At 30.0% G+C, this 144,179-nt stretch overlaps 10 protein-coding genes and 1 long non-coding RNA gene across 12 annotated transcripts; 4 read left to right on the forward strand and 7 right to left on the reverse strand.

Annotated features, from left to right (window-relative positions):
* Positions 1-1,290: 1,290 nt before the first annotated feature.
* On the reverse strand, positions 1,291-2,965 carry LOC123263468 (speckle-type POZ protein-like). Its single transcript, XM_044726254.1, has 3 exons — positions 2,652-2,965; positions 1,505-2,558; positions 1,291-1,430 (listed from the first exon to the last, which is right to left on the reverse strand). Exon 2 carries the CDS (start codon positions 2,533-2,535, stop codon positions 1,507-1,509), a length of 1,029 nt encoding a protein of 342 aa, XP_044582189.1. The 5' UTR covers positions 2,536-2,558; positions 2,652-2,965; the 3' UTR covers positions 1,291-1,430; positions 1,505-1,506.
* A 1,513-nt stretch (positions 2,966-4,478) lies between these two features.
* Positions 4,479-12,948, reverse strand: LOC123275010 (serine/threonine-protein phosphatase 6 regulatory ankyrin repeat subunit B-like). Its single transcript, XM_044742876.1, has 3 exons — positions 12,168-12,948; positions 9,583-11,775; positions 4,479-7,349 (listed from the first exon to the last, which is right to left on the reverse strand). Exons 1-3 carry the CDS (start codon positions 12,207-12,209, stop codon positions 4,506-4,508), a joined length of 5,079 nt encoding a protein of 1,692 aa, XP_044598811.1. The 5' UTR covers positions 12,210-12,948; the 3' UTR covers positions 4,479-4,505.
* An 8,970-nt stretch (positions 12,949-21,918) lies between these two features.
* LOC123264579 (cytochrome P450 4C1-like) lies at positions 21,919-25,846 on the forward strand. The gene is made up of 12 exons (XM_044728303.1): positions 21,919-22,219; positions 22,474-22,583; positions 22,663-22,753; positions 23,063-23,254; positions 23,334-23,427; positions 23,515-23,617; positions 23,692-23,797; positions 23,874-23,983; positions 24,055-24,123; positions 25,078-25,246; positions 25,324-25,506; positions 25,578-25,846. The coding sequence occupies exons 1-12, from the start codon at positions 22,051-22,053 to the stop codon at positions 25,751-25,753; spliced, it is 1,572 nt and encodes a 523-aa protein (XP_044584238.1). The 5' UTR covers positions 21,919-22,050; the 3' UTR covers positions 25,754-25,846.
* Positions 25,847-26,042: 196 nt separating this feature from the next.
* On the reverse strand, positions 26,043-27,465 carry LOC123265344 (putative ankyrin repeat protein RF_0381). Its single transcript, XM_044729419.1, has one exon. The coding sequence runs from the start codon at positions 27,223-27,225 to the stop codon at positions 26,284-26,286; it is 942 nt and encodes a 313-aa protein (XP_044585354.1). The 5' UTR covers positions 27,226-27,465; the 3' UTR covers positions 26,043-26,283.
* A 3,571-nt stretch (positions 27,466-31,036) lies between these two features.
* On the reverse strand, positions 31,037-44,667 carry LOC123275014 (ankyrin-3-like). The gene is made up of 3 exons (XM_044742887.1): positions 43,380-44,667; positions 39,810-39,823; positions 31,037-34,126 (listed from the first exon to the last, which is right to left on the reverse strand). The coding sequence occupies exons 1-3, from the start codon at positions 44,621-44,623 to the stop codon at positions 31,074-31,076; spliced, it is 4,311 nt and encodes a 1,436-aa protein (XP_044598822.1). The 5' UTR covers positions 44,624-44,667; the 3' UTR covers positions 31,037-31,073.
* Positions 44,668-45,610: 943 nt separating this feature from the next.
* Positions 45,611-47,195, forward strand: LOC123264106. Its single transcript, XM_044727195.1, has 5 exons — positions 45,611-45,724; positions 45,982-46,146; positions 46,267-46,452; positions 46,526-46,807; positions 46,884-47,195. Exons 1-5 carry the CDS (start codon positions 45,661-45,663, stop codon positions 46,979-46,981), a joined length of 795 nt encoding a protein of 264 aa, XP_044583130.1. The 5' UTR covers positions 45,611-45,660; the 3' UTR covers positions 46,982-47,195.
* LOC123264098 lies at positions 46,638-68,791 on the reverse strand. Its single transcript, XM_044727183.1, has 6 exons — positions 68,613-68,791; positions 68,110-68,530; positions 67,418-67,588; positions 67,114-67,265; positions 66,734-67,049; positions 46,638-46,762 (listed from the first exon to the last, which is right to left on the reverse strand). The coding sequence occupies exons 1-5, from the start codon at positions 68,686-68,688 to the stop codon at positions 66,775-66,777; spliced, it is 1,095 nt and encodes a 364-aa protein (XP_044583118.1). The 5' UTR covers positions 68,689-68,791; the 3' UTR covers positions 46,638-46,762; positions 66,734-66,774.
* A 339-nt stretch (positions 68,792-69,130) lies between these two features.
* LOC123269190 (E3 ubiquitin-protein ligase RNF8-like) lies at positions 69,131-74,589 on the forward strand. The gene is made up of 4 exons (XM_044734781.1): positions 69,131-69,426; positions 70,091-70,961; positions 71,061-71,441; positions 74,427-74,589. The coding sequence occupies exons 1-4, from the start codon at positions 69,307-69,309 to the stop codon at positions 74,489-74,491; spliced, it is 1,437 nt and encodes a 478-aa protein (XP_044590716.1). The 5' UTR covers positions 69,131-69,306; the 3' UTR covers positions 74,492-74,589.
* Positions 74,590-76,731: 2,142 nt separating this feature from the next.
* Positions 76,732-84,606, forward strand: LOC123263546 (protogenin-like). Of its 2 annotated transcripts, none has more exons than XM_044726409.1 (20): positions 76,732-77,325; positions 77,963-78,228; positions 78,664-78,805; positions 79,913-80,069; positions 80,138-80,206; positions 80,297-80,523; positions 80,607-80,752; positions 80,832-80,994; positions 81,078-81,362; positions 81,520-81,684; positions 81,786-81,977; positions 82,052-82,236; positions 82,328-82,469; positions 82,555-82,653; positions 82,723-82,876; positions 82,975-83,108; positions 83,196-83,561; positions 83,640-83,917; positions 83,997-84,101; positions 84,163-84,606. In XM_044726409.1, exons 1-20 carry the CDS (start codon positions 77,256-77,258, stop codon positions 84,355-84,357), a joined length of 3,540 nt encoding a protein of 1,179 aa, XP_044582344.1. In that variant the 5' UTR covers positions 76,732-77,255; the 3' UTR covers positions 84,358-84,606. The 2 variants fall into 2 exon arrangements, with proteins under 2 accessions (XP_044582344.1, XP_044582352.1); XM_044726417.1 differs by having other exon boundaries at positions 80,832-80,991.
* Positions 84,607-140,003: 55,397 nt separating this feature from the next.
* Positions 140,004-140,473, reverse strand: LOC123266669 (endothelin-converting enzyme homolog). Its single transcript, XM_044731031.1, has 2 exons — positions 140,451-140,473; positions 140,004-140,373 (listed from the first exon to the last, which is right to left on the reverse strand). The coding sequence occupies exons 1-2, from the start codon at positions 140,463-140,465 to the stop codon at positions 140,023-140,025; spliced, it is 366 nt and encodes a 121-aa protein (XP_044586966.1). The 5' UTR covers positions 140,466-140,473; the 3' UTR covers positions 140,004-140,022.
* A 22-nt stretch (positions 140,474-140,495) lies between these two features.
* Positions 140,496-140,943, reverse strand: LOC123266676. The gene is made up of 2 exons (XR_006509837.1): positions 140,771-140,943; positions 140,496-140,688 (listed from the first exon to the last, which is right to left on the reverse strand). It is a non-coding gene; the product is annotated as an uncharacterized LOC123266676 (long non-coding RNA).
* Between the last annotated feature and the right edge of the window lie 3,236 nt (positions 140,944-144,179).

Here is a 144,179-nt window from a genome sequence, read left to right on the forward strand (position 1 = left end):
AATTTATCACAAATTGTTCCACTTATGATTACTTCAATTGTTTTGATGTATTGAAAGTATTTATCATATGCTCTATACTTTACTATGATCTTAAACTTATAGATTTTATTGAAGTTTTTTTTTATTTACCCACAGAAAAATGTAATTTTTGCTCTTATTACTGAAAAAATGTTTTTAATTATCTCTTAACTGTAAACTTCAGTTTTCAATAAATAAATAAAAAAATTAGGAAAACGGTTGACCCTGAAGGCCATCCCTGCAATTTTCCTCTACGTTCGTAATTAAGCACTCAAAATTGTACTTATTACGTTTTTGAGCTCTTCAAGCTCAAAAATATAATTTTCGCTTAGTTTTGAGCTCTCCGAGCTCAAATGTCTGATAGAATTTTAATAAAACATTATTTTTTTAATTTTCAAACCGCAATAACTTTTGAATGAATGAACCGATTTTCACGCGGTTGGCGGCATTCGACGCAGTTTTTTAAATTCTATGATATATTTTTGAACACAAATTGATCAGACCGGAAATTTCGGTGTAATTCGAAAAAAACATTTTTTTTCGGTTTCTTTCGTCAACGATAACTCACGAACGAATCAACCGATTTTGACCAGCTTGGTGGCGATCGACGTGATTTTTCGATGTTAAGAGCTGATTAGTTTTTGGAATTGATCAGTCAAGCCGTTTAAAAGTTATTAAAAAAAACCAAATTCGAAAAAATTTTTTTTCGCAGTTTTTTTTAAGATTTCTCAAAATCCATCGGTCCGAATCGGTTCAAGTTGTATTCAAAATCTAAGTTTAGTTGAACCCTTTCGAATGGCATCAACCGCGATCAAATCGGTCAAGCCGTTCAAAAGTTATGAGAGGTTTACACACACACACACACACACACACATACATATATACATACAGACACCACCGCGGGAATAGTCAGGTAAGCTTCCTAGGACCTCAAAACGTCGAGATCTGATGAAAACTCGATTTTTGAAAAACGGGGTAAAAACAATAACTTCCCGATTTTTGAAAATTTTCAATTTTCTTAGCAGGAAGTTAAAAAACTAATAATTTATTTCAAAAATCAATGATAGCTCATTATTAAAATAAACAGATATAATAATTTGTAGCAAATCGCTATTTTATTGATATGAAAAATTTTAAGTAAGCTTAGAAAATATTTGAACTTTTTTAACTTAAATCACTGAATAATAAAGTTACTTAGAAGGTTTCTTATTTTGTATCAGTTAATTTAAATTGTATTTTATTTAATTTGTACTAAAATATTTAATTTTTACAACATATACATACATTTTGAAATGCATCATAAAAAATGAGACATTGGTAAGATTCAAGTTTAACATATTTTAGGAAAAATTCTAAATTTTATAAAAAATTCAACATAATGGATGTAGAAAAATACTTTATATTTATCAGACCTAAAAAAAGAAGAAAAAAAAGGTTTGTTAAAAAATATGCACAATTTAAAAAAAAAGCGTATTAAAAATTTTACCTTTAATTGCCGTATGTAATTGCCATTTTTTCAAATAACATTGGAAATATAGGCGAATTGGATTTATTCATAGATTTAAAGTCTTCAGTCTCGATTATGCTTTTTGCATTAGCGATTATAAATTCGGTAACAAATTTAACTAATTGTTGAGCACTATGACGATCAGCCAAAATCAAAATTCGAATAGCATTTTCAAAATTTATAGATTTGGTTATTGATTCTTCACACATTCCTTTCAATGTCTGAATTTGATATTTGTCTGCAGCTTCTAATAACTCTTGCGCATAATTGTCGATATTAATTATTTCATCACAGTAGATGTACTCTAGCATTTTTTCAATTATTTCTGGCCTAATATCAGTTATAGTTACTTCATTTTTTTTACTTTCAATCGTTTCGTGGACAAACATTGCCGCTAGTACTGGACTTCTTGCTATTAAAACGCCTTTATGAGCATTGAATTTTTGATTTTGGACGATTAAAGTGACATCACTTCCAATTTTATTGAGATAAAGTGTCTTATAATCTTGAATCATTGAAGACTTTGTCCTTCGAAGGACATCAGTAGAAAAACTTTTATACTCGCCATATACGGTGAGATCAAGGCACAATGTCAAAGTGTCGCCCGGTAAATATTGATTTTTATTATCCAACAATTCTTTTTCTTCAATAAATGCTCTGTATCCCCAATCAGAGTCTTTTCCCAAAATTTTATCTGCACTATGAATATTTTTTCTTTCTTTTTTATCAGTCAATATGTAAAGAAAATATGTTACCCGTATCTCTTTATCTTCATTATTTGTTGCTAAGAATACTGACATATATCTTTTATTTTCGGACTTTGAATTATTTAAACGCAATTTTAAAAACCACGAATCTTCAACTTCTGACGAGCCTGTCGAGAATTTAGATGACTCAAGATAGGTATCCTCGTCGTTGAATCTCGCAGATTTAATTAATGATGTCACTTCATTAATTTCCCACTCATAAACTATCCTGAACTTGTTAACTCTAGTAAAACTTTTCATCATTTTGATTGAAGAAATCTGTTAAACTGTAATTAAATTTATAAAAGCTTATTTCAATATCACTTGATATTGAATCACAGTATTTAATATGTTCAAATATTAATTAATATAATACTAACCTTTTCGGTTTCAACTTTTATGAAGTGTCGATCGTGATTTATTTTGTTGATTTTATCATCAATAAGATGACAATACCACTTAGCAGTTTGGCTTTTTATGCTTGTAACTGGATAATGAGTTAGTTAAGAAAGAAAATAAACTATAAATGTTTATAATTCTTTCTTAATAATCGACAATTGTCAAAATCTAAAGATTCAGACGTTTTTTCAGAAAATTCCATGCCATGCTATCTCGGTTTGACTAAAAAATACCAAAATTTTTTTTCAATTTTATCAATAGTTGACTAGATTTCATGATACTGAATTTAGCAGAAATTTAATAATTTTTTAGATTTTTATAACAATTACATAGTAATGAAAAAAATTTAACAAAAAAATTCCATATGTAGAAATTTTAAATAATAAGTGCGAATTAAAAAAAAATTTTTTTACAATAATTGATCTGTGATAAAAATTTGAAGAATTTTTAAATGAGAATAAGTTTAGCAGATATTAAAGAATTTTTTTAACAAATAAATTATGGCAAAAAAAATATGAAAAAAATTGGCATGTAGAAATTTAAAAAAATAAAAAATGCAATTCTTTTTAAATTATTTTTTGGAACAAATTTGTTTGTTAAAAAAAATTAAAAAATTCTCTAATGACTGCTAATTTTACTATCATAATTTTTAAATGTCTGCTAATTTTGGTATCATTAGATTTCTGTTCTTTATTCACTTTAAAATCTGAAAAAAAAATTAATCTATCAGTTTATCATAGCAAAAAGTTATAAAACACTAGAAATAAATAAAAAATTACAACGTACCATTATTATTTTTATAAAATGTTTGATAAATAACTTCGATAATTAAAAATTTTGTAATTTTTAGCATCAATCAGTTTGTTGTTGTTGTTATTGTTGTTCATAACCTCAAAATTGAAAACTTTCTAAAAGTTTTAAGCCTAATTTTCAAATCTCTCCACATAAAACTCCTATCGCCCTGATTGGCCACTATCCGAAAATCAATACACGAAACAACAGTAAATAATAAAGAAACTTGTAGTAACATGGACAGCCGGTAATGTAAACACTCTTTATAAATAGAAAAATTTTTGGAATGCCCCAATAACCATAACAATTTCAATTTTTTAAACGTGCATTTTTTTATTTTTTATTTGTTAACCAATGTTTTGTTCACTTTTTTTTTTTAATGAAAAATTAATTAACGTTTTCTATACATTCATAATCATTTATTTTTTTTATCATATAAATTTATATTTTAGATTATTATTTTAAAATGTCATCATATCTTCTTTGGATTGTTTTATAAATAATTTATAGGTTCAAGAACTGTGTTTGAAAAAAAATTAATTAAATTTTTAAACAAAACATACCTGCAATTAAATAAAGTGGTTACAAATTTTTTCATCAGTAATTTCAACCTTCAACAACAATTTCACTTAAAATTCTACGCAAAGACATATGGACCTTTAAATTAGATTAATCTTAGAGCATCTTGCCAAAATTTGGATAGTTCTTTCTTTTTCATCTCTCTGTTGAGCAAGTTCATTGACTGATTATTAACCGTTGGTGTTTTTGAGTATAAAAAATAAATAGAATAAAAAAATAACTTTATTTGATAAACTTATTCTACTAAAATAAAATGAAGAAGAAATAAATTTCATTATATATGTAAATATAAAACATATTTTATTTTATTATTAATGTAAATAAAAACACTGTTATCTTACAATGAAACACATAATTAAATAAAAAAATATTTAATTGTTTGAATTTGACAATGATTAATTTAAGTAAATGATTTTTATATAAAAACAGACAAGAACATCAATCTCTAATTACCGGAATTAGGATCAATTTTTAAAACTATTCGCACTGATTAATTGTCTCAAAGTATCATTAAACAAATAATAAAATACTTCAGTAACACAATTATACGGCAAATCAGGAAATATCCTCGTAAGATACTTATCGATATCTAATAGAATTTCTTTTCGTTCCATTCCGTCGTTAAATCGTTTTTTTAATAAATCATGATAAATAGGATATTGATATTCGCTTTCATTTTTTCGGAAATTCTCTACAATGCTGTTATCTTGTAAATAAACTGATAATTTTTGAGTGTTCATAGCAAGAATATCATTGTAAAAGAAGTTACGGGTGTCAACGATTTTAGTTTCCTTCAGTCTATCGATTTCATTCATACAACAAGTAGAAAAATTATCTATTTGCATTGATATAATAAATTTAAAATCAATTTCATTAACATATAAATTAGCACATTTTAATTTAATCATATGTTCTCTGAAAATATAAATGATTTTCACAATGTTATTGACATCACAAGGAAATTGAATAGCGTAAGAGAGCGGCGTCTGTTTGCGAAAATTAGTTATGTTGATGTCAGCACCGTACTTTAAAAGTAATGCTACAATACTTGGTTTTTTATTAACAACAGCCATATGAAGTACTGTTTCGCCGTTAAATTGATACTTCCAATTAATACAAGCGCCGTTATCAAGCAGACACTTTATTGCTTCTTCATTATTATTTTCGACTGCATAAAATAATGGAGTGATACCTTTATAATTCGGCGCATTGACATCAACATTATGATGAATCAGTAACTCAACAATTTTACTATTTCCTTTTATCGCTGCCAATCCCAGTGGAGTATCACCATAATAATTTAGATAGTTAGTGTTTGCATTTTGCATTAAAAGCTCTTCAAGAACATATGGATTTTGATACAAGATAGCATAATCCAAAACTGTATCATTTTTTTTTGTCCTGGCATTAACATTGCCGCCCTTGCTAATAAGAAAATTTACTATCTCTCTTCTAGACAAACGATCATCTAATGATTTATCTGATCCAGAGTGCATTAAATCAATAACATGCAGAGCAGTTCGACCATTTTGATCAGCAATATTGACATCAATGACAAACTGTAGAATTAATTCAATGATTTGAATATTTGATTTTTTTACCACACTGAATAACAATTCCCGCTTTGATTCATAATTAAGAGTTATATGTTCTAACATTACTTTAATGATATCCAATTCACCACTTTCGATAGCGTAGGACATTGGAGTGTACCCAAATGAATCCTCAATGTCAGTAATGGCATTGTTATTCAACAGTAATTTTATCATTTCACATTGTTTATTTCTGACAGCGATATGCAAAAATGTACAGCTTTGGTATAATAATGACGAACTATCAACTTGATTCACATCAAAACCAGCTTGAAGGAAATCATTGACAATCCTTGTCAATCCTTTTTCAACTGATATCCGTACTAGTTCAAATTTATCAGGGTCATTAACATCAATTTTGAATCCATAGTCGAGAAGAGCTTCAACAATCATTTGAGATTCTTCATTGAAAGACTGAACTGCATTTTTTAAAGAAATTATGTTCTCTTCATTAGTAATATCGGGATGAAATTTAAGAATTTGCTCGACAACTTTAAAATCTCCAAACTCTACTGCTTGTGATAAAAGAGTTTTATTATTATCAAATAATGTATCAGGATCAGAACCATAGTTCAAGAGTAGTTCGACAATTTTTTCATTGCCTTTTGTGACTGCTATGTGGATAGGCAACATTTTTTCAAAAGAATAAATATTTATATCAGCTTTCATTTCCAATAACAACTTCATGACATCATAACAGCCAAACATAGTAGCAAAATGTAGAGCGGTGTTTCCCTCATCAGTCGATGGAATATTCAAATAATTAACATCATCAAACTCTTGATTGTTTAAGAGTATTTTAATGCACTCTACGTTATTTCGACAAGCAGCAATATGAAGCGGAGTAAGTCCTTTTATACTCAAAGCGTGAATACTTGCTCCTTTATTTAAAAGTAAATTTGCTATTTTTTCATTGTTAAGATCTGCTGCTATATGCAAAGCTGTGCAATTATTTTCATCGCAATAAATACAGCCTAACTGCAAATCAGCACCATGATCTAAAAGACATTCAACCACACTTTCATGATTCTTTTGTATTGCAATATGAAGAGGTGTTTGTAAATTAATCCCTTGAACATTGATTCGAGCTCCTGCTTTTATAAAATAGATAACAAGGTCTTTATTGCCACTAGCAGCAGCTAAGTGCAATGGCGTATCCACTCCCGCAATTTCTTCTGTTGCAAAAGATTTTAACTGACCTTGATACTTTTCGTGATTTAAAAAATAATCAACAATTTCTAATCTTCCTTTTTTTACAGCCAAGCACATCGGAGTCAACCCGTCTTGATCTTTCGCATTTAAATCGCCTCTTTTCGCGATTAATAACTCAATTATTTCTATTTTAGAATACTCAAAGGCAACGTGAAGTGGTGTTTTTTTACATTTACCTTTTGCAGTTACTTTTGCACCCTTATCTAGAAGTAAAGTTATCAAATCAATGCCTCCAATATGAATTGCTAAGTGAAGGGGTGTATCTGTCGAATTCTTGCTTTTACGATTCACTGAAATATTGTTCTCTAATAGATGCTCGACTATTTCTAATTGAGAATCTTCTATTGCATCTCGCAGCAATGTATAGCCGTCTGCCCAAACACTTAAGTCCGCTAAATCATCTTCTTCTCGAAGTAAAGTTCTGACTTTTGATAAATTGCCCAATTGCACAGCTGATGACAACTGAAGCCACGCCGAGTTTGTTGTCATGATCCTCAAATTAACCTGTAAATAGTTGAGGTGTCATGAGATTAATTATTTTATTCAATAATAAATATTTCAGTAGTAATTATTATTATTATTACTTATAATATAAACTAATGTTTTAAAAAATAAAATACTTACTGACACTTTTAATTTAACGTAATAGTTTGTTGTATAAAAATCGATATCGATTTGATCTTTAACTCTTCAGTACCCACGTTCTTTTTAGTGTCTCACTTGCACTGCAGCGACATCCTATAAGTTGAATGTTGTTGCGTGAGAAAAATTTTTATAGCGAGGGTACTGAAGGGTTAAATCAATAATATAGTTTAATGTACAATTTAATTAATATAGTTTAATGTACAATACAATTTAATGTACAATAATTCATTTAACGTGAAATTGAATTTCAAAATACATTTCATAAATAATTTTCAGACACTTGATTGTTAATAAAAATAATAGAATTTAAAAAATTTTAATTTATATAATGGGTAAACGAAAAAAAAAAATGTAAATAAAGAGATCTTATTACATGTCTAATGTCCATTTTCAAATTGAAAGTGATGCCATCTACAATGCAAAAAGTTGGTCCGGTTTACAATTGCAAGTGAAAAAGTAAAATACGACCGATGTAATGTATTTATTAGATTTATTAGTACTTAAGTAATTGATTAAAAATTTTTAAAGTAGTGATACTGAAATTAACAGACATCTATAAATTTTTTGGATTTTTATACCTAAATTATCACAAAATAATTTTAATAAAGAAATTCCACACGTCCAGATCTTAAAAAAATTACAAGAACAATTTTTTTCTTATTTTTTTTATCATGGATTTGTAATAAAAAGAAAAAAAATTGCAGATTTCTGCTAATTTTAGTATCATGTACTATCACTTGAATTGAAAATAAAAAATAAAAATCAATGAATGAAAAATCATAAAATAAAATGACATTAAAGTTAGCAGTCACTTAATTATTTTTTTTTTTAGTTTTTTTTTTTAACAAATAAATGTTTTCTAAAAAATTATTTTTGAAAAATTGCATTTTTAATTTTTTTAAATTTCTAAATGTCAATTTTTTTTTGCCATAATTTATTTCTTAGAAAAATTCTTAAAATTATCAAATATCTACTAAATTAATTTTCATTAAAATTAAATTTTAGATATAATGAATTAAAAAACTTGAAATTATGTGAAAGCCTTAATTATTGAAAAATAATTTTTTAACAATCAAAATAACTTTTGCCCAATATTTCTGAATTTAAAAAAGTTATTTTCTAATAATTAAACGCATTGAAATATTTTTAAGAGTGATCGATTTTTCTATCTATTGTTTATTGACGAATTATTCGTTAATTTTATTTTTAATTTAGAAGATGGTGTTCAATTTCGTAACTTGAGCAGTAGAGTGCAAGTTATCAATGAGAGCAAAAGAGATAACTTGTGAAACATTTGCAAAGAAAAAAATTATGGATAGATAATAGTTGCCGCTAAAATCTTACAAATCCAAAAAATATTGTTTCTTGTAGATAAACTTTAAATAAATATGTATTAATTAAGAAAATCTAATTGTAGAAATCATTGTAAAAAATTGAATCTCCATTAATCGCCTAATTTTAACAATGCAATTTGTTTTTAATAAATCATTAATATATTAAATAAACAAAATTCTGTAATTAAACTTTATTAATAAACCAAACTTAAAATACCTATATTTTATAATGTATATTATATTGCAAAAATTGCCGAATTATAATAGATACATTTGAGAGCTGTACAAATAATTAAAGATTAATTTGTTCATTAATATTGCAAGATAATATTGTACAATAAAAAGTATACAAAGTTTTGTTGTTTGTACTTCAATGTTAGAGTCTAATCGTAGATAAGCAATTTACGTTTCATCCAAATGCGCAACATTGTCATCAGAAAATTGAATTTAAAGATTTTTATAATAGATTAATTAATAAAAAATAATGCAAAATTGAAAAATAATTAATTTCTGTTAACAATGTCATATATATACATATATATATACATATATATATATATATATATATTAATCAAAAAGTTTTTTTAAACAGTGAACCTATTAAAATACTTTTCTTAATTCCTAAGAACTCATGGATCAAAAACCTCGCAATTTGATTTTTTGTCAGTTGACACGTTATTGCTTATTTACATCCAATTAATATTTGTGCTATTACAATTGCCATAGAAACATAAATTTCAATTACATAAAGTCTTCTAGTATTCCATTTTAGTACTCGGGTGTTCGTTATCTTCGACATCAGTCGCGACATCGCTTTCGACATCTGATTCAACTTCTGTTTTAATTTTTACACGCTCTCTCAAAAGATCCGCGATCTCTCCATGAACGTTCACGCCATTATTAACATGAATACGTTTTTCAGCGCATTGCAGGGGAGTTTCATTTAAATTATTTAAAATATTGACAAACGCACCGTACTTTAGCAAAATCTGAACAATTTCCTTATAACCTTCATCAACTGCGATGTGTAAAGCAGTACGGCCATCAACATCCTGGACATCTAAGTCAGCGCCTGATCTTGATAAAATCTCCACAATATCTGCATGTCCATTTTCAGTAGCCGTGTGCAGGGGAGTAAAGTTACTTTCCTCAGTGCAATTTTTGTCTGCGTGATTTTGTAGTAAGACGTTAAGAACTTTGGAGTATCCTTTCAATGCAGCAAAATGTAAAGTTGTTTCACCTTCCGGTGTTTTTGCATTGACATCTGCGCCATGATACAAAATTAATGCCGCTATTTCTGCTTTTTTTTCATCATCTTCTGGACTTGGATCTGTACACCCTCCATTTTCATTTATAACAGTATAATGTAATGCCGTTCGTCCATAAACATCATTTGCATCAACATTTGCATCATGCTGTTCGATCAGTGTTTTAATAACATTTATAGATCCTTTTCTGACCGCTTCGTTTAGCACCTCTGTATTAAATGCAACGTCAAGTTGTAAATGTACAAGCAATAATGCCGTCAGCTGTCCACTGTCATTATCAATAGCAATTGATAATGGTGATTTTCCATGTTCATCTTTACCCTGAACATTAGCACCGTATTTTATCAACCGCTCAACGATTTTTTCCTGTTTATTTATAACAGATTTGTGCAATAAAGTGAACCCGTGGCTAGTGACTAAATTGCTTATTTTGTTTATTGCAATAGTATACTTGAGAAAGTTGTCACACATTGACCAATAATTTTTATCTGCTGCAATATAAATCAAGTGAAATACCATTCGGTCAAGAATCTCCTTAAATGTGTAGCCAAGTTTTATTTTTAATTTTTTCTTTAATTTTGCATCAGAATTCTCATCGGCAGTTGAATAAATTGAACTGCCATTATTGCAGTCAACACAGTGCTTTATGATGTGATCAACAATTTTTTCCCACCCTTTTTCAACCGCCAAGTCAAGAATTGTCTTTCTTACACTACCTTGGATGAAAATATTAGATCCACGGTCAAGCAGTTTTATAATAATGTTTTGGAATCCTTTACTTATAGCAAAATCGAGCGCTGATTGATTTTTTTTTGTCAGAGCATTTACATTTGTACGACTGTCATTGAGTAGAACTTGAATCATCCCTTCGTTGCCCAAGTCACAAGCAAAATGTAATGGTGTGTACCCGCCGTAATCTGCCGAGTTACAGTCAACATTGGGATCAGCACCGTAAGTCAATAAGATTTCGGCAATTTCTTCATTATTTTTTTGAACTGCAATATGAAGAGGTGTCCATCCATTTGTTTCTCTTACGTCTGTTTTAGCTCCTCTTGAAACAAGTAACTCAGCAATGTCTTTTCTACCACTATCAACAGCAAGATGCAGGGGTGTGTCAACTTCTCCGTATTGAATGTTGTGCAAAAAGTTTGGAAAAGCTCCATTTGTTAACAAGAGATCAACAATTTCGTAATTTCCTTTTTCAGCTGCTATGCAAAGCGGACTCAAACCAAAGTCATCTCTGGTATTGATGAATGCCTTACGTTCAAGCAGCAATTTAATCATCGGTATGTCTTGTTTTTCAACAGCATGATGAAGTGGAGCCCTGCCATCTCCATTTTTAGCAACAATACATGCTCCTTTATCCAATAGCAAGTTCACAACTTCTAAATCACCATTGATAACAGCAAAGTGGAGCGGAGTATTTGATAGTTTTTTGCTTTTGCTTTCAACTTTTGCCTCCTTTTCTAAAAGCAGCTTAGCAACTTCAGGATGATTGTACTGCAAAGAATCTCGGAGCAATATATAGCCGTCACAGCAAGTTGGAATATTGTTGAGACCATAAGATTCTATTAAGTCCTTGACCCGTCTGATATTTCCTTTATGTACGGCGCTGACCAGCATACGCCATTTGGGATCTTTTGATGACATCATTTTTGTACCGTTTAATTTAATTTCTGTAACCTACAATTATATTGATAGATAAAAAATTAAACTGAATTAATAAAAAAGACGTGACTATTCATACGTAAAAAAGATGAAAATTAAATTAGCCGACTTCTAAAAATTTTTATAATTGTTTTTTATTGAAAAAATTATCACAAAAAAAATTAAAATAAAAAATTTCACATGCAGAAGATTTGAAAAATTATACGTCCAATTTTTTTTTAGTATTTTTTTATTTGTAATTTTATTGGTGAAAAAAACCAAAAATTTTTGAGCGTCGGCTAATTTTAGTATCAGGTAAAAAAGTCCTGATAAACGCACGCCATGTGAATATAAAGTCCTTACATCAGGGCTTTTTTACGTATGACTAGACATGTCCAAATAAAAAATACATGAATTTATTTACTTACTTTATATGTGATGTATTTAAAATCAAAACAATAACAACTCATACAAATGTGATTGTCTGCTATAATGATAGCACAGTACTAAACTAATTTATGTTTACTTCTACATAATTTGCTTTGGAAATTTAATAATTTAAGTAAAGTTACTTTGCAAAAAGAAAATTAATATATTTTTACTTTGTTATTGTATTTTTACTATAAACTGATTTTATGATTCACACGTGGGTATGGTGTACATGAATTTGCGTCGTTTAATTAATTATATACGCTCTTAATGTTAAACACCTAATGTACGCTTACTCACTGCTCCAAGTTACACATTCAAGCAGTTACGTGTGTGAACTTATTTTGTATATAGGTATAGATGCCGTGCTTATTCCCTCTCTAAGATATTTTAGCTGTGTCTCAATTTTTCTATCAGTTACTAACAAGAGAAAAAAAGATACATAATCTGTCATTTCTTAGAGAGGAAGCACTGTGTAGGTGAGAGTGGTGTGCTGACATCTGTAAAGAAAAAAAATTTGGCTTATTAAAAACGTGCACTGCGGTAGAGAGAAGATAGACCAAAATGTTACAGAGAGAGACAGCTAAACAAAAAGTAAAATGACGAAAATCAATAACTTAATTTACCTGAACTAACAAAAATTAATATTAATAAGTGTATTTAGCTGGAGAATATAAAAGGCCTTGTCGGAAAATGGTTTCATAGATTACTTAGTAAAATAGGTTAAGAAGAGAAAAACAATTTTTTTGAAAAAAAGTTTTAGATTAAGTACTTATTTTTGAGAAAGTATCTAAAAACTGTAGTGTGTTGAGTAAAATATAATATTGAAAGTAACAAACATTTGATAATTTTATGATTGTGAATCTAGACGACACAGAAATTAGCCGACATTTGAAAATTTTTTGATTTTTCTTGGAAAAAAAAAATTTATTTTTAAAAAATTGCATCTGTAATTTTTTATTTTCTAAAGATGGAAATTTTTTAAATTAATTTTTCTTGTGAAAATTTACTTGTTAGAAAAATTATCATGACATTAAAGTTAGCAGTCACTTGATAATTTTTTTATTTTATTTAACAAACAAATGTATTCCAAAAAATTATTTTTAAAAAATTGCATTTTTAATTTTTTTAAATTTCTACTTGTCAATTTTTTTTTCCTTATTTTTTTTTTTGCTATAATTTTTTGATGACAATAATTATCAAATATCTGGTAAATTGATTTTCATAAAATTATCAGATGTCTTTTAATTTCAGTATCATGAATTTATAGCAGACATTAATTAATTTTTTATTTAAAAGAAGTGAATAAAACATTGATAAATAAAAAATAAAAAGATGCAAATTTAGAAAATTGAAAAATCTGTAGGCGCATTTTTTTTTTAATTATAATTTTTTAATTATTTCTTTATTTACTGAGAAATAAATAAATTTATCTTTATCCTTTTATCTTTGTACAATCACAATCATTTAATTTTCAAGTTTTTTCATGAAAATTAATTTAGCAGATATTTTATAATTTCAAGAATTTTTTCAACAAATAAATTATGTCAAAGAAAATGAGAACAAAATTGACATTTAGAAAATTAAAAAATTCTATTTTTTAGAAATAATTTTTCGGGGCAAATTTATGTATTTAAAAAAATTAAAAAATAGTCAATCAACTGCTAACTTTAATTTCATAGTTTTTTCATAGAATATTAGTAGCACTGTTATTATAAATAAAAAAATTCCACTTGGAGATATTTGAAAGAACTTTTGTTGCTATTTTTTTCATATTTTCTTATAAAAATTCTAAATTATAGCAACAAAAATTTGAATTCATCGGTCAGTTGATTTAATTTAATTTACAAAAATCAAAATTCAAATAAAATTTTTTTCTAATTTGCATTTAACATTTTATTGAAATATTTTAGATTCAATAATTACATAATTTTAATATTTAATATAATTGATTTACCTTAAATCTCACATGTTAACTAATTGAATTAATATTAAAAAAAAATATGTAAAAAAGAACCTTTATTTTTGAGTGTTACTGTTAAAAATTTGTTATAATTGAAAGTATAATGTTATTAAAATATTGTATTAATAGATTTCAGTTTTGAATATTTTTTAATATATTTTTTCGAACCAACAACTCTTAATATTATTAACTAATTTTACAAAATTTTGTATTGATTTAATTGTACATTATTTTTATAAAATTTTAATCATTAGGAACATGTATTTGTACCCTAAATTAAGTTTTTATCAAGTAAAAGTATAATGATAATTAATTTTAAGTTTTGAAATAGACTTTAAGTTATCAAAAGAGTTTAAGAATAAACAATCATCAGAGTAAGCTTGTATTTTTTTTGATAAATTATCGATTAATGTTACTTTAATTATGCCAATTAAAATTGTTTAACAATAATAATGAAGTGTTTGGAATAAGTTTTTCCAATAAAATATTTAAGTTTTAGAAACAGTAAGCCGATTATTGAATTACATGTATCTTATAAATTATGAAACTCAAATCAGTAGACATTTGACTATGTACTTTTTAGGTTTATTTAAAAATAAAATAATGATGAGAAAATAATTGTTATAAATTAGAGCATTGTTTTTTTAGAATTTTTATGTGACATTTTTTAACTTATTTGTTAAAAAACAAACTCAAAAATTGTAAGATGTCTAGTGATTTCAGTATCAAGATAAATTTACTTAATAATAGTTTAAAAAAAGTAATTATAGCTTTTAAAAAATAATAAAATCATTTGTCAAATAGGCTTTATAAATTTTCTTATCAAAAATTTGCATGTATGCATTAAAAATTTTCAATTTAATCTAAAACTTAGGAAATTTCGACTTATTTTTCAAAATCAAAATTTCTTTTAACGCTGCTTTCCAAATCTTGTCATTATCATAAACATCACTTTCAATAATAGCATCACAAAATTTACTGAAATCAATGTCCGAGTTCAGTTTATTTTTATTAACAAATCGGTTGGCTTGATAATATGGTTTAGCCACATGTAATGCTGGACTTAAGAAGAACGTTGCAGTGTAACTCAATACCATTGAATAATGTTTTGGCTCTGGTACTATCTCTGATTTTTCTGGCTCCATAAATCCAATATAAGATAAACAATCATAAACAATAGGAAGTTCTCCAATAACTTCTTTTCTATAATAATATCCTTTAACGTGAATTGTAGTCTCCCATTTGAGCGGTGGAAATGGTTTATTAGCTGTCAAAGTAGTTTCTCGTTTAGGTGTAAGTTTTTCAGCATGTTTTATCAAATCTATCATTATTATTTCTCCAGCTATCCCCCATTTTTTATATTTATGAATTATTTGCCCAATAATGGTAGCCATAGATGCTTCATTGACGTCGTAGAAACTTTTAACACATTCACCATCGAATAAAATTTTTAGCGTAATGTCGTAAATAAATGCCTTGTAGGTTTGAGTATTTGCACACTTTGATTGTTCATCACTAAGTTTTAATAAACTTAAATCTTTTTCACTGCCCATGTTGACAATTAGAATACGTAAAGTTAATTGAAATCAAGAAAACAATAATCGTTGATTCTTAGAAAAATAATTTTTTCAATTAATGTCGCATCGAACACAACTTTTATCAGTATTTTTTGGTGTATGATTGAAAATTAGTAACAATTGATAAATATACACTGATTATACTTTTTAATTTTATGACAAATAAAGTAAAAGTAATATTAAATTATTACTTTAATAAAATCGTATTAAATTAAATCAGTAAAATTCGTCGTCTTGCAGCAGCACAACAGCACAGATTATCTGAGAATGAATGAGTATCACGAAACAAATGAGAGCGATTTTTTTTTTTTCAACTCGCCACATATAAGCGTATAAAATACATAAACTATACACTTAGAATGCTCTTATGTTAAATCATACTTATAATAATCATAAGAGTATAAGTTCACCATCCAACAGCAACAAACATCTTATCTATAATCATTGTAATATGAGAACTGATAGTTCTTTCTCCGTATTATGATGATTATTATCTCTTGTTTAAGTTTGGATAAGTGTAGCATTTAAAAAATGATATGGCTAACAAGGAAACTCTCTCCGGTGTCCCCCTCCGATTTTGATGAAACTGAGATATGTTATTCTCCGTCGAAATCTAAGAGACACGTATTTTTTTTTATCTGCGGAAAAACATTTCTAGGGGGTGAAACTACCCCTCAAAGTTTAGCCTCCAAAGGGGTGTTTTTCAAGTTTCGCATACTTGCAGTTTAAATAATCGAATGGGACCAATTGCATAATTTTCAGGGTGGAAAATCATGAAAAATGCTTTTGGTTTTATAATAAAACAATGGATAGAACAAAAGTTATGAGGGTTGAAAATCACAAAACTTTTATAAAAAAAAAACTATTCGATGGATTTCAACGAAACCAACGGCAATCGGAAGAGGAAAAAAAAGTAGAGAATACGTCTTTCGGGGTTTTTCCGAAAAATTAAGTTTAGGGGGTGAACATCCCTTAAACATATCTACAGTGACCACCAAGAAAATATCGTTTTTTATATTAATTTTGATATGAATTCATCAATAATAATTTTTTCGTACATTTCTAGCATTTAGAAAATAATAATAATATTATATCTTAATATTTTACTTACTTGTTTACTTCGCATCCCAAACTTTATTTTGTGTATCGGGACATCAAATATTACAAATGTCATTTAATGTGAATCTGCTTTGGAAAAAAAAAAAAAAAAAAGAAAAAATGCTTATAATGATTTATTATAATCATAATAATCATTCATCGTTATCTCATACAAAAAAAGAGATAATTATATTTTTAGTATATATGAGTCAGTAATGTGAAAAACAACATAGTATAAATAGATGTATCATTTCGAGATTAGTTTAGTTACTGCGATGTACTTCATCTTTTATAATTCAATATTATAATCGTGTTTTTTTTTTTTTTTTTTTAATAAGTGAATAATTTAAAATTGTACGAAAATCTTTATTTTAGTACATAGAGCAAAATGAAAGTCAATCCTATAAATGTTATAAGACTACTCTTAACAACATTTCAAGTCATGAACATTCCAGAATCGCCAGTAAATGACGAAGAAATACAAATCAAAGAAAGTTTTGAAAATATTTTACTCAATGCTATGAACGAATACTCCGGAGTCGAAATGGTCGAAGAAAGTTCTTTGCATTTCCAAAAACCGTATAAAGATTGGACGATGGAAGTCGTGGAAGATAAAGAGTGGGCAAATGCACTAGTTGATCAAGAAACACCTATCGACGAATGCACTAAGGATGTTGAAGATTTATCTTATGAATATAAATTGAAAGCCGTCGAGTACTGGCGTAGTGGCAAAAAAAGAAATTTAAGTTTAGACAGTGTTAGACAAAAATTTAGAAAGGTACAATCTGTGCGACAGTTACGAAGATGGGCTCATACTTTAAATCAGGGAGGGACTTATAAGGAAAAATTAGCAAGAATTTATGAATATACATTACAAAATTTCAAAGCAGCTATAGATGCAGGTTTAATCGTACATGATTGTGACATAAAAAGATGGGCCTTACAAGCTCAAAAAGAAATTGGTGCGGAAGATTTCCGTTTTAAAGCATCAACAAAGTGGATCGCGTCATTCAAAAGAGCACATCGCATCGTATCAAGAAAAATAAATAAGTTTATCACGTCCAAAACCATTGAAGATAGTAAATCATTAAAACAGCAAGCTGAGGAATTCGTCAATAATGTAAAACAAAAAATTAAAATTTATGAATTAGCAAACGTATATAATTCAGATCAAAGTGGTTTTCAGTTGGAAATGCATTCCGGTCGAACTTTAGCTGTTGAAGGAGAAAAGCAAGTAGAATGTCTTGTACAATCTGTTACTTCTACTACTCATAGTTACACAGTTCAACCAACTGTATCCGCTGATGGAAAGCTTTTATCCCCACTTTTTTTGGTTCTAAAAGAACCAAGTGGTAAATTGGACCAATAGTTGAAACAACACTTTTTAGACCTCATAATGTATACATAGAAGCATCAAAATCAGGAAAACTTACATCAGGTACGAATTATTCTTTATTTTTTTTTCTGGTTTGCGCATAAGTTATTGTTGATACAAATAGTTCATATTTTTTAATTTTCAGATCATTTCAAAATTTGGTTGGAGAGGGTGTTTTTTCCAAATGTGGGCCCAAAATCTTTATTACTAATTGACTCATGGACTGGGCATTGTCCTCAAGTTGTACAAAGCGTTAAACCAACAAATAAAGATACTGAAGTAATGATCTTACCAAAAGGTACAACTGGGAAAATTCAACCGCTTGATGTTTTTGGATTCCGAGTATGGAAAAATTTTGTTCGATATTTTTCGGATCGTACAGTTTTGATGAATTTGGACATAAACTTGCATTTACGAAATAACATTATAAAATTACAATCACTTACACATATCCAATTGTCATCTCCTCGGTACATAAATTTATTCAAGTACTCGTGGTACAAAAGTGGCTACACAGAAGTAAAACCAGATGAGTTCGAAAATCCGCTGTTCATGGTGCAAAAAGTCGTTGTGTTTTCAACATTTTTTTCATGAACATCACGATTGCAAAACATATATTGAATAGATCTGCATATGACAAAATGATGAATTTAAGTATTAAATTTCATAAACATCAGAAATATTAAATATTTTTGTAAAAAATCATTTGTAAATTATTTTTAAATTTAATTTGATTATAGTAAAGCATATATTGTAAGCATTTTTTCTTTTTTCTTTTTTTTCCAAAACAGATTCACATTACATGACATTTATAATATTTGATGTCCCGATACACAAAATAAAGTTTGGGATGAGAAGTAAACAAGTAAGTAAAATATTAAGATATAATATTATTATTATTTTCTAAATGCTAGAAATGTACGAACAAATTATTATTGATGAATTCATATCGAAATTAATATAAAAAACGATATTTTCTTGGTGGTCAATGTAGATATGCTTAAGGGATGTTCACCCCCTAAACTTAATTTTTCGGAAAAACCCCGAAAGACGTATTCTCTACTTTTTTTTTCCTCTTCCGATTGCCGTTGGTTTCGTTGAAATCCATCGAATAGTTTTTTTTTTATAAAAGTTTTGTGATTTTCAACCCTCATAACTTTTGTTCTATCCATTGTTTTATTATAAAACCAAAAGCATTTTTCATGATTTTCCACCCTGAAAATTATGCAATTGGTCCCATTCGATTATTTAAACTGCAAGTATGCGAAACTTGAAAAACACCCCTTTGGAGGCTAAACTTTGAGGGGTAGTTTCACCCCCTAGAAATGTTTTTCCGAAGATAAAAAAAAATACGTGTCTCTTAGATTTCGACGGAGAATAACATATCTCAGTTTCATCAAAATCGGAGGGGGACACCGGAGAGAGTTTCCTTGTAAGTTGTTGGTACTCTGATTTAATAATGAGCAGCGCGAAGAATTTTAACGTATAAATGGATTCAATTTAACTACTAATTTATTGTTAACTTAATCCGAACAAAAACAGTTTCACTGTAAAAAAAAATCACGCCAAGTCCACGTTCATAAAACTATTAAGAAAAAAAATTTTTATTTCTTTACAAAAAGATATAAGGTAAAAGCCCCAATAGATGATCACGTACCAGTATATGATCACTCCATGTATTTGTATATCTATTTTCACAAATATAGGTATACAAATACATGGAGTGATCATATACTGGTACATGATCATCTATTGAGGCTTTTACCTTAAAATAAAAAATTAAAAAATCCAAGTAACCGATATGGTTGTATATGATTTTCGGAAATTAAAAAAAATTTTGTTGTAAATTTAAAAATTAAAAGAAACAATTTTGGAACGTATTTAGTGTGCGTGGTTACGAAATATTTCACTTTTTATGAAATTCCTAAAATCTATCTACTAGGACTTTTAAAAAAAATTGAAGTACACAATGACGCACACCATTCGAAATCTCAAAAAAAATAGGAAAAAAAAATTTTTTAGAAGTGGTTTTTTTGGGTTAACTTTTTAACGGGTCTACCGATCGATTCCAAAAACTAATCAGCTCTCAACCTTGAAAAACCACGTCGATCGCCGCCAATCCGGTCAAAATCGGTTGATTCGTTCGAAAGAAAACCGAAAAAATGGTTTTTTCGGAGTTACTCCGAAATTTCTAGTTTGACCAATCGAAACTTAGAATCTCTTTATGAGGCTTAAAAAACTGCGTAGAATGCCGCCAACCACGTAAAAATCGGTTCATTCATTCAAAAGTTATTGCGGTTTGAAAATTCAAAAAATAGTGTTCTATGAAACTTCTATCAGACTTTTGAGCTCAAAGAGCTCAAAAGCATAGAAAAAGGTATCTTTTTGAGCTTGGAGAGCTCAAAACCACACACAAATTGTAATTTTGAGCTCGAAGAGCTCGAAAAAAGCGGCCAGGTATTAACGGAATTAGCGGAAAGTTGCAGGGATGTCCTTTAGGGTCAACCGTTTTCCTAATTTTTTTTTTTGCATTTTGCCAATTAATATCAATTATCTCAATGTTCTTCCAATGCAATTGCTGTTTTTTGTATAAAGTATACTATTTATAAATTAAAAAAAAAGTGTAATTGTTGTTTGGAGTAAATTAGTCAAATATTTTGAAAAAACTTAAAAAAAATTTTTTTTTTAATTTTATTTTTTGAATATTTTTGAAACGGCTCGACCGATTGATTTTAAAATCTAATCAGATTGAAGTTTCAGTGAACACTTTTAAACACCGTGTCGATCATCATGATCGATCGATCCGTTCTAAAGATATCTCGCATTCTTAAGATCGGACCAAAATCGTTAACTTCCTCTACTATGGTGAAAATTATTAATTTTCAAAGCGGGAAATTAAAAATAAAGGAAATTAAAGTTTTTAGTTAAAAAATAACTGTGAAATGATGAATATTTTATGATTAAGCAATTATTTTCCAATGAGTAATAATTGGTTACTTTTTTATTTTTTTGCTTATTCATTTAGTAAATTAATTAGTGCTAAGAGAGTATTGTTAAAAAATTGCATTCATAATTTTGTGAATAAGTGTTGAATTTTCTACAAAATTTTTACCTTAGTAAATTTTTTGTTGAAAAAATGTCATCAAAATTATCAAATGTTTATAAATTTCATGCTCATTGGAGCATAAAACTTATTAGATAATTTTATTATGTATTAAATTCAATAAAATATCACATAGCGGCACAGAAATCTCAAATTGTATTTAATTAATTGAATTAGTTAATAAAGTTATATCTTATACGATTATTGCAAGTAATTGCATATATTAATTCCAGAATAAATATTAAAATTACATGTTAGTGGAAATTGAACTTCAAATTAATAAATTGCAATTATGTCGTCGTAAGTCGATTGAATTAAGTTATTTAGTTTATTTTCAAAAACTTATTTATTTTTCAAAATAAAAATTTAATATGTAGTGTAAATGAAAATTCCAAATAGTTTAATAATCATTTTAAGTTACTTTTCGAAAATTAAATTTTAAAATAAAGAAATATCAAATTAATAATCTATTTTTATGACATAATCAAGTCCATAAAATAATTTACTATTCGCATATTAAATACATATTCAAGAGCGCATGTAGATAATAAAACTTTTTTTACTTTTACACATACTTCTACGTTTTATGTGAGATGATGTAATTTATTGGCAATACATAATAATAAGTAGGAAGAGGTACTACAATTTTCCGAGTGCGTGTGTTATTACTTCTCATGATTCTATAGTAGTACTGCATCAGTCACGCAACAACAATCAGCACTGTGAATCTTTATTTTTTCAATTTTATCAGAGATTATCAGATACAATGGATCTAGCATGGATTATTTTATCAATATTAATATTCTTTTTATTCATGCTTACCGTGTTACATATTTATATACATAAAAGCCAAAAAGGATATTTTTGTGACAAAATTCCAGGACCTAGAGGGTACCCAATTATTGGTAACGTTTTAGACTTGGCAGTCTCTCCCGGTGAGTTAATTTTTTAAGTTCTTCTGAAAATTAAACTTTTAAAAAATTATATTGATAATAAACGATATTTGACAATCTAAAATTATTTTTTTAACTGATTAAATTATTATAATGAAAAATTTTAGAAAACAATTAATATAAATTTTTTCATTAATTAATTTTCCTAATTAGTAAAATCAAAAAATGGTCAGATGTCTAATAATTTTAATATTATTTCATAAAACATTGTATTTAATTAAACTTTTGTTTTTCAGAAAATTTTTGGAAATTTCACCGTCGTTTTGCCAAAGAATTTTATCCAATTTACAAGTATTGGATAGGAACATGGCCAATTGTTAATATCTACCACCCTGATGATTTAAAAGTGAATATTTCTATTTAATAACTAATCAGATTTATTGAAGTAAAAAATTAAAGCATACATGTTTTTATATTCTATTCAGGTAATATTTAGCAATTCTAAAAATTCAGAAAAAAGTGAATTCTACGATTTTCTTCGACCATGGTTACAAAACGGACTTGTTACGAGTGGAGGTAAATTAACTTATATGATTTTATAATAATTAACAATATTTTTTGTGAAAGAAAAAAAATTATATAAAAGGTAAAAGACCTAGTTATTAACACTGGCCTGGTTGTTTGATACTTGCAATTTTATTCTAATTAAAAAAAATTAAATGTTCTCAAAAAACCAATCATCTTAAAATTTATAACTGAAAAATTATATTTATTAATTTATTAGAGTTGATTTATTTTTTTTTTTTTAATTAAAATAAAATTTCAAGTGTCAATAACTGAGTCTTTTAGCTTATTTAATAAATTTATCTTCATTTCATTTACTAGGAGAAAAATGGAAAGCTAGAAGACGGATTTTAACTCCAGCATTTCATTTACGAAATTTTGATGAGTACATAGAATCCATAGTCGATCATACAGGACGACTAGTTAAAAAACTAAAAACTGAATCAACGTCGAATGGAGTTGTCAAAGAACTTTTACCGCTGCTTTCGACTCACACTCTTAACATAATATGTGGTATTATAAAAGATAACAAGCTACGTTATTACATAATGTTATACTCAACTTGACATAATTTTACTAAATTATTACACAGAGTCAGCGATGGGAGCTACGACTAAAGACCACGATCCTGATAGAGATAATTATAAAAAAGCGGTTCAAGAAATTGGAGAAATTATTTATTATAGGTAAATTAAAAATTCCATTTTTTAAGTTAAAATAATATTGAAAATAATAAATAATTATAATTAACATCTTCTTGCGTGTGATTGCAGAAGTTTCAGACCATGGTTGATGAATGAGTGGATTTTCGGATTAACATCAAAAGGTCAAGAACATGCTAAGGCGTTAAAAGTTCTTCATAAATTTTCTAATAAGGTATTATTTCTTTATAAATTAGATTATTCTTTTTTAATAATGAATAATTATTCATTTGATTGTATTAATTTTAGATAATCAAAGAACGTAAGCAATATCACGAAAAAACGGAAGGAAAATATTTGAATGATTTTGAGCAGACTGAAAATAATTCAACCATATTACAAACAGATGCTAAAAGTAAGAAAAAAAAAAATTATGTAAGATAGTTAAAGTGTAGCTTACATTAACAATTCTAATTCATTTGATTGAGTAGTAAAACGGAAAAGACTTGCTTTCCTTGACCTTTTGATCGCTGCCTCGAGACAAGGACTTGGAGTTGATGATCAAGGCATGAGAGAAGAAGTTGATACGTTTGTTTTTGCGGTAAGTTATTAAATGTTAAATAATTAGAAGTAGTTCATAAATATGATAATTGAAATAGTTTTTTCTTTCAGGGTCACGATACTACGGCTATGGGTTTATTGTTTACCATTTTACTTCTGGCAGAGCATAAGGATATACAGGTTGTCATCTGTTACTGCAAAATTACACAGAAAAAAAGATTCACTTAAGCCAAGAAAATATTTTTCTTCCAAATTATTTTCTTGAGCGGAAAAAAAATTTTTTTTTTGACACAAGAAATTTCACTTATTCCAACAAAATTAATTCTCTTGCTTTAAGAAATACCTACCTTGATCCAAGAAAATTTATTTAAATCAAGAAAATCTTGTTTTGAGAAAATTCAGCCTCTTGCTCCAAAAAATTTATTCTTGATAGAAGTAAATTTTCTTGTCTTGAGAAAATTTCTCTCTTGCTCCAAAAAATTAAATACCTCGATAGAAATAAGTTTTCATTAATATTTTTATTGGTTAACATGTCAAATAGGAAGATCAAATAATATTGAATCATTTTTTTCATTCAATATGTATAATTGCACGCTAATAGTATATTACACATCTAGGACAGTAAAATAAGAAATGTCTCAGATCACATGTAATTGTTGTCCGAGACGAAGCCGAGGTCAATAAACATGTGATCTGAGGCGGAAAGCGGCATTTTCGTTTAGCGCAGCGGGAGGAAAATTGACGCTTTCCGCCCGGAGGTGAGAAAAATAATATAAAATAGATATCAAATATTCAAGAGAAAAGTTTTCTCAAGGTGAGAAAATTTTTTTCTCAGCTGAAGTAGGTGGCACTGCTTTCCTAAAGTATCTAAAAATCTTGATCAAATATAAAAATTTATTGTATCAAGTATTTATAATTTGAATTAAAAAAAAAATTACTTCTACCAAGAATAGAAATTCAAGAAAAATTTTTACTCCAGTCAACACAACTTCGATCTTCCTTCAGGCACCCGAAAATTTTCTTGAGGCAAGAATTTTGTTCTTCAGTCAAGAAATTTTTCTTTCTGTGTATTAAATTTACTACAGCGATGGTAACATTTATTTTAATGCTAAAATTAAATGATGAATTTTTTAGGCAAAAGCAAGAGCAGAAGTTGATAAAGTATTGAATGAAAGCAAGGGTAAATTAACAGTCAATGAGGTCCAAAGTTTCACATACTTAGAATGTTGTATTAAAGAGTCTTTGAGACTTTATCCGAGTGTACCAGTAATTTCTAAGACAACACAAGAAGACACGCACTTCAGTGAGTTTTTAATATAATTTAAATCAAATCACCAGTTGCAACGGCAGCTGAAAATTTTAATTATGTATTTTTTTTAGAAAGCTATTTTGTTCCAAAAAATACTACTTTACTTATTTATCCCATTGATACTCACCGTGATCCCAACTTTTGGCCAAACCCTGATGTTTATGATCCCGACAGATTCTTACCATCAGAACAGTCGGAAAAAAGGCATCCTTTTTCGTACATTCCATTCAGTGCTGGCCCACGCAATTGCATAGGTCTATTTTTATTATAAGTAATATTTGATCATTTTTTGAATCAGAAATTACGTTAAATTATTGTTTTTCAGGACAAAGGTTTGCAATGCTTGAGTTAAAAACTCTAATTGCTGGACTGTTACATAATTTTTATCTGGAACCTCAAGACAGAGCTGCAGATGTGACGATTATTCCCGATCTTGTTATTAGACCCGCTCATCCAGTTTATGTCAAATTTGTACCTATAATTGAAATAACAAGATTATAAAAAGCTATTTGTTGAAATTAGTTTAGACTCAAGTATTATTTTAATTAGTGTAAAATTTATTGATAAAAATGACAATTACATTTTTTATGTTAATCTAATGGTTGTAAATTATTAAATAAAATTAAATATTAACAGATAATTTTTTAGTATTAAATTGAAATATTTTAGAAATACCAAGTCTTATAAAACAAAATAAGAATTAAGTTTTACTACTTTATTATCTAAATTTAGCATTATTATCTAAATTCAAAAAACTAACTGTAATTTATTATTTTATTCAGAAAAAATGTAAAAGTAGTATAAATATAAAATATTTTAGTTGTGTAATGCATTATAAACAAAGAAATAAGTATTAGAAATTTTCAATCAAAAAAATATTATTTAATCATTAATATTATAAGTATTATGTATAAAATGCAAAGTTGATTTAATATATTGCTGAAATATCTATATCATATTAAAATGATATTATAACACAAAAATCATCTGAAATCAGAAGTTATTATTATTTTCCGAATTCAAGCTCTAGTTTAAGGAAATGAATTTGTCTTAAATTTACGTTCTGATTTAAGGGAATTATATTTACATGAAGTCTCGTTACAACTCAAAAAATTAATCGCTGTTCGTCCAATATTATCACAATCGTTCATAACGGCTCCGTTACTCAAAAGAAGTTTCACTATGTCCGTATCATTATTTTCGACTGCATACATCAATAAAGTTTTTCCTTCATTATCTTGCGAATAAATAGAAGCTCCATATTTGATCAGCAGTACTGCTACGTTTAAATTTTTTGTTTGAACAGCATAACTCAACAAGGTTGGTGGATAAAAATAATTGCTGTAAATATTAGGTCCTGGATAATACCGTGAATTAATGTTTGCACCATGGCTCAAAAGTAAGCAAATAATTTTTTCATTTTCATACAAAACAGCAATATGAATTGGTTGTACATTGTCTACAGAGGAACAATTAACGTCTGCTTGGTAGTCGATTAAAATTTTAGCAAATTCACAGTTTGTTATTTCACACGCCAAATGAAGTGGTGTATAACCTGCTCTGTCTGGTAAATTACACTTTAAGTTAGCCAGAGCACCTTTCCTCAAAAGCCACTGAACAATTGATAAATGCTGGTGAGAAACAGCAACATGAAGAACAGTTACGCCATTAGATTCTTCAGCATTGATGTCCGCTCCCCGTTCCAAAAGAAGTTTTACAATTGATAAATTTCCTATTTTTACTGCATAATGCAGTAATGGATTTAATCGTGGGTCAGATGTACTAAACACATTATTATGATTAGTCAGCAAGAGCTTTGCAATTTTAAAGTGTTTATATTTTAATGCTCGTTTTAAAGCTGTATACCACGCTGTGTCAGATATATTTATTGAATTTAACAAAGTTCGAATTTTTTCAATATTTCCAGCGCGAATAGAAGAAGTTAATAAACTTTTTAAACTGCTCGTAGACATGATGATATTCTTCACTGTAAATACGTGTTCACTTGTATTGACTATGTAGCTGGTTTTTGCTATTTTATTTTAGAACTTTGAACCACTCTTATCTCTAAAACACGTGCAATTTTATTGTGGTTAGGTTTAAAATAACAACTCAGTTCATAGGTATAATTAGTGAGTACTGACTCTTATTTCTCTGCATTGGTGTGTGTGTATTACTTAACAATTAGCTATACTATGTATAAACATGTTAGGCATTGTTATCCGCGCAAATTCATTTGCTAATTTCAATTTTATTAATTTTGCAGATTCAACTTTTTTAACTAGCGCTTTTGTTTGTATCATTTATATGATATTATGCCATACAACGCTTATAAGGACGAGAAAACAAAGCCAGAAAAGAAAAAAGAAGAACTCTTTTTCACTTTTCACTCTCTTAGAGAATTTGTTTTTTTGATTATTTTTATTTAATCACACTGAAATTAGCAGACATTTAATAATTTTTTTTAAACAATTGAAAATGTTATGATTGAAAAAATATTCAAAAAATTATGATACTGAATTTCACCGACAACTAAAAATTTTTTAGATTTTTATAACAATTAAATTATTATAAAAAAATATGAAAATAAAATTAACAGACATTTGACAATTTTTTTTATTTAAAGAATTATTGCAGAAAATTAAAAGAAAAAATTCTACACTGAAAAAAAAATTAACTTGATTCAAGAGAAAAATTCTTGAACCAAGAATATAATTTTGGAGAGGGTAATTGTCTTGAATCAAAACGAAAAATTCTTGAATCAAGTAAAATTTCCTTAAATCAAGAAAAATTTCCTTAGATTGAGAATTTTTCTACTCAAATCAAGAATATCAAGTTCTTCAAAATTATATACTTGATTCAAGAACATTTTTTTTTCTGTGTACATGTAGAAAATTTAAAAAACTATCTGTGCAATTAAAAAAAATATTTTTTATTTACAGTCAAATTAAAAAAAAAAAAACTAAAATTTTTTTAATGTCTGCTAATTTTGGTATTATAAAAAAATTCCAAATGTAGAAATAAAAAAAAATTATAAGCTGGAATTTTTTTAAAAATTCTTTTATTGACATATCAACCGTGAAAGTTGAATTTTCAAGCAACACACAGAGGGCGCAATAGTATTTTTCTTACCTGGGGCAGGAAAATAAGAAATGTCTCAGATTACATGTAATGAAACTCGCTACGCTCGTCCGGATAAATAACTTGGTCTTGATAAGAATGCGCCATAGCCTCAAACTCGTGACGTCATTTCAAGCCGTCAAAATCCCTGCCTTTGCGCATACGTATCGAAAATAACTATTTATAATAATTGATTGGTTATAAAAATTGCCTGATGTCTGCTAATTTTAGTATTATTCAAAAATTTTAACGTAAAAATTGAAAAAAATTGTGCAAATGATTTAAAAAAAAAAACTATAATAAAAAATTAAAAAATGTCTGCTAACGTTAGCAGTTTTATTTAAACATAGTAAATTCATTGTTTTCATATAATAATATAATTACGTCATTATAACTACAAAATTTTGAAATTATTTACATAGTCTGTTTCAGAGTAGCCATTATATACTTACTTTATTTCCGCAGGTGTCATAGGACGATAAACTTGTAATATGATTTTTGATATTTCTATCTGGGCGCAGATCCTTGTTTAAAATTTCCAATAGGATCCCATCAAAAGCGACAAAAGCCACTTAGTAGAAACCCATAAATTTTATTGTTTTCTAAGTGGCTTTTGTCGCTTTTGATGGGATCTTAGTGGAGCTTTTCGACAGGGATAGTGAACGCAAAAACTTTTTATTGTAATAACCATGGCTGTCATTATGATGTTCTAGATCTATTTGAATTATAACGCGGAAATAATCATTAAATATAAATTACAGATGTTTTCTTCTGTGAGCAGAAGTGGGAGATAACACACTCGTGTATATATATTACAACTTTTCAGTCAGATAAAAGTTCAAATTTATAAAAATAGTTCATATAATTATTGAACCAGAAAAGTAAAATTTTCTTGCAATTTGAATATATAAAATTTAATTGAAACTACGACTAAAATGCAGATCGTAAGTATTTTTTTTTTTACATCATTATATTCAATTTTTATCTAAACATAATATAATGAATTTAATTTATTTTTTTATAACATCATTCGTTTATTTTCAGATTTAATTTTTTTTAATGAATTTCATAATAGTGAATTCAATCAATGTTGGTTCTCTTTCTTGAAACAATAAAGATAATGATCACATATACATGAGTGATCAGAATTTGTGGTTACTATCCCTGTTAAAAAACTCCAATAAGATCCCATCAAAAGCGACAAAAGCCACTTAGAAACCAATAAAATTTATGGGTTTCTAAGTGGCTTTTGTCGCTTTTGATGGAATCCTATTGGAAATTTTAAACAGGGATTATCTTATAAATTTGATAATGTTCATTCTCAATCACAGTTTGAGAAATTTTCATGTTAATTGAATAATAGAGTGAGAATTCCTAATTTCATCGAATCCAACTCCTTAACATTTGATTCAAACAGAAAAATTGGAGTGCTTTTAGATGAATCAGGATGTACTTGGATTGAAGTTTCATTCAAACTGTTTTCATTTAAAACTTTGCCAGAATCAGAAAAGGTTGATCTTCTCCAATGTCACGTTAATCCACTTAACTTGTCTCAAATCGTAGGTAACAGTGATATTATTTGGAACAATAGTTACAGTTTAATATACCTCAGAAAGGATGGAGTCTTTTTAATTGAAAGTCCTCATAATCAGATTTATTTTACAAATAAATTTTACTCTGCAATCAAACATTTACCGTTTGATGATTAGTAACTACTTAAGTTGCTATTTTGCACAAGTAAATGATAAGTTTATAAATTTTACTAGAACTAAAAAATGTTAAAGAATAAGTGAAGCAGTAAATATTTTTTGTATTTTAAAAATATGACAAACACAATAAAAATATCTAATAATGTAATTAAGTAAAGAGTAATTGTAGGTATAATATCGATAAGAGTAATATTAATTTTCAGTTTTCAATAGAAAGAAGAAAAAAAATTGTATTCTTGAACTTGAAAAAACTCCAATTAACTGTAAGAAAATCTATAAAATAACAAAATTATTGTTTGCAATATTTTATAAAAAATATATAATGTGAAAAAATACTTACCAGAAATAAAAAAATGTCGTCGATTTTTTTTTTATTCAATCGGTCGAGTTTACTCAAGTCTATTATAATTTTATTATTCATCTTAAATGACAATATTTAGACAAAACTACATGTGAACTATTTTTATGTTGTGGATAATAAAATATAAATTGGTGATTGTGATTATTATGAATTATAATTATATCAATGTTGTATTGAACATGTGGTTAAACCATTTTTATTTTCTTTTGAGAAATATAATTTTTAAACACAAAGAAACGCTTGTAACATCGTTGCTATGAATTAATAGCATACAATCTTTTTGAAACACAAACTTTTTGAATAAGCGTAAGTAATTTTTAAAAAACTTGAAATTATTAATTAACACATAAACTTGGAAAATTGAAAAAATTTTTAGTAAGTTTTGAAACTTTCAACAATCTTATATAGTAAGTTCTTACGTAATAGAATAAAAAATTCAAAAAGAATTAAACATGAAGAAATGAATGAAGTAATAAATATTACTTAGCGATAATATAAATTACGAACTTGATAAATATTTCTTCAGTTTAAACTAATAATAATTTTTAAAAAATATAACCATATTATAAAATAAGAAAACGTTAAAAAAAGTTACTTGAATAGCAGTATCAAGATGATCAGATTTTAAAAATTAGAACCAAAAAAAGTTACGAGATCTCTTAATTCTTTCTCTTCTTGGGACAGTGCACTTCATCAGCTTCAGATTTGTTTTACTAACATACTTCTTTTTAGTTAGTCTTAATTGAATATATTGTTTTAATATTTCAACAACACTGTCCGCAGCGTAAATGTCATACCCAGGATCAAAACATTCTTCATCGTCATCATCGTCATCATCATCATCATCTTCGGAATCGGAGTTCTCTTCAGGAAATAAATCATCAACAGGAATCTCACCACGTTCTTCTTGAGATCGCGCACTTTCCAAAGCATGTTCCAGAGGAGTACAATTAAGCATATCTTTGATATTAACATTGGCACCAAATCGCAACAGGTCTTTAATACAAAATTGACTTCCTCGTTCGCTAGCAAAATGAAGTGGTGTCTTGCCATTTAAACTTTTAGCATTGACATTTGCTTTGTTTTTTAAAAGTAGTTTAACAACTTCAGCATTATCTAATTTTGCAGCAATGTGTAATGGCGTCATCCCATCAATATCCACACAATTTATTTCAGCTTTGTACTTAATAAGAATTTCTATATTTCTTAACATATCATTTTTTGCAACAGCAGCAGCTTCATGTAATGCTGTTCTACCAAATGAATTAGCAGCATTGACGTTTGCCTTGTGATTCATTAGTAACTCTACAATATTAGAGTACTGGTGTTTTACTGCAGCATGGAGAGGTATAAATTGATTATTGTTGGACAAATTCGGATTAGCATTGTGTAACAATAACTTTTCAACGACACTTGATTCTTCATTTACAGTAGCACAGTGAAGAATTGATTTTCCTTCTTTGGTTAGGATGTTTGGATTGGCGCCTTTGCTTAAAAGTAATTCAGCTATTTTGTCCTTTTTAATATTTTGTGGATAGTAATGAACTTTCTTGTTCCATTCATCACTCCATTTCAAAGTTGTATAGTACAAAGGCGGATATCCGTCTTCATCAATAGTATCAAGGTTGACACTGTACTGTATTATAAGTTCAATCATTTCTTTGTATCTGGATCTGATAGCCTCACTGAGAAGTCCAGGAAGAATGGATAGTAATGTTTTATTCATTTCGACCAAAAGATGTTCTACAATCGTTAAATTTGATTTTTGAACTGCATAAAATATCGCAGTTTGACCATTGCTATCTTTTACACTAAGATCCACTCCGTGTTTTACCAATGATTTTATGGCTTCAATATTTTTACAAAATACAGCACTATGTAGTAATGTGAATCCTTTATTATTTTTTAAATCATATTTCATGTTGATATCAGTAGAGTACTGTAAGATGTCATTGATGATAGCCGTATGTCCATTTTGGAATGCTGCATGAATGAATTCGTGATTTTTAATATCTTTGGGACGCATTCGGAAGCCATACTCGAGAAAAAGTTTAACTACATTATTTCTGTGTTTTTTAACTGCGAGAAGAAATATGTTTATATTACTTTTATTTTGAAGATTTGGCTTATACTTCAAAATTGTCTTAACTATTTTTAAAGAATGATCATTTCTACGTGCGGCAACAAAAAGAAGTGATTTACGAGCATTAAAAGATGTGTCGGGGCTAACTCCTTTCCTCAAAAGTAAATCAACAATTTTATCGCGTTCATTTTTTATAGCAACATGAATTGGCAGATAATTATTTTTTGCTCGTGCATTAATATTAGCACCATTTTCAAGGAGTAAAGCAACAACTTCATGATTGGAGTCATTGTAGATTTCACAAGCGTAATGTAATGGTGTGTAACCATAATGTGAATCATACATTGTATTTAAATCAGCACCATGTTTTAAAAGACACTTGATAATTTCTATATTACTTTTTTTGATGGCACAATACAAAGGTGTTTTTCCTTTGGCATCTTTGGCATTGACATTAGCACCTTTTGAAATAAGAAATTCTACTAATAATGCATCACTCGATAATGAATCTTTTGGTGACGATTCCTCTGACATTGAATTGTTTGAAGACGTATCATCTGACGATGAATTGTTCATGTAAAATTCACTAATGTGAAACGGTTTTTTGACATGTTTTTCAGAAGCATAATGCAATGATGTGTATCCTTTCTTTTTTGTCGAATTACTTGTGTAATTAACTTTGGCTCCAAGCTCTAAAAGAGATTTTACAATTTTTAGATTACCTTTGATAACAGCTGCATGAAGTGGAACTTCTGAATCTTTTTTTCCTCCGTTTACATTTGCGCCAGCTTTGATAAGTAGCTCAACAACCTCGTGACTGGTATTACAAAGAGCTGTATACAAAGGTGAGCAATTTTCTTTATCTTCATTAAAAATATCATTAACATTTGCACCGTGTTTTATAAAGCATTTTATTATATCTAAATTTCCGTACTCAATAGCTTCTTGAAATGGCGTTTTTTTATATCGATCTTTTACATTCATATTTGCTCCATTCTTTAACAGCAGATCAACGATTTGTGGATTTTCAGAACTAATCGCATAGTTTAAAGGCGACTGCTCTGTTTCATAGCGATTATGGTCAACTTTCAAATTGACATTAGCTTTGTATTCAACGAGTTTTTTGGTTATTTCAACGTATCCTTTTGTAATAGCTAGAGTGAGAGGCGTATGGAAAGATTTGTTGTAAATATTGATATGTGCTTTGTTTTTTAGTAATAGTTCAACCATTTCAATATTATTAGCTTCGATTGCATAAAATAACGCAGTTTTCATTTCTTTGTTCGAGTTATTAGGATTAGCACCTTTCTCTAAAAGAAGCTTTGTAATTTCTAAGTCTCCATTGGTGACCGCAAAGTAGAGTGGCCAGCCTTCAGATTTGTAACATTTCCCATTGACTCTAGTATTATTATCCAATAAATATTTGGCAAATTCCCGGTTTTTCTGTTGTAATACATAACAAAGTATAGGATAGCCTTCTACCCATGGATTCGAAGCTCTCTCAACTGATTGGCGAAGTAATTTTTTTGCTTCTTCAGAATTGCGTTTTTCAAGTGCTTGTATTATGCGACGAATTGTGGAATCACAACCCGCCATGATTACTTATTCTGCCAATAGATGAATAAATGAATATTAATTATGATTTAAAAATTATAAATATTTAAATAAATTCACTCAATTATCGAATTTTTATTAAGGGGGAACACCACTGTGACGATCGAAAAAAAAATTGATTTTTCGGGAATTTCTTTGAAAGGGAAAATAAAGGAATTTAGGGATCGGATTTTCTTTATTTTATTAAGGGTACATTAAAAATTATTACCCTAAATTTTTATTCAAAAATATTTAATTATTACAAAGTTATTAACAATCTCGCAGAGCACTAGAAAAAATTTCCCCCTCCATGGTCGGTTCGATAACTCAAAAACGGATCATCTGAAAATGAAAACCCAAATTGGTTTTTAATCAGTAAAAATGTAGTTATCGTCGCACGCACGGAATTTGAACAATTTTTATTTTAAAGATTTTTTTAGCCGGGTTAAAACAAAAAAAAACAGTAAGAATAGTGAGAAAATTTTCAATCAGTCGCCATTTTTTAAAAAATTAAAATTTTTAAAATTCCGTGCGTGCGACGATAACTACATTTTTACTGATTAAAAAGCAATTTGGATTTTTATTTTCAGATGATCTGTTTTTGAGTTATGGAACCGACCGTGGAGGGGGGACATTTTCTCTAGTGCTCGATGAGATTGTTAATAACTTTGTAATAATTAAATATTTTTTAATAAAAATTTAGGGTAATAATCTTTAATTTACCCTTAATAAAATAAAAAAAAACCCGATTCCCAAATTCCTTTATTTTCCCTGTCAAAAAAATTCCCGAAAATCACCTCTTTTTTTCAATTGTTACCGTGGTGTTCCCCCTTAAACATAATACTGAAATCAGCAGTCGTTTGACAATTTTTTCAATTTTTATAACAAATTAATTATAGTTAAAAAAAAAAATATCTAAAAATTAACACTTGTAAATTTTGTTAGTTTTTAGACGGAGAATTTTCTCTTGACTTTCCAATTAAATAATACTAAAATTAGCTGACGCTTTTAACTTCTTGATTTTTATTCATTTGTTAAATTAAGACTAAAAAATATTTTTTAAAAATTGCACATAGTTTTTCAAGTTTTTTACAAATTAACATTTTTTAAAAATTTTTTTGTAATAATTTTCTAAATAAAGAAAAATTATAAAAATTTTTACATGTCCGTTAACTTAATTTTCATTTTGATAAATGATTAATAATATTTACTTTGTTACATTTTTTTCAATAATTGAAAAAGTTGTATTTTCAAAATTAAGACAAATTAAGCATACTAACCTAAAATTAGCCGTTTTATATTGAAGACAGAAATGTGAAAGCAACTATGAAAAGCTATACATGGAACTTATTAGTAGATGTTTGTCTCAAATTACATTTGGTTAATTCGCCAATGTTTTATAAATATAAAACTATCAATGTTAATAAAAACTTTGTTTCTTAACAAAAAAAAAACTTTTATTAAAATGTTTTTCTTGTGGAAAGACTCGCAGTGTAATCGCGGATGAAATTAAAAACGTAAAACGTAAAACTTGTTTTTTATTTTTCTTCTTTTTCTGCTATCGTCCGATAGAGGGCTACATGCAAGGTTTTCAATCAAATTCAACTTCAAATCCCATCCACTTTTTTTCAATTAAAAAATAATAAAATACAAAAAAATTCAAACTGCATTTGAAGGAATAAATTAAAGATATTTTAAAATTTTTTGAATATGCTAGTTAGCATATCTATATTATGAATATTATTGTGTAATATTAAAAAAAGCTCAAAATTATTTTTCAGGAAATTAATGCAATTTTGTGCACAGTTAGCACAAGCGAAACGAAGTTCAAGTATAAACCTGCGGCCGGAATTTGACGTAAAGTTTACGCTAACAGTAGAGCAACAGTTATACTTATGAAGTTAACGTTAACTTTCTACAACTTCGCGTTAACTTTGAGCGAACCTTTCGAAAAATTCCGGCAATAGATTTACGCTAACTTGATGCGTAAGTTAAAGTTAAGTTCTGGGAAACTGTTGCAAATGCAGAGGTTGACGTGAAGTTAACGTAAAGTTGACGTAAACCATTGAACATCAACTTAGTTGATGGTCAACCTGTGCTAACAGTTGATGCCACAGTTCTTACAAGATTCCAAATGTAAAAATTTTATGATGCTAAAATTGAGAGACATCTGATAATTTATAGAAATTTTTTAACTAATAAAGTACACTTAAAAAAATTTCTACTTAAAATTCAATCTTTAGAAGCTCCAAAAAAATTATGAATGCAATTTCTTAAAAATAATTTACTAGATTTGGGTTATTTCTTAAGAAACATCAAAAAAGTGTCTGCCTATTTCAATTTCATAGAATTTTTTCATTAATTTTTAACTTCCCGCTAAGAAAATTGAAGATTTTCAAAAATCGGGAAGTTATTGTTTTCACCCCGTTTTACGAAAATCGAGTTTTCATCGAATCTCGACGTTTCGAGGTCCTAGGAAGCTTCCCTGACTATTCCCGCGATGGTGTCTGTAGGTCTTTGTGTGTGTGTGTTTTTTTTTTTTTTTTAAGGGGGGGGAATCCTTTTTACGGATTCTAGGCATAGCTGTTTGGCCTGGATATGTGGCGACTCGACGCAGTGTCATACTAAAACTCGACGCTAGCGCCCCTACCCACTAAACCCTAAATCCCTTTTCCTCTTTCCCCTAATCCCTCATGGAAACCGCCGTCAGGCATTACATCGCAGGGGGAGGAATTAGCTGCTGCTCTTTCTTCTGGTGGCTAAGGTGTCATTCTTTCCTCCTTCTAATTGACGTCATTCGCTCTTCTTCTTTCTATGGACCGCAGGTCTGAGAGCACTCCCGTGACATACGTGTTTGTGGCGTTCCAGGCAGCCTCTGATGACAGCATTGCTTCTACTATTGTCTCTGGTTGGATTTTCCTCTTCAGGATATTCTCCAGCTCATCTCGCTGTGGATAAAAACGTGGGCACTCAAAGAAGACGTGCTCTGCATCTTCATTGACTCCTGGGCAGGACGGGCACTCTGGGGAATTATCATGCTTAAAGCGGTGGAGATATGCCCGGAAACAGCCGTGTCCTGATAACATCTGCGTAAGATAATAGTTGACCTCACCGTGACTCCAGTTTAGCCAAACGTTGATCCTTGATATGAGACGATGCCCCGGGTAAAAATAAAATTATTAATTTTTACGAAAAAATAATAAATTTCGTTCGACCGCCGCACCATACCACTGTTTGATGGTATATACATTGAAATAATATATTCGTTGATCATTCAAATAGCTTAACTAAATTTTTTAAGTTAAGTATGGCTTGCAGTGCAGTTGGCAATGTTCGAGACTTCCATGCAGACGATCCAGGTTCGAATCCCATCACAGTTCAATTTTTAAAATTCTTTCAGAGTATTTCGATAGGCGTACCGCTTCTGTGCAACCCGAGGACGAAATTAAAAATCTACATCAACAATACGACTAAAAAAATCAATAGTTTCGCGGTGCTTTGGCCTGATTTAAAAAAAATTTTTTTTTTTAATATTAGGCATTCGATTAAAAGGAGGTTGATCAATAGGTCTTACATAAAGATTTCTAGTCGCATTATTTATTAATTAATTATTGCGTGATAAATTAATTATGATACCATTTTTTGTGAAATTGTAGGTATGATTCAGCATTGGTGCGGCGGTGGTGCAGCGGTAGTGCGGCGATGCTAGGGGGAGTAAATTTTTAGCGTGCGGCGTAATAGTCCGCCAAACGGCGGTCGTGCACCGGTGGTGCGGCGGTCGAACGAAATTTATTATTTTTCCGTAAAAAATAATAATTTCATTTTTACTCGGGGCGTCCACCTACCCTTCACTGTGGCATCCCACTGTAGTTGCCATCTACTTATGCTCTTCTGCCGTTCTTCTGTTCTAAGCTCCTCAGCGCTTAGTGTGGTTGACTTCTTTCGTTGGTAAAGGATCCGTCTTTCCTCAGCTAAGACTCTGAGAGGCAAAGTTCCGGATGAATAAACCGATTTTCACGCGGTTGGCAGCATTCGACGCAGTTTTTCAAGCCTCACAAAGAATCTCAAATTTTAAATTGATCGCGCAAGGAATTTCGGAGTTATTCCGAAATAACACTTTTTTCGGTTTTCTTTCGTTCACGATATCTCTCGAACGAATCAACCGATTTTGACCGGACTGGTGGCGATCGACGTGGTTTTTTGAGGTTAAGAGCTGATTAGTTTTTGGAATTGAACTATTAAGCCGTTTAAAAGTTATTCCAAAAAAACCACATTTGAAAAAATTTTTTTTTCAGTTTTTTGAAGATTTCTCAAAATCTATTGATCTGAATCGGTCCAAATAGTTTTCAAAATCTAAGTTTGGTCAAGCCCTTTCGAATGGCACCAACCGCGATGAAATCGGTCAAGCCGTTCAAAAGTTATAAGCGGTTCACATACTTTCACACACACACGCGCACGCACACACACACACACACACACACACACACATAGAGACGCCGTGACAACCTCGCGGGGATAGTCAGGGAAGCTTCCTGTGACCTTCAAACGTCGAGATCTGATGAAAACTCGATCTATTAGCGTTTCAAAGAAGAGCTCAAAAGCATACAAAAGCTATTTGTTTGAGCTCGAAGAGCTCTAAAACGTCATAAGTGCAATTTAAAATGTTTAGGTATAGAATTGGCGGGAAGTTGCAGGGATGGCCTTCATGGTCAACCGTTTTCCTAATTCTTTTTTTGTAACATCATAGGATGAGCTTATATCTTAAGAAATGTCAATAATTAGGAAATGACGTTGTATTTTGTCCACTGATGATATTTTAAACGATATAAGCTTTTTAACTTTTAAATAAAAGATTTTTTATAAACGATATTACTCATATTTATGAAATATATAAAATATCTAAAAAATTCATGTGAGTATTCAAATGAAAGGTCTCGATAAGTGTAATACCAGAATGAGCTTTTATCGTTAAAAATATCATTAGTGGACAAAATACAACGTCATTTTTTTATTATTGACATTTTTTAAAGTATAAACTCATCCTGATGTTACTCTCATTAAGACCTTTCATTTGAGTACGCAAACGATATTTTTCATACATTTCATATGTATGATATCTTTCATATTTGTAAAATATATAAAGTATAAAAAAAATTCATGTGGGTATTCAAATGAAAGGTCTCGATGAGTGTAACATCGGCATGAGCTTATATCTTTAAAAATGTTAATATTTCACAAGATACCATGTCATTTCTTAATTATTGACATTTTTTAAGATATAAGCTCATCCCGATGTTACACTTATGAAGAGTTTTCATTTGAGTACCCACATGCATTTTTGATATATTTTTCATATATACATATATACATATATATAATATATATAATATATATAAATATATGAAAAATTGATGTGGGTACTCAAATGAAAGGTCTCGATGAGTGTAACATCGGGATGAGCTTATATCTTAAAATATGTCAATAGTTCACAAGATACACTATCATTGCTTAATTAATGACGTTTTTGAAGATATAAGCTCATCTTGATGTTGCACTCATCAATAGCTTTCATTTGAGTACTCACATCAATTTTTCATATATTAATGTATATTTTATATATGTATATGGGGCATTCCACGCCAAATCGACCACTTTTGACCCTGACCCCTTTTGATTTGACTGAAAGTTTACCATCCTTTTCTACCCTATCAAAAACGTCTCATAATTTTTTCAAATTTTTTTACCCAACCAAAAAAAAGTTATAAATTTTTCAAAAAAACCGCTTTTTTATTTTTAAATTGCGATAACTTTTTCAAAAATTGACTTATCGGGACGTTTTTTTTTTTCAAAATTTTTGTTATTAAATGTTCTTTTTAGAAAAAAATAAAAAAATTATTCAAACCTATCTTCATCGTTATTTTTTAAATTTTTCGAAAAAACTCCGAATTTCTTGATGAATACCATTTTTAGTTTCTTTTTTCTTTTTTTCATATGAAACATTGACATTTTCTACAGATATCCTGAAATTTTCAGAAAGGTGTTTTTTCGATTTCTATTTTTTTTTTCAATTAAAAAAAAAATTTTTTTTTTTAGTCGCATTTTTCATAACACCGGTCCAAAAATTTCCGGGAATCCTCAAAAAATAAGAAAAAAGTATAGAACCAAAAGTTGAACATGTTAATCATCGAGAAAATCAATTTTTTTTAAATCAACGAAAATTGAACTTTTTTTTGGTTGGGTAAAAAAATTTGAAAAAATTATGAGAGACGTTTTTGATAGGATAGAGAAGGATGGTAAACTTTCAGCCAAATCAAAAGGGGTCAGGGTCAAAAGTGGTCGATTTGGCGTGGAATGCCCCATATATAAAAAATATATCAAAAATGCATGTGGGTACTCAAATGAAAGGTCTCGATAAGTACAACACCAGAATGAGCTTATATCGTTAACAATATCTTTAGTGGACGAAATACAACGTCATTTCCTAATTATTGACTTTTTTTGAGATATAAGCTCATCCTGATGTTACGCTCATCGAGACCTTTCATTTGAGTACACTTCTGACAAAATGTTTATCGTTGAAAATTTCATCAATATTTTTACAAATTTTAATTAATAATATCTAACCGTTCCAATGATGGTAATCGTTGCCAAAGTGGTTACAATAGCAACAAAAAGCGATAACAATGAAAACGTTACATCAATTTATAAATAAAGGATTGCCTGCCATATGAAAATTATGTTACGACCACATGAAAATCATGTGTTATGAACACTACACTTTAGTTATGGGCCCCAAAAACTATTTCTTCGGTAAATGTAAATCGGTAGAGGTTACCGATTTTTCGGTAGAGGCTACCGAAAAAAAATCGATAACCTCTACCGATTATTTTTTTCAGTGTACGCATCAAACCGAGCGATCTCGGAGTAAAGCATAGTGGTGAGACACAAATTTTTCTGAGAATTTTTTCTCCTACAGCCCCAAACAGTAACTTATAACCAGGTTGTATTATACTAGAAGGGCTTCAGCAAGGGACGGTAACTTCCCCGGCATTATTTATCATATTCACCAGTACCATCCTGTATAAATTCGGGCTGAACTCAGGGAATAACACTTATTCTGGAGCTTACGCAGATGACGAGACCTAATATGTAGCTGATAGCAAGATTCAAATCATTCAAGAGAAACTAACAACAATCATAAATGAAAAATACCATTGTTTTAAACAATGGAACTTAAAAATGAATCCAGATAAAAGCGAAGCTATATTGTTCAGGAAAACAGTGAATGAAATTACACCACCCACCGTCACATTAATTAAAACATTTCAAATCACTGTAACAGACAGTAATTTAAACACCACGCAATTAAACTTCAAAAAGCCAAAAAAGCCTTCAGAGCCAACTCAAGAATTTTCTACAATAGAAATATTGATCCTAAGGCAAAACTGATTTGTTACCAACTCCTGGTGAGGCCAATCATCTCGTACGCAGCGCCTATTTGGTGGAATGTAGGCCTTTCTGCCATGGAAAAGTACAGAAAATTCGAACGCTCATGCCTAAAATCCTGTCTGGGTAGATATCACTCAGCCCATTCAAACTACCTTAAACTCATAAGCAATAGTGAAATTTACAATCTAGCCAATATTCCAAGATTCGGCACATTCTGTTTAACACTAACCCGTAACTATTTCAGCTCGATGTATGACATTAATAACGACATGATAAAAAGCCTTAAAGTTGACAATAATGAATTGGTGAGAAGAATGGCGAAGAATCAAAAAATTCTTCAATCAAATAAAATTTACTTAAACCAAGAAAAATTTCTTAGTTTAAGAATTTTTCTACTTAAATAAAAAAAATGAAGTTTTTCAAAACTATTTACTTTATTCAAGTTAATTTTTTTTTTCGGTGTAGTGATTGAAAAATATTCAAAACAAATAAATAATTCTAAATCTTTTCAAGTTTGAGATTAATCATCTTTCGTTAAATCAAAAATTTAACCAGTATATAGTGATTAAAAAAGTATTTTATGAAAAATTAAATTTTTAAAAGAATCCAGATTTGAAAATATTTAAAAGGATTTAATGCTCGAAAATTGAGAGTACACGGAAAAAAGAAAAATAGAAAAATTACATTATATTTTTCCGTGTAAATTTTCAAAAATTGTATAAAATTGAAAAAATCCTTATCTTTTAATTTTTTATGATTTTTTATCTTGAAAAATATTTTTATAGAATTTAAAAATATAATGAAAACAAAAATAAATAAATAAAAATTGATTAAGTTTTTATTGTTATGAATGTTATAATAAATCCTATCAACTCAAAAAGCAGTATAAAATTAATCATTTTATTGAAATTTTTATAGTAGAAACTTATTTTACATACTGAATAATTCGTTTATATTACAACTTTTATCATAAATAATATGAAAATCAATGTTCTAAAAAAAATTCTAAAATGGTTAGTTTATATTTCTTTTAATTATACAATTGTATGATAATTTTGTTTCAATGGATATAACAAATTATAAACAATTATTTAAATGTTAATATATAATACATAAAATGGTCTAAATATATAATCTTCTATGTACATAAAATTTACAATTGTTGGCAATAAAATGATAATTACATAGATACGGACCAAAGGTATAACAGATTATCTGTGTTTCTCTTATAAGAAAATTACTCATATATGAATATCTAATCAAAAAATTGATACAGCTGAAATATCTTAGCGAGGCAGCATCGTAACTTACTTTAACCTGAACTGTCAAGTGTGAAAGTTGATTTTTTTTTTAATTTATTTCAGCCTGACGGCTTAGTAATGAACTTAGAAGAAAAATACTTAATTAACATCTCTCTTATTGTCTACGTATCATTGCATTATATTATAAACTTCAACTTAAATACTTAACTACTTATTAAGCTTAAAACTCGAACATATATTTTTAATTTTTAAATTCTTAAAATTCTTGAATTTTTAAATGTCTTGTGTGGAAGTTAATTTTAACTAACATAAATCGTAACTTATAAATAAATCAGAAAGAAAATTTTTCTACTGGAAATAATAAAAAAAAACGAATACACTTCAATTAATATTTTTAAATTACATGTAAAATATTAAAAAATAACACTTCTCAATTTTCCTTTGATCAAATTTTGAAAATTTTTCTAGGCGAACGATATTTTCTTAGCACGTATAAATTAATCTAATAAACTGTACACGATTACAATATAAAGGTTTTTAGATTTTTTACTCTTTTAACAGTAATGAAAAAGTATATAATAAAACTCGTAGATCTACATTTGACAAATAATTAACAATTATTTCAACTATCTCATTTGGTAATGGAATAAAATTATTGACGATAAGAATTTGGTAAATCAAGTTATTTTTATCTACACCGATTTGTAACGAAAACCTAATCATATCACTGTATATCGGACAATTATTTTCCAGTACACCCGAATTTAACAATCGCATTACGTTTATATTTTTGGATAACTTATACAGTTTATTCAAATTCATGTGTAAAAAATCATAATAACGAATGGTCATATCTTTAACAACCAACGCTTGCATTTGTTCTAATTCATTTGAGCAAGAGCTTTCTAACTCGCGATAAGTTTCACTAAGTAAAATAATATCTTGATCCTTCTCGTCAATTTGAAAATTTGCTACTTTCAGCTTTATTAAATGACGAACCAAAGTGTGCGTAATTATTTCACATTTACAACCAGTATACTGATGCTGTAAGCGTAATTTCGCAAGATCTTCATTATTATTCACGCGGAGGAATAAAATTGGGCACATATTGTCGAGTGCAAAAATTAAGGGTGTTTGTTGCTGGGAATTTTTCAGCATAGTATTAGGATGATACTTTAATAATAAATTTACAGCTTCCACTTGAGCAGCTTGAATCGCTAAGTGAAGAGGAGTGCGCTTCTCCTTATCTTGTAAATTTATGTCAGCGCCGAAATCCAAAAGTAATTTAATAATGTTTAAGTGATTATTTTGAGTGGCTAGATGTAAACAACTGTACTCTCTTGAAATCGCCACATCGAATGTTGCATCAATTTGTGCTTTATATATTAAAAGATATTTTATGATATCATAATTTCCTCTCATAACTGCGATATGAATAGGTTTCAGTCTGTTCTCTACTGTAGAAGCATCAACATGGGCACCATTTTTTAGCAACAATTCCACTATTTCGGCGTTGCTGCGTTCAACCGCGTAGTGCAATAAAGTGTATCCAGTATAATGCGGCGATGACATTGTGACATTAACTGCAGCTCCCTGATTAAGTAAAATTTTAACCGATTGTACTTGCTTGGTACCAATAAAATGACACAGAGAAGTTTGTCGTACACACAAATCGTAATCATCACTGTTCGCACTTTTATGTTGATACGACAAGACTTTATTTGTATTGCTGTCTGCAACCTCGGAATATAATGGCATTGTCCATACATAACTCATGTCAAAGTAATTTTCCATGTTTAATTTGTATTTTTCACTTGCAAAAGTATAATTACAAACTTTTCTTTTTTACTGGAAGCAATTTAAAAAAACTAATACACTTCAAATATCACTTTTTTTGTTTGAGTAAACTTTTAAATTCCAAATATGTTTAACAGAAAATAAATTTATTTCTTCTGCAACGATGTTACACTCTCGACACTACTTCTTACAATGATGATATTTTCTACCGTAAAGTTATTGCTACTGTCTAGACAGTCGTATTTAAATGCATGGAAATTCAGCCTCCTCCCACTTTAAAATGGGTGTTTTCTATCGTACGTACCTTCCGTAGATTAGAGAAGGTTAATATATCTTAAACGATTTAACTGTACTTAAATATTACGATAAGTTATAATCCTTTAAGTAAAATTCTGTAATATTTGAAGGTGTGTGAAAAACTTCAATGTATGAAAATAAAAACTAATGAGGGTCGTCATTACAGCTTGCGTACATTTTCAAAAGAATAGATGTCTACACTCAGGCAGCAAGTATTTACATTTATAAATAAGTAACCATTTAAAATTTTAGATTTACTGCTGAAATATTATTCCATTTTTTCGAAACTTATTTCATTGATGAAAACAATAGGAGCAATAAAAACAAATAAATTATGTGTCGAGAAAAAAATTCTTAAAAATTTATTTTGTCTCCGCCCATTTTTTTCGTCTAAATTTAAAAATTCTTTTATTCACCTAATTGAATTTTAAATAGCAATTTTTCAATAAATATAATAGAACCATCTTTTTGTTTAGGGTAGTCAAAAATTAAATCTAAACAATCTTGTGTTGTATGAAATCGTAGAGTTTATTTTTGTAACTTTCATTAATAATAAAAAAATTTTTAATTTTTAATCGGTAATCTTTTAAATTTATAATTTAATTCTATAAATGCTTTAGAAACTCAGGTAGAGCGATATCGCGCAGACTCATATAAGGAGTATGCTTACATTATTTAACTACTAAAAGAGTACTTCAGTTGAGCGTTATTAGTTTAGTGATTAACAATAATCGATTATGAGACACTTTTCATTAAAAAATTTAATAATCAGAATTCTATTAATTTTTATTACACAGCCTGGTAGGTCATATTATAATTTAAATAATTCAAATTTACAGTAAGCGGTGACACGACAAAATCTCTTCTTTGAAAATCTAATTTTAAATTATAATATTATTATCTCTGACAGTTGTGATGGTCTATTTCGTACAAATATACACAAAAACCATGATAAAAGGGCACAACGAAATTTTGAAGCGTATTTTGTCGGGGAGATTTTGTGGTGGAACCACAGTAAGCATATAATTAATTTAACAATAACGTAATATCTATTTCAGGATACAATGGAGTAAAAATAACTAAATTAAAGTTACCACTCGCTGTACACAATGGAACAGGCCCCATAGAACTAATATGTGGTTATAGAATTGGAAGACATGAAAATGGTCTAGTTGTAAAATGGTTTCATGATTTGGAACAAATTTACCAATGGATTCCACCAAGTTGGTCTTAACTTTAATATATAAATTGATATTATTTTTTTATTTAGATATCAAACATCAAATAATCTTCATTGCACAAATTTTTATAAACATTCTACTAACTATTTTTTATTTACCTAGTGCCACCTCAAGTCAATGGTATAATTTCTGGTCTAACTGAATATCTACCTGAGAATACTAATAAGCCGTTATCACATTCAATTATTCGACTGAAAAAAGTAAATCTTGCTATGACTGGAGTTTACACTTGTAAAATTAGTACTATTCTTGAAGACATTGCAGAGTCAAGAAGAATGACAGTTTATGGTAATTTTTTATTATAATTAAAATAATAAATTTTTAATAATTACTACAATTATTAATTTCTTTGTTATTTAAGTTCCTGATCAGAAGCTGAATATTTATGCGGATTACTACAACAACACTCACATAAACTTGACATGTGTTGCTAAAGGTGCTCGTCCAAGTCCCATTTTAACAATCATCGTTGACGGTAAACAGCTGGACAATCGCAGCATTCGCATAGAAAATTATCGAAATTATCCGTGGATCAAGCAAGAAGCTATCGTTTCTAATTATTCAAATCCAGCAATTATTCAGTGTGAAATAACCATACCTGGAACGGGATATAGAAAACGAGAAAAATTAATTTATTATTACAGTACGTACATTTATTTTATAAAAACTTATGCTAGTTGGTTGAAAATTTTATTAATTTAATTTTGCTTCTGTATTAGATAAACAATTGGAAAGAAATTATAATCTTCAACTACGTCCGTCATTGATAATAGCAATAACGAATGTTTTTTTGACATTTATATTTTCTAATGGCTGATATTAATTCAAAGTAATTAAAAAATTATATAATTTGTTGTGTAATAATAGAGAATGAAGAAAAAAATCTATGTACAAAAATAAATCATCTAATTGTTTTTAAAAGTCTTAAGCCAATAAACTGTGTAATCTATTGAATCGTAAAAATCTTGGGCGTATTTCCGTTTCAGTGAGCAATAGGTCTAATCAATAAATTGATTTTATCGCAAAATAGGCATCAGCGGTTAAATGTCTTTATCCTCCCGTAGACTATAAAAATAATAAAAAAATGAATAAAAGAGAACAGAATAAATATAATATGATGAAGTGATGATTTTCCAAGCAGAAAATTAGATTCGACCTTTTGAATTACTGACAATAGCTGTGTTGAAATTGATAATTTTCTTTGTGTAGATCTTATAGTTGTGCTTGAAAAACAAATATAGATTAATGACTGAGGCAAAAAGATGAGTTGTCATTTTCACGTTATGAGTAATAAGAAAAATATCTTAGTATACATTTTTAAAATTTTTTATGATGTATCATAATTATGATGATTAGATTTATTATTAACTTTCTGCTTTGAAAATTAATAATTTTAAAAAGTAGGAAGCTATTGATATCTGTCTATACTAATAAATGGAGAGCCGGTTTTTTTGTCCGGTTCTATTGCGAAAACTACTGAACCGATCAGAATAATACTTATACCATAAGATGCAGTGTGTTTCGGAGAAGGTTTTAGTATATGATATGTTGGTAATTACTTATCCGGAGCCTATATTTTTTTGACTTAGAAATAATAAATTTTTATTGTAACTAAATTTATTCTATTCGATTGTCATTAGTTTAAAATAAATTTTTTAATTCTATTGGTTATGTTTATGTACTAGGTAAATTTCTTCACTTATGAGACCTGCAATTTCTTTAACTGAAACTTTTAATGCTCATTACAAATTTTTTTTTCATATCAATTATTATTAATTTTTGTAAGAAAGACACGGGAATGTTATAATGATTGCACATTGAAAGTTACAATGAATACTAGCTAGAATAATTACATAGATAAAAGGAGCATGCCAATTCCATGGAATTGGGAATCTGTGCAAGTCAAAACAATAGTCTAATTAAATTTCAGACATTCATATTTTGATAATGTGAGTTTTTATCAGTTCTTCACGTTTTGAGGTAATAGGAAGCCGTTTTGACTATTTCCGGCTGAGCACCCGGCCGGGTGTGTGTCTAAATATGTAAATAAAATTTTTTCATACGATATCTTGAGAAGAAATTAAATGATCGAGGTAAGTGACACAGCGTTCGAAAGTGTTCATTAAGTCAACAAGTGAAGTCGTTTCAAAGAAATTCAAAAAATAAAAATTTTTTTTTTAGATTTTTTTAAATAACTTTCAAAATATTTGACTAATTTGCTCCAGACATCAAAGAAACTTTTTTGTACCTAATAAACTGCGTTAAATTCCGCCAAGCGAGACAAAATCGAATGATGCGTTCAAAAATTATAGCCATTTAAATATTTCTAATCAATTATTTTCTTGAGATAACTTTTCAATTCTTTGATTCATCGATTCAAGACCTGATAAACAATTTTCGTACTTGAAAAATTGCATTCAATACCGCTTAGTGAATCAAAATCAAATGACGCGTTCAATAGTCATAGTCATAAAAGTACCTATTTTTGAAAAATTAATGACAGTGAATTTATAAGACACTTGACAATTTTTTGATTTTTCTTGAAAAATAAGCTAGATCTAAAAAATTGTTCTTAAAAATTGCATTTATAATTTTTAAGAGCTTCTGAAGATGGAAATTTTCAAGTACATTTTTTTTGTTCTAATTTATTTGGTAAAAAAATTTTAAAAGCTTTTCAAGACAAAAGTTTACCAATTTTTCCATGACCTTGAGCTTAAGAAGAACTCGATACCCGATCACTGATGATGATTCAAATCGTTAAAATTGGTGTGATTTGCAGTGCTTTAAATATAAACACAGTCTGACACAAATTAAAATTTCTTGCTTACTATTATTTCACCTCATTTTCACTGATTGTGAATAGCTGATTACATTACTAAAATTTTAGATTGTTTTTACTGTTCTATAATAATAATAATAATAATAATAATAATAATAATAATAATAATAATAATAATAATAATAATAATAATAATAATAATAATAATAATAATAATAATAATAATAATAATAATAATAATAATAATAATAATAATAATAATAATAATAATAATAATAATAATAATAATAATAATAATAATAATAATTAAATGCTCAGATCTCCCGTCATAATAATAATAATAATAATAATAATAATAATTATAATTATAATTATAATAATAATAATAATAATAATAATAATAATAATAATAATAATAATAATAATAATAATAATCATAATAATAATAATCTCATTTATTTAGCATTTGCTATTACATATTCTCTAAAAAGTAAACAATTTACATTAAAAAATAAAATTTTTTATATCGCAATAAACAGTAATACACTTAGCGGAATGACATTACCCGTCTGAATAAATTTCTTTAATATAATCTTTTAAATATCTTTTAAAACCGTTAAGCGTTTTCTGCTGCTTAATATCATCAGGAAGATCATTATAATATCTCATTCCTTTGTACAAAATACTGTTTTCCGCAGAGCTCGTTCTCGTATTTTTTATATCTATCCAACTACACTGTCTAGTATTGTAGTTATGTACATTACTTCTGGTTGCAATTTTAACTGATAGATAATCAGGTGTAAGATTGTGGATCATTTTAAAAACAAGAATACACGTATTATAAATCACACGTTGATGTATACTCATCCATCCCAATACATCTAACATAGTTTTAATGTTTGTATATTTATTTACACCTAGCACTATCCGCATAGCTCTGTTTTGAACTTTTTGTAGATTTTTCAATTGAGATTGATTATAATTTAACATCAGAGTGCTACAGTACTCGAAATGAGGTGAAATAATAGATTTGTAAATTATACTCTTTGTGTAACTCGACACAGAGTTATTTAATCTATACAATATGTTTAGTTTCTTCGCGATTTTACTGACAGTACTTACTGAATTTTCTCTGAATGTCAAATTATCATCGATGATAATCCCTAAATATTTAACTTGCTTAACTTCCTCAATTTTAACACCATCTATAACAATAGTACATTTATTCCTAATATTTGTTTTCCTTTGGTCATGTATAATAGAGAATACAGTTTTATTTTTATTCATTTTCATTTGATTTTGTTTCAACCATTTACTAAGAATTTTTCCTGCTTCATTAATTTTAAATTCTATTTGTTCAATAAATAAACTAGTAAAATACAATTTTAAATCATCTGCAAATAATTTACAAGTTACACCTATATCCTTAAACTCTTTTACAATCGTATTTATATAGATTATAAATAATAGAGGCCCAAGTTTTGACCCTTGCGGTACTCCATGTTTTACAGTTATTTCATCAGAAAGCTCGTTATTGAATTTTACTCTTTGTTTTCTATTTGTCAAATAAGATATAAACCAGTCTAATACTACTCCTCCAATACCTAGTTCATTTAGTATTTTAATGAGTTTAGATCTATCAATCGTCTCGAATGCCCTCGCAAAATCTACATACAAAACTCCCACTAATAATCCTCTATCTAATGACTCCCGCCAATCAATAATCGAGTTTTGCAACGCAGTTTCACAGGAGAACTTTTTCCTGAATCCTGATTGCTCATTTTCCAGAAAATTGATTTGCTCAATATAATTTTCAAGTTGAGACTTTACTACCTGTTCGAGTACTTGTTCAAGTATCGGGAGAGTATTAATTGGTCTAAATTCATTTGACATTATAGTATTTTTCACTTTCTGAATAGGTGTAATTATTGATACTTTCCATTTGTCAGGAACAAATCCTAGTTTTAATGAATTATTTATCATAAAAAAAATAATATTTTTATCATAAGCCCATATCTTCTCTACCAAATATGCGTTTATGTCATTGCTCATACCTTTATTAAAATCTAATCCTTTTATAATTTTATCGACCTCTTTTATTGAGGCTTCATCAAATTTATCCCATATTCCTCTGTCAAATTGGCAGGTATTATCATTCATGACACTAGTCATAACATCACAACTATTAATATCATTAACAATATTTTCAATACTACTAACAAAGTATTCGTTAAATTTATTAGCTATATCTAACTCATTAAAAATAATATCACCATTAAAATTAATACTATCTAAATGTGCCTTTGAGGACCTCTTATCTCCTACCACTTCTTTTAGATACATCCACAATTTTTTAGAATCTGATTTATTTCTATCAATATGATCTTCATAATACTTTCTCTTATTATTTCTAAGTTCTAATATGATGTTATTTCTTAATTTTTTATACTTTGCTATATCGTATGGCTCTTTACTCTTTTTACCTTCAACAAAAGCTTTATCTCTGATTTTAATTTTATCTATAAATTCCATTTTGCTTTTATTATTTTTCTTACTTTTGGTGCCATTTCATCAAGAATTAACATCATACTATCTAAAATCATATTAAACGCAGCATTAAATTCAATAGAATCAAAAGTATTATTTAGATCATTTTTATAGATGACATTATTCACTTTATCATCTAATTTTGAGAAAAACAAATCATAGTCTAAATTTTTTTTATTTCTAGTATAATAAAATAAATCTTCATTCGGGTTATTAATTTTTCGAATATTTAAAATGACAATATTATGATCCGATATTTTCGGTGTTAATAATACAGATGTGTCTAATTGAAAATTAGTAAATACTAGATCAATTGTGGTATCAGAAGTGAACGTTGTTCTAGTAGGTTTCTCTATTTTCTGTTTAAATCCTAGAAAGGCACATTCATTTAATAATTTAGTCGAGTAATGTGTATTTTTACTTATATCTACATTAAAGTCTCCAAGTATCATTATTTTATCTGTATCTACAAAGTTTTCAATAAAATTAATAAATTTATCACAGAAATAATTAATAAGACTGTTAGGCGATCTGTATAAATTGCATACTGTGAGCTGACTTTTTCCTTTCAATTTCACTACATTGATCCAGGTTCCTTGAATTAACTCATCACTAGCCACTAATGTTATGAAGCTGATACTCTTCTTAATATATGTAATTACTCCACCAGCTCGTTTGTTTAAGGTGTTTGTTCGACTAAAGTTGTAATTATCTATATTTAATTCACAATCAAGAACATCTTCTGAGACATGTGTTTCAGTTAAACAGATTACGTCTGGTTTTGTAATATTTATCCAACTATTTAGCTCATCCTTGTGATATATCAGTCCACATATATTTAACATAACTATTGATAAATCTGCACAATTCAATAATAAATTAGTCGATGCGTTTTTTGTAGATAGTTATAATTGTTTTATATTTTCTTTATTACTGTCAACTACTTTTTGGAAATAATTACACTTTAAATCAGTTGCACAGTGGGATACATCCCAATCACAGTTTTTAAATTTATTTAGATGTTGTGTGCAGTTTATACACTTTTCAAAGGTATTCTTGCATTCTTTCTCATCGTGATTATCTGAGCACTTCCTACATATCGTATTTTTATAACACTTACTTGCAAGATGGTTAAAACCCCAACACTTGAAACATCTAGTGACATTAACAAAGTCGTAGATTTTATAATTTTTCCATCCTATTTTGATATTGTTCTTACTCATTATGTGTTTATGTAAAATTGGGGATACTTCAAGTAAGATTGATCCATAGCCTCTTCTCGTATTATATCTTTTAATCAGTTTAATGTCTTGTTCTACCTTCATTATATCACTAAAATTATTTTGTTGAATAAGATCTTTAATAAATTTATCCTTATCGATCGAGAGTATAGATTCTTCCACCTTAACAATTTTTAATTTTGGTGACTTTTTATGCAAAGTTCTTATTTCATAAGAATTTCCAAATTTACTTTGAATTTCGTTCGAAAGAGAAATTTTGTCCGCTTCATTTTCAACTTCTAATGTCACTTTGCCTCCCTGATTTTTTCTTACACTATTTACTCCAACACCTAACTCAGTAACATTAATATTATCTGTAATTTGTTGGAGTGTAACATTGCTCTCTTGATTATTAATAGGTGTTATCAATATGCGTTCAACATTTTTTCTGATAGAAGTTATATTGTTGTTTTGGTTAGAGATATCTGCTGACTGATTCTTATTATTGTTAATATAGAGATGACAAATTTCTTTAACTTCTTTTAGAGAGTTTTTAATCTCTATCATCTCATTTATCAAACCCTCTGATATTTTATTTATTTCCTCACGAATTAATCCCTTGAAAATATTTCTAAGGATAGACATTTCACTATGGATTATTTTTTGTATCTCATCTTTCATAATTTTTAAATTATTAGTATTCAGTTGGTCAATACTTTCGGTCGAATTATTTGCTGTCAAATCAATTTGAGTAGTTATTTTATCATTATTATTGTCATTATTGTCTACACTGATTTTACGATTGTTTACACTGTTTTTTTGATTATTATTGCTATCACTGTCAATATTATTGTTTTCATTATTAGCGTTATAAATCTGTTCTGTATTTACACTTGGTTCCATTGCATTGTCAATAGTTTCCGTTTCATATTCGTATGTGCTTCTTCTCCTAAAGCTCTTTTGTCCTTTAGTATCTAAATTGAAAAGTTCCCGCTCACCGTTACACGGGACTATATGACCCTGACTATCATATATTTTGTGTGCCTTTGTGCAGCTTGGGTGGAAATCTTTTAAACATCCTCGACAACTTTCCACCGCTCTTACAATTTTTCCCTTGCAGCGCGCACAGGTATAGTTCTTACTCATTTTGAACATACCTTGTAGTTGACTAAGAACACAGGAATGGTGGAATTGAGTTTAGAAGTATGACAACAAAGCACAATTGGAAACTACCTTTAATGTTTACAATTCTAACCTTTTGAGAATTAAATTAATATTTCTGTTCACTATAAACAATCGACAAATAGTCCATAACACAAGATAAATATCTTATTCGAAATAGAAAAATTTACCTATCACTCACAACACAACTCGACTATTTCAAATTCACTACTTATATTCGATTTCAGAGTTTCAAAATAGAGACTCCAAAACACGTCCGCTCTCAATAATAATAATAATAATAATAATAATAATAATAATAATAATAATAATAATAATAATAATAATAATAATAATAATAATAATAATAATAATAATAATAATAATAATAATAATAATAATAATAATAATAATAATAATAATAATAATAATAATAATAATAATAATAATAATAATAATAATAATAATAATAATAATAATAATAATAATAATAATAATAATAATAATAATAATAATAATAATAATAATAATAATAATAATAATAATAATAATAATAATAATAATAATAATAATAATAATAATAATAATAATAATAATAATAATAATAATAATAATAATAATAATAATAATAATAATAATAATAATAATAATAATAATAATAATAATAATAATAATAATAATAATAATAATAATAATAATAATAATAATAATAATAATAATAATAATAATAATAATAATAATAATAATAATAATAATAATAATAATAATAATAATAATAATAATAATAATAATAATAATAATAATAATAATAATAATAATAATAATAATAATAATAATAATAATAATAATAATAATAATAATAATAATAATAATAATAATAATAATAATAATAATAATAATAATAATAATAATAATAATAATAATAATAATAATAATAATAATAATAATAATAATAATAATAATAATAATAATAATAATAATAATAATAATAATAATAATAATAATAATAATAATAATAATAATAATAATAATAATAATAATAATAATAATAATAATAATAATAATAATAATAATAATAATAATAATAATAATAATAATAATAATAATAATAATAATAATAATAATAATAATAATAATAATAATAATAATAATAATAATAATAATAATAATAATAATAATAATAATAATAATAATAATAATAATAATAATAATAATAATAATAATAATAATAATAATAATAATAATAATAATAATAATAATAATAAGCGGTGCTTGCTACGTGGCCTCAAAGCGGCGCATCGCGGGAAACGCAGACCATAACACCAGGTCTGTAGGCGAACGACGTAGCCGATGCAGTGGGCCAACTACCCACTGCATTGAAATACTGAGTTACAACAAGACGTAATCTCAGAAGTGCTCCCCACAACCGGTCCTTTTCGGATGAGGACCATTCATCAGGTGGGAGGAGCACGCCGGACCCGATGAACGATGACGACCCTGGCGCTTTAAGGACTTTCTTTAAGTGGACGGAGGAACTACGAGTCGACCTCTTGGTGTGCTACCAACGTAGCGAGCCGGGGGTGAGCGGTTATATGGCCCGGATGCACACTCTTTGGAGTGATATGCATCCGGAGCTAGAGCATTTTACGCCTAAACACCTGCGTAATTATGCCGCTTATCTTCGGCGTAATAGAAGATCGCTTGTGCCGGATAGAAGGCAGTCTAATAGACTTTCCTTTCCGGCGCAATTACACCAAAACGACGCCGTTCCTCCTTGGATGACAACAATCCCTTTATAGGACGGCAAGTAAGTATATCTAAAAAGATAACTTACTCCCAACAACAGCTAGAAGCGGTAAATGAAGATCTCCGTGCAAACATCCTGGAGGATTCCACCCTGCTCACTGTGAGCCAGGTTGTGTATGGTGCAGCAGTTTCGGCTTTTCCGAGAGAGAGACATTGTCTCTCGATCGAGGCAAGGTTGAGACAGCGCATCTCACAACGGACTCAAAATTGACAGATCCCGGAAACAGGTCTCCCGCATTCAGTGTGTGATTGAGTTTGAAACAACTCAAAGAGCATACACGCCCCGAATTCGGCGCATTGCTGCTGAACTTCGGTGGCGTCATCACACACTGAATAAGAGTACTCTTCTTGTCATCAAGGAAGAGTCTCTCAATAAATTGCGGGCTTTAGTGACTGCCAAAAAGTCACTAGAGAAAAGGCTAAAGCGGTTGGTCGACAACTCGTTGTTTCGATCCAGCCCTTCACGGTTTCTGACACCAAAGACCGATGTTACCGGGAATTATCCAACACCTGAGCGGGTGGAAGCTTTTTGGACTGAGTTGTATGGAGATCAACCAAACGTGAACGCCAATACTCCAGCTCTGCACGACTTTAAAGCATTCTGTCGGGAACACCGTAGACAGAATGCTGATGAAAAAACCCCTGCAGTCAGTGTGAATGAAGTTCGTTCAGCTCTAAATGGCAGAAAAAATTGGGCTGCCCCGGGACCAGATGGCATAAATGTCTTTTGGTGGAAGAAGTTTACTTCTACCCACCTCCATCTGGCCCGTATATTTACATCGTACATTAGAGCTGACGAACCGATTCCAGACTGGCTCGTGGAAGGGCGAACCGTACTGATACCAAAAAAAGGTGACTTGTCTGACCAAAAAAATTACAGGCCTATCACCTGCTTGAATGCGGTTTATAAAATTTTTACAAAAATTTTAAACAACCGTATTTTGCAGGAGATAGAACCTGTATGGCAACAGATATATGAACAGCGTGGCAGCAAAAGAGGCCTGTCAGGTTGCAAAGAGAACTTGATAGTTGATCGATGTGTCACACAAGATGCGATCTACTATCAACGCAACCTGTCAATGGCCTGGATCGACTATCGCAAGGCATTTGACTCAACTTCTCATGAGTTGATTTTATATCTCCTCAAATGCCTGGGGTCAATCCTGAAATAGTGGAATGCATTCGGCGTACAATGCAGCTCTGGCGAACGCGTTTTCACATTGGAAGTGGAAACGCATTGCACATAACCGGAGTTGTAGAGTACAAACGAGGGGTCTTCCAAGGTGATTCCTTGAGCCCTCTGCTGTTTTGCATCTCACTGCTGCCTATATCTGTTGCTCTCCGTAAAACTCGTGGGTACTCTGTGGGGCCTCCGGGTGATCGAAAATACTCGATTACCCATTTGCTTTATATGGATGACCTGAAGCTGTATAGTGCTGATGAAGATCATCTACAGGCGGCCCTTAACATCGTAGCAGAGTACACTCGGGATGCCGGAATGTCTTTTGGGTTGGACAAGTGTGCGGTCGTACATCTGGCGAGGGGTAAGTGCTCTGTTACGGGTGATGATGTCGAGTTGGTAGATGGGAGCGTTTTGAGACAATTAGACGCCGGAGAGTTGTATAGATATCTAGGAATGGAAGAGCACCGCATGCATGCGGTCTCCGAAGTCCAAGCAACTCTCCGTAGCGAGTATGTTAGGAGACTCCGGAAAATTTGGTCCTCCGAACTTTCCGGCAAAAATAAAGTCTCCGCTACTAACACGCTCGCTGTCCCAGTCTTACTATACTCTTTCGGTGTCTTAAAATGGGCCCGAAAGGATCTGCGAGATCTCGACATCAGAACCCGTAAGACTATCAACATGAACCGGAGCATGCACCCCAATTCATCAGTCGCCAGATTATACCTCTCCCGGTCCATCGGTGGGAGAGGTCTGCAGAGTTTGGAGCGGCTGCATGATCGTTTAGTCCTGGGTTTAACACACGAAGTTGTCAATTTCACTGCAGACGAGGATGACTTTCTTATGCAAATTGTTCATAAACATGAGAATGTGCATAAGGGGTCGTTCTTGTATAAGGCAGCTATATATGCAGCAAGAACCCTTGGTCTTGGACAGATAAACGCTCTTATGGAACTCCGAAAGGAGGAATTCAAGAGCGTCATCAGGAACGCCGAGGAAAAACTACTCCTAGGCGAACTGATGGACAAGTCCATGCACAGCGTGTTCTTCAAACACGTGCGTGATCATGGCTTGTCCACCCAGCTGACGTTTTCCTTCTTAAAGTCAGCTGGCCTGATGTCCGAGACTGAAGGGTTCATATTTGCTTGCCAAGATGGTGTCATTAACACTCTAGAATACCGTAGCAAGGTGCTCCAGGTGCAGCTTCTGGACACGTCATGTAGGATGTGTAAACAACACCCGGAGACGCTCATGCACCTTTTGTCAGCATGTCCTGTGCTGGCGAGAGGTGCATATATCCAGCGTCACAACGCTGCCCTGAGAGTACTGTACTACTATCTTCGTCATTACTACGGTATTGACGTGACACCGGTGCTGCCTTATCTGCCAGGAGATATTCCCCAGGTTGTTGAGAATGACAGTTGCAAAATTTATTGGAACATGCCGTTTGCAACAACTCGGCGGATAGATCACAACAAACCTGATATTGTGCTCTTCGACAAGGCTACTCGTGACATTTATGTCATTGAGTTCTCGGCCCCGGCTGAATACAACATCTCAGCCAAAGAAGAGCACAAAAGACAGATATATCAGGATCTCGTGTTTGAAATTGGCAAACTTTACCCAGGTTACCGTGTCAAGCTCGTCGTCCTGATAGTTGGCGTCCTCGGAGGGATGAAACAGTCTTTTGTATCCTCACTTGCCAGAGTTCCAGCTTGCTCATCAAAAGCTGAATTCTTGGCGGTCAGGATGCAGAAGGCTGTCATACTAGGTTCCCTCCGTCTACTTAGGAAAATGACTTTGGCCTGCTGTGATCACTAACCGCCTTGTTGTGCGGAGTGGTACAGCAGTAATGGATGGAGCTCAGGCTGGGCCCTCGGAGAATCGGACTCCGGGGACAACCCCCCTGAGCATTTAATAACATAATAATAATAATAATAATAATAATAATAATAATATTTATTACCAGTAAAAACAGATACATAAAATACATAGTACAAAAAAAAAGTGAGTACGCATTAATATCTGTCCTATAGAGATGTTTTACATCTATACATAGGACTGGAACAGTATACATAAATCCAAGAAAAACGTATAGTTGAATAACATAGTGATACTTATTCGACGATCATAAACTGTTTTATATTATGTATTAATTTGTATTATCCATTTTGTTAGTTTACTTTTAATTGACTTTTTGCTGCAATCTAGTTTTTTAAGTTCATATGGTAGTTTGTTGTAATACTTGATAGTAATATAATTAGAGCTTTTACTTGATATAGTTTTATTTCGTTTAGGCAGAGGGATCAGTCTGTTTCTAGTATTAACCTCAGTTTTTTCAAAACTAGTCTTACAATCATTATAATGAAGCAGTATAGAGTTAACTATGATACTTTTTTTAAAATCTAGTACATTCTCATTATTAATTTTTTTAAGTAACTTATTCTGTATTGAAGCTACGGCATTTAAAGTATTACTGTAAGCTCCGCCCCATGAAGTTATAGCATAGTTAATATTACTTTCAATCAAAGCATGATATTTTATTCTCAGATTTTTTTTTATTCATTACTAAATTAAGCTTATAAAAAATAAAAATAAAATATTTTATTTTGTTTATCAACTCTCTGATATGATACTCCCACCTCATACATCCATCTAGTATTATTCCTAAATATTTACAGTATTAGACTCTTTTTAATTTTTTATTGTTAATGGAAAGCTCTAGTTGATCCGGGACACTATTGGAATAGCATCCAAAAGTAATAAAAGTGGATTTATCAATATTCAGAGATAGTTGATTTACACATAGCCATATTTACTAATTCAAGCCACTGAGAAATCTTTGATTATACTTGTGACCAGCTATTTCCTGAGCATAGAATTGTTGCGTCGTCAGCATATGAGACAACTGCTTTGTCAGGAAGGAGATTAAAGATATCGTTTATGTAAAGTGTAAATAGCAAAAGCCCTAATATTGTACCCTGAGGTACACCAACAGTTATTGTCATATTTTTGCTTATACAATTATTTATTTTTACACATTGATCTCTGTTACTTAAGTAATTTTTCATTAGTTTTAAGACTACACCTCTAATTCCATATGCTTCTAGTTTATCTAATAATATATTATGGTTAACAGTATCGAAAGCTTTTGCTAAATCAAGGAAAGCAACTATTGTTGGATGGTTTTCATCTACTTTCTCATATATATATTCAGTAACAAAACTAATAGCATCGTTGGTACCTTTATACCTTACAAACCCGAATTGTTTATCAGCAATAATATTATTTTTGTTCAAGAAAGTTATTAACCTTTTACACAGAATTTTTTCAAAAACTTTAGCTAAATTCGATAAAAGTGATATCGGCCTATAATTTGATGCCAATTGCTTGTTTTCCGATTTGAAGATAGGAACTATTTCAGCAGCTTTTAGAGCAGTAGGCCAGATACCTCGATTCATACAAATATTAAGGATAGTTACAAGAAGCTCACTTATATTCATTGCTATACATTTTAACACTTTACTACTAATTCCATCCACTCCCCCAGATTTTTCTTTCAGTTCACTTATTATTTTTTCGACTTCAAATTTTGTAGTTGGTAGTAAGAATATATACTATGTTGATTATATTCATAGGATTTTTTATATAGAGGTCTAATATTAACTATTTTTGAAGCTAAATCGTTACCGACATTACTGAAAAAAATTAACCAATTCATCAGCGATCTGTTGATTTTTTGATACGACTGTATTAGCACATAACAATGATTCAATAGTATTATTTTTCCTCTTATTACTTCCTATTTTACTTTTAACAAAAGACCATAACCGTTTAGTATCTTTATATTTAGTTACTTGTTTTTTTATAAAATTTTGTTTAGCTATTTTTATGACTCTATTTAAAATTTTGCAATATCTAAAATACTTATTTTTAAGAGATATATTATTTTTATCCTTAGCCCAAGTTAGATATAACAATTCTTTCGTTTTACAAGAATTTATAATTCCTTTTGTAATCCAGTCTTTCCTAGGAAGACTTTTATTCTTATTTTTATTGTGTATTAATTTTATATATGATTTATTTACAATAGATTGGATACTACTAATGAGTCTGTTAACTGCTTGTTCAGGATTTTCCAAAGAAGCTATCTAACCCCAATTTATTTTTTCACTATTTTTTTTTAGATTTTTAAAGTTTAAAACTGACTTATTGACTGATTGACGTACTTTTTTGTTAATGTTTATTTTTAAGAATAGTGAGAAATGGTCTGTAAATGTATTAGTATATAAGTACGATCTAATGTCATTAATTTCAACTTTAACAAACATGTTGTCAATGCAACTACCATTGACATCAGTTAGACTAGGCCTAGTGATTGAATTAAAGTAGGAAATATAATCTAGATCTAGGAAAACACTCAGGAGCTCATTAGAGAAACAGTCTGACATTAGAAAGTTTATATTAAAATCACCTGTAATAATATGATTTTTCCATTTACGATTTTTGTTTACACAGTCTCTAATCGCTTCTATGAACACTTCTTTTCAAGTATCATGCGATCTATAAATACCTGTCACTTTGATAGAAACTTCACATTTAATTTTAATTTCAGCAGACAAGAAATTATATTACCATCAAACGATTCGACATATACCGAGTGGTCCACATAAGACCTTTTAACGTACATAATCACACCGTCCGCTTTATTTATCTTACTGTTATTATAATACACAAAATAATCACTCAAACTATAGTATTCCGGACAGACTAGGTTCCAAGTTTCAGTGTACACGATAATGTCAGGCGATACAGATAGGCTTTTTATAAAACATTCCAGCTTATCAAAATTCGCATTTAAACTCCTTACATTGATGTTGATTATTACAAAGTCATTTTTATTAAACTGTTTATTAAGTTCATCCAAATTTTCAAAAGAATCTTCGTATTTAAAGTTTTCCTCGTAAAATTGTTTGTCTGTTTTGTCTATATTATTGCATTGTTGACTCAATGGATAAAAATAATGTGTTTATTGCTTAATTGTTTCTATAGTAGATTCTTTCACTTGGCCAAAAATTTTTCCTAAGTATTTGGGTATTTTGGGTAATGTGGGATAATTCGTTGTAAGGTAAAAGCTCCAGTATATGATCATGTACCAGTATATGATCACTCCATGTATTTGTATATCTATATTCGCAAATATAGGTATACAAATACATGGAGTGATCATATACTGGTACATGATCATATATTGGGGCTTTTATCTTATTTAGAATTCTTTGTAGCTTGTATTTCAAGTACTCACACTTAGTTGTGTCATTTGGGTAATGACTCGTGCATCTATTTTGACCATATTTTGCGTTATAAAATTCACAATTTATACACTTTATGCTAGTCGAATGACAAGTAGTTGTAATATGATCTCCAGTACATCTTAGACACTTGGTTTCATTTATGCAGTTTTTGCCACTGTGATTAGCACGACCACATTTGAAACACAAGTCAGGAGATACTTCAATGATCACTGTGCGTTGATTAATCTTATTATTATATTCACCTACTAGAGAAAAAACACCATCCATCATAGCAGGATTTCTATTTTTCAAGTCTTCTTCCAGGTCGCTTAAACTCATTTCATTTTGCACATCTAGAATTTTAAGTTTCGGTAGATTAAACGATTGCACTTCCACATTATAGTCTTTTTTCATTTTATCACTTAAAACCGCACTCGTTCTTTCAACATCCTCCTTGTTCTTACACCTAATGGTAACATCACCAGACTTGTTTGTATAAATCTTTTGAACAGGCACCGTGATTTCTCCAAGCAGCTGTTTCTTAACGTTTTTATCAGTGTCTCTATTGCTTTTATCTTTAGGTTTTATAATGATGTTTGGTACTACTTTTCTTGCAGGAATTTTCTCACTTTTTACCATTTCAGCAAAGCTAACAGGCTGTTCCTTATTCTCTTTATCTTTATTATCTATTAGTTTTTTTAGAAGGTTATTTTTGTCTTTCAATTCTTCATTTAACTGTTTTAGATCATTCTCAGCCCTTAAGATAGCCAGATCATCATCGATGACAGTATCATCCATTAACATACTCTCTCTAGTTTTATTCAAAGAGATGTTGTGTCTTAATTCCTCTTTGACTCTATCACGTTCATGCATTTTGGTTTCAGCTATAATTTTACGAGCATTCTCGTTTAACTCAATGTTTTGATAATCACCATTTGAGGTTATGTTTTCAACGTTGTGTTCGGAGCAGACTACCAGCAGGTCACTAATAAATTTCCCTTTTTTAAGTCTAATTAAATCATTAGGATGATATACACTTTCACAAATGATACAGATAGCTATTTTTGGAACTTTAACGTTGGTGTGACACTTAAACTTTTTAGCACCATCATTATCGAGATGCGTGTCGCCCGCCATCTTGGAAATATCCAAATATCCATATAAGCCATAATCAAAATATCTTTGTAGATCTGTTTATATTTTTACACGTATTTTATACTCTTCTATTTTGTATTTTTTGCTATTCGGTTATTTGCCTTTGCATTTCAATTAAATAAATAAAGATTATCAGATGTCTCTCAATTTTATTATCATAAAAAATTCAAATTAAATATAATTTCAAGCTTTACGCTCGAAAATAAGCGAAAAATTTAAGGGATGGCCTTGAGAATCAAGCGATTTACAGATTTTTAACTTCCCGCTAAGAAAATCGGGAAGTTATTATTTTCACCCCGTTTTGCAAAAATCAAGTTTTCATCAGATCTCGACGTTTGAAGGTCACAGGAAGCTTCCCTGACTATCCCCGCGAGGTTGTCACTATGTCTGTCTGTATGTGTGTGTGTGTGTGTGTGACTATGTGAGTCGCTTAAAACTTTTGAACGACTGAACCGATCGGAACGTACCAAACGGCGTTCTAAAGAGTTCCCTCAAACTTAGATTTCCTGAGAATTTGAGCCGATTCGGACCGATAGATTTTGAGAAATTTTGAAAAATCTAAAAAAAAATAAGAAAAAAATCATTTTTGAAAGTGGTTTTTTTGGAAAAACTTTTAGACGGCTCTATCGATCAACTTCAAAAACTAATCCGCCCTTAAGCTTGAAAAACCACGCTGATTGTCGCTAATCCGGTCAAAATTGGTTGATTCGTTCGAGAGATATCGTGAACGAAAGAAAACCGAAAAAAGTGTTTTTTTGACATAACTTCGTCATTCCTTCTCGGATCGTTATTTATGATATAGAATAATTTCAGAGCTTAAAAAACCGCGTCGATCGCCGCCAAAAACGTGGAAATCGGTTGATTAGTTCGAGAGATATCCTCGATAAAATATTTGGAAACAAGTGTTTTTTTTAACATAACTCCGACATTTTTTGGAATAACTTTTAAACGGTTGCACTGATCGATTTCAAAAACTAATCAGCTATTAGCATGAAAAAATTACATCGATCGCCGTCAAGCCGGTCAAAATTGGTCAATTCGTTCAAGAAATATCATGAACGAAAGAAAACCAAAAAAGTGTTTTTTTGGAATTACTCCAAATTTCCTAGTTTTATCAATTCAAACTTGAAGATTCTTCACGAAACTAAAAAAATTGCGTCAAATACTGCCAATCGCGTGAAAATCGGTTGATTCATTCAAAAGTTAGTGCGGTTTGAAAATTAAAAAAATATTGTTCTATGATACTTCTATCAAACTTTTGAGCTCGAAGAGCTCAAAAACATCATTAGTGCAGTTTTATGCACCCAGATATGGAATTAGCGGGAAGTTGCACGGATGGCCTTCAGGGTCTACCGTTTTTCTAATTTTTTTTATTATTTTTAATGTAATTATACATAAGTGCATGAAATTAATTAAATTTTTTTTAAGATGTCGGCAAAAATAATTTATTAGCTAAAAATGAAAGATATTTACTTTGTAAAAAGTGTAATTACTCGTAATATGAAACTAAAAATTAAAAGAAATCGAGTTCTAAGTGTAGACTTTTTATGATAAATTATCAGTCGCGGTGATAGTCAATTATTATGATTTTTTAAAATCTATTGTAGTAAAAAAAAAATAAATGATCAAGAAGATGATATGCACATCACGGATGATACATGATCCATGATCTGTGAACTTGTGAATGCGCAAAATCGGGTTGTTTAGGGATGAAAAATAATGTAAGCACTAAATAACTAAGTAACTGTATCATGTAGGTGGAAAGTCCGCGGAAGTTAGAAGGGGGTGAATATATTCAGGGAAGTGGGGAAAAGTTGATCAAAAGTTGATAGAAGAGCGGTTTAATCTCTTCTGCATCGGCACTCGTAACTGGGCTGTCGTCCTGTCGTCCTGTCAGGTAAGCTTCAATAATTTATTTGATCAGTGAAACACTGTTTTATACTGTTATTTTTTCTTATAATATTTAAATTGTTTAAATAATTTAAAAAAATGTTCGGTTTTTAGATATTTTGAAAAGCTGTCCTGCAAATTTTTTTTGTAAAAAATTTCTTTCACCAGACTGAAAATGAATCGACTTTACATGGTCATCTTTATTGTTGGTAGTTATAATTTATTTAAATACTTTTTTAACAAACACCTGAATCTAGTGATGAGAGATATTTTTAAAAATTGTTTTTTATTAGTAAAAAAATATCTTTTTTTTTAAAAGATCTAAATTATGTATGGAGTGCTTGCATGTATAAAATCATTTAATTTTGAATAAATATAATTATTTATTGTAGAATATAAAAAAAATATTCGATATTTCAATATACATTAATGACGTATTTTGATGAAATAGTTGAAAAGAATAATAATTAAACGTTAATACCGTAGAATCAGAGGGATAACTTAGAAGCGAGGCGGAAAAAGTTAATAAAATTTATGCGGCATTCGACTGCGCAACAAGAAAACTTGTAATTACACAATTGAAATTCATTCACAGTTTTAAAATATTTTCCTTTGATAAATAGTAATTAAATCGCGTGATATAAATTATAATACTATAATAAATTAGAACTCAAAGTTGAATTTTAATAATAAATTATTATGAAAATGAATTTAACAGACATCTGACAATTTTATGATTTTTCTTATTAGAAAAATTATTTTTAAAAAATCCTTAGAAAAATTTCACTTGTAGAAGATGTAAAAAAATTAAAGTGCAATTTTTTAAAAATATTTTCTTAGTTTTAATTTAATTAAAGAAAAAATTAAAAAAATTGTTGATTGTCTGCTGATTTCAGTATCATAAATTATTCTTTAAAATATTGTTTATTTAATGTAGTGTGTGCACTCTGGAATTGCGGTGGAATACTGACATGTGATCAATGTGGACGAGAATGTGCTCCAGCCTGCGGAACTCGACAATTTCGTGCATGTTGCTACAATAATTTAAGAAAACGAGCACCGAATCTGGGATTTAAACTGTGGTTAGTACCTCCCGAAAATTCTGAACATTTCAAGTTCGATTATGATTCTTAAATTCTCCAGACTTTGACTGATATAATAACCGATATTTTTGTCACGGTCTAATATGAATTCTGCTTCCGTATAATATTGCATCGAATATTGTATTCAGACATTTATTTTATTGTTTCGAGTCGTCTATCATATAATAGATATATTCAAAAAAGTGTTAATAATTTATAAATTAATCACAGATTATATTATTATAAAAGATAAATAAAATATTTAATGTAAGTCTTGAATTAATTAAAAAATGGCTAGAGAAAAGAAAACCACTCAAATAAATCGGTCTAATATAATTTTTTCTGAACTTTAAGAGAGTAAATTATTATATAATTTACAACGACGAATATGAACCCGGGTTTTGAAGTTGAGTATCAAGTTTTAATTACAAAATTATATACAAAAATACATTTACCTTTATTATTTACATAAATAATTGAAATATGTCATCATTTATCACATTACGCTGTCGTGGATCAATTGAATTGTCTTTTCAAGTAAAAATTTCTTTTTTTCTTCTTTTTTACATTTACTCAGTTTGATTAACTTTTTCTTAATTGTGTTTTTCATTATATTCCATTGTAATTTATCCATTCCGAGATAAGAATCAAGAGTTAATAATAAATTCAAATCTTCTTCTGTTTTAATTTTCTTAATACTCATTTTTTTAGTAATCTTCGGTGATTTTTTTATTTCTGGAGCTGATGAAAAAGATTCGCGCGATATAGGCACTAAAATAAATATAAAAATGTTCATTAATAAAAATTTGAATGAGTTAATTTTAAAAATACTTACCACCTATTTCTTCGTGTTTAATCTCTTTTATCGGCTCTTCTTGAAATTTATGACTCTCAGTGATTGATAAATCATTTTTTTCATCAGTTGATTCATCTTGAGGCTTTATAAGGCTGAATATAGAATCAGATGAATTTTCATCAACTGGTAAACTAAAACAAAATTTTATTATAAAAATTAAAATAAGTAAAATTATACGGGTTAAAATTTAACTGTTCTAAAAAAAATTATATTCAATAATGCAATGTAGTAATTGCTTTAGTTTATCGCTAATAACACAAAAATAAATGTATTTTCAATATACCCTTGAATTGGTTCATCAATCCATGATACTGAAAGCCACGTCTTTAAATCTTCTGGTAAGGAATAATTAGGAGGCATCCATTGAATCCCAATTAATTTTAATTTTTCATTAAATGGATATATTTTATTATACCAAAAACAACATTTTTTCACAAGATGTCTCGACAGTATCCTATACAAAAAAAAAATAGTCAAAATCAAAAGTGTCAAGAAGTATACATCAAACGCTAGAGAAATTTTAATTAATTTATAGCTAGATAAGACTATTTTTGTTAATTTTACGTTATTATTATGCTAACAATTATTATTTAAGAAAACCGAGCTAAAAATCTTATAGTTAAAATTTTTTTCAAGTAAGTAAAAATAATTAAATTTTATTTCATTAGCATATTTATGAGTTTGATTATAATATAAGGTTCTATACTACAAAACTTGAATTATTCATTCAGTATCTACTTTAAAATTATTCTTGAGAAGTATGATTTATAATAAGAATAAATTACTTAATTTGTAATATTAATTATAATCAAATCAATGTTAAAATAAACTTGGCTAAAAGCAGTAATTTAAACTTAAATATTTGAGTTGACGTATTTTCCTGTTAGAATGAAATTGTATGTTGTGATTTCTGTTAAAGGATTTAATATAGAATATTGTAAAATAATAAAAAATATATAATAAAATGAAATTTACCATATTCTGGAAAGAATTGCATAAGCTATAGTTGATGGGGTCCATGCATGTCCTATTTGAATTCTTCCTTGAAAAAAAGTAGCTGCACATTTTGAAACATTTTCTATCCTGCACATTAATTTAGCGAATCCTTGAGTTCTTGTTAAAACATACTGAAGCATTTGTTTTGTAGGTAAACTAACAGTTTTACTTATTACGGTATTGTCGATTAAATACTGGTATTCATTTTCAAGTGTCAATTTTAAATAATTAAGCAATGCACGATTAACTTTTTCCATATTTTTTAAACCTTTGTCATTCCTAAATTTTGTTTTCATTCTGTATATCAATCGACTTAAAATTGTTGCCTCATTGCGTAAAAAGTTCTGTGACTTAATATCATTGTATATTTTGTTTAATGTGTTTAAAAATTTTTTTGTATCTGAAAAATAAAAATAAATACTTAAATTTAAACAAATTAAAAAAAAAAAAAATTAATTGTAAATTATTGTGTATTAATTTACCGAATTCATCTTCTGTTGTTTTCCACGAACTCGTTGGCGGGCGTTGCAATTCCAGTTGATTCCATAAAATATCCATGTTTAATTAATTATTTAATATATCAATAAAGTTTATATTATATTTATGTTTATTTTAGATTTTAAGTGTTTAGGTTATGTTAAAAGTGTCAACACTGCCATGCTTTCAACTTAGAATTTATCAACAAGTGTAGATGATAATATTATCTTCTATTGGTAAGAAATTAAAATTTTTTAATTTTTAATTTTTTTTTTTACTATTTCTTAAATAAAAGTTTTATTCATAAATTTAATAAATAATAATAACAATTATTATAATTAATTATTATTATACATAAAATATAAACACAAAATGAACTGAACTATACTTACAAACTTAATGATATAATTAAATTTTTTTTGAAATTAAACAACTACTTGCACTGTCATCTACTGTTAAATATTGACAATAAACAATTGATCTGCATGTAGCGACAACTATAATTTTAGCTGGTTGTTGTTTTTAAGAGCAAAGCGTCAAATGTCAACAAACACAATCACGTGTGATAAAATAACATGCGTTTGTTTATTAATATTTAACAACTTTAAACATTTTATCAAATTTTAATAACAAAAACATAATAGTGATCTTCTTATTAATAATTGTAGCATTTCATAAACAATATTTTCTATAAAGAAAATGGATTCTTCAACATCTAATGACGATGATAACAAAATAGAAGCCGAAAATATGATTGTTTTGGTTAAATGTGACAAAGAAAATCCTGAATTAAGTGATATTTATGTCAATAAAAATAATGTAAGTAAAATTTAAATTTTATAAATTAAAATACTAAGAAAAAAAGTTGTTGCATTTAATAAATTCTTGCCTATATCCAACAGCGAGTCATTAATTCAATTTATATCAGAAACGTAAGACACTATTGCAGACAGTTGACAGTTTGTGTATTTAAAGAAAAAAAAAATTAGACAAATGATTCGTAAATAACATTAAAATAGTCTTAGGTACAAATTTTTATTTGTTATCATTGTCTCTTATAATATACAAGTATTAAAAATAATAGAAATTTATTGGTGTCTATTTGATGCTGTCAATACCATGAAAATAAAATATGTTGACTTAAGAATCACTTAAGCTAAATTTTCTGAGCTCATATCATAAAGAATTTTTTTTTTTTGCCAGAATCAACTTTTTTTTTTTTATTTTTATAACTGGCAAAATTATTTTTTGACACAAGTTTATTGCTTATATTTTAAAATGATCTTGAACTGACAGACATAAATATTGTTGGATTTTTATTGAAAATTGATTGTATAAAATTAAAAACGTGCATATTTTTTCAAGTATTTTTTTTTTTCGTAATTAATTGCTCTAAAAAAGAATAAAAAATTATTAACTAATTATTAATAGCAATTTCTAATATCTGAATATGTAATTTAAAAAAAAACGAATAATTTTTTAGTATAGAATTGGCAGAGGACGAGATTGCAATTTTCATATTCTTGATGTTCTGATTTCAAGAAATCATTGCATTCTTACATTTAACAAAGAGACTGAAGAATGGAGTATAACAAACTTGAGTTCAACTGGAACAACATTGAATGATAATGTTCTAGATAAAGATAAACCTTATGTTATTCATATAGGTGACTTTATCCAATTTTCTGTTTCTCATAAATTTAAGTTTTATGTAAAAGAATTCATTGAAAATGGACCTGTTAAGAAAAAGCAACGTATTGATGAATCTGTTTTTAATGAAGAAATTAAAAGACAGAAAGCTTTCGCCGAGGAACAAGAACTCAAGAGAAAGGAATTAGAAGAACAACTTGTTAACAGGCAGAAAGAACAAGAAGATTTAAAAGCACGTCTAGATGAAATAATGAAAACCAAACACGAAGCAGAAGGAAAAAGTGAAGAGCAAAATGGATTGATAAAACAACTCGAAGATAAAATAAAAGCTGGTAATGAGGTTGAAACACAGTTGCAACAAAATTATACTCAACTTTTGAGTACTGTTGAAGCGCAAAAACAACAATTTGAACAGTTATTAAATGCTGAAAGAGCTAAATGGCAACAAACATTGGATATGACCAAACAAGAAAAGGAGGATATGGAGAGAAAAATGTTGGGAGATATGGCGGCGTGGAGACTTAAACAAAATGCTGAGTGGACCACAGTGGTTGATGAGTTAGTAAAGAAAGAAAAAGACATACAACAAAAATTGGTTGTCGAAAAAGCTTCCCTTGAGCAAAGATTACAAGAAGCTGAAAGAGCTTTGCAAGAAAAAACAGCTCTTGCTGAACAGTTGCAACATACAGTACAAAATCAACAAGGTGAATATATTTTTATACCTTTTTGTAATTAATTATTGAATTACTTATCAATAACTAATTTTTATAATAATAATAATAATTGTCATTTTTCATTTTTAGTAATTGTTGTTGAAGTGGCATCAAGTGGAGGACTAGGAGAATCTTTAGATACTATTGATCTAACTAAAGATGATGTCCGACCGGGTTCTTCTAAAGACAATGCAGTAGTTGATAAAGTTGGAAGCATTTTAGATGATCAATTAACATGTCAAATATGCTCAGAACTTTTTGTAACAGCTGTTACTTTGTTATGTTCTCATACATATTGTCAGTATTGTATATCTATGTGGATGAAAAAAAAACGTGAGTGTCCAATTTGTCGTGCAGAAATTACAACTATGTCAAGATCGTTGGCATTGGATAATTTTATTGAACAAATGATTGATGAATTGTCTACGCACCACAAGGAACGAAGAAGAGAGTTAGTTAATCAACACAAAGGTATAAACCAAAGGTTTTTTTTTTTTGAAGTTATACTTCTTTTGGCGCGTTAAGCAAAAATGATGAGGGTAAATTTTTACGATGCGCGCGCACACCGTCACGAAAAACCGACACCCTGAAGTTAGCTACTCAACATTTTAGTTTTTTAAAAAAAAAAAAAAAAAAAAAAAAAGTTACCAACAAAATAAAAATAAGTACATCTATGTATGTTTGCGTGAGAACTGGCAACTGTATTCACGATATTTCATATAAGTATATATTTTTAACTTCCCGCTAAGAAAATTAAAAATTTGTAATAATAGAAAGTTATTGATTTCGGTCCAATTTTCAAAAATCGAGTTTTCATCGGATGTCCACGTTTTAAGGTTCCAGGAAGCCATTCTGATTATTCCCGTCGAGGTGTCCGGCTGTTTGTGTGTGTCAATAAATTTTTGTCGTACGGTTTCTCAAAAACGAATCAAACGATTGAGTTCTACGATACATCATTCAAAAGGGTCTATCAAAATGCAGATCTGATTAGAATTAAGAGTTAATTCATCAAGCCATTCCGAAGAAATTTAAAAAAAAATTTGAATTTTTTTTTTTTTTTAAATAACTCCAAAGCGTGCGAAAAAATCATAAAAAAACTATGTATTCATTTTTTGTTCTTAAAAAACTGCGTCGAATGCTTTTTTGAAAATAAAAATCGAACGACGCATTCAAAAGTTATTTATAGTTCTTTAAAAATTCGTAAAATTTTGTTTTTTGGTATTTTTTTATGATATCTTCGAGATCTTTCAACCAATCAATATAAACCTGTAAATTTTCTTATTGTGCTTTAAAAACTGCGTCGAATGCTTTTTTAAAAAGGAAATCGAACAATACATTCAAAAGTTATCGTTGATTAATAAATACATTTTGAGCTCTTCGAGCTCAAAATGTGAAAAACTGTGCTTTAAGCTTGAAAAGCTCAATTATTAATTAAAAAACACATTTTTAAGGTGCTTGAAATGCAAATTTAGCAGGAAGTTCTAGGGTTGGCCTGCACGGTCAACCGATTTCCAGATTTCTTTAATTATGTACACGGAAAGAAAATTGAAGGAGTTTTTACTATTTTACTATTGTAATTTTTACTAAATAAAATAGTAACGGTGGACTATACTTCTCATTTAGTAATTTTTACGATCTACTATTGTAAATTTTATCCAACAAATAAGACTAGCAAGAGTCGTAAAAAGTCGAATACTATAGAGCAAATTATACAATATGTGTTTGTGAACTTTACAATTCAACTATTGTAAAAATTCACAGTTGGTTTTTTTAAAAGAAATATTAGGGAGGGAGAGAGATAGAAGGTTGGACTAATTGGTACCTGTACAGTAATCGAAAAAAGAAACCGACATTTTCGTGCTATCTGGGAATCGAACCTAGAACTCTGTCTTGGCAGCCAGAGACTCTCCCTTTACGCTATCCGAGGTAAACTAAGACGAATCCACAGATTCGGTAGAATCTGGCGCCAAGTTCCGTTCAAATCCGTTGTAAACGGAGCGCCAGACTACCGAGTGTGTTTACTGTAAGCAGAACGGTATTTCGAGGTTGCAAAATTTTATTTAATTCGACGGTACTTCTTGTTCCTAAATTTTATATTATAACAGTAATTCATACTTTATTTTACTGATATCAATTAATTATATTAAATTATAACCTTTAATTTACTTGAAATTATTAAATTTTATCAGCACAAACTATAGCAAGCTCAAAAATTTCGATCCTGACTTTTTTTCGATGTAAAAAGTGACATGCCACAGACTAAGTAATTCGAAAATGCATGGTAATCCTCCAATAGATGGGAAACTACAGTTAAAAAAATAAATTTCACAGCTTGCATCTACACCCGCCAGGGTGCGCTGCAATTATTTTTACATAAACTGTAGCTTCAAGGGGATAATTTGCTATAAAAAATGCAGCCAACTTGAGATTTAAGTTAGTACTAATTGCAAATTTTTATTATAATCACAAAAAATACTGAAATCCGAACAAAAACAGTTTCACTGTAAAAAAATCGCGCCGTCCACGTTCATAAGACTATTAAGAAAAAAAAATTTTTTTTTTTCTTTACAAAAAGATATAAAATAGAAAAATTAAAAAATCCAAGTAACCGATATGATTGTATATGATTTTCGGAAATTAAAAAAAATTTTGTTGTAAATTTAAAAATTAAGACAACAATTTTGGAACGTATTTAGTGTGTGTGGTTGCAAAATATTTTACTTTTAATGAAATTCGTAAAATCTATTTACTAGGACTTTAAAAAAATTGAAACACACAATGACGCACACTAAATACGTTCCAAAATTTTTTTCTTAATTTTTAAATTTACAACAAAATTTTTTTTAATTTCCGAAAATCATATACAATCATATCGGTTACTTGGATTTTTTAATTTTTCTATTTTATATCTTTTTGTAAAGAAAAAAAAAAATTTTTTTTTCTTAATAGTCTTATGAACGTGGACTTGGCGCGATTTTTTTACAGTGAAACTGTTTTTGTTCGGATATCCTTTAACATTTACATAAACTCAAAGTCTAGCGCTGTGCACGGCCATCACTCATACTAATTGAGAAACATTCCAATTCTCTTCTAAAATATTTGACAATTAATACTAATAAAAGTATAGTCCAGCTTTACAATAGTTGTATCGTAAATTCTCCCAGAAATTTTTTCCCGTGTAGAAATAATTTTTTTATGATATTTAAATAAACTTTATTTAACTAGATAATGCGTTATAATAAAACTTTCAATGTTTTAAATACTTTTTTTTCTATTATAAGTGTCGTTTTTTCTACAAACGTAGGATAACGCGATAGATAAAATATTTAGAAAGATTTTTATCTTGTTACACCAAAGAAGTATAACTTCTATTGTGCGTACATAAGTACACACACACACACTTTTTTTTTAATTGTTTTATTATAATCGATCTGCTAAACTAATGTTTATTTTCAGCTGCTTGTCGTGCGATGGGTATTGGAGTCATCAAGCATAGGAAGAAAGGAGTACATAAACGTTAATAAACAAAACGAATCTCAAGACAAAATCAAAGAGTTTTCTATTTTGATATTATAGTTGAGCCAATTAAGTACAATCAACAATAATCAGTTTATTTGATAAATTGTTTTTTATTATCTATTAAATAATTTGATTTTGTCCATAATTATTTAAAATATTCAATTCATAAGTTGTCCGTAAAAATATTTGAACGTTTGTTAGTTGAATTCTAAACATTAATTTCTTCTATTTGTGAAATAAATGCAATATTGTTTTTTTCTTCATTTTAATAATTTAACTTGAAAATTCGGTTTCTAATACATGTTGATAATACGTTTATCATAATTTCATTACTAATTTTGCTCTCATAAGTGTCATAATCATAATCATTACGTATCTGTCTTAATTTCATGTAAAACAAAAAATTTCTTTTTGTTAAAATATGTAAAAGCATATTATATTTATTGAGATTAATAAATATATCTTTAGTTATATTTTTCTGCTTTTTTTTTTTTTTATCTATTTTATTGTTTAGTATTTATTATTGTATTATAAGTTTGAATTAAATTTTAAGTTGAAACACTATTTCCAAGCAAGTATAAAACTGCTAAAAAATTAATTGCAAATTTACAAACAATTTTATTTCATAATGAAAATATTCAAATTTTATTTTAAGGAAAATATTACTTAACTAATTACCATTTAGTTTACTAAAAATATTCCAAAAATTCATAAACGCACTAAAAATGAAAAAGCATTAAAAATAAAAAAAAGAAAAATAATTTTTATGAAAAAATATAAACATGAGTAATTGACATATTTTTAACTGAAAACTGATAAATAACGAAAGCAAGAAAGAATTAGCAACAGCATAAACAAAACATTTACGTAGAACTCTAAGAAAATATACGATATTAAAATTTAATTTTAAAACTAAAAAAAATTCTTTAACAAACATAATATTGATGAAAATTTTGTTTTTAATTTTTTAAAAAGAAAACGATAGCTTTAATTTTTTAATGATTAAGTCAAACAGTGATAAAACATGATCTTGAATTTAACAGACATCTAAAAGTTTTTTATATTTTTAACTTCCCGCTAAGAAAATTGAAAATTTTCAAAAGTTGGGAAGTTATTGGTTTCACCCCGTTTTTCGAAAATCGAGTTTTCAACGGATGTTGACGTTTTGGGGTCCTAGGAAGCTTCCCCGAATGTTTCCGCGATGATGTCCGTATGTGTGTGTGTGTGTGTGTGTGTGTGTGTGTGTGTGTGTGTGTGTGTGTGTGTGTGTGGCCGTATGTAAACCTCTCATAACTTTTGAACGGCTTGACCGATTTGATAGCGGTTGGTGTCATTCGAAAGGGCTTGACCAAACTTAGATTTTGAATACAATTTGGACCGATTCGAACCGGTAGGTTTTGAAAAATCTCAAAAAAACTACAAAAAAAATTTTTTTCAAATGTGGTTTTTTTGGAATAACTTTTAACATTAAAAAACCACGTCGATCGCCGCTAGCCCGGTCAAAATCGGTTGATTCGTTCGTGAGTTATCATTGTCGAAAAAAATATTTTTTTTGAATTACATCGAAATTCCTACTTCGATCGATTAAAACTTGAAAATTCTCTATGAGACTTGAAAAACTGCGTCGAATGCCACCAACCGCGTGAAAATCGGTTTATTCTTTCAAAATAGTGTTTTATTAAATGTTTGCCAGGTTTTTGAGCTCGGAGAGCTCAAAATGACACGAAAATTACATTTTTGAGCTCGAAGAGCTCAAAAACATAGTAAGTGAAATTTTGAGCGCTTAAGTATGAAATTAGCGGGAAGTTGCAGGGATGGCCTGTAGGGTCAACCGTTTTTCTAATTTATTTAACAATTAATTTATAATGAAAAATATTTAGCAAAAAAAAATCCACATGTGAAAATAAAAAAAAATTAAAAGTGCGAATTTTTTAAAATATTTTTTTTATAATAATTGATGGGCTATAAAAATTCCAAAAATTGTCAGTTGTCTGTTAATTTCCGTATCATGGTAAAACAATTATCGCAAAATGCGTAAGATGGATTAAAATTTTCAAATATCCTTTCTATTGCCGCTAAAATCTCTAACGTATAGAGGTACAGAAGGGATTTCGCGATATGAGCGCTTATGTTGGCGAATATGCGAGAACGATAAAAGAACAAGTCGCTTAGCACGAAGCAAAGAGGGGAAAGAGGTGAGAGATGCGCGATCGCGTGTGATTGTAAAGACTATATACAACTCTACGACTTGTTTTAGTTACATTATACACGGAAACGTGAGTCGTTGCGGTGAATGTGTATCTCTGGGTTTCGCGCGTGTCTTTATCACATACTCACGTGTAATATTTAAAATAATAACATCGTCACGTAACAGGATTAAATAAAAAATCTGAGGACATTATTTATCCGAGAACAAATGTATAAATGTATTTATTGAAATACATTAAATGAGAATCGAGAATGTTATGTAGAGAGGCGTGATTGTCGCGTTAGTGGTCCGCGGGGCGAGTGTTTGGTGAACGGAACGGCGAGTTAGAGTCTCGCGAGTTGCAAAGTCGCGATACAAGCAACGGCAACGAGTGAGGCTAATATATATATATTTAAATGGTTAAATAAAAAAAAGCATCGTCACAACTAGTGTCGGTGATGTCAAACATGCGGCGTAAATTATCACGAGATATTGTGATAAAGGTGTGGAGTTTCAGTGTCCTTTTGAGCAAAATTCGTTAGTATTATTATAATTAGGGTGCCAATGAGCCCAGATTTATGGCGGCGCGGGTGCTTTTGTTCGGCATCTTGTTTACGGAAGTAGTGCTCGAGCCCGTTTGCGCCGCAGGTGGGTTTTTAGTCACGTTTTAGCTTTTTTTATTTCTACTTTTAATATTTATTTATGCAATGCCGCTTCTTTTTCACTGACAAATATTTTATTATTTTGTTTTAGGTCATTTTTTGGAGTGATTATTTATTTAATTTCAGTGTTTGTTGCCATCCATGTGATGTGTAATTTATTTTTTTGGGGCAGGTTATTTTTTGCGTCACGCACCCGCGATCGATAGCGTGATGGTGACAACCTGTCATTCAAACAATGAATTTTTTTTCGATATATATTTATCAGACGTTTTCTGATTTATACTTATGTTTCCATGAATACGTCTGGTCTTTACTTGTACTAATTTTTATCATTATTATTATTCTTTCTTTTTTTTTAATTCTATTTTATTAACCAGCATTGAATTATTTACCTTTGTTATACTTTTGGTCAATGTATTTCTTACTTGTAATTCCATAAAATTAAACTGGTAATAAACAGTTTTATGAAAAAGTTAATAGAATGAGTACATTGTTACGGTCAAAAAAAATTTTTTTAATTCATCGGTCATTTACCTTTACTTGGTTATTTGTCCAAAAGAATTATTTATCATTAATTTTAACAGCTTTTATTTATCCGATATTCATGTGATTATTTTTTTCAGGTGGTAAGGGAGCTGATAACAATTTAAACGGCCATAAAAATGGATCTAAGAGAGATGGGCTGAATTTTAATTTAAATAAAAGTACAAGTCAAAATTTGCGAATTGAGCCAGGCGGATTGATTGTGCTAGGAAAGAAAGGTGTTACCTTAAATTGTTTACCTGGCAATAATCATGATGTATCTTGGCTTTACAATGGTGAATCAGCACCACCATGTGGAGTTGCACGATGCGGAATTCTCGATAACGGCTCACTTCATTTTTATAAGGTTCATATTTTTATCCTTGCTTAGAATGTTAAGAATAAGACTATTATTGATTATTAAGTGATTATTAATAAGGCTATTATTGATTAAAATTTAATATTAGTAACTACATTGATATACAGACGTGATATCAATATTTATACAATTTTTAATCTCATGATTTTTCTAAATTTATTTGGGTTCACTTAGGCTCCTGGAGATTTAAATAATTAATAATTTGGTTTAATTTTCTATAGTGAAGTTTTAATACCTTGCTTTACAGTTACATGATTTCATTGTCATACAGATTTATTTTACACAAATAAATAAGTAAAAAGTAAAATTTTCATAAGCCTAAATAAACACCAAAAAATCATAATATAAAATTGTAGTAAAGTTCTTTATTTATTTTAGAAATTACATTTATCATTTTATTTATTATAAATCATTTTCCAACAGAAACAAAATTTACAATTGGCACAAAAATCCAGTGGACGAAATGAAACAATTGATATGTCTAAAAAACATGAATATCGTTGTATTGGACGAACTGTTTCTGGAGGATTTTTACGTTCTTCGCCGGTTTTTATACAAATTGCTGGTATAGTTAATCAAATATAATTAATATAATTTATTGATTGTTCTAGGCATATTTAGTCCTATATCTCCGAGAGTTTGATTTTAACCATATTCGGTTTGGTTGATTACTTTTTCCTTTAAGTATTGCCGAATTTATTTTTATCCATAGTTATCAGACCTCAAGTTAAACTTTTAAAAGAATTATTCATTTGCTTGAGTCAGATAGAAAAAAAAAAGAAAAAAAATGTTATTTATAATTTCAATTGATACATTTTTAACGCACTTAAAATTTAGTAAACTAGATTTTTTACTGTTGAAAATGATATAGGTTTTAAAACCGTACATCATAAAATAAATTATCATGCAATTAATTACAATTAGCATTTTGTTTAAGTGAGCTTGGGAGGTATGTATCATTTCTAAACTAAAAAAACTGTGAAGACTAAAGATTAAAGAGCACAATTATTTTAACTGTATATCTTTGTATGGATCGTGTAGTATCACTTGGGTTCTATGCACGTTAATGCCCGTGTTTCGGATTTATGACGTTTCTATAGTTTATTATTCTCGGTATAAGTCTTCCACTTAAGGAGTCGTAAAATCTAATCCTGCTTCAAGGATATGCATCCACACACTAAATGTTACAACGCTAACGTATTCTACAATTTTTATACGCAAATTATGCTAAAATAAAGTAAAATAGTCTTTGAGGCCTTAGAAATAAATTTATATTATGTAATTTATAAATTCAATAACTATTTATAGTTATGTAAATTCTTATCGATAAATTATTATTATTTAAGAGAATAATTGTCAATAATTTTCGTGAGATATATTCTGAATCCAAAATAAAAATATAACTCTAAATGTTAATCTGATTTAAACAGAAAATGAAATTTTGTAAAATCGAGACTAATTTAATTAAACTATGTATATAGTATGTCTCCATTAATTTGGACTTTAATTACGAGAAAGAATCTAAAAAATAAAATTAAACTTCAAGTGTTAATAAGTAAAAAAATTGAAGTGAATAAGAGCCAAATTGAAAATGGTTAAATCAAAACTTGAGTTACTTGAGGGAGAATGTTGCATTATTGTAACTTGCACTTATTAACATTGTTATTTTCAGATCTTTCATATACTTTTAAGAAATCTCCTATCAACGTTACGGTACACGAGGGAGAAATTACAAGATTATCTTGTTTGATTGATAGTTTACCGTATCCTCCAAATATTACTTGGCAACATGATGGAAAACCTCTACTTTCAGATCGCAATAATACTAAGTATGTCTCATTTTATTATTTGTAATTAAATTTATAAATAAAAATAATTAACTAACGATTTTTGGTAGATATATTATGGTACCACCAGGTGTTCTTTATATAACTGCAACAAAACAGTCTGATACTGGTTTATATAGGTAAAATTATCTATGTCTATATATTTTTATTTTTGTAATTAATTTTTAATTTAATTTTAAAATTATTAATTGATTTCATGTTTGTTTTAGGTGTATAGCTACAAATGATTTTATAAAGAAAACTAAAAAAAGCAGAGAAGCTAAACTGACTGTTATTCCAAAACTTAAATTACAAGAATTAAACATTCCAGTTTCATTATTCCCTCAAACTTTTTATAATTATACTTTAGTTAAAGGATCAAATCTTTCTCTCGTTTGTGCAGTATCTGGTAATCCATTATTATTTCTAAAGTGGTCATTAGTACCACATCGTTCAGGTACTAAAAAATTATTTTCTGATTTAAATAACTAAATAAATTATTCTTTGATTTTATTAATAATATGTGTATTGACATTTAAGATGGAGCTAATTCAGCGCAATCTCGCATTCTTTTTAATTCTACTACCGGTATCAGTGTACTTGAATTAAAAAACGTCAGCATTTTTCATGCTGGTACTTATCTGTGTTCCTTAGAAAATGCTGCTAGTGGAGTTATGGAGATTCAGGTACATCTTGTAGTAATATTAAAATAGTTTATTTATTAAGTTATTTAATTACTCTACTAAAATATGTTGTTTATTTCAGAATATAACTGTTGATGTAACAGTTCCTCCAACATTTATTAAAAAACCTTCGAATCAAAATTGTCCTAATGGTAAAACGGCTAGATTTGAATGTCAAGCTGAAGGAGTGCCTACTCCAAAAATATATTGGCTTAAAGATGCAAAAAATATTACGATTAATGGTGGTACATTGAACAAAAAAAATATATTGTCATTATTTTTTAATGTGGAATAACAATTAAAACTTATTATTTTATTTTTAACTTAGGACGAAAAACGATTTATATAAAGGAAAATAATAAGGTTGAATTAGCGATATCTGCTACAGTACCATCTGATTCTGGTGATTACCAATGTGTAGCTGTAAATTCAGCTGGAGAAATCTGGGCCGCTGGTCGGTTACAAGTTAATGCATCTCACAATAGTCCGGCTGCACCAACTAAATTAACATGTCATACACCATCACCGGTTAAAATCTCGATTTCATGGACTCCGCCAGAGTCTTTACCACCGTCGAGTATTACTGCGTATACCGTTCATTACAGTCCTGAAGGTATATTAATCATTCAGATTTTTTAAGTCAAATGAGATATTTATATTTCAATGATTCTAATTTGCAATGAATTTAATTTAATATAACAGAACATTATAATATTGATGATTTAAGAATGTTGAATAAAAAAAATTTTTATTGATTGATAAATTTAAAGGAGGCGGTAAAGAAGAAGTTTCACCTGAGCCGGGAAATTCTACAACAGTTGAAGTAACAAAACTTCTTGAACCATACACAAATTATTCATTTTATGTGCGTGTATGGAACAATAATGGGGCTAGTGATCAATCTGCTACAATTGTATGTGCTACGGCGCCAAGTGGTTAGTGTTTAGAAAAAAATTTTAACATTTCTTATAAAAAACTATGTATTAATACCACTCGTTTTTGTAAAAATTAATGTTATTGATATATTTTTGTGTAGTTCCCAAAACGGCGCCTAAAGTTATGGTAGATGTATTGAGTAGTACAAAATTAAATATAACTTGGCAACCTTTGACTAAAAAAGAGGCAAGAGGTGTTGTTATTGAATATAAAATTCAATGGAGGCTTCATGAACACCCTTCGTACCGAGTAATTTTTGTTTCAGCTAATGTTGAACATCATTTATTGACAAGTAATATATTTTTCTATTTATAAGTATAAGTAATTTGAATTTATTGTTAATGTATGGATCCATTTCTGCAATAGATTTACTACCTGGGGCACAATATGACTTACGAGTTTTAGCACGAACGGAAAAAGGGTGGCCAAATATCAGTGAATCTCTTCTAGGATGGAACACAGTTGTTATGCCTACTATTGATACGGATAATTACAATATCAGAAATGTTTTGGATGTTGAAATAATCAATATGAATGCTTCTCACTTGAAGGTTTGATAATTTGTTAAAAAATTGCATATTTTAAAACTTATTAATTAGGCATTTATGATTTATAATGTTTTCAATCAAATTATTATAACAGATGAAATGGCAAGTGAAAGAGGCTACTTTTGATACATTTAAATTTGATTCATGGCAAATTTATTGTGAATCTGTAAATGGTGATAAATTATTTACTGCTCTATTGGACAAAAATTCTACAGAATACATGTTTACGAATCTCGGTAAATGAAATATTGGATTATTATTATTATTAATTATTTTATTAATACAATTTAAAAATAACCGAACAACATTTTTGTTATATAGAACCAAATATTTCTTATACGGTGGGTTTATGTATTGTAACTAAAGGCGTATCGAGTGATTGCATACTTAAAATTATTAAATCGATTCAATATGATTCAGGTGAATATCAAAATTAGTTTGCTTTAAAAATTGTGAGGTAGATAAATTAATAATTAATTTTATCTCTAGGTAATACTCCTGTAGCTTTAGAGGCTAATCCATTATCACCATCATCAATCCAATTAACTTGGGCTGTAGTAAGTAAAACTAGTGTAGATAAATACGAAGTTTGTTATGAACTAGTGCAGTATCCAGATTCTAATTTCTCTAAATGTATTTTTGTGTGAGTATATCATTTAATAAGTTATTTTTTTTTAACATTAATAATTACATTTATTTATGGATATAAATAAATATATTTAAATTAAAATTTTACTATAGGAATGATACCAAAGCAATTATTGGTGAACTCGAAGCATTTACGCTGTACCGATTTAAGGTGCGATCGTTGCAAAAAGATTTAAATAATAGTAGTCAGTTTAGTGAGAGCATTGAGTGTTACACCAGTGAAGATGGTTAGTAATTATTTTCGATAAAAATAGTATATTGTTTATTTTAAGAAATTAATCTAAAATTATCAAATTAATATTTTGAATTTTTAGTTCCTGGTAAGCCTGAGGAAGTGCAAGTTTTTCAAAATGGTACAAAAATACGTGTGGTTTGGAAAGAGCCAAGCAAAACAAATGGAATAATTTTAACGTATTTTATATCTTATTATTCATCGGATTTAGTAAATTCAACGTTAACTTGGGGTAATATGACTGTACCTGGAAACAAAACTTCTGTAGTTTTACCTGATTTGCCATTAGGAGGACGTTATTATATTATGGTACAAGCAGCAACTAAAGCTGGATATGGAAGACGTTCTGATCCAATTTATATATTTTTGGGTGTTAGTATGTCTAAAACTTCGACTTCATCGGATAAACAAAAACCTCCTGCAAAATCTAAACCGGATCAAAGTCTTGGTATATTTTAAATTATAAATTACTGTTTTATATTACTAAGAAACAATTACGTTTATTGAATTATTCTTCACATTATAGGTATTATATTGGGTGTGGGTATAAGTATCTGCTTCATAATGATAAGCTTATGTAGCATTTATTGTCGAAAAAAATGGGAGCACTCGCGATCGCTCAGAGAAAGTGCTCAACCATTTAAAAATCGTATTTTTTCAAGAAATAGTACTACCTGTTGTGTTGAACAGTCTTCAACGTCAGTAAGTCAGCAAGTAAATAATCGGATAGGTTGTAATGAAATTGAATTGGCAGTACTATGTCCATCATCGCCGACATCAGTGAACCCACAATTGGATTCAAAGGTAAATCATAAATAATTAGAATTTTTGCGTTTATTTCAAATAACAAATAATTATATTTATTTAAATATATATTCGAAAGGGTGTACTGTCAAATGGTGTAGAAATAGGAGCTAAAGAGCCACTTTTGACGTCTTGGAATTCAAATGAAGAAAATCGAGATCTGCATATTACGGAAAACATACAAGTAATTATTTTTAAATTAATTGATTTTTTCTGATATTAAAATTATTTTATTTTTTTTTTAGTACAAACAAAGTAATAGTCCTGTGTTAAAAAACCAGTTGGGATCCGAACAAGATTTGAACATCACAGAATTAACAACAATAGACTGTACTCTAAATAGCAGTACGAATAGTTTGAATAACAACCTCGGTTGTCCAACGTCGTCTCCAAAGAAAATTACACCACCAGTAATTCCAGTCTTGGAGCCAAATGGATGAACTTATTTTGTACTACACGTAGCTCAAACAACTAAAACACCAATACACAATAACAACATTTACTAAAGCTGTAAGAAATAGTGAGGTAGGTTCAAAACTGTTACAGAAAAATAATTTTTATTACACTAAATTTACTTATCTGATAAAAATTACAAATTATGAATTGAGAATGAAAGATTAATAAGGAAATATGATTCTTTGATCAATAGTAATCTAATCAAAAAAATTATTAAGCATAATATAAAGAAATTCGTTTCGTATATTTAATGGTTATATAATGCCTCGATTTATGAAAAATCACCTGATGTAAAGAATCATTTATTCATGCGTATAGAGAGTATCATAGTTTTTTATAAAAAGAAAAATAAGAAAAAAAAAAAATCATTCGAAAATTGAAAATTCCATCTGAAATTGCTTATGGTTGTTATTAACCGTGTAAATATAAGTATAAATATATAAATATATATTATATAGGTATTCTTATCAAAAAAAAAAAAAAAATAAAAAAAAAAAAAAAAAAAAAATAAAAAAAAAAGAATATCAACGCTTCAATATATAAGCGCTACTGAATACAAATACCAGTGTATTACGAGTTAGTGCCTCGAGAAGTTAATTAAAAAATGGTTGACAAAAATAAAAAAGAAATGATGATTGCTCACGTTTGAATGAGATGTTGGAGGTTCGATGAATAGGATTAAAATAATATTATTGTGAAATATTAATAAACATAACATAATATTTAATATGTACATAATATTTCAATTTAAGAGATTAATTGAGAAGGGTGAACAGTAGATTTCGTTTCGAAAATTTTTATCAAAAGAAGTATATTTTTTGTAAAAAAAAAAAGATAAATTTAAAAAAAAATTTTGTAGGTAGTTTGATAAAAAAAATTATTTTGGAAAAAAAAATTTCGAAATTCGGGTTTATTAAAAATAAAATTCTCATTTACATATCGATACTTACGTTCTAGGATGACATAATCCATATTTAGAAAATTTTACAATAGGCGGTAAAAACGGTTCATTTTTAACATTAGTTAAATTGAATTTGACAGGTAAAATATTTATTAAACAATTTGACCTCTTAATTTTTAATGAGTTACATAATATTGCTATAAATCAATTTTTCAAAGAAAAATTAAGTTGTCAAATTTTGTGGCTTACGACATCTTAGAACGTTGGTATCGATAAATCATAATAATAAAATTTTAGGGTATATTCTTATGAAAAAATGAATAGTTAAATTAAAATTTTTCGGACATGAATTGCATCGGATGAATAAATAACATTATAAAATAGGTCTCTTTAATTTCTATTGGTATTTAAAAATCTTTTCCTTTCATGCATTGTATTTGTCTCAATTAAATCCACTAAAGTTTCAACAGGAACATTTATCAACTTACTTCATTTTTGTAAAATCAAACAATTTTTGAAGACTAAAATTACACTTTTTCTTGATTAATCTCTTTTATTGTCTATAATTAATAATTATCTAAAAAATCTTTTTTTCTGATCATTTTAAATATCAATGAAGATAAGATAGTTTAAAAGTAGATTTCACCGAAGAGTCCTTTTTAATAATTCAAGATCTACATAATTAATGGTATAGTTTTTAAAATTAATTTACATAAGTTTTTATTAAAAAAATATTACATTCCAATTGTTACGTACTTCTTTGAATTGAGCAAAATTATAATAATAGTTGAATCATTTATTTGATGAAAGTTTTTAAAACAGTTATAGTAATTTTTTTTTTTAGTTGTAAATTATAAATATTTTTATTTTTAAACTTATCGTTATCGAATTTTTTTACAGTTGTGACTATGAGTAAAGTTAAATATGTATAATAACTATGAACGAAAAGAATTAAAATTGACGTATTTTCATTAACAAATTAATCATTATATTATATAATAATGATAATTGGATAATAATAGTAATAAAAATAATATAAATTATTACTATAATTATACTAAGTAATAATAGGGATAATAATAATAATGATAAATAATTAAAATAATATTTTTAAAAAATAATAAAATAAATAAGAACGTAAATTGATACAAATTAGATTAATATTTGTCGTAAAAATGGTATACATTATAAGTATTCTTTACGTTCATAGTCGGATAATGTTTTAATAGTAATCAATTTTTTTTTATTACCTACGGTTTTCGAATGTCATTTGATTATCCCACCATAAAGATTAAAACAAAATAAAGCAAAAGACAAAAATAAACAATTCAAAGAAGAAATAGCGAGTAAATTCAGGCATATACCTGACTGGTGTATGTTACCATGACAGAAAACCTATTTCAGTACCTGATAGAGATTAAGTTATATCTTTTAGATGTATAGAGTTTGAATAATTTCAAGCAAAAAATGTCAATGTTATAAATCTTTCATAATACTGTTATATTTATTACTTCATACATTCAATCAACCATTTATTATTTCATTTTCACAACGATCCACTTATTGCAATAGCTCACTTGTTACATTCTAAATACTCTTCCCATAAAACCTAAAAGACTTATAATACAATAGTCCGAATATATTTCATTCTCATTAATCTCAACAATACAATGCAATAGTTACATTTTATACAGATTATTTTATTGAAATTGTCATATTTTGTTAGTTAAATAATTCAATTATCATTATGATATTTAAAAGATAAAAGTATCTTATTATTTTGTACTATTTTTTAAGCAACGCACTGATGTTACAGGAATGATTATTTATAATCGTACATACTATTTATACACCAATTTTTTATTTATAACCATAGAAAAACATAACTGATTTATTTATGATTCAACCATAGCACGAGTTATAATCATTTATTCTAGTTATTTATCTTTTGCTTAATTTTTAAGCAAATATTAACTTTCCATTTATCGAGTAGTATAAAAGATACCTGAAAGAAAAAAAAAAACAAAACAAATAAATTAAAAAATTCAAAATTTATTAACAATATATAAGATTGTTACAAAGCTAATACATAAACAATATAACAGTTGGTATATTTCTATTCTTGATGTCATTATATCTTAAATAGTCTGGAATAATAATGGCAGCAGAATATTCATTATTAACCATTACTATTCATAAAAATCAATTTATTAAATTATTTATTATTATTTTTATTATTACTATTATTATTTTAATTATATAATTATCATTACTATAATTGTAATTATATATAGTTGTAAAATTGTCACTAGGTATTTTAATGGTTACTTTAAAATTATTTTTATACGTAAAAAATAATTATTCGGATAAAATTAATTAATAATTATAATTAATATTAACATACGAATTTTTCTTTAATTTTAAGTCTATTGTAAATGAATTTAAGTTTGAAAGATTATGCAACCGTGTTTACATTACATAAACGAGCTTTTTTTTTTTTATTTTACTTCACGCTTAATGTTAATAGTTCCCGTTTAAATGTAAAACTCACTACGCTTACCAAACTGTTTAAATTGTATTATTTTTAATATAATGGCGTAATTGTTTTGTAGTTTTATATATTACATATATAGATAGTAGTATTTGAAACACCAGATGTACAATTCTCAGGTCAAATTTAAAAGAAAAATTTTTTATAATTAAACTTTTGTGAACAATTTTATTATTTAAATAATAACAATTATTCTAGATTTTACTTTAATGTATTTTAAATCTCATTAATTGAAAATATAATCATCAATCACTCAACACAAACATTTACATTGTTGTGATAGTTCATTAAAAGAAAAAATTTTTTTTTGTTTTGCTACTCACTGTATAGAGTCGCCGGGTTGAATATATTTATGGTAATAGTTTATTAAGGATCAAAGATGTTGCATTACTCAAAAGAACAAAGCAATAAAAAATAAAAAATATAAATCTTTATAAATTTTTTATTTTTAATTGCTTTTTGATACTGTTTCCTATTTATATTTAATTTTAGTTATTCAAATTTATATATTATTTATTTATGAAAATAATTTAATCCCACCACCGTTACTGTAAATAAACCATATCAATTTTATATAATGAACACACAGTCCTTAGCTTTTTGTAGCAACAATTATGTACTGAAAAATATTTAAAAATATACACCTGATTTATATTAAACAGTTAAGTTATAACGGTGAAGCTTTTGTACATTTTTATACATACAATATTATAAATATTTATACTAAAATTTATAATTTATTCCATTGAAATTTGTATTCCATTAAACTGCCGATTATTTATCATAAAATTTTATAAAAACAAACAAATAATAATAATAGATAATAAGCGAATTAACTATTAAAAAGCTGCCCTGGTAATTTACTTGTTTATAAGATTTGAATAATTAATTATTGTATCGTACGGCGACTCTAATCGCACGAATATACCTCCATAATGTTTTTATAGCTCTTCTATATAAGTATAAAAAAAGAGTCGATACTAATTACTTAATAAATTATAATTATTATTATTATCATGATAACTTAACTGCGATTAATTATTATTATTATTATTATTATTATTAATATTATTGATTTTAATTATTTTATACCTCAATATTATTATTTCCAACTAAGTCTATTTTAAGCCATATGTATTATGCGGCGATTTAATTTTAGTTGTTAACCAAACGGAATGATAAACAATAAACAAAAATAAAATTATTTGTTTTACTGTTTATTACTATAATGTATTAATTGTTTTTATAATTCCATTATTATTATAAATAATATAATTTTATGTTTGCATAATTTAAAATATCTCTTTACATTTAATATATTATATATTAAATACGTACAATTGTTCAGATTATACAATACGACTTAATTATACGAGCGAGACGAATACTGAAAGTATATACTTCAATTCATTGCATTAAATTGAATAACAGAATTTTAAAAAAATTTTATTGCGTATGTATTGTACAATAAAAACTTCGAATTGAATTATTAAACAAAAAGTGAAATTTTCAAGGTTTTGTTATTATTTTCATTTAGTTCATGATCTATTTATATTATTTATTTATGTTGATGATTTTCATAATTTTTCGATTTTTCAACCAAATAAATTGTTTAAAAAAAAAAAATTTTTTTTAATTTCAGATTTAAAAAATAAAAAAGTGTACTTTTAATGGAAAAAAGTATACGCGTATGAATGCAAATTGAAAAAAAAAAAATATTTTTTTAGTACTAATGTAATTGATAAATAAATAAAAAAAAAAAATGGTCAATCGTACATTAATTTTAGTATTACTGTTTACATTATCAAAACAAAATTTTTCCGTGACATTTTATTCATTTTTAGTTTTAACATATTTTTAAATAATTTATATCTACGTTTCTACTTTGGTACCATAAATAAATTTTAGTGTCTATAACAACCCTCAGTTGAAGTTTAACTTTTCTAAAGAAATTTTTCGACAAATTCAATAAATATTAGGATTAGCTTTCATTTTCAAAGAAAAGTCCGTCTCTATGAATTTTTTGAATGCTATTCAAATTTCTAACGAAACGCCTATCGAAGTACCGTAAGTAGAGATGCGTACTTACACGTTGCAAATAATCCGGGAGGAGTGTCATGTTGTTACATTACTTAACTCTGTCTGCAAAGCACTATTATGTCTTTTGTATTTATGAAGAAAGGATAAATGTGTCTGGCGACATATTTTGACATAGTAATATGTCGTCTAGAAAAAATATTCAAAACACTTGTACTTCAGGGGTAAGTCTAATTTACTGCCTTAGTAAAATTTACATCTGTATTGTTATAAAGAATTTATTACTGGAGATTAAATATTTCTTATAGAAAAATATTTCTGAAGTATTGAATATTATTTTAGTTTATTTTTTCAAAAATTTTTCTCTACGGATTTTAAAGAAGATACATTTCATCAATTTCAATTGTGTGCAAAAATAGTGTAGTTCTCTGTCTTTTGATCTTTTTAAAAAATTTTCCAAAAACTATACTTCATATTATGCAACATTTAATCCAAACTAAAATCAATAAAGAAGTAATCTTACTTATCTCTATTTGTTATCGCATATATTCAAAAAATTTATAATTATTTTTTTCATATTACATTATTTATAATTTCTATTTTAACATGCTTTTAGTAGCTTGCTTGCTTATATGTATCTCATGTATGTAACGGAATCTTTGAACTTGATTTTTGGCCACTCGAAAACATCGGATTAAATTAAAATTTTGGACCCTTATCTAGGACCAGTAGCAATACAATAATTTAATTATATCCTGATAGCTACCTTAATAACCCTTCAGCACTCTCGCTATAAGATTTTCTCTCACGCTCATCAATAACTCAAATTTTCTTTCAAATTTCAAATGGAATGACTATGTGATTTTTTTTCTATCTGCCAAAAAATTAATATTATTTCAGATTTCAATATTATTATTTTAATTATTCTATACTATAAAAAAATAAAATAAATTTTATTAACTCTGTGAGATATTTTCTCATCGCAATAGTAAAGTAGGGGAGTCAGAATTTAAAAAATCGGGTCTGATCGGTACAGTTCGGAGGTTCCCGTAAGAGTGCATTTATGTTTGGATGTATTATTATTAAATATTATTTTTAAATAATTCAATTTTTTTTTGTTTTAAAAAATTTATCTTGTTTGAGATTTTTTAAATTAAAGGGGCTATAAGCATGCGTGCGCTTCCACAAAAGGCGTGAGAGTTTTTCTCATCGCGCGAGTAATGATAGTAAATCATTTTGCGAGAGTGCTGAAGGGTTAACTGAAACTTACTGTCAATCCTGGGCAAGTATCCAGTCAAGTTGTAGTAAAGTTGGAAGAAAATTTAACTACAACAGTTAGGTATTCAGTGAAGAATTTCCGTAAATTTGATGTTAAGTTAACCGCAACCACTGGAAGTCAACTACACGGAAAAAAGAAAACTCGAAAAATTACATTATAAATAGTAATAAGCATCCTGTCGTATTCAAAATTAGAAAAACTACAGTTCGAAATAACATTTTTCTAAATTCAAACTTTGAATGTTAATTTTCAGAGCTTTCAATGTAAATATTACACTCTACAATGTAATTCTTATAAAATCTGTAATAATTACAATCTGGAATTGTAATTTTTCCAGTTTTCATCACGGAGCGCCACGTTACATTATATATTGTAATTTTTCGAGTTTTCTTTTTTTCGTATACTTTCTGAGGAAGCGCTAGCTATCAGAGTAGGTTTACCCATCATCCTGATTAGAATCGTCAAGATTAGCGATTTTACATTCACTGGGAAAATAGCCTGAGAAACGGGTATCACATCCAAGAAAAATAGTAGGCGCGCAAATTACCCACTGCCGTCATAAAGGTAGTTACAAACTTTATGAACTATGAGTTTTAAAAACCAAAAAAACACACTTCAATGGTAAATCGAACAACAAAGTAAAAAATAAATAATAGTTTGAAAAATTAAAAAACACGCTTCAAAAGAAAATCCAACTAAAAAATAGAAAATGATTTTTAATAAGTTAAAATAAAAGTAGAGTGATTAACAGAAAAAATTCATTGTGTTGTAAAAAAGAGTAGGATGTTTTTTAAGATATTTTCAAAATGATTCTACTTTTATCAATATTTGTCGATAAAATATTTATAAAAATTGATATCAAGCATCCTACGCTTTTTTACAATAGAATGCATTTTTTCGTTAATCACTCTACTTATTTTTATTTTAAACTTATTGAAAATTATTTTTTACATTTGAGTTTCTTTTTCTATTGAAGCGTGATTTTTAGTTTTTTAAACTATATTATATTTTAAATGAAATACTTGCTATTAACATTTAAAAAAGTTTTATTAAAAGTGATTTAATGACCTACACTAATGGTTACCTAAAAGCTAAATTTTTGAATCGCATTAATCTGTGTGCAAATTGTGCGAGTTTGAATAATATTATGAAATTGTATAGTCCAACATTTTCAAAAGCTGTTTTCAATTATATTGGAACTTTATGTAAAAAAATATATCGAACATATAATTATTTATCGAATATTTAACACTATTTCAGTAGTATCCCAGTGAACACATGACTTCAATATGACGTCATTTATAAGTCATAGGAATGTCACAATATTTTACGTAAATATGACGTAAAATTGACCTGTCTTGTGATCCAATTATGATGTAAAAATATATGATATATTTTTGACATCATACTGATGTAAGTTTATTACTTCTCTATGATGTAACGGAAATGACTTAGATATTCCGTACAACTGACATAATATATAAACTACAATATTACGTAATATTAATGCCATCATTGTATGTCATAACGACGTAAGTTTAACATCATGCGTTTACGTCAGCGACAAGTCACGGCTGTACGTAATCTTGACGTAAGTTTAATATCATGCGTTTACATCAGTGACAAGTCACGGTTGTACGTAATCTTGACGTAAGATTAATATCATGTGTTTACATCAGTGACAAGTCACGGTCTTACGTAATACCGATACCATCTGTGAGTCATTATTTAACATCAATAATTTGTCACAATTGTACATAATACTGACGTAATTTGAAAGTCATTTTCTAAATCAGTGACAAACGATTATTTTCCATAATATTGATAAAATTTGGGGAATGTATTTTTTTAATATTATCGATTGATCAAAATTTATCAAATATAAAACTTCTTTAACAAGATGTCTAATTTACAATTAATCGCTAAATATTAGTGAAAAACTGGTTTAAAATTTAGTAAGAATCAGGAAGAGGTAAACAGCTGATTTAAGCTGGTACCTTGCAAATTTAAGTCCGCTCTTAATAACAAAAATTTATAATTTATAATATTAATGAATATATCTAACATATTAGCAAATAACACACAAAATATTTTTCATTTACGTTTTAAGAAAAAACATACAAATTAAATACATGTGGGATATAAACTTTTTGTATCTTTGCTTGTATGTTTCCATACACTGCAGAAAAAATCTTGACTCAAAGGTAAATTTCTTTGGACCAAGAATATATTAGAGATGACTAAAAATTTCGTGAATGAAGTCAAAATTTCTTGACACTAAAACACTTCTTGCTCCAATATAACTTCGGCCTCCGTCAAAAATTTCTTGGTGCAAGAAATACTTTTTTTTCGTTGCATATGTTTCTCACTTATATTTTTTCCATGAATTTAGGTACTTTTATCCATTGTAAAAATATTTTCGACTTCATTCAGTATAAATGATTTGGTGTGAAACTGATAACAAAAATACCGAGTTCAATTTATGTGGCATGAACTCTAAATTTTTAAACCGTCAAGCGAGTAAACATATAATTTCTTATGATTTCGCGTCAAGAAATTAAATGTCAGTCATTTAAATATTGCACTATTACTTGAAAAATAATTTTCTGACATTAGTGCTGCTACTTATGAAACATTGTATTTGAAATAATTCAAACAGTTCCATGATTGTTATTGACGAGACTAATAGTATTTTACACAGTAAAAATTTTGCGTCATTGCGTCAAAAACTTTAGTGTTAAAAATTTTGTGTTAAATATTTAACTTTTTAAGTGTAAATTTAACATTTATTGTGTTAAATCAACATAAAAAATGTTAAATATTTAACATAAAAATTTTTAACACAAAATTTTTTGACACAATGACGCAAAATTTTTTTACTGTGTACATCAAGTTTCATAATGTTGTTAGTATGTTAAATTAAAGAAATTCAAATTTGGAAAAATTGAAATTAAAAAGAAATATAGATTAAAAAATGGTATACTTAAAAGAGTTGAAATTAAAAAAAAATCTAAATTTTGTAAATTGAAATTTTGAAGAAGAAAATCCAAATGAAAAATACTAAATTTTCGGAAAAAATAAAAAAAAAATTCGAGTCTTGAGAAATCAATAAGTATTAAAAAATATTCAAATGACACGGATTCATCGTTTACTCTGAAAAAATTTCACTTTGTGAAAGTTCTCTGTGTCCGCTTTTAGACGAAAATTTTTGAAAGTGTAAGATTCAATCAATTCTTATGAAAATTTATAAATTGTCTATTAATTACCACAAGTTTCACTAGAGAGCCTTTTATAAGAGTTTTTACAAAGTTTTATAGAACTTTATAAAATTTCATGAGTTTAATGAAATTTTATGAAATTGTATAAATTATTAGACTTGAATTTTATACAATTCCAGCTCTTAAAATCCATTTAATCTCAGAAAAAATTATGAAATAAGCATTTTTCGTTATGTAAGGCTTATCACATAAGTTATTAACTTCGTGACATGAACCGTTACTTGGATAAGTGAGCAGCGTTCCAGACTCCGATACGTGAGGACCCAAGTTCGAGCCCAGCATATTTCAGGCTTCTACTAGCAAGTATAAACATATAACTAGTGTTTTAACCTATGTAATAAGACCACAACACTATAATTAATTCCAAAATCGCAATCTCTTTCTTTTTGAGAAATTTTTTTTTAAATATTTTTCTGAGGTATAATTTTTACATCACTTACATCACTTTTACGTCATAATGAGATCATTATCATGATATAGACATCACAGGTATGTCATATTGACGTCATAAATGTCATTGAGATATAATACTGACGTCATGACTACGTCATATTTTTACGTCAGAATCTTACGTCAAGAAGTGTGAAATAATGAGTCACATATGACTCATTCGTGACTTGTATCTTACGTAAATCCTGACATAGCCCAATGTCATTTTGACGTCACATTGACGTAAACGTGTTTACTGGGTATTGTATTTATGTTTTTATATTTTGTATAACTTGAATTCAATTGCCCTTCAAAGATGTACCTTTAAAAAAAAACAATAAAATACATTCATTTTCGCAGCTGTTTTAGCAATACACGTTAGTTTTAATGATTTCATTTTTTTTTGTGTCATTATACACTCATAAAAACGATTTTGTTAAAATAATAGAAGATGGAATAACTGAAGAAAATGTTATGGTAACAAATGAGTGTAGTTATATAGCTATAAATCCATTAGTTGAATTAACAAAATGTTTCAAGTTGTACTAACAAACCAGTTTGTTAAATCACAAAATCAATTTGTTGCTCTAACAAAATCATTTTGTTGCTGTTACAAAATTACTTTGTTGCTGCAATAAAATGATTTTGTTGCTGTTACAAAGTGATTTTGTTGCAATAGCAAAATTAATTTGTTGTCAAAATATTTTCCAAATCAGCTATAAGTATTCTTATAAAATTTACTGAAACAAATTTGTTTGTTATTCCAACAAATTCTTATTGTTATTGTTACATATTCTCTTTACTACTTCAAAAAATAGTCTTTGTTAATCTAACAAATTTTCTTTGTTATTTTAATAGAATAATTTTGCTATTTCAACAAAAAAATTTGTTATACCAACTAAAGTATTTTGTCGAATCAACTTAAAGATTTTGCTCCTTACGGATCCTAAATCCTTTTGGAGTCATATTAAGTCGAAAAAAGGAAATAATCAATTTCCAAATAGCTTCCTAATCTCAGGCAAATACACTGATGACTCTCAATTAATTGCTAATTCCTTTGCTAAATACTTCTGTAATGTCTATGAACGACTTGATGATAATGTATTCTCTCATCTTACAGTCTGTAATATTGAGCATATGGGGGGTATTGAACCACCAACTGATCTAGATATTTTGAGATGTATCAAGAAATTACCCAACAAAATGTCAGCTGGCATTGATGGTATTCCTTGTAAAATAATTAAAGAATGCTCTGGTCAATTAATACTACCGTAAAAAATAATTTTCCAAAATTGCTGTATTTGGAATTGCTGTAATTGTACTCTACAATGGTTTCCCATCTCCAGTCTTTTATTCAACATCAGGAGTACCGCAAGGATCTAATCTTGTTCCCTTACTATTTATTATTTTCATCAACGATGTTGGATCGATATTATCAGTGCATTTGGACCTATTTGCTGATGACGCAAAACTATATCAATCTATAAATAGTGCATGTGACTGTACACCTTCCTGCAGGATAACCTGGTTGCATTTGCGGAATGGTGCAGTAATAATAAACTATTCTTAAATCGAACTAAGTGCAAGATAATATCGTTTCACAAGTTAAAAAACCCAATCATATACAGCTATACCATTGATGGGACGATCTTAGACAGAGTCTCCACAGTAAATGATCTTGGAATAATATTTGACTCGCAACTTACGTTTACATATCATTATACTAACATTATAAGATCGTCTATGAGAACCCTGGGATTTATCATACGTACGACAAAAAAATTTAAGAACTATAATGTTGTCAAAGCCCTGTATGTTGCACTTGTCAGGCCTAAACTCGAATATTCATCAGTAGTATGATCACCAACTTATAAGAACGACATTAACAACATTGAGAGAATACAGCATAAATTCCTCAAATATTTCTCGTTCAAAAAGTTTGGAATATACCCTGATAGAGGATTTGATTATCATACCATGTGTGTGGACGCAAACTTACTAACTCTTGAAGAGCGTAGAATCTGCGCATCAATATTATTGATATCTGGGCTACTATCTAATGACATTGAATGTCCTAGGTTTCTTGAACAGATCCCAATATTAGTACCACAAAGATGCCTAAGATCCGATCAGCCTTTTTATCCACCTCGGCAGAGGAGCAATTTCACCCTCTCTTCACCTATCAATAGACTGGTTAATGCCTGCAATTTCATAGTCCAACATGATTATGATATTGACCTGCTTGGCTATCAATCGTGTTGCAGCGCCAATGCCCTGGCATCCATCATAACTAACTCTAGACAAATTAACTAATCAAAGCATATGATCATACTCCAGCTCCTAAATAATACATATTATACTGAGTTTATCTAATCTATTGTAATTTAATATTTAATAATATTACGTATGTTAGAGTTAAACACCTGATAACTATAACTTATATTTTGTTAATATTTTTCTTTTTTATTTATTACACGCATCATGTGTAAAACACTTTACAACATATATTATTGTATCTTTTTGTAACCTCTTTACTGGCCATACAGGCTGTCAGGTTTTTTTAATAAAAAAATAAATAAATAAATAAATAAATAAGGTAAAAGACCCCATTCCCCAGACCCCACATTAGTGGCAACTCTAAACCCCATTAGTGGCACTTTTTCTTTCAATGAAAAAATGTTCTACTTGGAATAAAAATTAAAAATTTTTTTGATCTAAAAGTCTTAAAGATTAGAAATAATATATTCATAATAGAAATTAATGATTTCATTAATTGAATAAGTACCAAAATCAAAGAAAGTGTCAGTAATGGGGTTCCCGCCACTAATGGGGTCTTTTACCCTAGTAACAAAATTGTTTTGTTGTTATAACATACCAATAACTTGTAGTAATCTAAATTTTGTAATTTTGACATATAATTTGTTATTCTTATGTTAAGTAATTCATTTATTACCACAACATATCTTAGGTTATTTTAACAAAATTTTTTTCTTTTTTTTCTGCGTGTACAGTTTTACGTAGAGCTCAGGAATTCTTAATATTTTAGGAGATATAGAAATTTAACTAGTGATAACAAAACAAAAAACCTAAAATCATTGTATAGTTACTGTGAAAGTGACGATAACTCCTCAAATATTGAGTTTAGGAAAAATCATAAAAGAGCAAAATTGAAGCTTAGAAAATTTTCTATCAATAACGTCTGTATACTACAGGCCTTTTTTTAATATTTTAGGAAATATAGTAACCTAAATAGTGTTGAGCTATTGAAAAATGAAAAAGTATTATCTATTGATCATAATATTGATTATAACTCCTAAAATACTGATTTTAGAAAAAAATTATAAAAAATCAAAATTGTAGCTTAGAAAATTTTCTATTAAATATGTTCCTATACTATAAGGTTATTTTTAATATTTTAGGAGATATAGAAACTTTAGGAGTGACTAGGGAGTGAAAAATTGATAATTATCATTTAGGAACTATATAAACGGCTGTAATTCCTAAAAAATTGATTTTAGGAAAAATTAATAAGAAAGAAAAATTTTAGCTAAGAAAATTTCCTATTAAAAACATTTTTATACTATAGGGCTATTTTTAATATTTTAGGAGTTATCGCTACAACATTGTTAAAACTACAAAAAATAAAGCTATATTATAAATCTTTGAAAATTTTGCGTATAAATTAAAATAAATTACTTACAACCCTTTTTACAAAAAAGCGAGAGTTATTCTTTAGGACAGAATAGCTCGTTGCGAAAGAAGAACCAGTACATAGAACTAACTATATCAATTCTTGAGAAAGACAGACACCAGAAGCATGCTAAATGTACTTGTGCAAGACTTGCTCAAGATCTGCTCAAGATCAAATGTTTTCGAATGATCGTTTGCATCATTCTACCCCTCCTATATTTACTATAGGATCAGTGGATCTCATTCAACTTAACCTTTTAGAGTATAGACCTACTGTTTTATCGATCAAGACAAAATTATTTTAAAATGAGCACCACTGAATCAATACATCTTCAAGCAGTGGAGGAGAAAAAGTGCTATAAAATATAAAATGTATCATGCATCTCGAGCAAATCTTGAGCAAATCACGCTTCAACATTTGCTGTTAGTTTTTGGTTCACAAATGCTTTAGAAATGAACAAATTACTGAGAATTACGGATTTTGAGCAAATCTTGAGCAAATCATGGGTATAAGTGTCTGTTGTGAGTTTCTGATTCAAAAAATCCGTCAGAAAATTTTTCAATGCACCTTGCATTAGACTTGTCTCATATTCTTGCACAAGATGTCTTGAGCTAGTTATATATAAATCTTGAAGTTCTTTCTACAAGAACTTGAGCAAGACCCGCATGTAGAAAAAGACACTAGCCACTAGGGGCTTTTGCTCGAGACACTGGCACCTAAATCTTGCTCAAACACATGTTACTCGGGATTTTTATTGATTAACACGTCAAATGGAAAGATCAAATAATATTGAATCATTTTTTTTCATTCAATACATATAATTGCACGGTAAAATAATATAAAATGGATATCAAATATTCAAGAGAAAAATTTTCTCAGCTGAAGTAAGTGGCGCTGCTTCCCTAAAGTATCTAAAAATCTCGATCAAATATAAAAATTGATTGTATCAAGTATTTAAGATAATTTGAATTAAGAAAAATTGACTTCAACCAAGAATAGAATTTCAATAAAAATTTTTACTTCGTCCAACACAACTTCGGTCTTCCTTCAGGCACCCGAAAATTTTCTTGAGCCAAGAATTTTGTTCTCCAGAAAAGAAATTTTTGTTTCTGTGTACTTACTATGAGAATTTTGTGGTAACAACTTATACTCAAAGGCTCCGCTTGAATCGTCATAACAGATATTAGACACTTTAGTACATCCGTGGGCGAATCAGTAGAATATATAACATATATAGTCTGGTCAACAAGAGCAAACAATCGAGGTGTCATTTTGTGCGGATTTTTGTGTAGATATGTTTTACGGTTGGTGCCATATCGCGCAAACAAATAGTTTAAAAGTTATAAACAAATTAGTAAAAAAAAAAAGACGGGTTGGTTTTTTGCAAATATCTCGAAAAGTTTTTGAGATATCGAGAATTTGAAAAAAGATCCAAAAAGGGCATTAAATTTCCTAGAAAAAAGTCCCACCTCCTCAGACTGTAGCACCAATATTAATAATTTTAATTGAGCAGTGAAAATAGCGAAAAAATGCGTGACCGCGCGTGCACGCTTTGGTCAACTCGGACGCTTAAAAACAAAAAAATTAGGAAAACGGTTGACCCTGAAGGCCATCCCTGCAACTTCCCGCTAATTCTATACCTAAACGCTTGAAATTGCACTTATGACGTTTTTAAGCTCTTCGAGCTTATAAATCACTATAAAAAGAGCGGTGTTAAAATAAAATAACACCGGCGTAACGGTGTAGTTTTCCGGTGTCAAAACACCGGTGTTAAATCGATGTAAAAACGGAGTAATACCAGCGTAAAAGCGGAGTAAACGGTCTATTTAAAATATCAAAATTATAAAATCTATAAAACATAATGAAACTTAGTTTTTAAATTAAGAAAATAAATAGAAAATATATTAAAATAGTATTCATTATAATGAATTATAATTTTTATGATTTTTAGTGAAATAAATAAAATTGTGCCTTTAAAAGTTAAGAAAAAAATGTATGACATAAGAAAATATAAAAAGTCTATGAGTATCATCCAGAACAAATTTTAATTTTGGTTTGTAGTTATTTAAATTGTTACCTATGTAATACGAACTTTATTTAAAAATTACACAATTTTACACCTACCATTTCAATAATTAATAGTTTTATGAATTAATGAATATACTGTCCAATAGTAGTAATTTAGTGAATTCTAGACATCGAAAAATATTTTAATACCGGAAAATTTTTAACACCGCTTTAACACCGGAAAAAAGTATTTACACTGGCAGCGGTGTTATTATTAACACCGTTTTCGGTGTTGGAATTTAACACCGCAAATTTTAACACCTACACCGCTTGGACTTATCCCGGTTTTTTTTTACAGTGTAACTTTTAAACTATTTGTTTGCGCGATATGGCACCAACCGTAAAACATATCTACATAAAAATCCGCACAAAATAACACCTAGATCATAATTTTAGGTGGAGGCCTTGACCTGGTCGTACTTTTTTTGTGCAATGACTTTTTCTCCGCTGCCGAAGAGACGATTGTTGTGAAGAAATTTTTACTGAATTTATTGAAGTTTAATAGATATGTCCTAAGTTTCATGTCTCAAGAAGTTCTAGTTTATAAACGACAACATTTTTTCACATTCTACTCACCATTCTGACATAACCTACATATGGACTCTGTTATGCAATAGTGTGTTAAGTACATAGGATTTCCATAGCACTTAGCACATTAATGCATAACAGTGTCCATATGAAGACAATTATCGCTAAATTCGTTTTTAGCTGATATCCAATTATTAAGAAAGAAGAATATTTAAAACGGTTGACCTTGGAGGCCATCTCTGTAATTTCCTGTTTCTCTTGAGATTCTTTTAAACTTTATATCTGTAGGAACTGTAATTGAAGAATATGAATTTTTAACTTCCCGCTAAGAAAATTAAAAATTTTCAAAAATCTGGAAGTTATTGGTTTTACCCCGTTTTGCGAAAATCGAGTTTTCATCAGATCTCGACGTTTTAAGGTCACAGGAAGCTTCCCTGACTATTCCCGCGATGGTGTCCGTGCGGCTGTGTGTGTGTGTGTGTGTGTGTGTGTGTGTGTGTGTGTGTGTGTGTGTGTGTGTGTGTGTGTGTGCAAATCGGTGAAATATATAACAACAATAGTGTATCTTCTTTCAGTGTCTGCAATTCGGACTTTTAGGCATTTGACATCAATAACGTTCCTGATTTTCGCTCCTCTGGATCTTCCTTCAGCGATTAATTTTTCCCAGCCATCTTCAGCGAATTTAATCACATCTGGATCTAGTCTATTTAATTTTAATTCGTATAAATCTTTTTTTTCTTAACAACTAGAATTATTTCTTGAAAAAGACAAAGATAATAAGCTTGCTGTTAAAATTAACGATATTAAAATAATTTACACATTTTTGTTTTATTAAATAATTCCGGTGACTTTTAAATCGAAGAACTGAGGGTTGATGAATAAAATAAAATACTTTATAACACTTAATTTATCTTTTAGATAAGTCTTAATTCGAATATTGGTCCATTTTTTTCTTTGTCTTGAAATAAAATTGTAATTAAAGTAATTAGTAGAAAAATTCCAATACCACGTGATTTATTTAATGAACTTTAGTGTCTTTACTTTGAGAATTACTTAAATTTTTTAATTATTATATTAGGATGATTATTATTATTATTGTTATAAATAAGAAAAAATATAATTTTTCAAGCAGTAAATGATTTAGTTACTAGAAAAATGGTGATAACTCCTAAAATATTGATTTGAGGAAAAAATTATAAGAGTCAAAAATTGTAGCTTAGGAAATTTCCTATGAATAATGTTTTTGTACTAAGGGATTATCTTCAATATTTTAGTGATAAAAGTTTATAGTGATAATAGTTTATACGAATTTGATTATTTTTTTTAATTTTAATATTTCTTCAATCTCGACGATAAAAAAATTTATGTGTGAGACTTATTTCAATTGCTGAAAAATTACTTGTATTTATTGACTCTGTTACTCTGAGCAATAGATATGAATATTTACTCCAAATTCATTCCCGATGGTATACAGAGTAAAGTTGCTAAAAATAAACGTTATTTAAAGTTTTTAATTTCATCTTGTAGTTCCTATAGGAAAAATCCTGTTGCTGCAACATGATTTTATTATGTTGTTCCCACAGGATCAGTCCTGTTGCTGCACCATGAAAATTCTATTACTACAACAGAATTTTATACTGTTCCTCTCATAGGACTTTAACCTGTTGCAATACCTATTTTTCTTTCCATGTGTGAAATATCTAAATAGTTTTCTCACTGATACTGTTCATAGTTTATGTACTCATCTGTCTGAATTCAAACGTCGAGGAATTTTTTAGAGAGTAGCTGTTATAATCTGAGCCCAAAAATTTTTAATAAAAATGTTAAAAAAGATACATCTTGCTTCAAATTTCTTTACATAAAATTTTCCTCAAATATTATTATTATGCTATGAGCTCAACGAAGTGAAAGAGTAGGCTTGTAGGTGTCTGTTCATAAATTATTTATAAAATCTTGGCTTGTTATCTCTATGTCTATCACATCAATTAAGTATCAATAAAAAAGAAGTAACCTTTTAACAATTGGCCTGTAGAAAGCATACAGAGAATTGTGATATAATAAAAATAGTCAGCGGTATCACGTGGTAAGATCGTTATATTATACTGCAGCGACTGTAATGCTCTCAACGATCTATTTAATAAGATTAATTTGAAGGTAGTCGTCGTTAATATTTAACGAAGCAGATCACGAATGTCCGCCATTACGATTCTTATGATATAGTTGAAAGTGCATGAGTATCCCCTGTAGAAAGCAGGTCGCAAGGGTGCGTCAGGAAAAATTGGATTGGTCGGCTAGTTTTAATGTCCTTTGACAGTGCTACAGCATTGGTTATCTGCTCATAATCTCACCCCAACGTTTCTAATAAACTTTTTTACGAGGACCCCAAGACTGGTGCCCTGCGTCCATATCATATATCTTTCAACTTCTCCCTGTATCATAAAACGGCATACTCGCGAGATGATGCTGCGAACATTTCAACTCTCAACTACCATCTCCGGGCTGACTCAAGACATTCTGTCGGGTTTCTTTTATAAATGTAACAAGGCATCGTATTTTACCCCGTTGTAAATCAAACTACTACTGCTGCCAAAGTACATATAAATGCTACTGTGAGAAGCCGTGAGCGACCAGGAATTTTTACAACCTACAATAGAATTAAATTTCTGTTGAATTCGGGAGTTAATTGTTAAAAAAAGTATTGCATCATATGCCAACGACTACCCATGACATTAGCTTTTCATATACATATATTTTTGTGTCAATGAAAAAAATTTTTTTCACATACTATGACGAGTACAATTGAAGAACTATTGTGTTATATTTTCGACTACTGATGCTTCGGATATTTAAAACCAGTTTTATTTGAATAATTTAATAAAACGATAATTTATAGTTTTACAGTGATATTTTTATATTCAATACATTGTTAATTATATTCAAAAAAATTAAGCTAAAACGAAGAAAGCTTTCTTTCTCAAAGACTAAAGTTCTGGTTTGATATTCTCGCGTAAAATAAAATAAAATAAAAATATATTCAATAATGAAAAAATATTTGTTGTCAATGAATGGTGTGAACATATTGATTGTTATAGAACATAGGCAAGACTCGTTTTAAAAAAAATTTTGCGGAGTAGACTAAAGTAATGTTATCAAAATAAAGTAAATATCTTTATAAGCTTAATAAGTTAAGAAATTTAAATTTAAATTTAGAGACATGCATTTTGTACATCAAATATACACGTATGGGTAGTCTGAAAAAGTGCGAACAAATTTGGCATAAAATGTTTCATACATCTAATGTAAAAGATTTAAAAATTTTACTGTGTTACATGCTACGTATTTAAGAAGTTCGTTAATGATAATCCAAAGCCATCGATATCAATATAATATTTTTAACTTCCCGCGATGAAAATCAATGATTTTTAAAAAATCGGGAAGTTATTGGTTTCACCTCAGTTTTCGAAAATCGAGTTATTATCAGATCTCGAAGTCTTGAGATCCTAAGAAGATATTCTGATTATTTCTACGGGGACATCCAATCCATGTGCGTGTGCATGTATAAGTGTGTACGTAAAATTCTCATAATTTTTAAATGGCTTGACCAATTGAAACGAGGCTTGCGGCGTTCGAAAGAGTTTTATTGCCACTATATTTCTCAGAATTTCCTCATTACAATCTCAAAAATAAAATTTTCACAAAAGTATTTTTTTGGAATAACTTTTAAACTTTTTAATAGATCCATTTTAAAAACTAATCAGCTCTTAATCTCAACAAAACAATATCGATTGCCGTAAACTGCATCAAGATCAGTTCATTCGTTCAAAAGAAATCGTCGAAAAATTTAGAAAAAAGTTTTTTTTTTAAATATCTTCGAAATTTCTATTCGAATTACTTAGTGAGTAATAGATAATCTTTTTGTGCTAAAAAAAACTGCGCTGATTGCCGCAAACCGTATGGTAACCGGGCAAATCTTTCGAGAGATATTTGATTTTAAAAAATTCCAAAAAAGTGTTTTTTTAACATAACTTCAAAATTTTACGTTAAATCGTTTGGTAGGTAATAAATAATCTTTCGGTACTTGTAAAACTATGCCAAATGTTGAAAGTCACATTAAAAACGATTAATTCGATCAGAAAATATCGCAATTTATAATTTTCAAAAAAGTCTGTATTTACAATCATTAAATTTCAATCTCGAAAATGTATACAAACTGTATTTTTGAGCTCGAAGATCTCAAAACTTTGGAATAAACAATTTACCGAGAGAAGCTCCTGGGACGACCTGCAGGGTCAATCATTTTCCAGATTTTTTTAATTTCAATTTCAATGATTCTAAAAATTGATTATATATAGGGTTAAGTACCGGTTTTGGCCATCTTAGGACCATTTTTGGCCACTTGAAATTTTAGTTCATTTGTAAAAAATTTAATTATTCAAGTAGAGTTTTTATAGAATTGATGAATTAGTAGATTTATACGAATTGAATTCATAAAGTATTGCCCTATTAGAAATATTTATAAAATAATTTGAAAATAAAGTGGCCAAAAAAGGTACACTAGCCACAAACGGTACTTCTACTTTACTTACTATATGCATTTGAAATTTTAATTTTAAACTAATGTAAAGTTCAATTTGTCATCTATTAATGTGGTTTTTCGGTAATTTAATATTTAACGATTAATAAATATCAGCAAAATATAAGCAGTCGATATCGTACAATATCCTTTGGCAATAGATTCGATTTCGTGACTGTGTTCGACTTTTGCTTTCCAATCTGCAAAATCTGTACGAATAATACATGTAGTACACTATTGTTATTTATCTTTTTATTTATTATGTCTTATGACGGTTTAAAAATATGATACATTGCATGATAAGAATAATTGCCGTCACTAAAAATTTGTGACACAAACGTTAGTGTATTGAATCCATGCTTTTCGATTTTTTATTTTTTTTTTCGATGTGCAGTAACATAACATGGTTGCTTCTCGAAAAAATTTATTTTACTAAACAATTGTTGAATATCATGTTAGTTATTTCAATCGTTTATCCGCGACTTACATAAACGGTGAGAAATTTCCATTATTTTTTATTCTGCATGGATTTTAGATATTACAATGGTGCATATTACTAGTGAACCTTATTGACTCAGAATAAAATTTTATAATGGCCCATAGTAATTTCCGAAACAAATGAAATCAGACATAGTAAAAGGTAGAAATTGAAATATACCATAGTAAAATGAAGTATGCAATAATTTAAATTTCCGAATGTACGATAGCAAAAAAAATAAGAAAACGTTTGTAAAAATAAAAAATTTTAGAGTAAAAATGTTTTAGCAATCAAAAAAATATCAAACCAAACAAGATTTTTTGTTTGCAATAATTTTTAAAATATAGTTTTTTTTTTTTTTTCATTTTTAACAATGAACGTAGGATTTATTTTGGCAGTTAATTTTATTATGAATAATTATAAACACAATATATAACTTTTAAATTATTTTTTATTATTATTAGAAGTGTCGGTTGCAGGTTAACCATCAAATGTTTGTTTTCATTTTAATTTTTCACGGTAAATTATTAAATGTTTATTGCAATTTTCATAACACCGTTAACCACTACTGATAGCGTCTGTAGACTTATGTTGACAAAACAAAGCAGCACGAAAAATGAAAGAGCGCGCGTCGCGACTGACGCGCATACGTTTACTATGGGACATTTGAAAATTTCATAGTCACAATTTTAAATTTAAACCGAGTACACGTGACTAAATGTGAAACTTTTTATAAATTTTTATTGTCGACTGAGCAACAGAAATTTTACTATGAAACTATAATGAAAAGTTTTAAGCACACGAACAGTTTTTGTTCTGTCAGTTTACGAAAATTTTTATATATGTTTATGTAACAGTTGCATGGTCAAATTTACTATGGTCCCTAGTAAATATTGATTGGTACAATATGATATTCTTAAATTTTTATGGTAATATTTTGAATTGAGTCATTAAGGTTCAGTCTTATTATGTATGCATAGTAAATTTCTACAGAAATTTCTCACCGTGTAGATAAGGCAGCAATGTAATCATGTTTAAACGGATTTATTTAGCATTGAAAAATATGAAATTTTTGTATTGCAGAATTTGAATTTTTAAAATATAACAGTTAGTAATGGAATGATAAAACTCTTTATTTTTGTCGCGAAAATATAAAATTTAAAATAAGGCTAGGAATTTCTTGAAAGTAAATATAACAATATAAGAAATTACGTACATGGTTTTTAACTTTCTACTATAGATACAGCAGAACACAGTGAAATCGGATAATCTGTTCGAGAATATATCGCAGTATAAAAATATTGAAAAACTGTTTTTCAAAATAGCTTTTAAATTTCTTGTTAAATCGATATTTTTGAGCAAGTCAATGTTTTATTTACAAATATTTTATCGCATGACATACGTTATAAACTCAAAAATAGTAGAAAGGATGAGAGATATAACCGGCAGGCGTTAAACATTTTATAGATTTTTTTTCTGTTTTTTGCTCAAGAAATCTGCAGTCACATTTTCATAAATCTGCAATTTTGCTTTGTGATATCAAAATGTCAGTATAATTAAGTCTTATAACCGGTCATAACTCATTCGTATTTTATGATAATTTCATCGAAATCGTCAAACTTGTATGTTTAATTAATAGATTGGATCCTCTAGCATTAGCGATGAGTTAATTATTTTTGACAATATCAGCATTTTTCCAACAACTAAATGAAAAAGAAAAGAATCACTACTTCTGCCAAGTGAGATTAATATATTTTAATTTAAACTTGAGTTGTCGAGCCAATCAACAAAAACTTTCAGCTTACACGTTTTAATTATTATAATGTTCCATGGAAATTTCTCCATAGATCGAAACAAATGCAATTACTTAATTTTTTTTATGAAATATAACAATTGTTGCAGTAAAACAAGAATCAACGAAAATTATTCTAATATAATTAAAGTATAAAGGAAAATAAAATTTACGAAACTTGTCATGTCTTATATCTATGATCTACCATTATATAATTGGTCGAAATAGAGTATTTTGTAAACTTACAATAAAAAGCTGTAGTAATTTTGGTTTAAGTTTACGTCATTTACACACAGTCTATTTTACATACCCACGTACGACTTTTATAGTGCAATAAAATTTAAAATAAGCTGTAAGGTAAAAGCCCCAATAGATGATCATGTACCAGTATATGATCACTCCATGTATTTGTATACCTATATTTGTGAATATAGATATACAAATACATGGAGTGATCATATACTGGTACGTGATCATCTATTGGGGCTTTTACCTTATCCGCATAATTTTTATGAAATATAAAAAAAAATTAATTTTCAATAATAGCACGATATTATAAAACTACATAACATCATACTTTTTCTTGAGAAAATTCATAAAAAACTGTCGTGAATCTCCGAAAATTGCTGACACACGACAAAACCATGATGATCTCTGCTCCCTTTTCAACTACTTTTTGTCTTATTTGTTGAAGGGTAGAAACATGAGGGTTGGATCTATAAAGAGAAGAAAGTCATCCTTAACATTTTATTCACGAAGCGGTTACTATGGATACTGTTATAAGACTGGAACTATGGCTGCGGTAGGCGTGGTATATTTAATTTTGGAGAGAAAATTAACTTTAAGACTGATTTACCATTTAGATAATAAAAGTATTTACATCGTTCAATTCCACTGTTCAAAATAATCAATTTAATATAAAATATTTTTTAACTAATTTTGGAGTTTTTATTTTGTTAACATATTTCTTACGCCGATAAAAACTAGATTTAAGAGAAAAATCTTTTATCAAGAACATAATTTTAAAGAATTTAATTGTCTTGAATCAAGAAGAAGAATTCTTGAACTAAGTAATTGTTCATTTTTTCTTTTAAAAAACTTTTAAGATATTTAAAGATAGATTTTAATACCGTTCTGAACTTTAAAATTCTTAAAAAAAAATAATTTTTTTTCTGCAACATGTTATTTACAGAATTAAGGAGGTATTGCGGCAAGAAAAATACATTAATAGGTTATGGCTATTGATTTATTTCTCACGCACTACCCATAGAGGAAAGTACCACGGGGCCTAGCTTGGCCCAGCCTTGGCTCAACTATGTAAAACTCTGGGCCAAGCTTGTAAGCCAGGCTTGGCCCAGTCCTGGTTGAAGTCTGGGATGATAACGATGGGCCAAGCCTGGTTACCAGGACTGGCCCACGCCTGGTTACCAGGGCTGAGCCATAGTTAATTTTCAAGTCTGGCCCATGCCATTTGATAAAAAATGATAAAAAAGAATTATTGGAATGTTATTTTTTTATTTTATTTTGTAAGTAAAGTAAATTCAAACCTAACTGTTGCTAATTATAAGAAATAAAGTGTGAAAATCGTATCCGTTCTTCTAATCGAGATTCGAACCCTTCCAGACAAAACAAAAAAAGTTAATAATTTTCAATAGTAATATGAACATTTTAAACGATTCACATAATTATACTTCAAATAATAATACTTATTAGTAAAGAGAATAGGATGTATATTGAACGTTTGAAACATTGAATATTATAATTGATACAATAATTAGTAGAACTTAATTATCAAAACAGTAAATAAAATTGGATTTAATGCAATCAAATAGTAATTAATTTTCTTTGTCTTCATGATAGTGAAAATGAAATTCAAATTTACAATTTTCAAATTTGATATTTGCATTTTCTGGAATACTTTTTAAAATATTTTGGATGTCATCATTCTTTAGAGAAATTTTTTTCCTCCGCTTCGCATCAAGCAGTCCACTATTGGGAGAGTGAGTATTCGGTCGGACAGGTTTTGAAGAGGATTTTGAGTGCTCAGTCTTTTTTTCCTCGATTGGAGCTGAGAAATCATCATTGAAATAGTCCATTACCAAATCATGATCCATTTCAAGTGGTGATGATATATCTTCTGATGATGCTCTGGATGTATTATTTAAAACTGTTGAGTTTATTGGATAAGTAGATGATGTTGTTGTTATTGTGTGAGCTGTTGTTGTTGATGTAATTTTATGTGTAATGGGTGATGCAATTGTCTTTGGAGTATCAGCTGTTGATGACGATGTAACTGTATTTGTAACAGCTGATGATGTTATAGGTGTAGAATAAATCTTAGGAGCTTCTGTTATTGGATGAGCTGTCAATTGTAAGTTTGGTGCTGTTTGAATTGTCGGAGTTAATGTATGTGTCACTGTAGCCGAAGATTGACTAATATTCATAATTTGATCATAAATTTTTTTTTGTTCCGGATCGAATTTTCAATATATCCACTGGCTACCGCATCTGATCTCCAACCTCCGTGTTGCTTGATTGTCGTCATTGAAGATCCACAATCAGCCAACAACGTTGTTGACGTACGCCGAAAACTGTGACCGGTATATTTCTCGGGTTCGGGTAAATTCAAATATGTAGCAATTTTTTAGGGACTTGTCCGAATATATTTTTACCGATGACTTGACGTACACATCGACCCTTCTGAAAGTGTAAAAAAAAACCTATCCGTATTGGAGTTCTTAGGTCGTAGAGCTTTGTACTGCAAAATTTTATTGCGGTATTCCGGGCCAATTACAAAAGTGCGAGGATAGTCTGTTTTTGTCTTCAAGATGGTAACAATCAGCTGACTGCCGGTATCTTCGACGTCTTGTACTCGTAATTCAGGAAATTCTCCACCTCTCATTGCTCTAGCAATACCAAAAATCGCAACAACCTGGAATGAAGTTTTTATAAATACATGTAAATAAACCTATCTTGTTATAAATAAATAAATAAATATGTACATAAATGACGATTTTAGGCACAAAAATTAGTATGTATTAATTGTTACTTACTTTTTCAATTAAATAACCATCATCCGGTGCCTCATCGATGAACTTCTTTATCTCATTCCATGAGAATACTTTTGCCTTCTTCTGACGATGACCTTTAGCATTATTTTTAATTAGTGTCTTTAATCTATTGTAATTTTTAATCTCGATGCTGTCTAATGTAAAATGCTGTGTCTTTAATCTATTGTAATTTTTAATCTCGATGCTGTATAATGTAAAATTAGATATGAGCATATCAAGCTATATCGTCTGATATAGACATATCAAATTGATAAGGCTTGATCAGGCCCGATATGGCCAATTTTCATATCAGGCCATATCAGGACATATAAAAAATTAAATATGGACATATCAGATCATATCAGGCCAGATATGAACATATCAAAAATTTTTATATGGCCTTATCAGCTCATATCAAACCTGATCAGAATATTTTTTCACGGGAACCGTTTTCCTAATTTTTTTTATTTTTGTATGAACGTAACTATGCCCCACAGATAAAATTGTAAGCATCGATACTGTTTTGACTTGTACAGATTTCAAATTCTATCGAATTAGCCTGTACCTTTTGTTCATGTGATTTTTCTAGCTAATATTAATTGTAACTTTCAATGCGCAATTATTATAACGTTTCCATGGCTTGCTTACAAAAATGAATAATAATTGCCACGAAGAAAAAAATTTGAAATGAGCATTGGGTTTCAGTTAAAGTAATGGTAGGTCTCATAAGTGGTTGAAATCTGCCTAGCTTAAAGTGTAACGAATTTTCCGTTAACTAAAATTTTCTTCGTGACATCAATTTTTTATAGAAAATTAATTGTACATGTTTTTTATGAATTCTATTGAAATAAGTAGCCAAATTTCTTTCCCACATCTCAAGTGTTTGGAAAATGCACTCATTTTAATCTGTTACATTCCCGCGATCCCGCAATAAAAGAATTTATCAGTTATGTGATCTGCAAAAGTAAAATGAATGTAAAATTTTTAGTCCATTGACTAAATTACTACATATAATGTTAAATTTTGAAAATATTACAATCACTTTTCCTCCGCTGCCAAAGAGACGATTGTTGTGAAGAAATTTTTACTGAGTTTATTGAAGTTTAATAGATATGTCCTAAGTTTCATGTCTCAAGAAGTTCTAGTTTATAAACGAAAACATTTTTTTACATTCTACTCACCATTTTGACATAACCTACATACAAAAAAAATTATCGCTAAATTCGTTTTTAGCTGATATCCAATTATTAAGAAAGAAGAATATTTAAAACGGTTGACCTTGGAGGCCATCTCTGTAATGTCCTGTTTCTCTTGAGATTCTTTTAAACTTTATATCTGTAGGAACTGTATTTGATGAATATGAATTTTTTGATAATTAACACCCCCGCACTCCTATGTGAAGGAGGAATTTCGTAAGATCCTATTCAAGATGATTTCTACATTATAAATAAAAGATTCCCACTAAATTTCGAGTTTATAGAGGTTACAGTTTGGAAATAGAAATTTAATATTCTAACACCCACCCTCGCAATCATTATTGGCGAGGGTTATTGCAAAATCTTCTCTTAGGGCATTTCTGCATCACATATAGAAGACTCTAGCTAAATTTTTAGTCTATAGTAGCTATGGCTTAAAAATTAAAAATTTTCATTGCTAATACTCACTCTCGCAACCCCCTATGAGGTGAGCTATCGTAAAATTCGTTCATAGACTACTTTCATGTCTCTTACAGAAGATTTCTACTAAATTTGGAGTCTGTAGGAACTATAGTTTAAAAACGGGAATTTTTTATTTTTAACGCCCTCGCAACCCCCTTTGGGGAAAGAATTTCTTTAAATACGTTCTTAGCTTACTTCTACATAGCAAAAGTAATATTTCTACCCAATTTCACGTTTCTAAGTCCTATGGTTCCCGAGATTTCGTGATGAGTGACTATATAGATGGGAATCCTTCGATGATCCTTCGAGTGGGTAAGTGGGTGGGTGGGAGTGAGCGTGTGGGTGCGTGGGAGTGTGTGAGTGGATTCTTAGCTGAATGTAAAAGAACATAATCCGTCTAATATATCCGGTTGAAATCCATAAAAACAAAAGAATCAGGAGAAAATGCTTGTCTTTTGTTTTTATTAGCAGGACAAATGTTCATAAAAGTAAAGTAGCAATAAAAAAATGAAGAAACGTTGGAATTCAAAAAATAAAAAATCATAAACCATCTAGGAAAAATTTCGTATCGAATGGTTGTAGTTTCGAGTCGATACGATCAGTGGCTTAGGCGTGACTGAGCCTCAAACAAAGACCATTTTCAATATATATATATATATATATATATATATATATATATATATATATATATATATATATATATATATATATATATTGACACGAAGAAAAAAATCTGAAAAACGATTGACCCTAAAGGCCATTACTGAAACTTTCCGCTAATTCCGTATCCAAGCGCTTAAAATTTTTTATTGTTAACACCCACCCCCGCGATCCTTATTGGAGGCGATTCATTGTAAAATCCGCTCTTAGATCATTTCTATATCACGTATTGAAGACTCCTCCTAAATTTGGAATCTATAAGAGCTTATAGCTCGGAAATTAAAAATTTTAATTGTTAACATCCACCCCCGCAAAGCCCTGTGAGGTGAGCTATCGTAAAATTCGTTTGTATATTATTTCTACATCTCTTACGGAAAATTCCTACCCATTTTGGAGTCTATAGGAGCTATAGTTTAAAAACGGGAATTCTTCATTGTTAACGCCCACGCAATCTTCCTCGGAGTGGAATATCGTAAAATTCGTTTATAAATTATTTTTACATCCATTATACAAAATTCCTACAAAATTTGGAGTTTGTAGGAGCTATAGCTTGAAAATTAAAAATTTTCATAGTTAATAACCCCCCCCCCCTCCCCTCACAACCCCCTGTGGGGCGATTTATTGTAAAATTTGTTCATAGACTATTTCTACATCTCTTACAGAAGATTCCTACCCATTTTGGAGTCTATAGGAGCTATAGTTTAAAAACGGGGATTTTTTATTGTTAACGCCTCCGCAAACCTCTTTGGGGGAGGAATTTCTTAAAATCCGTTCTCAGCTGACCTCTACATGGCAAAAGTAATATTCCTACCGAATTTCAAGTTTCTTGGTCCGATGGTTCCCGAGATTTCGTGATAAGTGACTATATCTATAGAAAGTCTCTTATATGTAGATATATACATATAGATTATGAATTTTTTGCAATTTTAATAAGGTTAATACGTAGTTAGACTTATAAAAATGGATTGACAAAACCGTTGCCATAGACAATAATTCATATCACAATGTTGTAGATGCGTGGGTGGATGCGTGGGAAGGTGTGTCGAAAAGCGTTTAAAAACATTCAAGTGACGTTAGGCATTGTGCCGGTCTTTATGAGCTCAAATATGAAGAAGAAGAAGTGATGTTCATTTGTTTTATTGACAGAAACAAATGACTATCCACATAAATTTGAAAAAAAATGGTAAAAGGTTAATGGAATTTAAAAAATTAATAGCCTAAAACCTTCTACAGTTAATTCCGCGTCGAATGGTCATGGTCTCATGCCCATCGGTCCAGTAGTTTTCAAGTTTACCGCGGTGGATAGAAACAAAAGTTGCTTATATATATATATATATATATATATATATATATATATATATATATAGATAACTTATACATTTATAAGTTGTTATATAATCTTATTATATATATTTATATATACAACTATATAAATAAAAGTTGTATAATCTTATAGATTTATGTATACATAAAAAAACGAACAGTTTAAAAAAAAAAGTTGAATGTATAAATTTTTTTTTAAATTTGTAAAATTTGTTAAAATTGTGATAATCATTTTTTTTTGTTCATTTTTTTTATGTATTTAAAAAAAAATATATCAATAAAATCAAATAGAAATGTCGTTCAAAAAAATGAAAATTAAAATGGTTGACCCCACTTGAAAATATTTACCGAAAATTGATCCGATTAAAAATTTCGGCGTTATTCTGAAAAAACACTTTTTTCGAAATTTTCCGTTTTCGATATCTCTCAAATGAATCAACCAATTTCGACGTGATTGGCGGCAATCGACGGGGTTTTTCAAGTTTAATAGTGGATTCGGTTTTGGAATCGATCGGTAAAGCCGCTTAGAAGTGATTAAAAAGACCATTTTTTTTAAATTTTATTTTTGAGATTTCTCAAAATCTAGCGAACCGAATCGATTCAAATTTTCACGAAATCTAATGGCAATGATACTCTTTGGATCGCCATTAATCTCGATCCGATTGGTCGAGCAGTTCAAAAGTTATAAGAGGTTTACACATACACACACACACATAGTCGCATACATACTGACATAGTGACAACATCGCGGGGGTTGTCAGGGAAGCTTCCTGTGACCTTAAAACGTCGAGATCTAATGATGATGATTTGCGATCGAGAACAGGATTTTCGAAAACCAGGGATAAACCAATAACCTCCGTTATGAAAACAATTAAATGATGAACGGTGTTATACATTATATTCTACACTAACTCGATTCTTCCGTAAATGAATTTGATTTTCGTCGAAATAACCGGAATCAATGAAATAAGCTTACATGAGCTTGAATCAATAGTTTCTTATGCTGAGTAAGTCCATGTAATCTGAGTTTTTCAATTTGGCAGGGTTATCTAAAAAATTGTAAATTAATATTTTTTTCCTGTTAATTTTGTTTTTCAACTCCGCAGTCATTAAATATTTTTTTTTAAATTTGCATGGATTTATAGAATTTATGGAATTTATAGAATTTACGGATAAATTAGAACATAAAAAGGTGTGATCTTTTCTTCTATGAGTGATATATTTTAATACTATTAGGTCAGTGGTGCAATAAATGTTTTACCGTGGCACTAAAGTTTGTACACAAAGATTGGAACCGGTTAGCTGTTAAATTTTTTTTTGTATACTAAATAATATATAGCACCATGACCATGTCCAATAAAAGTGTTTCAGTTTTTACAATAAAGTTAAAATATAAATTGGAACGTCATGCTTTGATAGTGTTGGAGCATAAATATTTTTGAACACTAAACATTGAAGAAGGTTTTTATTTAAAATGTAGTTGTATATTGAATAATTTATTGTACGAAATTGAGTTCTGAATATGTTCTGGTTATAACTTTACGATGGCAACCACCCATCGTTTCTTCCATTTTTTTTTCCATTCAGATTTACAAAAATTTGATTACATTTCATGAAAAGCTGCGACGAAATATAGATTTTTATGTCACTAGAGCCGCCGAGCGTAGATTTGACATCTGAAAGAATTAAATCCAGCAAGCTACTTTCTTGAAAGATATCGTAAACGAAAGATAAAAAAAAACATTTTTTTTTTTAAATAAATTTAAGATTTTTTCAACTAACCATTTTTCGAAACCGTCTTCATTAAATGCACATACTACGTTGGATACTCTAAATAGTTCAAGAAATCGCTTCATTTTTGTAAGGCAAGTGTTAGAGTACAACCTCATTCGCTTCGCTTATGAGGCATGCAAAATGTAACATGACCAATTTTTCATTGTTGGTAAATAAAAATAATATATGGCTGCTAAAAGATAACAAAATTTCTGTCGAGATCAACCAATAAAAAAATTAGGACGACGGTTGACCCTAAAAGCCGTCCCTGCAACTTCCCGCATATTATGTCTATCAAATACAAATTCTCATACAGAAAGACCCAAAGCTGAACGACGGGGCCATTCCTGGGACATCATTGGGAAGCCCATTTTGGTAAACTTGTATTGTCCCATGTCCGGGCCATAACTGGGCAATCAGCCTTGGCCATTCCAATGATTACCCAGGCTTGGGCCAAGACTGAATAACTAAAACAACAATTATAACAAAATTGATATAAATTAATAACAATTCAAAAATTTCGTTTTTATCATTTCAACTAATAACTAATTATTTTATACAAAATAATTTAACCGTTTTGTAGAATTTTACTATTATATTTCAGAGAATTTAATTTATTTGAAATTGGGTTCTTAGTACTAATTTGGTTTAACATTAAACAATTAAATTCTAAATATATTTTATAATCTACTTCTTTTAGTAAATTCTATATTGGTGACTAAGCCTAGGCTTGCTTTGGCTTAAAAACTTGGGCCAGTCTTGGTTATCATGCTTGGGCCAGTCTTGGCAACCAAGCTTGGCACCCTGTTATCACTACAGACTTCTACCAAGGCTGGGCTAAAGCGGGTTTACAAGCATGGGCCAGAGATAGACAGCATTGCGCCAAGCATGGCCCATATCTGGCCCCGTCGTATTTTTCTGAATTGGTTATTGTGACGAAAGACCGGATTTTGATTTTTAGGCGAGTATAGAGCAGCATACCTACGCTCACGCTTAAAGCATGCAATACAACCATTACACTTTTGGCAATTTCCGATAGTATCAAAAGTGTCAATAATGATAGCCAGTGTTTTCTTAGAAAGTAGTTGACTTTCAACAGTTACAGTTAACTTAACATCAAGATTGCAGTAATTCTTTACTGAATAACAACTATAAGCAAATTGACAAAAATCTGCGGCTGCAATTTGAATACAAGTTAACAAAATCAAACTTGTCGTTAAATTTCCTTTCAACTTTACTATAAATTGACTGAAATACTTGCACAGCAAGTCTTGACGTCATATTGCAGAGTAACTTAAAAGCAACTTAACTGAAATCGCTTGCTTTTCCAACTCTTTCCGTCAAGTTGGCTTCAAATTGCGGCAGTAGATTGACGGCAAGCTTCAGTTAAGGTTGTGAATGATCGTTCTACCCTGATACCCTGTTTAAAATTTCCAATAGGATCCCATCAAAAGCGACAAAAGCCACTTAGAAACCCATAAATTTTATTGGTTTCTAAGTGGCTTTTGTCGCTTTTGATGGGATCTTATTGGAGATTTTCAACAGGGTAGCCAGCGCTTTCTCAGTAAGTGTTGACTTCCAGCAGTTACGGTTAATTTATACATCAAGTTGGCGGTAATTCTTCACTCAACAACAGTTGTAAGCAAATTGACGGAAATTTACGGCCGCAACTTGAATACAAGTTTACAATCAAACTTGTAGTTAAATTTCCTTTCAACTTTACTACAATTTGACGGAAATACTTGTACAGCAAGTTCTGACGTCTATTTGCAGAGTAAGTTATAGGTAACTAATAGGTAATCGCTCGCTTTGCCAACTCTTTCCGTCAAGTTTGCTTCAAATTGCGGACGTAGATGACAGTAAGTTATAGGTAAGGTGGCTATCAGGGTAGGATAATTCCATTGCTATTATGGACGTAATAGGCGTGAGTTCTACTGATGATACGTTAGAACCATAACTAATCGTCGCTTAAAAAAATTTCAAATCGCTTTATCATTATGTTTCTCTAAAAAGGAAATTTTTTATAGAAGGAAATTCAAAAAGATGTTAAATACTCGATAATACTATTTTAAAATTTCTTTCGATTGATAAATACTTCGAATTTGAAGATGTTTTGTATAAAATATCTTATTGTTAGTAATTTATACTAGTGCCATCTATTGGATAGCCTGTTAGGATATAGACTTTTATTTTATCTTGAGCAAGAGCCCTGATAGCCAAGTTGGCCGCAACTTTCTGTCAATCTACTGCCGCAACTTGTCACCAACTTGGCGGCAACTCTTGGAAAGTAACTCGGTTGGTGTCAACTTGTTCACCAAGTTGTCACCAAGTTGTCGGCAAAAGTTGCTCTGAAACTTTTTCACACCAAGTTGACGATAAGTTTCTCAAGAAATTTGGCGACATATTGCGGCAGTAGATTGGTCTCTTTTTTCTCAGAAACTTGTAGCCAACTTGGCGCCAACAGTTACAAATTCGGAAGTTGACCGCAAGTTGTCGCTAAGTTGGTGGCAACTATCTGACACCAACTTGGTTGGTCTGAAACTGTGGCTATCAGGGAGCACTACGTTATCTTCCAGTAGGTAATGTCGGTTCATCCATGATAATCCTGATAGCTATGCGAACTGCCATAATAGCCACCTTAACCCAAACTTGACGTCAATCTACTGCCGCAATTTGTAGCTAATTTGACGAAAAGAGTTGGCAAAACAAGCGGTTTCAGTTAAGTTGCCTATAAGTTACTCTGCAATTTGACGTCAAGATTTGCTTTGCCATCATTTCAGTCAAGTTGTAATAGTAAAAGGGTTAACTACAATCTTGATATTGACTTAAATTTCGATTCCGGCCGTAGATTTTCATCAAATTGTATACAACTTTGATTCCGAAAGACTTTCCGTAAAATGAACTAAAATATGCTGAAGAGAGACTATCAGGGAAATTTTTTAGACAAAAATTCTTTAGACAAGAAAGGATTCTTTAGATAAAACAATTAATTATCGGAAATTTTTGAAGGATATACGTTCGTGTATCAAGAATATAAATTCTTATTAGACATATTTTTAACTTCCCGCTAAGAAAAATTGAAAATTTTTAAAAATTCGGGAAGTTATTAGTTTTACCCCGTTTTGCGAAAATCGAGTTTTCATCAGATCTCGACGTTTTGAGGTCTTTTCAACCGATCAATCCCATAAACTAATTCGCTCTTAAACTTGAAAAACCACGTCGATTGTCGCGTCGCGTCGATAGTCCCGTCAAAATCAGTTGATTCGTTCGAGAATTATCGAAAACGAAAAATTTCGAAAAAAGTGTTTTTTTACATAACTTCGACATTTCTTTTTGGAACGTTCTTGATGAAATAAAATAATTATTAGAGCCCAAAAAACCACGTCGATCACCGCCAAGAACGTGAAAATCGGTCGATTGATTCGTGAGTTATCGATATCGAAAAAATTCGGAAAAAGTTTTCAAATTTCTCTAAAATTTTCCGTTTGATCAATTTGTGTTTAAAAGTTAATTGTAGGATTCGAAAAACTGCGTGAAATGCTGCCAACCGTGTGAAAATCGGTTTATTCATTCAAAAATAATTGCAGTTTGAAAATTTAAATAATAGTGTTTCATTAAACTTTTATCAGACTCTTGAGCTTGAAGAGTTTAAAAGCTTAGAACAGCTATTTCTTTGAGCTGGGAGAGCTCGAAATAACATATAAATTATATTTTCGAGCTCGAAGAGCTCAAAAATGTCATAAGTGCAATTTTAAGCGCTTAGATATGGATTTAGCGGGAAATTGCAGGGATGGCCTTTAGGGTCGACTGTTTTTCTAATTTTTTTTCTCAGTAAACAACTTTCATTCAGAAGAACTTGCTGTAAACTTAACGTTAAGTTAACCGCAACTATTAATTGGTCAAAAGCTTGTATGGAAAGGCTGGTTACCATGGTAGAGGTTACCACTGCAGAGTCCTTTTTAGAATTCAAGTTCATCCGAAGTGTCAATTACAGTATTCTTGAGGGGTTTATTGGCCCATAAGATAGAAAACAAATAATAAAATGACAATTACTTTAGTGATCAAAAATTAAAGTTTCTATTAAAAAATTTTTTTTACATATTTGTTATACCCTTCAATTTTTTGTTCAAAATTCGGAGATTAAATATTTACAAATAATTTTAATTATGATAAATAACTGAGGTTACTGTCATTTTACTGTATTATATCTATGAAATTTCTCATAAACTAATTTAAAAACAATCGTACTTTAGTAAAAAAAAAAAAAAAAAAAAAAAAAACCTTTTAAATAAAATCTAACAGATTTTTTGTTTCTAGTCTCAAATTGAATATTGTCATTATTTAAATATTACATTTTACACTGAGAGAAAAAATTTCTTTTGAAAAATATGGGCAATCTTGTGACAAAAAATTAATTTGTTGGAAATTTTGAACAATTTTATTTCTTAGTTGAAGAAATCAAAATTCGTATCACAATAATTTTTTTGATGGAAAAAGTTTTTTTGATCTCAAAAAAAAAAAAACAATTTTAGATAGACACTTAAAATTTTTCATCTAAAATTGTTTTTTTTTTTTTTCAAATCTTTTTAACTTTTTTTCAACAAGAAAGTTACTGTGAGAACAATTTTGATTTCTTCAGTTAAGAAATAAAATTGTTAAAATTTTCAAACAAATTAATTTCTAATCACAAAAATGTTCATTTTTTTCAAAAAAAATGTTTTCTCTCAGTGTAAAACATTTATTTCTAAACATCATTATTGATTAACCTGCAAAAGTTAAATATACAGAATGAAAGTTAAAGTCTTGTTGATTGTTCGTAGTTATTTGCTATGACAGTGCGATAACCAGGGAAGTAAATATTACAGCCAATACATCCGGATTCATCGGGTCTTCTGAACTCTCGAGTGTATATTTCTTTGAAATCTTTGTATGTAAAGCTGCTATTCCCACATTTTTCTTTGAATGGTTTTGAGAGATAATTTGAATTTCCTAGTAAACATTAGTAAATTCAATTTCTCATGAATTTTATTCTATGAATCATTTTAAAAACTTACAAATAACATTCAATTAATACGTGTTCATTTTTTTCTAGTTGAAAGAGATGAATCAAGTGATCATAATCACATATAAATTATATTTAGTAATTATATTTCAATGTGATGATTTTGTTTTATTAAAACTGCATACATTATATATTATTATTATACATAAGATAGTTTTTTCCACTTCTTCTTCATAATACGAAACTTATGACAGTTGATAATTAAATTTTTAGAATAAAGTTTGATTAGACATTAAAAATATTATGAGCTATATAATGAAAGATCTCAAAAACTATATAAAATTTTATCAACGCAAAAAAACGATAATAGTTCACATAAAAATCCATAAATAGTCTCATAACATTTAAAGTACCAAGTATCAAGTTTGATTTTTAGCGAGATATGATTTGTTTTTCAAATTCTTTGTCTTGTCTTAATTCTACAAATTTTTTTTTCGTTTATTATCGAATTTTTAAAGCTTCAAAAAATAATGGATTCAAAAATTTTACATGCGTTCCAACTGAATCTATAACTTGTGACTAGCCTTTTCTACGTTTTTTATCAAGTTGATTAATTTATTCAAATGTTAACATCAACATAAAAAATAAATTTTGAATTTTATAAAATTTCTGCCATGAAAATTCAGAAAAAATTCAGTGTACTGTGAAGACAATTATTAATAATAAAGTCGACAAAGCCCCAATTGAGACAACAAAATAAAAGTTAGGTTATAAAAGAATGATAAGAATTAAAAATAAACAATCATATATAATCGAAAGGGCAAACATTAAGTCATCTTTGAATACTTTCGTGATCACGAAATAGCATTTTTAAGCGAGTATAGGAGAAAAATTCTAAAGACCTGTCTTTTTTTTTACGCAAAAAAAAAAGAAAACGTTTTGTCAGTTAGTCTAAACATCGGACGGCAGTTGACTTTCGCGCGATGTGTTCTCCTCTCGTAACCCTTTCTTTTCACCATTTACACTTTTGTTGTAAGTTGCTTAGTTTTCGAGATATTTCGATTGCACAACTTACCTCTACGATCAATTAGCTAGCCCCGCCTTACCCTATCGAAAAAAAGTGTTTTCAGTCGTTAATATAGTTGGCGTTTTATAATTTTTAGCGATCCGCTAAACTACAATAAGTCTAAAGTTAAAAATTGCTTTAAATAAGCTTGAGTTTAGCAAAAACCAGAATGTTCATTTCAAAAAATTGAAATATTAATTGCAAGAAATTTTTCCCATGCAAATATGCTGTCTGTGCAAAAAAATTGTTTTATTACAAATTAGATCCTTTAATTCATACTTTAAAACAAAAATGACTTTCTTAATAAAGTTGTCAAAAAACAACTTTCTTACAATAATAAAGAAAAGAAAGCAGGGAGCTATATTTTATAAATTTTTTTAATGCATCTAGCGAATATGTCCGAGTAAATGGAAATTTCTTCAGAACAAATTTGAATACTGGAAAAGTGGAAAAATTCACATTTAGTTGATTATAGATTGGTTTATAAAGACTATAATGTTTTTAATTACAAACGTTTTGTTAAAGAGCGCTATCAATTATCAAAATATACTACCAAGTTATATTTGAAATTAAAAATGTATACAAATACATACACACATATCTAAACTTAAGTAATAAAAATAAACAAATAAAATCTTATTTGTAGTATACTTGTTAGCATACAACTATAAACCTATATAAATTCACACTTATATATACATGTTATGATTACGTAAAACTTAACAGTAGTTAACTGCATTGACACTTACTTAAAAGCTAAAAAAAAGAACACAAAAAAATAGAAAAAGCATTTTGTTGTGTAGAATGTTTTTTCGTGTTGATATGGAATCGCAGAGAGGGCAAGTTTGCACGCGTGCGCTTATGTACACAACTACTAAAACGCTTACATTTATGTCTGTCATAATTGCCTTCGTTAAATGAAGAGAGTGACTGAGAAATTAGCTGGCTAGTAATAACGCGGGTATTTATTAACACGTGAAATGAGAGACGAGCAGCCGTCGGTGAGCAACGTATGTGCTCTCTCATTCTATCTTGAAGCTTTAATATATGTTTTGCTCAGTTAAACTTATATATTCTCTGTTTCTTTTACAATCATCAACACTACACGTAATATTATTGTCTTTGACACAAGTGCTACCCTTCGATTCATTTTTATTTGCATAAATATGCGCGGACTTGAACGATTCATGAATATTACCCCGAGATATGTATTAAAATTTCATGGCGACTATTATATAGATATGAGTGTTTAATCATGTGTAGAAAGCTAGTTAACTTTACAACTGTTAAGTCTTATAACAATTTAATGTCGTCGTTTCAAAGTAATTAAATTGAAAATAAATCAAGTCGTTATTTTTTAATTTATTAGATTTATTGAGAAAAAAATTTTTATTTTTTTTTTATTTCTATTTGAAGGTTAAATGTTTTTTTTTTAACGAGTTATTTATGTTTTACAAGTTAATAAAATTTTTATTAATTAAAAATTTATTTTCACAAGAACTTTGGAATAACATATCGTCAGTTAACTGTAATTTAAATTTCTTGAAAAAATAAATTAGTCATACTCGAATTTTATATTAGTTTTTTACAAGCCTGAATTCGTGAGCACAAATAGAGTATACATCTATACTATGTGAGATCGGAATCGCCCGTACGCGCCATTGTAAGCCCGAATTGCTGACGAAAGTAACTCGGATGTAATAAATCATCCTAGATTTTATGGGGTGAAAAATTCAGAGTGATGGAATTCGTTTCTGGAAAGTGTACGTTTCGGGAGCTGTAAAAAATTCATGGTTAGTAGTAATACTACCACTGATTTCACTTCGTTCACGCGGAAAACCTTTTTCGGCCGCGTCAAAGGGATACAAAGGAAGTGTTGGCTTATTTTGTTTTCTCACTTTAAAAAATAACTCCCCAGAACATGTTTTATCAAGTGTCATACTATGTTGTTTAATATTTCTTGTACAGTTATTAGTTAGGGTGGCGCAAAAAAGCCGACTTTATTTTATTTTAATCTCCTGTATTAAATTATGACAGCCTATTATGTTTGAAGAGTCTCTCCAAAAATCATTTCAATTAAAACATTTTTAGCGGTCGCTTAAAAACTCGAAAAAATTTTTGAATTTGTCAATAATTCAATTTTATTATTTTGATCTTTTTTTTTGATAATCTACATATTTTTATTTAAAAATTACAAATCTTCTGTAAATTTCAAGTCGCGATGCTTTCATTTATAGAAGGAACTCAAAATTTTTTTAACTCTGAAAGTGTATTATTGATATATCTAGGAGACTTCAATTTAAGGGAGCTTTTTAAATTAAATGAAACAACTCAGAAAATTATAAAATTTAAAAACAGCAGAAATTTTGAAAAAACGCAGGCCATCCTTGAAACTTTCTGCTATTTTCAAGCTGAAAGCGCTCGAAAAGATACTAAATAGTTGATTTTGGAACTCTTTAAGACTAGATCTTAAATATACATCCCCTAGAGTTTGACAAAAAAAGATTCGATAGAAAATTTTCCAGTGAGATACTCAATGGAAAACTTTAAACTTCTCGATTTTTTGAAAGGATCTACTTGATTTTTGAGCTTTTTACACTTCATCATGAATTTGATTTCTATTTTTTGGCACATAAAATTCAATTTCATGTTTATATTTCACTCAAAAATATTTAGTGTCTTTTTAAAGTTAAAAAAATCTTTAGAAATTGAAATATTGACTTGAAATTTTCAAAATATACATTTATTTTAACGTAACAAATGTTCTAATAATGATAAAAAATTGAAAATAAAAAGAATTCAATTTTTGACAATTTTGGAAATTTTCTAAAATTTTGAGCATCTTCTGAAGAAGTTTTAATCATAATGATTATTGCAAAGGCCGAAAACGTGATAAACTAATATATTTTTTCATTAAAAAAAATCATTTTTTTACACTAACTTAATAGGGATAGAAATTAACAGAAAAAAAAAACTTAGCTAAAAGTGTCAAGCTCAAAAATGATGTATTGGTAAAAAGAGAACTTTATCATAAAGTAATGGGATACCGTGAAAGGTATAATAAAAAAAGGAATTTTGGGATAAGGCTACATAATATTGCAAGATACGTCAAACTGACATTGAGTTTCTCGTTGAGACACCAAAAATGAAAGCGATAAAATAAGTCAAGTCAAGTCGCTAGATTTACTATTAGAGGGATTTTATTTTATCTTCTACATCGATTCTCTTATTTATTTTTTTGTTTCTTCCATCCTTATGTGGCTCCACCCATTAAGGTAGTCAAAGGTGATTTAGGATCATGGGTTATATGGCATACTATATTGTAAGATCCTATACATGAGCTTACTATGGATATATGTATGTTTCATCTCGCTCTCGCTATGTCTCGCGATATTATACGAGGAACATTTATGTTTTTCGTTTTGCTGCAGACCAAACCAAGACTTTTAGATGATTCTGCGGTAAACCTATGTTGGCAAGGTGAACATCAGACACTATATTGCATCAAAGCTTTTACATATAAAAGTGCATCCATCCTGTCGACAATTATATAGTGCGGCTGAGGCTCTGCAGGAATATTCCCGATTCGGATTTCAGTATCTACCATTTGGGATACGTTCATGGTGATGGTAGTGGACAATAATAATAGGCTTATGTACACTGGAGGTCTGCATGGATATGCATCATTCATATTCTTGCGGCCATTATGTCAGGCATCGTCTACTGATACACGTTTACTTGCCTATATGGATGTTCTCTCGCCTCGTACCAACCATTATGTATGTACAATCATGATTTAAGCGTAAATATTCACGCAGGCTTCAGCCATAAATGCTACAATCGTTTATAAGGAGTTTTTTAAAATGGACGATCATTATAATACGTATACATTTTTTTTTTAGTTTTGTTGATATGGTGATTCAAAAGATAGCTTAGGTGCATAAATATGAACGTATATCATTCACATGGTTGTTAGTGGCAGAATAATATTCCAATGTAATAGCAATAGGAATCGTAATTACATTAGTAATGGATTTTATATTCATAATATACGTTGACATACTAAGATTGAATCGAAATATGTATCGAATATGTTGAAAATGAGTTATAAATAAAAAAAAAAAGATAAAATTTGATGAAGAAGTACTTCTGAAGTGACATATATCACAAAGATAGCACAAAGTGGTGCTATTAAATTTTTATATTACCACCCTTTGTTGTACGATTAAATTATTAATGATACTATACTTTCTGAAACTGAATTAGTAGAATTTTTACGAATTGAAATAATAAGCTGAAGAACTACATCAAAATTAATCACCTTTGAAATGAATCTACGCAAAGCTTAGTTCATCAGTTCATTTAGAGTATAAACTTTTAAATTAGTTATTTTTTACTAATTTAAACAGTCAGGAGATCGAAGTTTATTATAGAATGAGCAGAAAAATGACTTTGTCATTTGTAGAATTTCACTTTCTTATTCGTGAAAAATCTACGAATTCAAAATTTAACTATATATATTCAGTAATTAAAAAATTGATAACTACTAATTATTAGTAGTATACTTTGGATATTTTAAGAAAGTAACTGTAATTTATGAATTAGTGATTTTCTACTTATTTAATTTTAGGAAGTATATCTAATGAAGATTTTAAACTGACTTAGTGGGACAATATACTGATCAAAAAATTAAGTTAATTTAAGAGACAGAATGTTCAGTCAGGAAAATCATAGAATTTAATTTAATTATCTTCATTAATATTTAACTCGAATCGAGCAGAAAAGTTTTACTGAATAATTTTACTGAATAATTTTCTTGGTTTAATATTAAGATTCTTTTATTCGGATCAAGTCAATTTTTTTGTCAGTATGAAAATTAAAATTAAAATTAAAATATAAACTTTGGTCACAGAACTGACCTGAGCAATGTGCTTAAAAATTTAATGTTCTTAAAGTATGTATAAAATTCTCTATGAATAAAAAATTATATAGCCGTAGAGTTATAACACAATAAAATCATTTAAGCAAAAGTAATTTTGTTTTAAACTTAGTAGTCTGTGATGTTTTTAACTGTAAAAGTTCATAAAAAATATATCTTTATATGTGCATCAATAACAAGGAGTTATTTTTAAAAATCTAGATAGTTTCTTAGCGGAAAGATGAAAAATCTAAAAATGGGTTACTTTTCATAACTTTTTAGACTTTTAGTGATAAAACATTACGATTGTATTTTAGTAAGAAATGCAAATTGATGCACTAGTATATGCTTCCATGAGTATGTATTTATGTATCAGATTCCAAATGCCAAAAGGACGAATGAAAATTTTATTATAATACATTTCCGATTGCCACGTTTTATCATATCAGTGAAGGGGATAGTAAATGACTGTTTATCGATCAAAGTTTAATAAGAGATAGAGAATCGATGAAGATTTCTTCTTCATCCACTAGCGTAATATAATTTAAAATAGTTGAAATCTCAGGGAGCTAATATTAAGAGAAACTTTTTTCTGAAATCACTCATGAGTGAGTGACAAAATTCGTCTGCAAAATTCGTTCTCAAATTTTTTGTTAAGTTGCTCATCAGTGACTAAAGGGGTTTATCAGTGAACTTCTAATATTGTCGTAGTGTTTTATACACGGAAAAAAAAATATTGTTCAAATGACTATCCAACGTATCCTCAAATGACGTTTCCTTAAAATAACGATCCGGATTGCTGATTTGAGGATTCATTTGTTTGACTTAAGCATACAGAGTATAGCTCTTGTCAATATATGTAGTTTCGTCAAAACAGGCAACTGTTTTGTTAACGTGAGGATCTGTATAGTTGAATTAACTAAATGTAACGCTAAAATAATATGGATCGTCATTTTGATGATCCGTTGTATAGCTGAATTGGCTATACAGCGTATATCTCTAAAAAAATGACTATACGGCGTATAGTCAGAATAACGATACGTATCCTTATTCTAACGATATTTTTTTCTCCGTGTATCTTTTTATTATCTTATATATCAATGATTTTTTCATACATTTAGTTTCCTAGATGCAAGTAAAATTTGAAACAATTATCGCAATACTGTTCATGTGTCAATAAATAATAAAGTTTGAATTATATATCACAAAATTGATAACACATACTTCATTCCTAATCTAAACCGCATTTATAAACACTAATAAATTAACTTTATCCATACCTATACACATACGATTTGTATTTTCTGACTTTTGATGCATTTAATTTTCGCGTTCGTTTATTTTATTGACTATAATAAAAAGTAAAATCATTATTTTCGTTTTGCAATACAAGTTTTTTTTTGTTTTTTATTATTTTTGTTAAGTAACGTCAGACTATCGTCTCGAAAAAACTTCTCGAATCGTTATCTTACATTTATACGTGATGATACTATAAAGTGCCTATTGGATCCCCGATAAAAGGAATCGCGAAGGCCACTTACCGTCTACCTATTATCAGCTCACGAAGATGACTGCTAGTTTCCAAACATTTAACTGGTCGTTTTTTTTTTGTTGTCTTTTTATTACCTCCATTTCACATTCGCTGTGTTTTTCGCGTATTTCATTTCTGCTGTAATTACAATGGTCATGGTTGAAATAAAACGTGAAACTAATAAATAAATTTTATGTTTCAGGCAAAAGAATTCAAAGAAAAAATAATCTTAGTTTCATCCATTTCCGGTAAATCATCAAGTTTTGTTATATTGTGCTACAAATCAATATATCTTCTGAAAAACTAATATGGTAATTATTTTTGGGAAAAAGAATGAATATTGCCATAGTGAATTGTAGGTTGGAGATAAGGGATTTTTTTTTTGGGTATTCAAAGAAACCGATGAGTAAACATGTTTATAATTAAATTAGATGTAAAGGTAGATAAAAAAATTAGGAAAACGGTTGACCCTAAAGGCCATCCCTGCAACTTCCCGCTAATTCCATATTTAAGCGCTTAAAATTAGGCGGTATAAAAATCAGATATTTAAGTGCTTAAAATTAAGCGGTATAAAAATCAGATGAATCAAAAATAATTATTGCCATGTTAATCTTATGGGAATTGAAAAAATGCGATAAGAACATTACTAATATTAATATTAAGGGCTTATATTTTCACAGAAATTTTTTTACATCCAAAAGAAACTTTTGAGCCTGTTTAGAAGAAAAAAAAATTTTTTTTTTTTAATCATCCTATTGTACATGTGTAAACTTTTGAACAAAAACAAAAAAGAATTCAGTTAAAATATTGGCAAAACAAAAAATGCCAAGCTAAGATAACTGGTTACGACTCTTTAAAACAGTAGAGGGCACTTTGTATATTATTATGTGTATTCACTGAAAAAAAGTATAAGTCCTATCGTAATACGTTTAAGCGTATAGCTTATACCCACACGGAAAAAAATAAACTGTTGCTGCAACGAAAGGCAGTCATGTTGCAGCAACAGGATTTTTCTGCAGCTGCAACAGGAGGCAGCCATGTTGCAGCAACAAGATAAAGTCCTGTTTCAGCAACAGGATTACTACTGTTGTTGCGACTTAATAGTAAAATATAGTTGGGTCATTCCATGTCAAATTGACCAACAGTTGGAATTGACCCTTTTTGATTTGGATAAATTTCGGTCAGAAATTTTCTTTTATCATACAACGAACCTCTGCCAGAGGAAAAAAAATTAAAAAATTTTTTTCAAAAGATATGCAAATTCAAAATTTCGCAATTTCTTCAGTTTTTCAATTTTGTTTTTGGAATATCTAGTAAGCTATTATAGATACAGGAATGTCCTTTCGTTTGTTTGAAAGGGGAAACTTGGGGCTATTGAAAAAAAAAATATTTTGGAAAAAAATTTTGAAAAATGCTGAATTTGTCAAATTTTAAATTTTTGAAAATCGTCAAAAATGGCAATCGACATTAAAATTTTGGCTCAATTTTTTTTGTATTCGAAAAAACGAAACAAAATTAATATTCTCATCACATTATTTCTGATTTTTATTGGAAATTTATATCTGTTTGAGTTATTTGAGGTTAAAAACTGTTATTGAAGTGAAGAAACGGACAAAATATATCATGCGTTAAAAAAAAAAAGAAACTATATCATGTGTTAAGCCTGACTTTAAGATTACTCCAAAAAAAATAAAAAAAAATTAGGAAAACGGTTGACCCTAAAGGCCATCCCTGCAACTTCCCGCTGATTCCGTTAATACATGGCCGTTTTTTTTTGAGCTCTTCGAGCTCAAAAATACGATCTGTGTGTTATCTTAAGCTCTCCGAGCTCAAAACGATACCTTTTCTATGCTTTTGAGCTCTTGAGCTCAAAAGTCTGATAGAAGTTTCATAGAACACTATTTTTTGAATTTTCAAACCGCAATAACTTTTGAATGAATGAACCAATTTTTACGAGATTGGCGGCATTCTACGCAGTTTTTTAAGTCTCATAAAGAATTTCTAAGTTTCAATTGGTCAAACTAGAAATTTCGGAGTAACTCCGAAAAAACACTTTTTTCGGTTTTCTTCCGTTCACGATATCTCTCGAACGAATCAACCGATTTTGACCGAATTGGCAGCGATCGACGTGGTTTTTTAAGGTTAAGAGCTGATTAGTTTTTGGAATTAATCGGTGGAGCCGTTTAAAAGTTATTCCAAAAAAACCACTTCTGAAAAAATTTTTTTTCCTATTTTTTTTTTAGATTTCTCCAAATTTCTCAAAATCTATCGGTCCGAATCGGTTTAAATTTTCAGGAAATCTAAGTTTGGCGAAGCCCTTTCGAATGGCATCAACCGCGATGAAATCGGTTCAACCGTTCAAAAGTTATAAGAGGTTTACATACTTTATCCCCAAGCCAGGACTTGTATTCAAAAGAGTACAATCAGGCCAAAAAGACGCTAAACCGAGCCATTAAAGCAAGTAAAGCAAAACTGTGGAAAGAGATCTGCAACGATCTCGACAATGACCTCTGGGGTAAAGCCTACCAAATTGTCGCCAAACGACTTGGAAAGGCTTCACCAGAGGCGCCGAAGTATCCTGCCTTGATAGAGAGCATTGTAACGGAGCTTTTCCCCAAACACCCACCGCGGGAGAAGAAACGCTACACTAAGAACAACGAAGTAACACCCTTCACAACTAAGGAATTACAAGACGCGGCCAAGTCACTCAAAACAGGAAAGGCACCTGGACCTGATGGCATCCCGGCATCGGTGATTAAAACTGTAGCCCTGGAATACCCAGACATACTCCTGAACACCTACAACGCATGCTTGGCAACTGGCACATTTCCCGTGGTCTGGAAACGGCAGAGATTGGTTCTCTTAGACAAAGGTAAGGGAACCCCTATAACACCTTCGTCGTTTAGACCACTCTGTATGCTGGACATTGCTGGAAAACTGCTCGAGAAGCTCATACAAGGGAGACTTCGCAACGACATAGACCGTGCTGGAGGTTTTGCCGCAAACCAACACGGCTTCCGGAAAGGACGTTCAACAGTCGGCGCGATCCAGAAAGTCGTAGCGACAGCAAGAGAAGCATGGACTGGTAGCCTCAAAGCCCGCAAGGTGTGTCTTGTCCTCACGCTAGACATTAGAAATGCCTTTAACAGCGCAAATTGGAGAAATATTTTGGACGCCCTGGAGCACAGATTTGACGTGGAGCCGGAGAATCTGGCACTAGTCGACAACTACCTTGACGAGAGAAAGCTGATAGCAGAAACCACGGAAGGTCCACAAGAATACGCCATAACGGCTGGCGTGCCACAAGGCTCAATAATGGGGCCCGATCTATGGAACGCGGACTACGACGAGCTTCTGGAAATCCCGTTGCCAAAGCAAGTGGAGCTAACGGGCTTTGCAGACGACGTCGCGGCCACGATAATAGTAGACAGCGTAGAGGAGGCCGAACTACTCGTTCGGGAAACCATTGATGCTGTCGAGACTTGGCTCGATAAATACCACCTGAAACTCGCAAAACACAAAACCGAGATGGTCGTTCTGACTCGCCAAAAATGGTTCCCAAAACCATTTGCTGTGGACATGGGAGGAATAACGCTAACGTCAACAAGGGCCCTGCGCTATCTGGGGGTAATGATAGACGAGAAACTATCTTTCCGCGAACACTTCGATAGTGCATGCCAGAAAGCCAGCAAGACGGTGTCTAGCCTAGCAAGAATTATGATGAATACTATGGGACCAAGAACCAAAAAGAGGAGAGTCCTTCTGGAAGCAGTCTATTCGGTACTGCTTTATGGAGCGGAAATATGGGCAGATATATTAAAGCAGAAAACCTATCGGCGGAAAATGGCAGCAGTGCAGCGGCGAGGCGCTCTCAGAGTTGCCTGTGCCTACCGCACGGTTTCCGAAGCGGCTGTATTGGTCATTGCGGGAGCTGCGCCCATCGACCTATTAGCGTTCGAGAGAGCAAAACTCTACGACGATAAAATCGGTGGCGAAAACATGAAGGAGGCAAGAACGAGGATAAAAACGGAAACGCAGCAAGAGTGGCAGGACCGATGGACGTCGGGAGAGACAGGCAGATGGACAGCGCGACTGATCCCAAACATCAACGTCTGGCTTTCTCGGAAGCACGGGGACACGGACTTCTTTCTGACCCAGCTACTGACGGGACATAGGCAGTTCAATGCCTATCTATTCAAGATGGGTTTGCACAGCACACCAACGTGCAAATACTGTCCAGACAAAATTGACAACGCCGAGCACACGTTTTTCGAGTGTGATCGATGGACGGATGATAGAATCTGCACCGAAGAAACAATGGGCACCGCGCTCTCTCCTGAGAGCTTGGTAACCTGCATGATCAAAAAAGAAGAAAACTGGACAGCTGTAGTAGCCTACGCGCAGCGTTTCTTGAAAGAAAAAATCGCAGAAAGGGATTAGAAACCAGTAATAACAAGAAGTAGGTGTCGTGAGGCACAACATGGACTGGATTGAAGTAATGCTAACGCGGTCCTGATCCAGTCTTCCCTGTAACATATATAGGGAAACGAGAGAGGAGGATGTTTGGTCGGTATTGTTGCAAAATAATATTGTCTTCTGAGTCCGACATACCCAGGCACCAACACCTAGTCCTGGCAACAACACCAAGTCCTGGCATACGTAAATGGATTTTACTTCCTCTTTTTTTTTTTTTTTTTTTTTTTTATAAAGAGGTACGAAAAAAGATCTTCAAAAGACACCGGTATCGTTAACTCTGTCGCCCATCTTCCGGCAGATATCGATAGTCGGTAGTGTGGAGATTTTTACCCACTAAAAAAAAACATTCCTCTTCCCCTCTCCCCTAGATGGTACGGGGAGGACTGGATTGGAACCGCGTTAGCATTACTTCAATCCAGTCGTGCTGCGTCTCACGACGCCTACTCCTGGCTACTGGTCCCTTTCTGCGATTTTGTCTTTCAGGAGGTGCTGTGCATAAACTGCAACAGCTGACCAGTTTTCCTCTTGTTTGATCATATAGGTCACCAGGCTTGAGGGGGAGAGCCTGGTGCCTATGATCTCTTCAGTGTTTCTTCTGTAGTCCTTCCATCGAGCACACTCGAAGAATGTGTGTTCGGAGTCGTCGATTTTATCCGGGCAGTATTTGCACGTTGGTGTGCTGTGCAAACCCATCTTGAAAAGATAGGCATTGAACTGCCCATGTCCCGTCAATAGCTGGGTCAGGAAAAAGTCCGTATCCCCGTGCTTCCGAGAGAGCCAGACGTTGATGTTTGGGATCAGGCGCGCCGTCCATCTGCCCGTCTCTCCCGATGTCCATCGGTCCTGCCACTCTTGCTGCGTTTCCGCCTTTATCCTCGTTCTTGCGTCCTTCATGTTATCTTCACTGTCTTTAGCGTCATAGAGTTTTGCTCTTTCGAACGCTAATAGGTCGATGGGCGCGGCTCCTGCAATGACCAATACAGCCGCTTCGGAAACTGTGCGGTAGGCGCAGGCAACCCTGAGAGCGCCTCGCCGCTGTACTGCTGCGATCTTTCGCCGGTAGGTCTTCTGCTTTAATATGTCTGCCCATATCTCCGCTCGATAAAGCAGTACCGAGTGGACTGCTTCTAGAAGAACTCTTCTCTTTTTTGTTCTTGGTCCCATGGTGTTGGTCATAATTCGTGCTAGGCTAGACACAGTCTTGCTGGCTTTCTTGCATGCACTGTCGAGGTGTTCACGGAAAGATAGTTTCTCGTCTATAATTACCCCTAGATACCGCAGGGCCCTTGTTGACGTCAGCGTTGTTCCTCCCATGTCCATAGCGAATGGTTTTGGAAACCATTTTTGACGGGTCAAAACGACCATCTCGGTTTTCTGTTTGGCGAGTTTCAGGTGATGCTTATCGAGCCAAGTCTCGACGGTGTCGATGGTTTCCCGAACTAGCAGTTCGGCCTCTTCCACGCTGTCCGCCACTATAGTGGCTGCAACGTCGTCTGCAAAGCCTGTTAGCTCTACTTGCTCTGGCAACGGGATTTCAAGAAGCTCGTCGTAGTCTGCGTTCCATAGATCAGGCCCCATTATTGAGCCTTGCGGCACGCCAGCCGTTATGGCGTATTCTTGTGGGCCTTCAGTAGTTTCCACTATTAGCTTTCTATCGTCAAGGTAGTTGTCGACTAGTGCCAGATTTTCTGGCTCCGCGTCAAACTTGTGCTCCAGAGCGTCTAAAATGTCTCCCCAATTTGCGCTGTTAAATGCGCTTTTGACATCTAGCGTGAGGAGAAGACATACTTTACGAGCTTTGAGGCTACCAGACCATGCTTGTGTTGCTGTCTTTATGACTTTCTTGATCGCTCCGACTGTCGAATGACCTTTCCGGAAGCCATGCTGGTTGGTGGCAAAACCTCCAGCACGGTCGATGTCGTCGCGAAGTCTCCCTTGTATGAGCTTCTCGAGCAGTTTTCCAGCAATGTCTAGCATACAGAGTGGTCTAAACGACGAAGGTGTTATGGGGGTTCCCTTACCTTTGTCTAAGAGAACTAATCTCTGCCGTTTCCAGACCGCGGAAAAGGTGCCAGTTGCCAAGCATGCGTTGTAGGTGTTCAGGAGTAAGTCTGGGTATTCCAGGGCTATAATCTTGATCACCGATGCCGGGATGCCATCAGGTCCAGGTGCCTTTCCTGTTTTGAGTGACTTGGCCGCGTCTTGTAGTTCCTTAGTTGTGAAGGGCGTTACTTCGTTGTTTTTAGTGTAGTGTTTCTTCTCCCGCGGCGGGTGTTTGGGGAAAAGCTCCGCTACGATGCTATCCATTAAGGCTGGAGACTTCGGCGCCTCTGGTGAAGCCTTTCCAAGTCGTTTGGCGACAATTTGGTAGGCTTTACCCCAGATGTCATTGTCGAGATCGTTGCAGATCTCTTTCCAAAACTTTGCTTTACTTGCTTTGATGGCTCGATTTAGCATCTTTTTGGCCTGCTTGTACTCTTTTGAATACAAGTCCTGACTTGGGGAGCGTTTGGCGGCTCTCGTTGCGCGGCGACGTAGTTGATGGCACATTTTGCGAAGTTCCGCTATGTCTGTTGACCACCAGTACGCCGGCCTGCGAAAACTCCGGTTTTTCAACCGCGGCATAGAGGCGTCACATGCGGCGGAAATCTCCTTCATCGTATTTAGTACTGTCCTTTCTGTCTCGCTGCAAGTATCCGGAGTCGGGTTGTTCTGAAGGGTAGACCAGCTCCGTGCAAGTGAAGCTCGCAGTGCCTCTGGATCAAGCTTCCTGATATTCCACTTTCGCTTAGAAAGGTCGTGTTGTGGTACCGGAGCAGATGCCAATCCAACGTTAAATGTCACGAACTGGTGATCACTGCCACTGTATTTTCCGGATACTGTCCAGTTTTCAATCATGTTGGCAATTTTTGTCGCCAACGAAATGTCGAGGATGGACTCTTGGTACCCCGGTCTTCTGAAAGTCGTGGTGCTCCCAGTATTTAGCACTATGAGGTCGAGTCTAGCCACGACGTCAGCGACCTCGTTGCCTCTGGTGTCGGAGGAATCAGCGCCCCATTCAGCCGATTTAGCATTGAAGTCACCAGCTACGATAACTTCGCCGTCGAACTTAGTGACCGCATCTTCTATATTTGCGAGTTTCTGTCGGAACACACTAATCCCTTCGTTAGGTGAGAGATAGACGCTCATGAAGTAGGTTGTGGGGGTTTGAATCCAGACAAAACCTGCTCCACCTCCGCTGTTGTTGACGGTAACGTTCTTTGTGTTCACAATCCAAATTGCTGCCGTGCCCGTTTCGTCTGCGAACCATGTTTTACCTTCGATGTTTAGATATTGCTCGCAGATAAAGCAGACGTCAATTTTATCTTCGAAAACACGCTGGCGCAGCAGGTTTTGCGCCAAGGCGCACCTATTCAGGTTGCCTTGTAGTATGCGTGTCATTTCTGACCTTTCATGGCTTCTGCAAGTGCTTTTGCGGAATGCCTTACACGCTCCAGTGCCAGAAATATGGCATAGACTATCCTGGGCATCTTTGTCCGAAGCACAAAGGAAGCATTTTAACTTCTCCGTGCAGTTTACGGCCTTGTGGTTCTCTCCGCCACATTTGTAGCAGCACCTGCTTCTGTCTGGTCCCGCACACTGACGTATTTGGTGTCCATAACCAAGACATTTAAAACAACGTGTTACTTTTACTACTGGGCGTATACGACAGTTCACCAAACCGATCCGTATACGGGCCTTGTCAAGGGCCTTAATCGCATTGGGCTCGTCTAGTTCGCAGAAGGCTGCCCGATTACCTCGTGGTGTGGGTTTTGTCAAATTTACCCGTTTGACCTCCAGGTTGTCAGTGAATTCACGTTTGAGTGCTTCACGGACTTCGCTCTCGGTAGAGATTTCATCTAAGTCGAGGATCTCGATCGTTGTTGTTGGTGTTAGCGTCTTGACTGTGCCGATGTTTTCAGTGGCTGCCCTTACTGCATCGGTGAATGCCTTGCTGTCTTCGGACTTTCGAGCCATTTCAAGGAGAACGCCTCCGTGTTTCGTCTTTTTAATAGACCTTATGTCTACGCCCGTCTCGACAGGGCTTACCTTGGCCTTGATTTCCTTCAGGAGATCGGCGTATGTTCGCCCTTCAGCTGGTTGGACTAGGACAGCTTTAGTTCTTGTCTTCTTCCTCCTTGGTTTCTTGGAGCCACCGCTGTTTGGCTGGTCTTGGGCTGTAGCAGTTTGAGTCACTGGCTCCTGTTCTTTCTTTTTCTTGTTTTGCCGAGTCACTTTGGTCCAGGTATCATCCCGGGCTGTCTTTTTCTGTGCTGGCTTGTCAATATCTGAGGAAGGGCTGGGCGTGGACAGCGGCCTCTTCTTGTTGCCATCTCCTTGCTGTGGTAATTTCTTAGGAGTGGTCAGAGGTGGCTGTGATTTTTGTTCAGACTCGGAGATGTTTGAGTCGTTGACGCCGACTTCGTTGGTGATTTGTTGGCCAGCCTATATGCCGTACTAATAGACGAAACCAATTTTCTGATCTCATGGTGGAGATTCTTTTTGTCTTTTATGAAGTCGGCTAACTCATCAATCTTGTTGCCGAGCCTCTCCATTGGTGACTGTTGGCCGGTGACGGTCGGTAGAGAGTTCATTCTTCCTCGGTGGGTTTGATTAGTGGCAGGAGCAAAAGGTCCTCCACTTTTGAAGGAATGTTGCTCAGCTGTCCGTTCTCTGCCATCTGGGCTGATTTCGTACTCCCTGTAACCTTGCTAGCATTGCTAGACAGCAGAGCCATGGGGTCTACTCCACTGTTCAAACGGTCGCTTGATAACGACAAGTTTAGGCCCGTTTGCACGCCTTCTCTCGCCGGCACTGAGGTATCCATCCTCTGTACTGTAAACGATGTTTGAAAATCTTCTGACATTTCCATATCATCTTTTGCTAGGTTTTGGTCCACCCCGAGTATTCTGTTTCCTCGGTACCCGACGCATCTGACGTGCAGATATGCCGGGCATTCCCCTATCCGCCACCTGAGGAGGCGCCCGATGCGGGACCCAGCAAGCCCGACACGGGATTTTACCTCCTCTATAAAACACACACACACACACACACACACACACACACACACACACACACACACACACACACATACATACAGACATAGTGACACCCTCGCGGAAATAGTCAGGGAAGCTTTCTAGGACCTCAAAACGTCGAGATCTGATGAAAACTCGATTTTCGAAAAACGGGGTAAAACCAATAACTTCCCGAATTTTGAAAATTTTCAATTTTCTTAGCGGGAAGTTAAAAATTGAAATTAATTTATTATTTAATATTCTCACGTCGTGCATTTAATTTTTAAATGCTCAAAATTACTAAACTATGTATCTGCATAACTTTACCTTATTTAAAAGTTGTAAGAAACAAGAAAAGAATTTTTTTTGGAATTCAAAAATTCATATATAAAAAAAAATCACACACAGTTCTAAAAATTTCAGGGTCTTTTAAGATCAGTACAAGGTACTATACAAAAAAAATTGAGCCAAAATTTTAATGTTGATCGTCATTTTTGACGATTTCCAAAAATTTTAAATTTGACAAATTTGGCATTTTTCAAAATTTTTTTCCAAAATATTTTTTTTTTCAATAGCCCCAAGTTTCCCCTTTCAAACAAACGAAAGGACATTCCTATATCTATAATAGCTTACTAGATATTCCAAAAACAAAATTGAAAAACTGAAAAAATTGCGAAATTTTGAATTTGCATATCTTTTGAAAAATATTTTTTAATTTCTTTCCCTCTGGCAGAGGTTCGTTGTATGATAAAAGAAAATTTCTGACCAAAATTTATCCAAATCAAAAAGGGTCAATTCCAACTGTTGGTCAATTTGACATGGAATGACCCAACTATATTTTACTATTAAGTCGCAACAACAGTAGTAATCCTGTTGCTGCAACATGGCTGCCTCCTGTTGCAGCTGTAGGAAAATCCTGTTGCTGCAACATGACTGCCTCCTGTTGCAACAACAGTTTATTTTTTTCTGTGTATGTTAAATACGCCATGTAGTATAAGCTATTTAATCTATACGCTTAAACCTTTTGCGATAGGACTTATACTTTTTTTTCAGTGATGTATGTATTATTTAATAAAAATCATGACGTTTTGTGAATTTTAATTGAAATTGAAGTACTTATTTAAATTGAAAACTCTTTATAACGTAAAAATGTATCCGGTCCCTTGAATTTCATTCTATAGAGTCTCCACTGTATATGTATTTTCTGAATCAACTTGACAAATTGAGCCAGGATTACTTGATGGGGAACCTATTGGCAAGCCCAATTGGGAACCAATAGGGATTGCCCCACCGAGCCCTAAATACGTTTCTGCGTTACATCCCAATTTAAGATCCCAATTGGGAAACTAAGTTGGGTCCCAAGTGGGAGCACGTGAAAATTTATTGTCGGGAAATGCAATAGTTAGATTTCTATTAAATCTATTAAAAAAGTATTTATCAATTTTTTGATACATCTTGACACACGGCTCGAATTCTTACCGAAAGAGACTCAATTACGAAAAAATACTTGTGTAGTTAAGAACAATTGAATTTATTGAAATAGTTTCATTTTTAAAAAAAGACACTTTTTTACGGGATTCATTTTAGATCCCAGTCGGCATTTGAAGTCAGTTGCGAAATCTAAGCTATTCGAAAATGGCCCGATGATACGCTTATCCTTTGGAGCATGAGTTTCATCGGGTGTTGAGTCACTATATTCAGATTGATAATCGCAATGAAAATTGGCGTGGGATAACCAAAATAGTTGATTCGCATCGAATTGGGAGCTCGAATAAATTGGTTCTGTTCCGTGTTTCTTGACCCAATCTTGGTAGGCGGAGTAACTTAATTTGACACCAATATTGTCAGCGATGTTTTCATCTAAAAATTTTTGACCATCAAGCTGCAGGAAAAGAAATAAGATATAACATTAGAATCAAATTAATTAACAGCTATTTTTTTAACAATATGTATGCATACTGTTTTGTTGGTCATTGCATAAGTATAGTTATTGAACTGCTTTCCACTTCCTGGTATTTTTGATTAGTCAATTCACCCCAATTGTTCTTTCTCACATCGTACTTGTTAATAAATTTGTAGCGATTGTCAACAACGTGTCCTAGTTAATGAGCAATAAGACCTCCAAGAGTAGCGTAATTAACGAAGTTTGGATGATTGGTACTGAAATAAAAGTATTTCAGGATTCCAATATCTAGAACTTGATTTGAGAAGAAATTTTAAAATAATTTTTCAAACAAAAGAGAATCAAAATTATTAAAAAAAGATTTATTTTTGTTTACCAATTCGACGAGAATATATTTCATTGTAACCATCGGCAGAAAGAAATTTACTTATTTTAAACACGAACGTAGAGTCTCTTTGGTTTTCCGGTTTCCGTGTTTCTCTAAAGAAGCTTCGTTCATAGAATGCATTAACGTTCAAAAAATTCATAAGATAATTATCAGGGGTGGTTCGAAGATGAGCGAAATCCATCAATAAGTTTAGAAACGGTAGCTCTTCGAAATGATCAAAATAGTGAAAATCACATTTTCGGTGACTTCATTGATGTATAACTTTCGACTGAAAAGAGATGGCTAATTTTTGATAAATTCATGTGAAAGCTCATAAAATTATCTTCAATTTGACGTACATAACATTGACATTTTGACCATTTTTAGTTATTTTATCAAAATTAAGAGTGCAATTGAACCATTTTCAGGTAATGTGTAGTACAACCGACTTATGAATGTTATTCTATAGAGAATTCTCAACAGATCCTAATGAAATTGAGTATACAAATTCCTCGGATAATTAGCTTACATGAGCCATAAAATGAGCGAAATCCTTTAATTAGTTCAGAAATAGTAGCTCTTCAAAATCATCAAAATAGTAAAAATTACGTTATCGGTGACTTTATTGATGTATTTCTTTTGATAGAAAAAAACAAAAAAAGTTTGGAAAATCCAAAAGTGCACGCCTCATAACGCTCATTCATTTTTTAAGAAAAAAATTAATTGTGTAATTGATTTAAAAAAAAAAAATTATAATTAAGTAATTTCTTACAGAGTATTTTTTATTTTTTTTTTAAATATCAGCGCCCTTTTTTCTTGTCATATGCCCACGCAGTCTAAAAAAATCTAGCTTGATCAAGTGGCGCCATAGTTTATACGTGACAAATAAAAAAAATTCGTTTGACTTTGTACGGTTGTATCGTAGTGAATTTTAATAAAAATTTAATTTAAAAAAAAAATACGTATTGACTAGGCTACTGATATGAAATACGGACCCAGTTCATCGAATTCTTAAACTAATAAAAAAAGTACGGTCTTGAAATATCAATTAGTTCGGTAGTAATCGTTGGTACATTCAAAATGGGGTGACATCCGGACGTGCACGTAAAATTTTTTTCAAAACGTTTTTTTTTTCAAAACAGCAACGTGAAATGATTTTAGAAAGTAAAAGATGGTTTAATTTAAGTGTTTTTTCGGTGCACATCTACTTATATCATTGTATAAGTGTAATATGGTTGTGATAGAGGCATTTAAAGATCAAAGTTATTATAAATTAATCCTCACAATATCCATAAATGTAATTATCGGTACTGTACTTGGTAATAGGTTTGTAGGAAAAATCATTTCACTCAATTTTTTTTCTGTAAAAGTAGGGGAACGATTGGAATTATGTTATAACGGGGTTTTGCCTGACCCGGGGATTTACCAAGCCAGGCTCACCGTTTATATTGAAAATTTTGGCTTACTAAAAAAAAAGAATTATTATTAAAAAAAAGGGCGCTAGGAGAATGATCTCCAATTAATTACTACTGCGACTTTAGCTAGCTCTTACCTCTTCCTCAGGGCGGCGGGCCATGCTGAAATACTCGTCGTTAAAAAATAGAACAGCAAAATAAACGACATTCTTAAAATTACTCGAAATAAATTCAGAAGAATTAAATAAAAAAAAATAACAATTTATTTAAGAAAATATGCGTCGGCGGTCGATATTAATTTTTAACAAAAAAAAATTAAAACGTCGTAACTTAAATTTTCGCTTAATTTCAACAAAACTAAATAAACGTCGTTATCTCAACTTCATTTCTTACACTCGCATTCATACATCGGCAATCACACTATGTAATAACAGCATTACAAAAAAAAAATAATCGTAAAGCGTTGAATCCTCGCGTATTATTTTGTTAATCAAAATATTTTACAAAATTACAACGTAGACTCTAAACGCTGGATTCAACACTGAACAAGAACGTCGGCTTACCAAGCAATTGAGTGTCGTCCTCATCGTAACAGCTCTGGAAAGCTTCGTGCAGTCGACTCGATAAATAATTATTTTAGAAAATAAATACTTCACAGCAAGTTACAAATTAATTTCAAATAAACACAATCGCGACAATACTTCGAAATTAACTTTAGGTTGCGGAGCGCGCAAAAGCGCGTCCGTATCCGTCGACAGTCCAGCCTCGAATCCTTCTACACAGAGAAGTACCCGCTTCTTCCTTCGTTGAAGTTGGCGGCGCTAGTCTTCATTTCCATTGGAATTGATCCCCGTCGATAGTTGATCTTATAAGTCCGTATAAAAGTCAACGGACCTAAATGACAATTTTTAGTCACCTCTGCTCCTCCAGTACTGACTAACCAACTGTCATCGATGGTGATCGTCGTATTGGAAAAATGCGGCACTGCAGCGTCGATCGTACTCAGACCTCTTGGGTGTTTACGCCACTCGGTGCCTCGCTCGCTTCGGTACTCGCTTATTATCGTCGTAGCTCTATCCGTGTCGCTCCAATGCACAGCCTCGTCTTCGCTGTGACTCGCTCTGTCTTCGTTACTCGTCCAGCGTTACGTATTTACACAAAATAAATTCATAAAAATTAGTTAAATTTTCATTCATTCACACATAACATTCACAACGTTAGATTCGAGTCTGGAATATTATAATACCCCAAGTATTGGGCGTCGAATAAAAATCTACCACGTTACAACACCCTCCCGCAGACACACAATACTTTTCGTAGCGTCGGTTTCTGTTCGGGTGAATTAGCAAATAAAAAAGAAAACTTCATTTCAAATTTTGACTCTCCGCAACTCCGCGAAAATCCAACGTACAATGTTATGTGTACAAATTTATTTATTTATGTGTAGTAATTCATAAATAAATAAATAATGAGTCATAATTCACATCCAATATTAACTCAATCACTCGTACTTTGCAGTAATTCACGTCATCGTAGTCATCGTCGCAAATAAAAAAAAAAAATCTACAACATCGCAAATGTATCGAAACACGACTTGTACCTCGACTTCACACCGGACAACAAAACTGAATATCGATAACTTCGGCATCAACATAATCTAACTCGCATAACGTAGTCTCGGTCCAGCAAGGCCATAACCAACAGGCCCACGTACTGGATTTCGGCTACAACCTCCGAAAGCCACGTATTACGTTCCAGTAAGGCCATAACGACAAGCCCACGTACTGGAATTTCAGCGACAACCTCCGAAAGCTACGTATGACGTTTCAGTAAGGCCATAACGACAGGCCCACGTACTGAAACTCACCTCAAAAGAACAAGTTGATTAAAACTCAAGTACTCGCGTCGTTTCGGTACTCACATCGTTGTCGGTTTCAATGTTGCTTCAAATTACTTCACGAATAACCTCAATCGTCGCTTACGCAGCTCAACACGTCGTGTCG

The sequence above is a fragment of the Cotesia glomerata genome, linkage group LG1 (genome assembly GCF_020080835.1).
Source record: "Cotesia glomerata isolate CgM1 linkage group LG1, MPM_Cglom_v2.3, whole genome shotgun sequence".
NCBI classification, from domain to species: domain Eukaryota; kingdom Metazoa; phylum Arthropoda; class Insecta; order Hymenoptera; family Braconidae; genus Cotesia; species Cotesia glomerata.

Coding starts and splice junctions, on each gene's coding strand:
- LOC123263546 (XM_044726409.1), top strand. CDS start 77,256: ATGGCGGCGCGGGTGCTTTTGTTCGGCATCTTGTTTACGGAAGTAGTG. Junction 82,654..82,722: donor ATCGATTCAATATGATTCAG/GTGAATATCAAA, acceptor TTTTATCTCTAG/GTAATACTCCTGTAGCTTTA. Junction 84,102..84,162: donor ATATTACGGAAAACATACAA/GTAATTATTTTT, acceptor TTTTTTTTTTAG/TACAAACAAAGTAATAGTCC.
- LOC123269190 (XM_044734781.1), top strand. CDS start 69,307: ATGGATTCTTCAACATCTAATGACGATGATAACAAAATAGAAGCCGAA. Junction 69,427..70,090: donor TTTATGTCAATAAAAATAAT/GTAAGTAAAATT, acceptor ATAATTTTTTAG/TATAGAATTGGCAGAGGACG. Junction 70,962..71,060: donor TACAGTACAAAATCAACAAG/GTGAATATATTT, acceptor TTTCATTTTTAG/TAATTGTTGTTGAAGTGGCA.
- LOC123263468 (XM_044726254.1), bottom strand. CDS start 2,535: ATGATGAAAAGTTTTACTAGAGTTAACAAGTTCAGGATAGTTTATGAG.
- LOC123265344 (XM_044729419.1), bottom strand. CDS start 27,225: ATGTCTACGAGCAGTTTAAAAAGTTTATTAACTTCTTCTATTCGCGCT.
- LOC123275010 (XM_044742876.1), bottom strand. CDS start 12,209: ATGAGTTGTTATTGTTTTGATTTTAAATACATCACATATAAA. Junction 11,776..12,167: donor TTAAATACATCACATATAAA/GTAAGTAAATAA, acceptor ATATAATTGTAG/GTTACAGAAATTAAATTAAA. Junction 7,350..9,582: donor CGAGTACTAAAATGGAATAC/TAGAAGACTTTA, acceptor AACTATTTACAG/GTTAATTTGAGGATCATGAC.
- LOC123264098 (XM_044727183.1), bottom strand. CDS start 68,688: ATGGATATTTTATGGAATCAACTGGAATTGCAACGCCCGCCAACGAGT. Junction 68,531..68,612: donor AACAACAGAAGATGAATTCG/GTAAATTAATAC, acceptor TTTATTTTTCAG/ATACAAAAAAATTTTTAAAC. Junction 67,266..67,417: donor ATTGATGAACCAATTCAAGG/GTATATTGAAAA, acceptor ATTTTGTTTTAG/TTTACCAGTTGATGAAAATT.
- LOC123264106 (XM_044727195.1), top strand. CDS start 45,661: ATGAGACACTTTTCATTAAAAAATTTAATAATCAGAATTCTATTAATT. Junction 45,725..45,981: donor AATTTTTATTACACAGCCTG/GTAGGTCATATT, acceptor TATCTATTTCAG/GATACAATGGAGTAAAAATA. Junction 46,147..46,266: donor TTACCAATGGATTCCACCAA/GTTGGTCTTAAC, acceptor TTATTTACCTAG/TGCCACCTCAAGTCAATGGT.
- LOC123264579 (XM_044728303.1), top strand. CDS start 22,051: ATGGATCTAGCATGGATTATTTTATCAATATTAATATTCTTTTTATTC. Junction 22,220..22,473: donor AGACTTGGCAGTCTCTCCCG/GTGAGTTAATTT, acceptor TTTGTTTTTCAG/AAAATTTTTGGAAATTTCAC. Junction 25,247..25,323: donor ACAAGAAGACACGCACTTCA/GTGAGTTTTTAA, acceptor TATTTTTTTTAG/AAAGCTATTTTGTTCCAAAA.
- LOC123275014 (XM_044742887.1), bottom strand. CDS start 44,623: ATGGAAAATTACTTTGACATGAGTTATGTATGGACAATGCCATTATAT.